Source organism: Palaemon carinicauda, chromosome 6 (assembly GCF_036898095.1).
Source record: "Palaemon carinicauda isolate YSFRI2023 chromosome 6, ASM3689809v2, whole genome shotgun sequence".
In the NCBI taxonomy this organism is placed as follows: Eukaryota; Metazoa; Arthropoda; class Malacostraca; order Decapoda; family Palaemonidae; genus Palaemon; species Palaemon carinicauda.
This window is the reverse complement of record NC_090730.1, coordinates 14,015,200-14,137,365: the sequence shown is the minus strand read 5'-3', so window position 1 is coordinate 14,137,365 and position 122,166 is coordinate 14,015,200. Positions and strand designations below refer to the sequence as shown.

At 45.7% G+C, this 122,166-nt stretch overlaps 2 protein-coding genes across 3 annotated transcripts; both read left to right on the top strand.

Annotated features, from left to right (window-relative positions):
- Positions 1-777: 777 nt before the first annotated feature.
- Positions 778-66,018, top strand: LOC137641964 (WD repeat-containing protein 46). 2 transcript variants are annotated; one of them, XM_068374532.1, is made up of 10 exons: positions 778-875; positions 12,301-12,561; positions 12,672-12,786; positions 33,868-34,003; positions 43,390-43,669; positions 44,122-44,357; positions 45,101-45,257; positions 60,786-60,933; positions 61,274-61,413; positions 65,693-66,018. In XM_068374532.1, the coding sequence occupies exons 2-10, from the start codon at positions 12,325-12,327 to the stop codon at positions 65,972-65,974; spliced, it is 1,731 nt and encodes a 576-aa protein (XP_068230633.1). In that variant the 5' UTR covers positions 778-875; positions 12,301-12,324; the 3' UTR covers positions 65,975-66,018. The 2 variants fall into 2 exon arrangements, with proteins under 2 accessions (XP_068230633.1, XP_068230632.1); XM_068374531.1 differs by having other exon boundaries at positions 780-920.
- Positions 66,019-118,584: 52,566 nt separating this feature from the next.
- LOC137642870 (uncharacterized) lies at positions 118,585-120,354 on the top strand. Its single transcript, XM_068375737.1, has 3 exons — positions 118,585-118,780; positions 119,304-119,510; positions 120,017-120,354. Exons 1-3 carry the CDS (start codon positions 118,585-118,587, stop codon positions 120,352-120,354), a joined length of 741 nt encoding a protein of 246 aa, XP_068231838.1.
- The last annotated feature ends 1,812 nt before the right edge of the window (positions 120,355-122,166 follow it).

The window sequence follows — 122,166 nt, the reverse complement described above, 5'->3', positions numbered from 1 at the left end:
CAGATGTTAATCTCTGGCACCCTCCTCCAATTAATTCATTATGCATGTTGCATAAGATTTTTCATAATTCTGACCATCATTTACACTCAGATCTTCCCGGACTGTATCACCCTGTTCGCAATACTAGGTATGCAGTTAATTCTAATAGTCAGGCATTCTCCATCATGAAGCATAACTACACAGTATTTAGGAAGTTTTATTTCAGCTGTGACCAAATTGTGAACTAATCTTCCTAATCGGGTAGTTAAATCGGTAGAACTTCAAACGTTCAAACTTGCAGCAAATGTTGTAATGTTGAACAGATTGCACAAGTCTCCTTTTTATGGGTCATATATGAGAGATGTTCTAATGTTGTTGCTGTTCTTAACATATATTATTTTGATCTTTTAACAATTTTCATATACTTTATTTCCTTTCCTCGCTGAGCTATCCTTCTCTACCAACTAGGGTTGTAACTTAGCTAATAATAATAATAATAATAATAATAATAATAATAATAATAATAATAATAATAATAATAATAATAATAATAATAATAATAATAATAATAATAATAACTAAAGGCATTAAAACTAAAGAATGTACAGATATGAAAGATTCAATCCACTTGTTTTGCCGGAAATTTAGAAAATGAAGTAGTTCAATAGAAATCTAAGACTATATGAACAGTACAGAACAGAAATATCTGGACAAGAAAATTTATTATTATAGCAGAGGTGGCAAAAAAGATATAAAATATAAGATATACAATACAAAATACATCATACGAACACTTGAGGCGCCGTTGCAAAGGCTATGTCGCTCAGAAACTGATCTGATGAACAATAAACGTGTGTACGGTAACAACATTACACCGATTTGGCATTCAATTTACTGTACGTATTTAAAGGTCCCGTGATTTCGTGTGTTATATATTTTTCGTAAGTATATAGTAGACGTTCTGCTTTTTATTTAGAAACACTTAATTGATAGATATGAACTAGTTTAGTCTCACGCTTGCCTAGCAAAGTATGCCTTCTGTAGATTAGCGTGGCCCCTTGAACTGTTAAAAGGTCCCTCATAAATGGTATAGGCAAGGGTTAGTGACAGTGCAATAGCAGGACAATGCCCTATATACAAAGCATATATTCAAATGATCAGCTCCCAATCCTCTCTCTCCACGCAAGCTAGTTCAACGGAGTGCCAGGCAATGGCTGCTGATGACTCAGAAGATAGACCTATAGGCTACCCCAAACCCCACATCCTTACCTTATAAGGATGGTGAGGTTGCAGACACTACAAGAAGTTATGTATTGCAGCATGTCTCGAGGCCAGGCAGAGATGTATCTGGTATTTGTTTAAAAGAGCATGCTCTCCATTTACTCCAAAATTATGCAGTTCTGCATTTATCCTCTTCTTGTACAGTAATTAGGAGGTTCTTTAAATGCTGGGAAATCAAAAATATAGCAACATATGTTGTGGGAGGGGGAGGGGTTGGCGGAGGAGGTACTAAGCGACCTGGAACCAACATCGTCAATTAAAGAGAAGTTTGTGGTGTCAGCAGACATTTGGTATATATTAAAATATATGCTAAATTAAAAATGGATCAATTACTCAAAAGTGTCATAGTTTGTGAATTGTATATTTTTTTTGCTAATCCTTGACAATAAATCTTGTTTTTTTTTTTTTCAAAGAAACCTTTTACGAGAATGACTATTTTTGCAGCGTATGACTGTTTTCATTGGCGGGAAATTGGCAGGCATCCTTAGGGAGTGGTCAATAGATGGCGTTAGTGTAGCAAAATGTTGTCTGGGAAAACTAGTCATTCTCAAAATAGTATGTTTAAAAAAACACTTTAATGTAAATTATATCAAATATTTACCAAATATAAAATATACATTTCACAAATAGTGATGCTTTTGAGTAATTATTCAATTTTTAATATAGTATATATTTTGAATATACTGTATAATAAATGTACGCTGACGTCACAAACTTCTCTTTGGTTGACTATGTTGACGATGTCGGTTCCAGGTCACTTAGTACCCTCCTCCACCAACCCCTCCCCCTCCTCCCCTCCCACAACATATCTTGCTATTTTATGCTTTCCCAGCATTTAAAGAACCTCATAATTACTATTAAAAAAGAGGAGAGCAGCAGGATTGCATAATTTTGAAGTAAATGGAGAGTGTGCTCTTGTAATCAAATACCAAGTATCTTAAGTTAGCCTTGATAAAGATAGGGAGCCTTTGTATATCAGTAGCCAGTTCCTCCCGCGGGGATTAAAATTGGACATTAACTAACCTAAAGTTTCCTCCCTAACCTAACCTACAAGCCGTGTCCTTACCTACTTACCTAACCGGAGGGGCTAACGCCCCTTTGAAGTTACCCATAATAATACATACAGGTGGCCGCTGTCATACATACACCCCAAAGATAGATAGGCCTAGTCAATGCCTCTATGACAAGGATTTTCAGATGACAAAGTGAATCTCAGTGCAGGCTACTACCTCGTCATATGCATTGAATTAGTTCAGTCTTAGCTGGCCTACGGTAGCCTGCCTTGAGAAAGGGTTGAATACTGTACTGTAGTCTTAAATTTTAATCTTTCAGATCAAAATAAAGGGGTGTATGTAGTTAGGTGGGACAAGCGTAAACAATATTATTGCTTGTCAAATTGATTTTCGTATGGAGAAAATTTTTATCTTTGCCTTAAATACAGTATTATGAAGCTAGTTTCACGATTTATGAAATATTATGATTAAGTGTTATCTTACAAGGAATAAAATTAGTTAGGAAGCAAGGACAGGGTTCAGACCTAGTCTTATGGTAAGCTAAGGATACAGCACTCTGAGGAAAGTTGCAGCCCCCTTTGTGGTAGGTGAGGATATGGCTCCTAGGTTAGGGTAGGTGGGTACCTTAGGTTTTGGTGGTGTTCTTGTGTTTTTTCCCCTTTAAAATTTGGTTTTTTAGCCATAACTTTTGGAATTTTACACATCAAATATTTGAGAAATAAGGGTCTCCACCAATTATTTACATTAGAACAGTTCGAAGTACCTATAAATACACCAAGAACACTTAATTTCTTCATTAGGATTATTTGCATATAGTAAATATTTACGGATGTTTTAATTACTGACCTGATCCATCCCAACTAGCTACAAAGGTTCCAAGATAAAAATAATTTTCCCTATAGAGAAATTTGATTTGACAAGTAATAAGAAAGTTCACACCTGTCCCAACCATCTGCTTACACTCAACGATCTGAAGTTGTTCTGACACATTGGCATCCAGACTTAGCTATTTTGCTATGATTATTAATGATGTAGCCTAGAGTAGGTTTATGTGAATGTTGTACAAGACTAAGGCTAACTGGTATTGAAATTAGCCTCATTGTCTACCGTATTGTAGTTGTCAATTTTAAGGCTGGAAATTGCCGTAATTGAAAAAAAAATTCAACTGCAATACAGTATTATTATTGTTTTCTGGTAGTAGGCCCTCTTTTAGGTACGACTCATTAAAGATGATCGTTGCCTCAGTGTTTCTATTGCTCATATTTTCCTTTTTTCATCAGTACTGCATTCCGCCAGTCACTGTGCTGTTTGTTATCAGGAGGGGGGAGCAAAATACATAGAAAAATTCTATAATTGTACTAAAAGTAAACTTGGTCAAAATCGATACAATATAGTTCAGTTGCTACGCATTACGAGAGGGTGCCAGGTTCTTCTCTCATCATTAGGGTAAGTCTGGATGAAGACTCTTTTAGGGGAGGGGACAGTTCTCTCATGATGCCAACAGTGGGAGGATGCCTCCAAACCAAATGGAGGAAGTGATGGTTCCACGTGGTAGAAAGTTTAACATTGGAGGTCCTTCGGTCCAGGTACATCCTCCCTTTCATCAGCTCTCCCCCCTCCTGTGATACCACCAGCAGCAATATCTCTTTCTTATCACCAAGGCTTTCTGAAATATCTGGCCCTTTAAGCACAAGTCCAGGGTATGATGGAGAAGGGTGCTCTCGAAGAGGTCAGTGACGGTTCCCTTGGTATCTAGAGTAGACTCTTTCTTGTAAAGAAAGCTTTTGGAGGTTGGAGACTGGTCATCTAACTCTCAGCCTTGAATGGGTTTGTCCAACAGACTCCATTCAAGAGGGAAACGGCAGCAACGGTCAGGCAAGCGATCAGACCTTCGGATTTCATGACCACCAATAGACTTAAAGGATGCATACATACAAATCCCAATTCATCCGTTCTCCAGGAAGTATCTACGGATAGTAGTTTCCAGCAGATTACAGTACAGTATTCCAATTCAGGGTATAGTACTCTGCTTCGTCATGTTGACAGTCCATCAAGTCTACAGGAGAGTTTGTTCCGTAACTGAAATACAAACCACGCTATTTACATTGGGTTTACCTTTTAGCGCAGCTGAAATGACGAGCCAATAGTTTTAACGAGGGTTAATTACCCCCGCGCTAGTTAGCGGGGGGTAGGGGAAGGGTAGCTTGCTACCCCTCCCCCCCCACACACCGGTGACTTGCTTCACTTCACTTTTGGCTCGGCGGTGAACAGACGTGTCTGTTCATCGTCCTCGTGGACAGCCTTTAATCTTTTTTCTGCTTTTTGTTTACTACAGCTTGTGTGTTTGTTTGAAGTTGACTACCGTTTATTATTATCTTTACTATGCGTACGTGCCCTGGTGTTGCCGGCCGCCCTTGTGGGACCTTTATGTTGGCCTTGGATACGGACCCTCACACCCTTTGCCCTCAGTGTCGGGGCCGACGGTGTGACCAGGAAAACGTGTGTGGTGAGTGTAGGGAGTGGTCTGCCTCCCAGTGGGAGAGGTTTGGCCGCCGGCGTAAGAAGAAGTCCAAGAGAGATCTCCTTCGGGGGTTGCCTTGAAGGAGGAAGGTTCTCGGGACTCTTCTTTCGCCGCCCAAACCTCCTCCGAAGCTCCCCCTCGTCCGGCTCCTAAGGAGAGTCGGCCGAGTGGTAGCGCAGGCCCTAGTTCTGTTTCCCGACTTTGGGTGGGGGGAGAAGGCCTCGCCTCCCATAGCGGGGCGGTTCCCCCTCCTCCTCCGGGGGAGGCCATTGATAACTCATTGTCTAATGATGATCTCTTACAGATTTGGGCTTCCCTGGGGCTTAAGGGCTTGCCCTCCAGGGTCGCCTTGATTGACCTTGTCTCGTTGGGGGCCGCCGTTAAGCAGTCGCCGGCGGTAGCAGAGGTAGACCCTCTGTCTATCGTTGACGTCGTGGTGGCAGAGGCCTCCGACGTGGCGGGGCAATCCTCTGCAGGTGCAGTTGAGGATGATGGTGCTGACGGCTCTCCTCACCCTTCCGTACATCCTCCGAAGGGGGAAGTGAGTCCTACGGGCTCTTCTGCTGTTCAGCTTCCCTCTAAGGGAAGTGCCTTGACTGAGACTCCCCTTCAGAGGACTGATGGTCCTGATGATCTTCCCCGTGGCCGCCTCCGCCGTAAGGCTCACCGTCCGCTACGTCGCAAGTACCTCCCTTCCCCTTATAAGGGGGTTAAGAGGCGCCTTTTTGGATCTTCTTCCTCCGAAGGGGACTCTCCTCGTCGTACTCAGCCTACAGCTCCTGCTCCTTTGGACCTCTCTGCAGACCGTTCTCCAACTCCTGCTAGATCTTCACCTTCTGGGGAACTCGTCACCCGACGGGCAACGGTCCCTTCGGGGCAAAGGGATTCTTCCCTTTCACGTGCAGTGCTAGCGCACAGGCGCTCTCCTGCTTGTCAGCGCTCTCCTACTCGTCGGCGCGCTCCTGCTCGTCAGCGCTCACCTGTTCGCCGGCGCTCTCCTGATGTTCGCCCTCCTCGTCAGCGCTCTCCTGAGGACATCCTACATCCTGTGGTTCCTGAAGAACGCTTAGCGCGCCAGCATTCTTCTGCTCGCCCTTCTGCAGTGTTAGCGCACAGGCGCTCTCCCGCTCGTCAGCGCTCTTTTGAGGATCATCGCCCTGTGGTCTCTGACCATCCTGCAATCCCTGTTGGACACCCTGCACGCCATCAGTCTCCTGAGCTCTCTCATCCTGTGTCTACGCAACAGCGTTCGCGTTCTCCAGCGCGTGTTTCAAAAGCACATGTTCGCCCACGCGCCTACGATCTTCCTGTTCCTGTTCGTGAATGCGCCGCGCCACCTGTTCCTTCACAGGATCTCACGCATCGCCCTCCTGCTCGCCAGCGATCACCTGCTCGCCAGCGATCACCTGCTCGCCAGCGTTCACCTGCTCGCCAGCGTTCACAGACGATTCTTGTATCGCCTGTTCATCAGCGTTCTCCTACGTGTCAACGATCACCTGTTTATCGGCGATCTCCGGACCGCCCGCGTGATTTACAACCTGCGCGCACGCGTTCTCCAACGCTTCGTCGACCAGAGGTTCTGAAGGGACATGGTTCGCCATCTACTAGCTCGCCATCGCGCGATCATTCACCTGCGCGTTCTGCTCGCTATCACTCGCCAACGCGTCAACATGCGACAACGCGACATCGCCCACCTGCGCGTCAGCGCTCGCCAGCTCACCACCGATCGCCTGCTAATCTACACCGCCAGCGATCTTCCTCGCCCACGGGGCAACGCGTTCCCTCGCCATCGCGCCAACGCTTTCGTTCGCCGACTCGGACACGCGCTCGTTCACCTGTACACCCTTGCGCCCACTCGCCCGCGCGATCATTCGCCTGCGCGCCCGCGCGACCACTCGCCTGCGCGCCCGCGCGATCATCCACCTGCGCGCCCGCGTGACCATTCGCCCTTGCGCGACCATCGTTCGCGGCGAATTTCGCAGCCAGTGGTAGCAGCAGAAACGCGTGTTCCTAGACAGCGCTCGGGATCGCCTCCATCCAAACGCAGGATTGTAGTGCAGGACAAGGAAGATACTGCGGAGAGGTTAGTGCATCATTCTTCCCCACCTTCTTTTCAGGCAGGTACTGTGGTGTCCACTCCAAAGGATCGCCCGATCCCTTTCCCTCCAGCGAGGATTTCGGACTCTGTGTCCTTGGAGCAACAGACTTGGTTTGGTCCTCTGATGCGGGCATTAGTGAGGGTTATGAAGCCAGCACTCGCCGCTCAGGGCAACAAACCAACGGCTGTCTCTCCTACGCTGAAGAGAAAGAGAGGAGTGGACTTCGTGGTGACTTCCCCCAGGGCGAAGTTGGTTCCCAAGAGGTCTGTCGCGAAGCCCCCTTCTCCTGCTCGAGTGCTTTCTCCTTCTCCCGTGGACGAGGCCTTTCCGTCCTCGGGTGAGTCCAGTGAAGCGGTAGTCTTCCCCTCGGCACCAAGGGGGTAGACTTCGCTTCTTGGAGGAGAGTCATCTCGTGAGGAAGGGGCTCCTCGAACCTCTTTGTTGGGATCCTGTATCCCTCCCAGGAGGGAATCCAAGGACTCCAAGACCGTCCCGAAATCATCTTCGAGGATTCGCCAGGAACCCGCGGGTCCCCGGGGGAACGTCCACGCTTCACCCCAGGAAGAGATCCCTGGGACAGGAGACTTAGCTGCCAGCCCGCAAGGAGGAGATCAGCAGGAATCCGAACATGCCTTCTGGCAGGTCCTAAGCCTGATAAGGCAACTTAACGGGCTTATGGACCCCGTGATCGCCCCCCGTGAAGGCAAAGACACTATCTTAGATGAAGTGTTTGACGTTCGGAAGGCCCCTAAGTCCAGTGCGGCTCTGCCCTGGTCTCGGGGTCTGAAGAGTGCCAGAGCTAGGGCCAACGCTCAGCTCGCGATTCTTGCCTCCTCCAGTCGTTCCTCTGCCGGGAACAAGCTCATCCCTCCTTCTCGTCTTCAGCAGAGGAGGTATTTCGAGATCTTGGGTGAGTCCAGCCTCGCTCTTCCTCTCCATCACTCCGTGGAGGAGCTGGCGAAGGGAGTTCCCCTTGAGAAGCTCTCTGTCCGGCAGGTGTCGTTCTCGGCGGCAGAGATCCTTAGCCATGAAAAGGTCGCTAAGTGTGCCATGCAGGCCACTTCGTGGCTGGACTTTTGGCTAGGAACTCTGGGCATCCTATTACGCTCGGAGGACTTGTCCAAGGAGACCAATAGGAAGGCCCTGGAGACCTTCTTACTCTCGGGCACCCGCTCCATCGAGTTTTTGGCGCACCAGGTTACCACCCTGTGGGCCAACTTGGTGTTGAAGCGTCGCGATGCTGTGTCCGAGAGATTCCGTCCGAAGGTCCCCGCCGTGGATGTGTGTAGGCTTCGACATGCTTCCCTTCTGGGGGAGAACTTGTTTGAGCCTCAGAACATGGAGCGAACAACTGAGAGGTGGAGGAAATCCAGCACGGACTCCCTCCTCCATAGGGCCCTTACAGCTCGGCCCTATAAGCCTCCAGCTCCGCCGCAACAGCAGCAGCAGCCTCGTAAGGCTCCAAAGCAGGCACCGGCAGTTAAGAAGGTGGTGTCTAAGCCCCAGCCCTTTCCAGCCAAGGTCAAGAGGGGCGGTAAGTCCTCCAGTGGAGGCAAGACTCCTAGGGGTGGCGGCCGCAAGCCCTAGGGGTGGCAGTCCCCCTGCGTGTCCACCTGTGGGGGGATGCCTTCAGCGTTGCGTTCGCAGGTGGCAGCAACACGGGGCCGATGCTTGGACGGTCTCAGTGATCGGCCAAGGCTATCGCGTCCCGTTCACAACATCTCAACCTCCCCTGACAGCGAATCCAGTGTCGTTGAGCTCCTATGCCACGGGATCGGCAAAGGGGCTGGCCCTTCAGGCCGAAGTCAAGACCATGCTCGAGAAGGGTGCTCTCCAGGAGGTCGTCGACGGCGCCCCAGGCTTCTTCAGTCGACTCTTTCTTGTAAAGAAGGCGTCTGGAGGCTGGAGACCTGTCATCGACCTCTCAGCTCTGAACCGGTTTGTCAAGCAAACCCGGTTCAGCATGGAGACAGCAGACACGGTCAGACTTGCGGTGAGACCACAAGACTTTATGTGCACACTGGATCTAAAGGACGCGTACTTCCAGATCCCAATCCATCCGTCTTCCAGGAAGTACCTGAGATTCTGCCTAGACGACAAGATCTACTAGTTCAAGGTGCTGTGTTTCGGTCTCTCCACAGCTCCTCAGGTGTTCACCAGAGTGTTCACCCTGATTTCATCTTGGGCGCACAGGAACGGCATTCGTCTCCTTCGTTATCTGGACGACTGGCTGATCCTAGCAGACTCGGAGTCGACCCTTCTTCGGCACCGAGACAGGCTTCTGTATCTTTGCCAGGATCTGGGGATCGTGGTAAACCTCGAGAAGTCCTCTCTGCAGCCGTCCCAACGACTGATTTATCTAGGCATGCTAATAGACACCAATCTCCACAAAGCCTTTCCATCAGACGACCGGATAGCAAGGCTGAGGAGGGTGGCGGAACCCTTCCTCAGGCGAGAAGAACTCCCCGCCCAGTCGTGGTTGCGTCTCTTAGGTCACCTATCCTCCCTGGCTCGTCTGGTTCCAAACAGCCGCCTCAGGATGAGATCCCTTCAATGGCGGCTCAAGTCCCGGTGGAATCAAGGATCCGATTCTCCGGACATTCTGATCCCAATGGGGTCTCTGGAACAGACGGACTTGCGATGGTGGCTGGTCGACGAGAACCTGCGGAAGGGAGTGAGTCTTCTCGTCCTCCCCCCGGAATTGACTCTGTTTTCGGGTGGGGGGCGCACGTTCTGAACCAGAGGGCCTCAGGCCTTTGGTCACAATCAGAAAAGTGCCTACACATCAACCTGCTAGAATTGAAGGCCGTCTTTCTGGCTCTTCAGCAGTTCCAACGGTCCCTGGCGGGTCACTCCGTGGTGGTGATGAGCGACAACACCACGGTAGTGGCTTATATCAACAAGCAGGGAGGCACTTTTTCGCAGCAGCCATCCCATCTTGCAGTAGAGACTCTGAGGTGGACCGAAATCCACTCGATAACACTATCAGCTCGCTTCATTCCTGGCAAGAGGAATGTGCTCGCCGACAGTCTGAGCAGGGCCTCGCAGATAGTGAGTACCGAGTGGTCTTTGGATCCTCAGATAGCCAGCAAAGTCCTGACTTTGTGGGGTTCCCCGACTGTGGACTTGTTCGCGACAGCTTTGAACTTCAAGCTGCCCCTGTACTGCTCCCCAGTCCCGGACCAGCAACGGTGGGTCAACATCGACGTGTACGCCTTCCCACCGTTCTGTCTGATGAGAAGGGTGCTCAACAGGACCAGACTATCGGTCAACTGTTCGATGACTCTGGTAGCTCCGCTATGGCATCACGCGGAATGGTTTCCGGACCTTCTGCAGCTCCTGACGGAGCTCCCGAGGGAGCTTCCTCCACGACACGAACTTCTCAGACAACCCCACTCCGGCGTCCCTCACAGGGCCGTAGCCTCGCTTCGGCTTCACGCCTGGAGACTATCCAGCGTCTCCTTGCGGAGAGAGGCTTTTCGCAACAGGTTGCGGAGAGAATGTCTCGGCACCTGCGAAGGTCCTCTGAGGGAGTCTACCAAGCAAAGTGGAGAGTCTTTTGTGGTTGGTGTCGTGGGAGGGGTATCTCTCCACTCGATGCCACTATTCCAGCAATAGCGGACTTCCTCGTTTATCTGCGGGAGGAAATGCGCCTTTCTGTCTCGGCAGTGAAAGGCTATCGCTTAGCCTTAAGCTTGGCCTTCAGACTGAAGGGCGTGGATATTTCTTCATCGCTAGAACTCTCTTTACTCATACGTAGCTATGAGCTTACCTGCCCCCAGTCGGAAGTGAGACCTCCTCCTTGGAACGTGGTTCGAGTCCTCAGGTCTCGTAAGAGACCTCCCTTCGAACCATTACGCCAGGCCTCCGATCGCCACCTGTCTTGGAAGACGGCTTTCCTACTTGCTTTGGCTTCGGCCAAGCGGGTTAGTTAACTTCATGGTCTCTCGTACGACATCGCCCATTCAAGGGGATGGGGGGAGGTAACGTTCAGGTTCGTCCCTGAGTTTGTGGCCAAGACTCAGAATCCTGGAGTGCCGGATCCTCGCTTCGACTCTTTCAGGATCGCGAGTCTCCGTTCTGTAACGAGCGACCCAGACCAGCTGCTACTATGTCCAGTGAGGTGTTTGAGGCACTACTTGAAGAGAACGGCTGCAGTCCGTCCTCAAGTGCGAGCTTTGTTTGTGAGCACAGGCAGGACTAAGAGGAGGGTCACCAGGAACACCATCTCAGCTTGGATTCGAAGGGTTATCCACCATGCCTTGAATCCTGACCCTCCTCCGTCACGTCGCCCTCGGGCACACGATGTCAGGGGTATTGCTACATCCCTGGCCTTCAAGAGAAACTTCTCTGTGACGCAGGTACTTCAAGCTGGGGTCTGGAAGCGTCAGACGACCTTCACAGCCCACTACCTGCAAGACGTGACTCACAGGAGCCTCGATACGTTTTCTATCGGCCCTGTGGTGGCTGCACAACAGCTGGTCTAACCTCAGGCTCCTTTTTGGACAAGTAGCAGTAGGTTGAGGGCGTTGTTACCCGGTCTTAGTCTGCGTGAATGAAAGAGTATGTCTGACCCTTACTTCTTTCTTCATTCTCCCCTCTCTTGGGGAAGCAGCATCCTGGTCCTCGCATAGCTGACCTCGACCTCTGCAGGTAACCCATGCCTCTTTGTGCTCCTAGTATTAAGCTTAATACTGTTGCGTCTCCCATACCCTGACGAGGTGGTATTGGGAACGTCCTATCCTAGAATTCCTATCTGAAGGTCTCAAGGTCAACTTCATAGGACGAGTCACACTCTCCTCCACACACTGCTTATGTAGGCCACTCGTTCCTAGCGATGCTAGGAACTTGTGAGGTACAGGGGCTCCTTTTCTCTAGTGCTGCTCACTGAGGGATTGAGCCCCCGGGCAAGCCAAAGTCAGTAAGGCTGGGGACTTTCCACCCTTCCTAAGGGGTAAGTCACCCAATGTAAATAGCATGGTTTGTATTTCGGTTACGGAACAAATGACAAATTCGAAGATAATTTGTATTTTTCCTAACCATACAAACCTTAGTTATTTACACATATGTGCCCGCCATCCCTGATCCCTAAGTCAAGTCCTACCTCTAAGTGAAGTGAAGCAAGTCACCGGTGTGTGTGTGTGTGTGGGGGGGGGGGGGTTTAGCAAGCTACCCTTCCCCTACCCCCCGCTAACTAGCGCGGGGGTAATTATCCCTCGTTAAAACTATTGGCTCGTCATTTCAGCTGCGCTAAAAGGTAAACCCAATGTAAATAGCTAAGGTTTGTATGGTTAGGAAAAATACAAATTATCTTCGAATTTGTCATTTTTTTTTTCAAGTATTTACTGTGAATAGGTGAACTTGGATAAACAACTCAATATTGTACTGTATTAATTTTTTTTTTCAGGTTTTTACTCTAACAAGTTAAGAAATGGAAGAGCCATCCAACAGTCATGAGCCCACCATGACTTCGCAACAATTTGATGGAGAGGATTTCAAGTGGCAAAAAAGACAAGGTCAATGGCAAGCTATGAAGGTTGAAGTGAAGGATGGAGTCAAGATCAAAGAACTTAATAATTTCTCTAGGAAACGTCCACAAAAATTTCCGGGACGTAAACCACTGCATCCATCGTTGCAGCAAAAATACACCAAAGGAGAAGGAATGGACGTATGTAACATTTTTTCCCTAAACTGTAGCATGCTGATATTGATTTTTTGTGTACTTTGATTTTTTGAAGAGAAAAAATTTAACTGTATTAATTTTCATGTCCTTAACAGGCTAGTTATGTTCGAAAGGCAAAGCACAAGACCATGATAGCTAAACTTAAGAGGAGAGAAAAGAAATTGAAGGAAGCTGAAGAGGAAGCAGCTCGGGCTGAAATTCTTTTAACAGGTAATAATTGTTATCTGCAAAAATCTTATGTATTTTCAGAGCAGGAGGCTCAAATATTTAGATTCATTACAGTAAACCATAAAAAATCTGATATTCAGGAGGTTCCATGCACTTTTTTGTTCCTTCAAAAATACAAACCTTCATCCTTAACATAGGAAAATTATTTAACATTTGGCTTGTTTATCCATAAAAACTTTACTGCAATGTGTCAACGACACACCGTTAGGTAGCAGTGGTGTATACCAACCACCTCTCTTACTCACCCAGTAACTGCCCTGACTTTTGATTTGGCTACAGTTGAATGCAGACGTTCTTATCTCTCTCTCCTGGAATTCTTACTGAAGTTCACTGGCCATATTAACTTTACCTTTATTTTTTTCTTCTTTTTTTTTCTCTCCAGATGGGATAGTTCTTGAGGGACCGTAAGCATGCGGGTTTGTGTTAGTATATTTGGCCGCTCTTGCTGTACCTTTATGGCGGTGAAGGAGACGAGATCGACTTTGGTTTGTGTGCAGGCGACACATGCACAGAGGCTTCTCTTTGTGAAATGTCGAAAGTGACCATCCTCCCATTAGGAGCTGTACAATAGACGTAGGAAGAAGTCTAAAAGGGACTCTTCACCTTCCAGGTCATCCACAAAGTTGAAGAAGTCCCAACTTCTTTCAGCGGCAGCTAATACATGTCAACCTGCTTCTTCCTGTTCTCCTCCCGGGGTGTCGGTCAGGCAAGAGCGATGTCCGTTTAACCCTCGGGCAACCTTCCAGTCAGGAATATCCTGTTGCTTTCCCCAGCAAAGTGGTGAATGCTTCTTGAAGAGAGTCTACCTCTTTTGACTCGCTGTCTCAATTGTGGTCTTCCTTGGAGCTGTCAGGCTCCCACCCCCTAAGGAACGGCTTTTGGAGGGGTTGACGCTAGTGGCACAGCAGGAGCACACAGCCGCCGCTTCCTGGGTTGACCTCAGACTTCCCCCCTCAAGCCGCTGGAGGGAAGTCCATTCCAGTCAGTCTCGGCCCTCTATCGAAGACGTCCTCCTTAGGTCCTCTCCCACCCAAGGAACTGCAGATTGGTTCTCTCCCGAGTTCCAGCTTAGCATGCTCACCTCTTGGGGTGGATGTGCATGCTGGGCTCGCTTGCCACACTGAGTTCGCTCAGCCCGAGGTTCTTTGTTAACCTCACTCTTAATGGCGCTTCAGGGTCCTTCGGCGAATGCTTTCGCCAGCGTTCGAGATCTTCCTCACTCGAATGGTCCACCCCTCTAGTAGCTCGTAAGCAAGTGTGTGACGCGTCACTGCCTTGCACTAGCTTTCCATCGGTTTCCCGGAGCTGGAGATGCCTTCCATCATGACCCTCAGTTTTCAAGAGTCTCGCAGGTTTGCTGTCTTCTGGGCCAGCACCTCGGGCGACTACTCCTTTAGGAGTTTCGCCTGTTTGGTCTAGCAATGTTTCACAGCAGCATCAAACCTTTCCTTGTTTATCACCAGCCGAGCGCGCTTCTTCTTTCCAGGACAAGGGCAAAGTACAAATTGATCGAGAATCCTCTGTAGGTGCTCTTGCGAGTGGTCTCGCGGTGTCTCTTGTAGCTCATGATCGGAGGTGAACTGTGCACAAGAACATTGACAGACATGCATGCGTCAGCACGTGCAGATCAGTCACGTTTCCATTGATTGTGACTCTTTTGCAAATGTTTCCGCCACTGGTAGGGCTCCCCCATCAGTACGAATCCCTTCGATATTGCTGCCTTCTTCGGCAGCCGTGCCATCTAAACCTTGTGTGTCATCAGTTCAAGTGTTTAAATATCAGAGATATTTAGACGCGAAGGCTGGCCATGCTAAGCCTGATCCCTTGTGGGAAAAATTGGGGGTATCTTAGTAAAGATGACCAAGTAACAAAGGAGATGCCTTACATACGAATTTGAGCAGGGGATGGGGATCTCTAAGAGGATCTTGTTTAGTGACAAGTATCAGCTATCGGGTACCTCCTATCGAGATAGTTTTGACACTGTGTCCCTCGAAGCCCGTTGTTGCTCCCTTTAAACTCCCACAAAGTTTCTTGCGAGGGGCTGCTAGCATTTTAGCCTTTTACAGTAATCTTCGAAGTCTTGAGGGCGGAAGAATTAGAATACATTTCCAAAGAATTGCCCATCAAAGATAGTAGATGATTCGGTCTATGGAAGAAGATTCGGGTTGCAGTGGCTAGCTTGTCACTTCCTTCAGCACGGGGCTCTCCTTCCAGGCCTTGATCTCATGCAGGGGTAAACGTTGATGACTCAGGTTCCTACTGGTGTGAGGCTGGAATTGGAAGATTCCCTAGAGCAGGATTCAGACGACCCCAAAGGTGTGTTGCCTCTGCCAGCTGGCCCCAAAGCTCTATCCACCGAGCAAGGAGAGTCAGAATATAGGGGGTCCTCGGGTTACGACGGCTCCGACTTACGCTGTTTCGTGGTTGTGAACACGCCCCCATAAAAATATAAAAAATAATATTGAGCATCGTTCCGTTTTACAGCGTTAGCATCGTGAGCGACGCAAACAATTGTGAACTAGTTTCTAGCGTGCAGCAGATGAATACGCTTTGTGGTGGTTGCGGGCGAGGAAGATGGTGTCTCAGTTCCAGTTCTATGCCATTTTGGTCGTGTTTGCCTGTTCTATCTCTCGTTTTTTTTTTAACTTTTTTCCCTTTGTTATGGCTCCTAAGCGTAAGGTAGATTTTTCTGATGGTAGTGCGTCTAAGAAAAGAAAGGCCATCACCATGGAAGTGAAATTAGGTATTATTAAGCAGTCTAAAAACTGTGAAACGCCAACGAACATTGGCCGATCACTTGGCCTTAGTCGTTCGACCATGGCTACTATTCTTAAGGACAAAGAGTGCATCGTTGAACATGTGAAAGGATCTGCTCCTATGAAAACAACAGTGGTAACCAAACAGCATAGTGGTTTAATTATTGAAATGGAAAGATTATTAGTGCTTTGGTTGGAAGATCAAAATCAACTGTGTTTTCTGGTGAGCCTAATGGTGATTCAGGAAAAGGCTAAAAGGTTGTTTGAAGCGTTGAAAAAAGAAAGGCGGGAACAAAGTGAAAGTGAAGAGTTTTCGGCTAGTAGGGGTTTATGCGATTTAAGGCTCGGCCCAATTACCATAACCTTAAAGTGCAAAATGAAGCTGCTAGGGGGGATGAGAAAGCAACAAGTGACTTTCTTAAAGCATTAGCTGAGATAATTAGGGAAGGGGATTATTCTTCTTATCAAGTGTTCAATGTGTATGAGGCTGGTTTATTTTGGAAGCGTATGCCTAACCGTACATACATAGAAAAGGGGGAGAAGTCAGCACCCGGTCATAAAGCCAGCAAGGAGAGGCTAACTCTGCTTCTTGCGGGAAATGCTGGTGGCGACTTCAAACTGAAGCCCTTGCTGGTGTATCAGGCAGAAAATCCAAGGGCATTTGGAAGAGTGAACTCCCAGTCATTTGGAAGGCAAATAAGAAGGCATGGGTGACATTTGCAGTGTTTGAGGACTGGTTTATCAACCATTTTGTGCCAAGTGTGGATCTGTATTGCACCCAAAAGGGTATCCCCTTTAAGGTGTTGCTAGTGCTGGACAATGCCCCTGGACACCCTGCCCAGCTGGGAGACTTTCACCCTAATGTCAAGGTAGTTTACCTTCCACCTAATACCACGGCCCTTTTACAACCTATGGACCAAGGAGTGATTGCTTCATTCAAGGCCTACTACCTCCGAAGGACAATTGCTATGGCATGACAGGCAACTGAAATGAAGAAGGACTTGACTCTGAAGGACTTTTGGAAGTCCTACAACATCCTTCAGGCTGTTAAGAACATTGCTGATTCCTGGGAGGAGATCAAGATGACAAACATGAATGGTGTTTGGAGAAAACTATGTCCTCAATTTGTGAATGATTTCCATGGGTTTGAGGACACAGTTGATCATGTTATCAAGAACAGGTTATAGATTCGGCCCTAAATACGGATTCTCCTCCACACATTCATAGACCCAGAGCTCACGATTTTAGGGCCATAAGTATGTCATTAAGAGTTAAAAGAACTTCAGTACTTTGTGGCGCAGGTATTTCAAGCAGGTGTATGGAAGCATCAAACAACCTAAACAGCCCACTACATGCAAGGCTTAACCCACAGGAACATGAATGCATAATTCCTGGGGTGGCGGCACAATATGGTTAAAGAAACCTCAGCTCCCTTGGAGGACAAGTTGCAGTCGGTCAAGGGCAGACGTTACCCGGGGTGAGTCTGGGATGAAGGGTAGTGACTGACTTCTTCCTTCATCTTCCCCTCTTGGGGCACAGCACCCGTGGAAGTCTGCAAGCTGGCCTCCTCCGTATGCAGGTAGAAACCATGTCTCTTGCTTAGCCTAAAATAGGATAAGTACTTTATTTGTTACGTTCCCGTCCTCCCAGCAAGGGTGAGTCTGGCAATGGCTAGCTTAAGTGTGGAGTAACACTTTAGAGAATTCCCTACCTGGTCAAGTCACAGTGCTTAGTTCACACACAACCCAACGGATTGCCTAGGCCATTAGCTCTCTCGCACATTTTTCAAGTTAGCGAGGTGTAAGGGTATCTATTAATCTTGTGCAAAGCACAGAATCATACCCTGGGTCAGAAAATCAGCCAGTTGGTTTAGGACTTCCACCCACCTAAGGGTTAGTCTCCTCTGTAAAGAGCGAAAAGGTTTATATAAAGTGCCGGAAAAATTACAAATTTAGAAATAGTTTGTACATACATATACCAAGGCACTTCCCCCAAATTTGGGGGGTAGCCGACATCAACAAATGAAACACAACAAAAAGGGGACCTCTACTCTTTACGTTCCTCCCAGCCTGACAAGGGACTCAACCGAGTTCAGCTGGTACTGCTAGGGTGCCACAGCCCACCCTCCCCCGTTATCCACCACAGATGAAGCTTCATAATGCTGAATCCCCTACTGCTGCTACCTCTGTGGTCATCTAAGGCACCGGAGGAAGCAGCAGGGCCTACCGGAACTGCGTCACAATCGCTCGCCATTCATTCCTATTTCTAGCACGCTCTCTTGCCTCTCTCACATCTATCCTCCTATCACCCAGAGCTTTCTTCACTCCATCCATCCACCCAAACCTTGGCCTTCCTCTTGTACTTCTCCCATCAACTCTTGCATTCATCACCTTCTTTAGCAGACAGCCATTATCCATTCTCTCAACATGGCCAAACCACCTCAACACATTCATATCCACTCTAGCTGCTAACTCATTTCTTACACCCGTTCTCACCCTCACCACTTCGTTCCTAACCCCATCTACTCGAGATACACCAGCCATACTCCTTAGACACTTCATCTCAAACACATTCAATTTCTGTCTCTCCATCACTTTCATTCCCCACAACTCCAATCCATACATCACAGTTGGTACAATCACTTTCTCATATAGAACTCTCTTAACATTCATGCCCAACCCTCTATTTTTTACTACTCCCTTAACTGCCCCCAACACTTTGCAACCTTCATTCACTCTCTGACGTACATCTGCTTCCACTCCACCATTTGCTGCAACAACAGACCCCAAGTACTTAAACTGATCCACCTCCTCAGGTAACTCTCCATTCAACATGACATTCAACATTGCACCACCTTCCCTTCTCGTACATCTCATAACCTTACTCTTACCCACATTAACTCTCAACTTCCTTCTCTCACACACACTTCCAAATTCTGTCACTAATCGGCCAAGCTTCTCTTCTGTGTCTGCAACCAGTACTGTATCATCCGCAAACAACAACTGATTTACCTCCCATTCATGGTCATTCTCGTCTACCAGTTTTAATCCTCATCCAAGCACTCGAGCATTCGCTTCTCTCACCACTCCATCAACATACAAGTTAAACAACCACGGCCACATCACACATCCCTGTCTCAGCCCCACTCTCACCGGAAACCAATCACTCACTTCATTTCCTATCCTAACACATGCTTTACTACCGTTGTAGAAACTTTTCACTGCTTGCAACAACCTTCCACCAACTCCATATAACCTCATCACATTCCACATTGCTTCCCTATCAACTCTATCATACGCTTTCTCCAGATACATAAACGCAACATACACCACCTTACCTTTTGCTAAATATTTCTCGCATAACTGCCTAACTGTAAAAATCTGATTCATACAACCCCTACCTCTTCTAAAACCACCCTGTACTTCTAAGATTGCATTCTCTGTTTTATTCTTAATCCTATTAATCATTACTCTACCATACACTTTTCCAACTACACTCAACAACTAATACCTCTTGAATTACAACACTCATGCACATCTCCCTTACCCTTATATAATGGTACAATACATGCACAAACCCAATCTACTAGTACTATTGACAACACAAAACACATATTAAACAATCTCACCAACCATTAGAGTACAGTCACACCCCCTTCCTTCAACATCTCAGCTCTCCCACCATCCATACCAGATGCTTTTCCTACTCTCGTTTCATCTAATGCTCTCCTCTTTTCCTCTATTGTAATCTCTCTCTCATTCTCATCTCCCCTCACCGGCACCTCAACACCTGCAACAGCAATTATATCTGCTTCCCTATTATCCTCTACATTCAGTAAACTTTCAAAATATTCTGCCCACCTTTTCCTTGCCTCCTCTCCTTTTAACAACCTTCCATATCCATCTTTCACTGTCTCTTCAATTCTTGAGCCAGCCTTCCTTACTCTCTTCACTTCTTTCCAAAACTTCTTATTCTCTTCATATGACTGGGTCAATCCCTGACCCCACCTCAGGTCAGCTGCCCTCTTTGCCTCACGTACCTTGCGCTTTACTTCCACCTTTTTCTCTATATTTTTCATACTTCTCTATACTATTACTCTGCAGCCATTCTTCAAAAGGCCTCTTTTTCTCTTCCACTTTTACCTTCACTCCACCATTCAATGCCCTTCCTCATGCTGCCTCCAACAACCTTCTTGCCACACACATCACTTACAATCCCATCAAAATTTTCTTTTACTAACTTCCACTCCTCTAAATTACCAGTTTCTCTTACTCTCACTTCGTCATATGCCATTTTCAACCTTTCCTGATATTTACATTTTACCCCCGGTTTTATTAGCTCTTCAACCCTTACTAGCTCCCTTTTACATCTATTTCCCCACTCTTTTGCTACAACTAATTTTCCTTCCACCAAAAAATGATCTGACATAGTTTGTATTTTTCCTTTTTAAATATTTAACTTAGCCGGTGAATATATAATAGCTGCAACTCTGCGGCTAGACAGAAAACACACTCAAAAAAACTCGCGAGCGATCGCTATGAAGGTTGCGGGTGTGCCCACCAGCGCCAACTGTCGGCCAGATACCACTCTTGTATGTAAACAAAACCTTCAATTCTTCTCTGTCGACGTTGACGACAAGACGTATTCATACTCGCTGTAGAACCTGGAGTTTTCCCATCATATTTGGTGAAGTACTTTATTTTGGTTTGAGCTTTCGCACTGCAGGTGTTTTTCCTCAACATAAACTCTTGAACTCTTTATTGAATCGGATTATTTGTTGATGACTTGGATTGTTTTTGGAATTTTCTTTGACTAATTCAAAATGGCTGACCTTTCTCAAGTACCTAGATTTCGAAAGTGTAATGCTAGGGACTGTAATAGGCGTCTTCCAAAGGCTTCTCTCGACCCACATACTGTTTGTTCCAATTGTCGGGGTAAAACCTGTCAATTGGGAGATCGGTGTGAGGAATGCGTGGGCCTTTCGGAATTCGATTGGCTCGAATATGATAAATATGCACGTAGACTAGAGAGAGATAGGGTAAGGAGAAGTTCATCTAGGTCCGTAGATTTTTCCTCTCCACATGCCCCTGAACCTAATCCTTCCCCTGTAGTGGTTGTTCCTAACCCCCCTTTTAGCACTCAGGAACCGTCTATGCAAGACATGTTACGTGCTATTCATGCCTTGGGGGAGAGAGTTGAAGCGTTAGCAAGTGACCGTAATCAACTCATGGCTGACGTGAAGGAACTTAAGTGCCATAGTGCCACGGCGGAAAGTGGGAAAGTGATTAGTGCGCAAAGTGTTGTGAACAGTGTTGCGACCGAGGGTTCGTCTGTTCGTGCCTGTCGTTCACCTAGTCCGGGACCTCTTGCAAGCTCCCAAGCCCAGGGGAGAAGCAATGTCGTACGACTTATGGGTTCGAGAGGCCTTGATCAGCGAACAGACGTTCCCTCTATGGTATCAGGCGTATCTCGTCAAGATCGCCCCTACCATAAGACGAGAGAGCCCATTTTTACCTCGTCTTCCGAAGGCTTTTCACGCAAGAAACCATGGAGCAAGGTTTCTAGGCCTCTTAAACGCAAGTCGGTCCCTTCAGGACAGGTCCAACGTCCTGGATGTAGTCATTGGGACAGTTCGGACCCGTTGCTGTCATCGGATGACTGCTCGCCGCCTAAGCAAGGCAAAGTTGTGCCGTCTCAGACGCTAACCCCGTCTGTTACCGCACCCGTTCCCGTAGACCCTAAATGGGTTATACTGCAGGACATGCAGTCTAAGCTTGCGTCCCTTATGGAAGACTACAACGCAGAGAAGGTTTCCGTTGAGCCTAGCCGTTTATCTCATAGAGATCCTGGCCTTCAGCCACCCAAGCGTTCTGTTGTGCGTCCTGTTGACGTTGGTGTAGCCATCTCACGTCAAACGGTTGGGGTAGTACCACACTCGATGCGGTCTCGTGTGGATTTTCAGCCGCATGTGGACGTTAGGCAACTCGCTGATGCGCCTGGTGACGTTCAGGACGTTCGCCAACCATCAGAGTTGACTTGTTTTGACGCGGTGCGTCAACCTCCGCAACCTAGAGTTGTTTTGACTGCACAACCTAGGCGGTCTAAGCAGTCTCGGGTGGACACTGTGCGTCCTCACGCACCTGTTGTTGTTGTCAGTTCCCAGACTGTCAAGCAGTTTCAGGACGCTGCGTCCTGCTCCGCCACTTATGCACCAGTGCGGGCGGACGCTGCGTGTCAAGCATTGCCAACCCCTTTGCTTGTTTCTCATCAGTTGTCAGATGAGGAACTTTCGGATGAGGACGTTGCTGACCCTCAGCCTGAGGATCATCCTTCAGATATTGATGAGCCTAGAGCAGTTCCGCCGTCTATGGACTTTAAAAAAGTCATGCTCATTTTTAAAGAGTTGTTTCCTGAACACTTTGTCTCTGTGGCTCCTCGTTCGCCGCCGTCTGAGTTTGTTTTAGGCGTACCTGCTGACATGCCAGCCTTTACAAAACTCGTTCTCTCTCGCTCATCCAAGAGAGCTTTACGGCTGTTAGGCGATTGGTTAGAAACCAAGAGGAGTTTAGGGAAGACGGCCTTTGCCTTCCCCCCATCTAAACTCTCGTCTAGATCGAGCGTCTGGTATGCCACGGGAGAAGTTCTCGGCTTGGGAGTTCCTGCCTCTGCCCAGGGCGACTTCTCAAGTCTTGTAGACTCTCCCCGCCGCCTAGCCATGAGACGCTCGAAGATTAGTTGGTCATCCTCAGACCTTGACCATCTACTTAAAGGCATTTTTAGGGCTTTTGAAGTTTTCAACTTCCTTGACTGGTGTTTGGGAGCCTTGAGTAGGAAAATCTCATCCGCCGATAGAGATGTCTCCTTACTCATTATGTCCTGCATGGATAAGGCCATCCGCGATGGATCCAATGAGCTCTCCTCCTCGTTTACTTCAGGAGTCCTAAAGAAACGAGAGTCTCTGTGCTCTTTTCTGTCAGCAGGAGTGACGCCCTGTCAACGATCTGAGCTACTCTTTGCCCCTTTGTCTAAGTTCTTGTTTCCTGAACTTTTAGTTAAGGACATAGCGTTGTCTCTAGTGCAGAAGGACACCCATGACTTGGTTGCGTCCTCGGCTCGCAAAGGGACCCCTTCGTCTGCCTTTTCTGCTAGACCTAGGATAGACACTCCAGCGTCCAGGTTTATTCCGCCCTTTCGTGGCAGAGCCCCCAGCAGGGGAAGTACTCGTGCCGAAGGAAAGAGAGGAAAGAGGAAAGGAGCCAAGTCCTCGCGTGGCAGAGTCTGACTGCCCGCAGCTTCAGACAGCAGTAGGTGCCAGACTCAAGAACTTCTGGCGAGCCTGGGAGAAGAGAGGCGCAGATCAACAGTCTGTGAGGTTGCTCAGAGAGGGGTACAAAATCCCATTTGTACGCAAACCTCCTCTAGCGACTTCCCCCATCGATCTCTCTCCCAGGTACCGAGAGGAAGCAAAGAGACAAGCCCTGAAACTAGAAGTGTCTCTTTTGGTAGAGAAGGGAGCGGTGGTCAAAGTCTCGGACCTTCAATCACCGGGGTTTTACAACCGTCTCTTCCTAGTACCGAAGAAGACAGGAGGTTGGAGACCGGTGCTAGACGTCAGTGCTCTGAATGTCTTTGTCACAAAGACAAAGTTCACCATGGAGACCACGAAGTCAGTCTTAGCAGCGGTCAGAAAGGGAGACTGGATGGTCTCTCTCGACCTAAGAGACGCTTACTTCCACATCCCCATTCACTCAGATTCCCAACCTTTTCTGAGATTTGTGTTCGACAATGTGGTGTACCAGTTTCGGGCCCTGTGCTTTGGCCTAAGTCCTGCTCCTCTCGTGTTTACGAGGCTTATGAGGAATGTGGCAAAATTCCTCCATTTATCGGGTATCCGAGCCTCCCTTTATTTGGACGACTGGCTTCTCAGAGCCTCGTCCAGTGATCGCTGTCTGAAGGATCTCAATTGGACATTGGATCTGACCAAGGAATTGGGACTTCTGGTCAACTTGGAAAAGTCCCAGCTGATCCCATCCCAAACTATTCTGTATTTAGGGATGGAGATTCGCAGTCCAGTTTTTCGGGCTTTTCCGTCTGCCTCCAGAATAGATCAAGCCCTGCTCGTAATCCAAAGGATGTTGAAGAGAGAACGTTGCTCAGTCAGGAATTGGATGAGTCTAGTAGGAACTCTATCATCCCTGGAGCAGTTTGTCTCGCTAGGAAGGCTACACCTCCGACCTCTACAATTCCATCTAGCTTTTCACTGGAAAAAGGACAAGACGCTAGAGGCGGTCTCGATCCCGATTTCCGAAACAGTAAAGACTTGCCTGAATTGGTGGAAAGACAATATCAGTCTACGAGAGGGACTTCCCCTAGCAGTTCAGAAACCAAACCACGTTCTATTCTCAGACGCATCGGATTTGGGTTGGGGTGCGACACTGGACGGTCGGGAATGCTCAGGTCTGTGGACCTCAAGTCAGAGGAGCATGCACATCAACGGCAAGGAGCTTTTGGCAGTTCACCTGGCCTTGATGAGCTTCGAGAGTCTCCTTCGAGACAAAGTGGTGGAGATCAACTCGGACAACACCACAGCCTTGGCGTACATTTCCAAACAAGGAGGCACCCACTCCCTGACACTGTACGAGATCGCAAGGAACCTGCTCATCTGGTCAAGAGATCGAGGCATCTCCCTGGTAACGAGGTTTATCCAGGGCGACTTGAACGTTCTAGCAGATTGCCTCAGTCGGAGAGGTCAGGTAATTCCTACCGAATGGACCCTCCACAAGGATGTGTGCAAGAGGCTTTGGGCGACTTGGGGTCAACCCACCATAGACCTCTTTGCAACCTCGATGACCAAGAGGCTTCCAATCTATTGCTCTCCAGTCCCAGACCCAGCAGCAATACATATAGATGCCTTTCTCCTAGATTGGTCTCACCTAGACCTATACGCATTCCCACCATTCAAGATTGTCAACAAGGTACTGCAGAAATTCGCCTCTCACGAAGGGACAAGGTTGACGTTAGTTGCTCCCCCCTGGCCCGCGAGAGAATGGTTCACCGAGGTACTTCGATGGCTGGTAGACTTTCCAAGAAGTCTTCCTCTAAGAGTAGACCTATTACGTCAGCCACACGTAAAGAAGGTACACCAAAGCTTCCACTCTCTTCGTCTGACTGCCTTCAGACTATCGAAAGACTCTCTAGAGCTAGAGGCTTTTCGAAGGAAGCAGCCAGTGCGATTGCAAGAGCGAGGAGAGCTTCTACCATTAGAGTTTACCAATCGAAGTGGGAAATCTTCCGAGACTGGTGCAAGTCAGTATCTGTATCCTCGTCCAGTACCTCTGTAGCCCAAATCGCTGATTTTCTCTTATACCTGAGAAGAGTTCGCTCCCTTTCAGCTCCCACGATCAAGGGCTACAGGAGCATGTTGGCTTCGGTCTTCCGGCATAGAGGCTTAGATCTTTCCAACAATAAAGATCTACAAGATCTCCTTAAGTCTTTTGAGACCTCTAAGGAACGTCGTTTGGCTACACCTGGATGGAATTTAGACGTGGTCCTAAGATTCCTCATGTCAGACAGGTTTGAGCCTTTACATTCAGCCTCCCTGAAGGATCTCACTCTTAAGACTCTTTTCCTGGTGTGCTTGGCCTCGGCTAAAAGAGTCAGTGAGCTTCATGCCTTCAGCAAGAACATCGGTTTTTCGACAGAAAAAGCCACTTGTTCTCTTCAACTTGGTTTCCTGGCCAAGAATGAACTGCCTTCTCGTCCTTGGCCTAAATCTTTTGATATTCCTAGCTTATCAGAGATCGTAGGCAACGAACTAGAGAGAGTATTATGCCCCGTTAGAGCTCTTAAGTTCTATTTAGCTCGTACTAAGCCTTTACGAGGTAAATCTGAAGCGTTATGGTGTTCGGTTAAGAAACCATCCTTACCTATGTCAAAGAATGCTTTGTCATATTTTATCAGATTGTTAATACGAGAAGCTCATTCCCACTTGAGTGAGGAAGACCGATCTTTGCTTAAAATTAAGACGCACGAGATTAGAGCTATAGCAACTTCCGTGGCCTTCAAGCAAAATAGATCTCTGCAAAGTATCATGGACGCGACCTTTTGGAGAAGCAAGTCAGTGTTCGCGTCATTTTACTTGAAAGATGTCCAGACTCTTTACGAGGACTGCTACACACTGGGTCCATTCGTAGCAGCGAGTGCAGTAGTGGGTGAGGGTTCAACCACTACACTTCCCTAATTCCATATCCTTTTAATCTGTCTCTTGAAATGTTTTTTAATATTGTTTTTATGGGTTGTTCGGAAGGCTAAGAAGCCTTTCGCATCCTGGTTGATTTGGCGGGTGGTCAAAGTCATTTCTTGAGAGCGCCCAGATTAGGGGTTTGATGAGGTCCTGTTGTATGGGTTGCAGCCCTTGATACTTCAGCTCCTGGGAGTCTGTCAGCATCCTAAGAGGATCGCTGGGCTCCGAGAGGAAGACAGACTTACAAGGCAGAGTAATCGTCTAAGTCAACTTCCTTACCAGGTACCTATTTATTTTGGTTTTGTTATATTGATAACTGTCAAAATGAAAAAACTCTTAGCTTATACGCTGTAAACATAATTAACTCTGGTCTCTACCCACCTCCTTGGGTGTGAATCAGCTATTATATATTCACCGGCTAAGTTAAATATTTAAAAATGATATTTTTCAATATTAAACTTACCCGATAATCATGTAGCTGTCAACTCCGTTGCCCGACAGAATTCTATGGAGGGATACGCCAGCTATCACAATACTAGAAGGGGGTGTACTTACCAGCGCCACCTGTGGCCAGGTACTCAAGTACTTCTTGTTGACACCTCCTCAATTATTCCTCTGTCGTGCTTCCGGCAAGACGTTCTGGGATACGCTTATGTTCTTGGAGTATTTTCACGACTTTGGTGAAGTATTTCTCTTTGATTTCGGCTGTCGCTTTACTGGAAACTTCTATATTAGCTTAGTTAGGTTTTGGAATTAATTTGATTAATTATGGTGACGAAGAGAGTATGAACTCTCTTTCACTTTTTAATGGCCGACCCTTCCCTTAGACGGAAGTGTTGGTGTCTAAGAGAGTATAGACTCTCTTTCTTAATTTTGCTTTACAAAAGTTATAGATTTATTTTATATCTCTCCGCCTCTTATAGGCCTCTTCGATTAACTTCCTTTTATTATAAACTTATTAAAATTAATTTTTATATTTGTTTATATTCGACCTTCCTAATAGTAGGCGGTCTTTTCTTGGTACCGAAGTTAATTAACATTGAGCCCGTCATTTTGGTTTTACCTGTTAACATATTATGCTATTTTAATGTCTTTGAAAGAATTTCTTTGATAGTCTCGTACTGTTTTCAAAGTTGAACTAACGTTTTGTTTTGTCTCTGCAGTTGTTGACGTTCAGAACGTTCAACTTGCGCTCTATCGTTACGATAGAGAGAGAATATTCACGGTTTCACGTTGCAGTAAGAGTAACCGTGTCTAGCGTTTTGTTCATTCTTTCTTAACTTAATGGTTTTAATCCTAATAAAGGAACTTTTCATTTTGGGAAATATTTCAGTTTTTTCCTTTAACAATAATATGTTTTAACGATATATATGATTGGGCTCTTCTCTCAGGTTCTAAGTCAAGAGAGAGAGAGAGAGAGAGAGATAGAGACGGAGGGAGAAAGAGGAGGATAAACGTTTCGTTCAAGCGAGTAACGTTGTTATCGTTTTTGCTCTTCTCCCTAGTCTCTTTAGGGGAAGAAGGTAAACGTTTCTAGAGTGATCTAGTGTTTAGTCTCTTTCCAGCCACTGAATTATTTATCTTTCATTAGATTTTTCTGTTACATTGTAATTCTGTTTTCGCAATTACTAACTTTTGAGAAAGGATAGAATTGCGTGTTTCAGGTACAAACCACTTAAAGTTTCGAGTTCAGTGAAATAAGTGCAAACAGAAAATCAAAGTGATAAGTGATTAGCGCAAAGTGTGTCAGTGTTGTGCGTGAGGGTACTTCTGTGCGCGCCAGTCGTCCTCCCAGTCCGGGACCTCTTGCAAGCTCCCAAGCCCAGGGGAGAAGCAATGTCGAAGGGCAGACGGGTTCAGCAGGCCTTGATCGGCGCACAGAAGTATCCTCGGTGGTTGTGGGCGTGTCTTACCGAGACCGTCACTCCCACCCGCAGACGATTGAGCCCTTATTTTGCTCGTCTGCAGAAGAATTTAGGGGAGAAAACGCTGGTCTCAGGTCTCAAGACCTCTTAAACGTAAAGTCCAGACCTATGCCAGACGTACGAAGTTAGAGTTCAACAACCCGGATGCAGTCATTGGGTTAGCTCTGACTCTCCTCAGTCATCAGTTGAATGCACTCCGCCTAAGAGGAGTAAGGTTCTGCCACAACAGAGCTCGACTGTTAAGGCTTTACCTCAGCCTACTGTAGTTTCTGCCGACCCCAAGTGGACTCTACTACAGTCCATGCAAGCACAGCTTTCGGACTTGATGCGTGAGTGTCGGGCTGAGAGTGTTGCGCCTCCGCCTCCGCCTACACTCCCTCCGCCTGCGCTCGCTCCGCCTGCGCTCGCTCCGCCTGATCGCAGTACCACCTGCCAGGCGTACGATGTTGAGCCACGTTCTGAGTTTGCTGTTCCCAGTGGTGTTCAGCCTCCGCCTTCCTTAAGGCAACCTTTACAATGGGATCAGGAGGATTATACCTCTCTTCCTCCGCCTCCACTTGCTGCTCCACCAGTGATGCAACACTCGGTTGAGGTACAACAACCTCTCCCGTCCATGAGTCAGTCTCCTCAGCTCTCGCTGCAGCGAGCTCAACCCTCCTCAAGGCAAGCACCTCAACACCTTAGCCTTGCGCCTCAGGAGCCTCAACTTGCGAGATTTTTACTGCGTTCTGCGCAGCCACTACCTTTTCGCTCTCAGCTCACACCGCAGGAACCTCAACTCGTTCCTCAGGAACTTGCTACTGCGCATCCGCCAACCACTCAGCAAGCGCAACCCTTGAGTTCAGCCACTCATGCCAGGAGTCAGCCTCCTCCACCCATGCGCCTACCTTCTGCTACTTCCTTTGATCAGCCTTTGCAGACTGAGCCTCAGGTGTTCCCTCAACAGAGTCTTGAAGAGGAAACCACAACTATTGTTGTTCCAGCTCGTTCTGACTCTGCTGTTCAGCATACCTTACCTCCATTTTCAAACCTTATGATAATGGAGGTTATTTGTATTACTTATAAAAATATATTTGTATTCCTGGCAATATATTTTTAACAATATCGCAAAATATGGCAAAAATATGAATCATGAGTTATGAATGTAAGGTATATATTATGTTGATATTAAAACCCCATGCAAGCATGCATAAAGCACTCTAGCACTGGTCATGGAATATCTGAGAAATGTTAAACGCCATGCACACGCTTTGCTTACCTTACATGCTCTGCTTACAGCATGCTCTGCATACTACATGCTCTGCATACAGCATGCTCTGCATTCAGCATGCTCTGCATACAACATGCTCTACATACAGCATGCTCTGCATACAGCATGCTCTGCATACAACATGCTCTGCATACAGCATGCTCTGCATTCAGCATGCTCTGCATACAACATGCTCTGCATACAGCATGCTCTGCATTCAGCATGCTCTGCATACAACATGCTCTACATACAGCATGCTCTGCATACAGCATACTTTGCATACAACATGCTCTGCATACCTTACCGCATGCTTCTCAGTCACACATCTTTGGTTGTTGCCAACTCACTAGACTGTCAAGCAGTTTCATAACGTTGCCTTCTAGTCTGCTGCTTTTGCACCAGTGAACCCTCACTGAGAGAACTTAGCTTTTCTAGGATATGGTCCCTGTAGATGAGAAAGTTCTTTTCTCCCTCCTTCTGATATTCCCTTGAGGACTCTGTCATTTGGAGGGAGCCTTTAGCTGCATAGCCTCCTATGGACTTTTATTTAAGCATAACATGCTTCCAGGGAAGGTAATGGTTCCACTTCAGTCGCTAATCCCGTCTGTTACCACACCTGCTCCCATAGACCTTGAGCTGTGTTACAAGACATGCAGTCCAAGCTTAGTCCTTGTTAGAGGATTTTTTGTTTACGGAGTCAATGTGTCACGGGGAAGACGTTCAACAACCAACAGAAGTGACTTGTTGTGACGCAGTGCGGCAACCTCAGCAACCCGATAAGGAGTTTGTCTGTACGACCCAGACAGTCTAGACAGATTCGGGTTGTCACTGTACTTCCTCGCTTGCCCATGATTGACAGTTCACAGACTGTGCAGCAGTACCATGATCTTGTGTCTGGCTCCGTCAGACGACTGGCTTTTAAGAGCTCCCACAAGTCGTCGCTGTCTGGAGATTTTCAAATGGACTATGGATCTGACCAAGGAACTGGGCCTCCTGGTCAATTTTGAGGAGTCTCAGCTCGTCCCATCCCAGACCATTGTCTCCTTGGGTATGGATCTTCAGAGTCGAGCTTTTCGGACTTTTCCGTCGGCCCCAAGGATCTTCCAAGCCCTAGAATGCATCCAGAGCATGCTGAGAAGGAACCGATGCTCAGTCAGGTAGTGGATGAGTCTAACAGGGACACTTTCATCGCTGGCCCTGTTCATCGTGTTAGGGAGACTCCACCTCCCCCCCCTTCAGTATCATCTAGCTGCTCACTGGATAAAGGACATGACGCTAGAGACGGTCTCAGTTCCTGTTTCCGAAGAGAGGAGGTCTTCTCTCGCGTGGTGTAAGAACAGCTTTCTTCTCAAGGAAGTCTACCTTTGGCTGTTCAGAAACACGACCGCCGTCTCCTCTCGGACGCATCAGACACGGGCTGGGGTGCGACTTTGGACGGACAAGAATGCTCGGGAACATGGAATCAGGAGCAAAGGACACTTCACATCAATTGCAAGGAGTTGTTGGCGGTTATTCTGGCCTTGATAAACTTCAAGTCCCTCCAGCTTAACAAAGTGGTGGAGGTGGACTCTGACAACACCACAGCCCTGGCTTACATCTTCAAGCAGGGAGGGACTCTTTCGTGGAAGTTGTTCTAGATCACAAGGGACCTACTCATCTGGTCTAAAGATCGAAAGCTAACTGGTAACGAGGTTCATTCAGGGCGGTATGAATGTCATGGCAGATCACCTCAGACGGAAGGGTCAGGTCATCCCCACAGAGTGGACCCTTCTCAAGAATGTTTGCAGCAGACTTTGGGCCCTGTGGGGTCAGCCAACCATAGATCTGTTCACTACCTCGATAACCTAGAGACTCCTGTTGTATTGTTCTCCGATTCCAGACCCAGCAGCAGTTCACGTGGATGCTTTTCTGCTGGATTGGTTCCATCTCGTCCTGTATGCATTCCCGCCGTTCAAGATTGTCAACAGGGTACTTCAGAAGTTCTCCTCTCACAAAGGGACACGGCTGACGTTGGTTGGCTCCGCTCTGGCCCGCGAGAGAATGGTTCTTAGAGGTACTGCAATGGCTGGTCGACATTCCCAGGACTCTTCCTCTAAGAGTGAACCTTCTAAGTCTACCTCACGTAAAGAAGGTACACCCAATCCTCCACGCTCTTCGTCTGACTGCCTTCAGACTTTCGAAAGACTCTCAAGAGCTAGGGGCTTTTCGAAGGAGGCAGCCAGAGCGATTGCCAAAGCAAGGAGAACATCCACTCTCAGAATCTATCAGTCTATAGGGGAAGTCTTCCGTAGCTGGTACAAGACCAATGCAGTTTCCTCAACCAGTACCACTGTAACCCAGATTGCTGACTTCCTGTTATATCTAAGGAAAGTAAGATCCCTTTCAGCTCCTACGATCAAGGGTTACAGAAGTATGTTGGCAGCGGTTTTCCGCCACAGAGGCTTGGATCTTTCCACCAACAAAGATCTACAGGACCTCCCTAGGTCTTTTGAGACCTCAAAGGAACGTCGGTTGTCCACTCCAGGCTGGAATCTAGACGTGGTCCTAAGGTTCCTTATGTCATCAAGATTTGAACCTCTCCAATCAGCCTCTTTTTAGGACCTCACATTAAAAACTCTTTTCCTCGTGTGCTTGACAACAGCTAAAAGAGTAAGTGAGATCCACGCCTTCAGCAGGATCATTGTTTTCACATCTGAAACGGCTACATGTTCCTTGCAGCTCGGTTTTTGCTAAACGAGCTTCCTTCACGTCCTTGGCCTTAGTCGTTCGAGATCCCAAGCCTGTCCAACTTGGTGGGGAATGATCTGAAGAGAGTACTTTGCCCAGTTAGAGCTCTTAGGTACTATCTAAAAAGGTCTTAACCTTTACAAGGACAATCAGAAGCCTTATAGTGTGCTATCAAGAAACCTTCTTTTCCAAGTTCTAAGAACTCAGTTTCTTACTATTCAGGCTTCTGATTAGAGAAACACATTCTCATCTGAAGGAAGAAGACCTTGCTTTGCTGAAGGTAAGGACACATGAAGTGGGAGCTGTGGCTACTTCAGTGGCCTTCAAACAGAGCCATTCTCTGCAGAGTGTTATGGATGCAACCTATTGGAGAAGCAAGTCAGTGTTCGCATCATTCTATCTCAAAGATGTCCAGTCTCTTTACGAGTACTGCTACACCCTGGGACCATTCGTAGCAACGAATGCAGTAGTAGGCGAGGGCTCAGCCACTACATTCCCATAATCCCATAACCTTTTAACCTTTCTCTTGAATACTTTTTATGGGTTGTACGGTCGGCTAAGAAGCCTTCCACATCCTTGTTGATTTGGCGGGTGGTCAATTCTTTCTTGAGAAGCGCCGAGGTTAAAGGTTGTGATGAGGTCCTTTAGTATGGGTTGCAGCCCTGTATACTTTAGCACCTTTGAGTTGATTCAGCCTCCCAAGAGGAACGCTGCGCTCAGTAAGGAAGACGATCTTATTAAAGGCAGAGTAACGGTTCAAGTCGACTTCCTTACCAGGTACTTATTATTTCATTGTTATTGTGGATAACTGATTATATGAAATACGGGATACTTAGCTATCCTTTAATCTTGTACACTGGTTTTCACCCACCCCCCTGGGTGTGAATCAGCTACATGATTATCGGGTAAGTTTAATATTGAAAAATGTTATTTTTATTAGTAAAATAAATTTTTGAATATACTTACCCGATAATCATGATTTAATCGACCCTCCCTTCCTCCCCATAGAGAACCAGTGGACCGAGGAATAATTGAGGAGGTGTCAACAAGAAGTACTTGAGTACCTGGCCACAGGTGGCGCTGGTAAGTACACCCCCTTCTAGTATTGTGATAGCTGGCGTATCCCTCCATAGAATTCTGTCGGGCAACGGAGTTGACAGCTACATGATTATCGGGTAAGTATATTCAAAAATTTATTTTACTAATAAAAATAACATTTTAATTATAAAATAAATTTTTGAATATACTTACCCGGTGAATATATAAATTAAATGACCCTCCCTTCCTCCCCAATAGAGACGCAGCGGGACGAGAAGAATTGAAGGTTTTGTTTACATACAAGAGTGGTATCTGGCCGACAGTTGGCGCTGGTGGGCACACCCGCAACCTTCATAGCGATCGCTCGCGAGTTTTTTTGAGTGTGTTTTCTGTCGAGCCGCAGAGTTGCAGCTATTATATATTCACCGGGTAAGTATATTCAAAAATTTATTTTATGATTAAAATATCATAATTATACAAACATTGAGCTCTTTGCGCATACTTTTCCCACCATCACCTAATCCCCCTTTAAGTTTTGCCTGGAATAAAAAAGTGACTGCTTTTCATCGTTGGATGTGAGTGAAGTGGCTGGTCTACCTCCGCTTCTCCCTCCCCGCTAATTCGCTAAAAAGTCTTTGGCTAGTTTCAATTTTTTCCAAAATAATTTTCAAGGCTTTTATAGTTAAGAAAAAGGAAAATTATTTCCAAATTCGTCATTTTCATTAGAAATGGTAATGCAAAGTCCTTATTTCATAGCTAACTAGCAGGTAATTTACTTTAGAGGCCATATTTTATTTTCATATCAGATTCATCCGTGGTGAAAGGGTAGAATATTTAAATTAAGTTAAGCTCTTGCAGTTCTCTCTGCACTTTCTATGGCTTTCTCTAGCTCAATTACCATTCCTGGTACCTCAGTAACATTTAGAAAAGTGGAATGTTTCTTAGCCACAACCCTAATCTGGACCACATGTTAAACCCTGTATGTTGTAATGTTTTGTGTAGTTTAGTAAATCCTCAATAATCATACATGTATACATAGCCATTATTTTGATATCCCCTTTTTTCATCATTCAAGTGTTTTGTTAAAACAAGAAAGTACTGTAATATGTTATTTTTCAAATTCAGAATCAAGTGGACTTTTGGAGACAGAAGAAGGAACATACACTGCAAATGTTTCGCAAACGGACATTAGAAACTCTGTGGATATTACCTCTGCAGCTAAAGGCTTTGAGCTTACCCTAAAAGATTTTGGTCCTTACAAGTAAGTTGATGTTATTTAGTAGAATAATTTGTCCCTACATGAATACCAACCATCATCCTTTAATGAGAGTTGAATTCACCGAAGCCATCAAAACTTAATGAGATAGTTATAACTACCGACTGGTGGTACGGGGGTAATCCCTGCCGACCTGTCACCTTTGACTTTGGTCACAAGTAGTGTGGATGTAATGTTGGTGCCCCTCAAATTTCTGCCTATTAATTCTTTCTTTTGCTTCATATCAGTATACAGTACTGTACAGAGTGAGAAGTGAGGCAGGTTTATGTCCAAACCTGCCATAGATTCTCAACCTCTTTGTGTTTTTTGTAGGGACATCCTCTCTTTGTCATGAGTGCAAGTCAGGGTCTCCTCAGCAGTGAAATTCTCCTATGGCTGTACATCAATGGCAACGTGAATCTGAGGAGCCTGGCTAGTTCAGAAAAGTTGGTAAAGGTAAGAGAGGAGGAGGAAGTGGACGTTGAAGTCGGTATTCACCTCCTCTAGCTTTTGCAATTGGGAAGGTGCCTGTCACCTCATTGGGTAACGGGACAATGACATGGAGCAGAACTAGATGAGTAGAAGTCCTTCGGGACGGGAATGGTACCTCCTACTCTTCGAAGTTCTCCAACCTCCCTTCACTTGCACACCAAGTGCATTCCAGAGTTTCCGCCGCAATCGATAAAACTTCTGACTTTGGCGGCAAAGAGGAAAGTGATGGAGAAGAATGCACACAAAGTCATTCAAGACAGACCTCTTGGTTCTACTGATAGTGCTCCTGGCGGAGAAGTCAGTTCGAACTGGAAACCAGTCATTGACTCCTTCAAACTAATTAGTTCAGAAACCAGGTTCAGGAAGGAAACTGTACAAACTGTACTGACTTCCGTAGGAGAAAGATGCTATACTTTCTGTGGATCTGTTTGATGTTTAATTCCAAATTCCCATTCATCAGTGTTGTAGGTACTCCACTTCTTCTTCAACTGAGTGGTGTATCAGCTCAAGACCCTGTGTTTTGAATTCCACTACTACCTAGATGTTCAAGCAATTGTTTACACTGCTGTCAGCTTGGGCCCACTCGTGCGGGATACGTTTCTTGATGTATCTTAACAATTAGTTGATCTTGACCTCCTCTGAGAGCCAATTGCTACAAAATCAATATTGCCTTCTCTCCTGTTGTCACTATCTAGGGGTCATGATAAATTGGGAAATGTCAAACCTCATACCCATGGAGAGGTTGAAGTTTTTAGTCATGCTGATAGACACATCAACATTGAGTCTTTCCATCAGACAATTGCATCAGCAAGCTAAGAGAGATACTGCAACTGTTTCTATCCAAGACAGTATAGAACTTCTTGATCAAAGTTAGAAAATTCTTATTGGCTTCCTCATGGATGATTCCACTGAGATAACCAGTGGTGTTTGATTGATTACTGGCCGGCTGTCTTCCAAGAATTCCCCGAGACATCGTGTTCCAATGAGACTGGAGTTACAGACAGATCCTACACGATGGTTGGACAAAGAAGACCTCACCAAGGGAGTCCACTGAAATCCCTGCCCTTGAACAAGCAATTGTTCTCAGATGCATTGAAAGAAGGATGGGGCACATGTTTGGGCAAAATGGTCTCGGCAAGGATGTGATTTGTGCATCCCGTGCAAATTTTTTTTAGAAATGTAAGCATCTTTTCTAGCACCAAGCATTCCAAGAATGTTTGATGAAGCACTCTGTAGTGTTAAGCATGACATCTTAGGAAAGGGGAATGTACTAGCAGACATGATTAGTTCCCAGGGACAGTTTATATGATCATAGTGGTCTTTGCACTTTTATAAAGAGGAAGAGTTTCATGCCTTGTGGGGCTCTCTTGGAATCAACCTATCTGCCATTCGGCTAAACATGAAACTTTTTATTTTGTTCCCATTCCATACCTATGTTGTGTTTGAAGACACACTCAACACCCATGGGATCATCTGCGCACCAATACCTTTTACCCAATTCACCCTGATTTGCAGGCTAATCAACCAAGTGTTGGTCAAACCAGGTCTCAGGATGACCAGTGGCTCACTGATGGCCACAAGCCAAGTTTCTCAATGATGGAAGCACAGAAAAATATTATAAATGATCTTATACTTCACTTGTACGCTATTTTCACTGTAAACTTATTTGTGTATGTGTAACTTACAGTACTCATTTCATTGTAACGGTAAACAGCATGTACTGTGTTGTTGTGTACTTGTCATATACAGTACCTTACTGTACAATATGTTCTAATGTACTGTACAGCATAGCATTATGTACAATACAGTACCTGCATATATAAAAATATGTTTATGTTAAAATATACTACATGAATGCAGCTCTCTCTCTCTCTCTCTCTCTCTCTCTCTCTCTCTCTCTCTCTCTCTCTCTCTCTCTCTCTCTCTCTCTCTCTCTCTAAACAGTAATTTATTTTAATTCTAAGTGCCCAAATTAGTTTGGTGCAATATTTAGTGAAAACTAAAATTAATTCAAATTTTTAAATATTTAACTTAGCCGGTGAATATATAATAGCTGCAACTCTGTTGCTCGACAGACACATACATAAAAAACTCGCGAGCGATCGCTATGCAGGTTGCGGGTGTGCCCACCAGCGCCAACTGTCGGCCAGATACCACTCTCGGATGTAAACAAAACCTTCAATTTCTTCTCTGTCGACGTGTCGACAAGACGTATCAATACTCGCTGTAGAACCTGGAGTTTTCTCAACATATTTGGTGAAGTACTTCATTTTGGTTTGAGCTTTCGCAGTGCAGGTGTTTTATCTTCATCTTAAATCTTGAACTCGTTTTTGGATAGATTTAATTTTTGATGACAAAGAGAGTATGGACTTTCTTTGACTTTTAAATAGCCGACCCTTCCCTTACACGGAAGTGTGTTTAGGCTTTTAGCAATTATCTTATCACGTTATAAATTAATTATAGATTTTTTCTATATATTTTATATCTCACCGCCTTTATTAGGCCTCTTCGATTAACTTTCCATTTATAATAAACATAAAAATAAATTTTAATGATTTGTTTATATGCGACCTTTCCTGAGAGTAGGCGGTCCTAACTTGGAAACCGAAGTTAAACAACGTTGAGCCCTTTCAATCGTAAATAACTTTTAAAGAGCTAATGATTTAAAACTTTTTAAATGAATATTTTTCAATAGATTTTTATGAAAGATTTTCTTTGAATAGTCTTCGTACTGTTTCAAAGATGAACTAACGTTTAGTTTATTTATACTACGCAGTTTGCGCTCTATCGTTACGATAGAGAGAGAGAGTATCACGGTTTCACTTTGCAGAAAGAGTAAATCGATTCTGACGTTTTGTTCATTCTTCTTTCAAAGCTTAAATGTTTTAAATTCTATTTTAAAGGAACTTTTTAATTGAAAAACCTTTCAGTTTTTTTTCATTTGGTAAAATAACATGTTTTTTTGACGAAACGTAAGTGGGCTCTTCTCTTAGGTGCGAAATCAAGAGAGAGAGAGAGAGAGAGAGAGATAGAGACGGAGGGAGAGAGAGGAGAGAAAACGTTCCGTTCAAGCGGGTAACGTTGTTCTCGAGTTACTCTCGTCCCTAGTCTCTGTACGGGGAGAAAGGATAAAACGTTTTTAGTTTTTTATTCTCGTCCCCAGGCAATGTACGGTGAGAGATTGAAAACGTAGTTTTGAATGAACTAGTGTTTAGTCTCTTCCCCAGCCACTGAATTTTTTATCTTAAAAGATGTTTACTGTTTTTTGCTGGTATTAATGTGCTTGCATTATACGATTGATTTCGCAATTACTACCTTTTGATGAGGGTAGAATTGCGTGCTTCAGGTAGAAATCAGTAAAAGTTTCGATTTCAGTGAAATGAAAACAGAAAATCGTAGTGATAAAGTGATATTGCGCAAAGTGTTATCAGTGTTGCGACCGAGGGTTCGTCTGTTCGTGCCTGTCGTTCGCCTAGTCCGGGACCTCTTGCAAGCTCCCAAGCCCAGGGGAGAAGTAATGTCGTACGACTTATGGGTTCGAGAGGCCTTGATCAGCGAACAGACGTTCCCTCTATGGTATCGGGTGTATCTTACCAAGATCACCCCTACCATAAGGCGAGAGAGACGATTTTCTCCTCGTCATCCGAAGGCTTTTCGCATAAGAAACCTGAAACAAGGTTTCGAGGCCCTTAAGCGAAAGTCAGTCCTTTCAGGACAGGTCCAGCGTCCTGGTTATAGCCATTAGGACAGCTCTGACCCTATGCAGTCGTCGGAAGACTGCTCGCCGCCTAACAAAAGCGTAACACAGACTCCGAGAGTCTTTTTGTTGGCAAGGTTTTGCGGTCACAGACGTTACCCTCGTCTCTTACCGCAACCATTTCCGTTGATCCTAAATGGGTTGTACGGCAAGACATGCAGAATAAGCTTGCCTCCCTTATGGAAGACTATTCTTCCGATAAGTCCGTTGAGCTCAGCCGTTTATCTCATCGAGATCCTGGCTTTCAGCCACCCTAACGTTCCTTTGTGCGTCCTGTTGACGTTGGCGTAGCTAAGTCACGTCAGTCAGGTTGTTTAGAACCACACTCGATGCGGTCTCGTGTGGATTTTCAGCCACATTTGGACGTTAGGCCACTTGCTGATGCTCCTGTTGACGTTCAGGACGTTCGCTAACAATCGGAGTTGACTTGTTTTGACGCTGAGCGTCAACCTCCGCATTCTAGAGTTGTTTTGACTGCTCAGTCTAGGCGGTCAAAGCAGTCTCGAGTGGACGCTGTGCGTCCTCAAGCACCTGTTGTTGTTGACAGTTCACAGACTGTCAAGCAGTTACATGACGTTGCGTCCTGGTCTCTCGCACCTGTTGTTGTTGACAGTTCACAGACTGTCAAGCAGTTACATGACGTTGCGTCCTGGTCCGCTACTAATGCACCAGTGCGTGTGGACTCTGCTTGTAAAGCATTGCCACCACGGTAGGTCTCTCCCTTGCTTGAGACTCAGCTATTATCGGACAAGGTTCCTTCAGATGAGGAAGTGGCTGTTCCCCCTCCTACTGATATTCCCTTGAGGACTCTGTCAGACAGAGAGGAGCCTAAAGCTGCTTAGCCCTCTATGGACTTTAAATAAATCATGCTGATTTTTAAGGATCTTTGTCCGGATCTTTTTGTAACTGCTGCTCCTCGTTCGCCTAAACGTCGGAGCTTACACTAGGCCTAGCTACTTCGAAGCCGTTGTTTTATAAGCTAGTGCTCTCTCGCTCTCCTAGAGAGCTTTACGTTTGCTAGGCGACTGGTTTATCACCAGGAGGAGTTTGGGGGATACAGCCTTTGCTTTCCCTTCTTTTAAACTGGCTTATAGAGCGAGAGTCTGATATGACACGAGAGAAGTTCTCGGCTTGGGAGTTCCTGCCTCTGCCCAGATAGACTTCTCAAACCTCATAGACTCTCCCTGGCGCCTGGCCATGAGACGCTCCAAGATTTTACAGGTCAACTTCACAGCTGTTTTCGAGCCTTTGAAGTTTTGCTGTACAATTATGTCATACATAAACAAGGCTTTCAGGGATGGCTCCAATGATCTGACAGCCACGTTCTCTGCAGGAACAAGTCCCTCAGGGATGGCTCCATGATTTGGCAGCCATGTTCACTGCAGGAGTACGTAAGAGGCAAGTGCGCTCAATGTGTTCATTGTCAAGACAAACTTCACGATGAAGTCTACCAGGCTGTCTTGACAGCATTTATGGAAGGCGACTGGATGGTCTCTCTCGACCTTCAGGAGGCATACTTCCACATTCCTATACACCCGGATTCCCAACCGTTTCTGAGTTTTGTTTACAGGAATGTGGGGTACCAGTTTCGAGCTATCGGGGATCCGAGCCTCCCTGTACTTGGACGACTGGCTTCTCAGAGCATCGTCCAGCCTTCGCTGTCTGCAGGATCTACATTGGACGTTGAGTCTGGCCAGGGAGTTGGGACTTGTGGTCAACCTAAAAGTCCCAACTGATCCCATCCCAGATTATTCTATTTTTGGGGATGGAGATTCGCAGTCAAGCCCTGCTCGAAGTCCAACTAATGCTGAAAAGAAAACGTTTATTCAGTCAGGAGTTGGAACAGTCTCGTAGGGACTCTCTCATCCCTGGAGCAGTTTGTCTCACTAGGGAGACTACCCCTTCTGCCTCTCCGGTTCCATCTAGCCTCTCACTGGAACTAGGACAAGACATTAGAGACGGTATCATTCTCAGTCTCCGAACCAATACAGGCATGCCTGAAATGGTGGGACAGCAATATCAGTCTGAGAGAGGGACTATCCCTAGCAGTCAAGAACCCAAACCACGTGTTGTCCTCAGACGCGTCGGGTTTGGGTTGGGTGCGACCCTGGACGGTCGGGAATGCGCGGGTCTGTGGACCTCAAGTCAGAAGAGCATGCACATCAACGGCAAGGAGCTATTAGCAGTCCACTTGGCCTTGATGATATTAGGAAGCGTCTTCGAAACTAAGTGGTAGAGGTCAACTCAGACAACACCACAACTTTGGCGTACATCTCCAAGCAAGGAGGCACACACTCCTTCACGCTGCTCGAGATCGCAAGGGACCTTCTCTTTTGGTCTAGAATTCGAGGCATCTCCCTGTTGACGAGATTCATCCAGGGGGACTTGAACGTCTTGGCAGACTGTCTCAGTCGGAGGGGTCAGGTGATACCCACGGTATGGACCCTCCACAAGGACGTGGGCAAGAGTCTTTGGGCTTCTTGGGGTCAACCAACCATAGACCTCTTTGCCTCCTCGTTGACCAAAAGGTTACCAATCTTTTGCTCTCCAGTCCTAGATACAGAAGCAATCTACATAGACGCGTTTCTACTGGATTGGTCTTTTATGGACTTATATGCATTCCCACCATTCAAGATAGTCAACAAGGTACTGCAGAAGTTCGCCTCTCACGAAGGGACAAGGTTGACGTTGGTTGCTACCCTCTGGCCCGCGAGAGAGTGGTTCACCGAGGTACTTCAATGGCTGGTAGACTTTCCAAGAAGTCTTCCTCTAAGGGTAGATCTGTTACGTCAGCCCCACGTAAAGAAGGTCCATCAAAGCCTCCCCGCTCTTCGTCTGACTTCCTTCACACTATCGAAAGACTCTCAAGAGCTAGAGGTTTTTCGAAGGAGGCAGTCAGTGCGATTGCAAGAGCTAGGAGAGCTTCTACCATTAGAGTATACCAGTCGAAGTGGGAAGTCTTTCGAGACTGGTGCAAGTCAGCATCTGTGTCCTCGTCCAGTACCTCTGTAGCCCAAATCGCAGATTTTCTTTTACATCTGAGAAAGGTTCGCTCCCTTTCAGCTCCCACGATTAAGGGCTACAGGAGCATGTTGGCTTCGGTCTTTCGACATAGAGGCTTAGATCTTTCCAACAATAAAGATCTCCAAGATCTCCTTAAGTCTTTCGAGACCTCTAAGGAACGTCGTTTGGCAACTCCTGGATGGAACTTAGACGTGGTCCTAAGGTTCCTCATGTCAGACAGGTTTGAGCCATTACATTCAGCCTCCCTGAAGGATCTCACCCTCAAGACACTTTTCCTAGTGTGCTTGGCTTCGGCTAAAAGGGTCAGTGAACTTCATGCCTTCAGTAAGAACATCGGCTTTTCTACAGAAAAAAGCCACTTGTTCACTTCAACTTGGTTTCCTGGCCAAAAATGAACTGCCTTCTCGTCCTTGGCCTAAATCTTTTGATATTCCTTGCTTATCAGAGATCGTAGGCAACGAACTGGAAAGAGTATTATGTCCTGTTAGAGCTCTTAAGTTCGATTTAGCTCGTACTAAGTCATTACGAGGGAAATCTGAGGCATTATGGTGCTCAGTTAAGAAACCTTCATTGCCTATGTCAAAGAATTCTTTGTCATATTTTATCAGATTTTTTAATACGAGAAGCTCATTCTCACTTGAATGAGAAAGACCGATGTTTGCTTAAGGTTAAGACGCACGAAGTTAGAGATATAGCAACCTCCGTGGCCTTCAAGCAAAATAAATCTCTGCAAAGTATTATGGACGCGACTTTTTGGAGAAACAAGTCAGTGTTCGCGTCATTTTACTTAAAAGATGTCCAGACTCTTTACGAGGACTGCTACACACTGGGTCCATTCGTTGCAGCGAGTGCAGTAGTGGGTGAGGGTTCTACCACTACACTTCCCTAATTTCAATATCCTTTTAATCTGTCTCTTGAAATGTTTTTAATATTGTTTTATGGGTTGTTCGGAAGGCTAAGAAGCCTTTCGCATCCTGATTGATTTGGCGGGTGGTCAAAGTCATTTCTTGAGAGCCCCCAGATTAGGGGTTTGATGAGGTCCTGTTGTATGGGTTGCAGCCCTTGATACTTCAACTCCTGGGAGTCTGTCAGCATCCTAAGAGGATCGCTGGGCTCCGTGAGGAAGACAGACTTACAAGGCAGAGTAATCGTCTAAGTCAACTTCCTTACCAGGTACCTATTTATTTTGGTTTTGTTATATTGATAACTGCCAAAATGAAAAAACTCTTAGCTTATACGCTGTAAACATAATTAACTCTGGTCTCTACCCACCTCCTTGGGTGTGAATCAGCTATTATATATTCACCGGCTAAGTTAAATATTTAAAAATGATATTTTAATTATAAAATAAATTTTTGAATATACTTACCCGGTGAATATATAAATTAAACGACCCTCCCTTCCTCCCCAATAGAGACGCAGTGGGATGAGAAGAAATTGAAGGTTTTGTTTACATCCGAGAGTGGTATCTGGCAGACAGTTGGCGCTGGTGGGCACACCCGCAACCTGCATAGCGATCGCTCGCGAGTTTTTTATGTATGTGTCTGTCGAGCAACAGAGTTGCAGCTATTATATATTCACCGGGTAAGTATATTCAAAAATTTATTTTATAATTAAAATATCATTTTCTTACAACCCTTTACATACATTCCTTAAGTTGTCATTTTTTGGCTCTTAATGGTTCATAAAACACAAATACTGTAGTACTTCCATTCAGTAGTGGGATCATGGGAACCATGTGCACAAGAAAAGTGATGACTACCCACATCTTTACATCTTTCTTTTTCTATTAGGGATTGTAGTGTCAAAAAGAATTGATGGTTAATCTGAAAATGGCTGTTTAAATAATGAGGTTGTATACAGAAAAACTATTTTGTTTCAGAAAATTGGAATTTTAAGAACAAGAATATTTCAGATATTGTAATTTTTACTTGAATAGTGTATAATACACTAGTTTGCTCGAATGTGTACCATCACTGTATGTTTTTATACAGCATGGGTGCACTAAGTATTTTATTGGTAAAGAATGTTGGTTACTCTGCTTTAGTTTGTATGAGATTGTGATACTTTAGTTATTATTTATAAATATTATAACACATTGGATTTTCTTTCTTTCTAGAATGCAGTTCACCCGTAATGGCCGACACCTTTTATTAGGTGGTAGAAAAGGACACTTAGCAGCATTTGACTGGATCACAAAAAAATTACATTATGAGATAAATGTAATGGAGTCAATTCATGATGTATGTTGGCTCAATACGGAACAGTTGATGGCTGTTGCACAAAAGAAATGGGTTTATATGTATGACAATAGTGGAATTGAAGTACATTGTGTGAAAAAGTTAGGGAATGTTTACAAAATGGAATACTTACCATACCATTTCTTATTGTGTACTGGGGTAAGTGATTTAAGGCATAAGCCTTTTTTAAATATTTTATTGTTTTTGCCTGTTATAAGAAAACAGGGCATTACAGTACTGTACTTAGAAAATAGACTTAATATAAAGCAATAATGGAAATGTTTAAAGTTGAAAGATTAGGAAGTATTTTCCTGATAAGAACAAAAATACGGGATATGATGTTAATGAGAATCAAGAGCAGTTGTACAGTGTTTGTAGATGTTCTAAAGATTCCACTTGTGAAAAAATGCTAAATTAGAAATGGCTTTGGATTGAGGATAAACACTGATGTAAGATATTGAGCATAGACCAGTTCATGTTTAAGTAACATTATTAGTTGGAGTGTGTAAATCTTCCCATGGTCCAGTAAGAGAAATTACTATATATATTTAGAAATTATAGATGTTTGTTTCAGAATTTACAATGACTTATTGATGTCCTTATTTCTGCAGGGAGAGTCTGGATTTCTTAACTGGCTTGATATAAGTTTGGGCCAAGAATTACTAACCGTTCAAACACACAAAGGAAGACTGGAAATTATGCGGCAGAATCCCTACAATGGAGTGATATGTTGCGGGCATTCCAATGGCACAGTGACAATGTGGACACCAAATGAAAAGAAACCTGTAGCTTCAGTTCTGTGTCATATCAGTCCTGTTCGTGCCATAGAATTTGATCCCGCTGGCAGGTAACTTTTTGCATTCTCATTATTTCTTGGTATTTCACTGTACTTACTCAGCATAAGCTATTATTTTTTGTATTTCCTATACTACAGATATAACTGTAATTAGTTTTAAAATTCATGAACAAGTAATAGGTCAATTGCAGTGCTTATAGGATACCTTTGGTAAGTGTCTCTTGTAAGACTATTGGTCTCTTAAGTAATAGTTTTGAACTGTTTGCCACTGTTAGGTTCAGTGTTGGATACTATCTGTGTTTTTTGCAACTTTAATATCTGTGGTGCCGTCACTTGGCCAAAGCAGAGGGCTATGAACTGATAGATCTTGCCCAGCCAGATGAAGTGCAGGAACTTTCTTGATGCTAGGCGAATGGGAATGTAAAAGTATACACCCCAAAATTTCACTGAAGCCAAACAAGCGTTTTGTATTGATATTCATATCCAGTTAGTGTTTTTTCATTGAAAAAGATTATTTGAAATTATTATTTAACTATGTACATGTATATGATTATTGAAATATAATGAAACAGATTAGGAAATTATACCTTCATTACCATTATGACTTCAGTTATTGGCAATGGAACCTTGTATTTTTATAAGACAGTGTTTGGGCCCCTTGGCCAGAAAGATGTTTACTGGATTTCTTTGTAAAGTCAACTTCTAGAGTCTGAGTGCGTTTTCATCATTATAGGATAGGACGATAATGGCAATTTCGTTGAGAAATAAATGTTTTTTTTCTTTTTGTGTTACAGGATCTTTGCAACTGCTGGAATTCACAGGGAAGTGAAGATCTGGGATGCTCGTAATCTGGGAGATAGTATATACACTTATAAGATTCGCATGGGTGCGTCAATGCTAGCCTTTTCCCAGAAACAAATGCTTGCTGTTGCTATGGGAAATGTTGTTGAGGTAAGGCATTCTTGCTTGCAAAGTCCTTTTTTCACCTTTATCATGCCTTTGGTATTATTAATGGCTTCAGTACCTTGTTGGATTAAATTAAAAAGACATTTGTTCCGTAACCGAAATACAAACCACGCTATTTACACAGGGTTTACCTTTTAGCGCAGCTGAAATGGCGAGCCATTAGAATTTAACGAGGGTGTATTACCCCCGCGCTAGTTAGCGGGGGGGTAGGGGAGCGGTAGCTAGCTACCCCTCCCCTCCCTCACACACAGATGAATGCTCACTTTCACTTTTGGCTCGGACTGTGACAGACGTCTCTGTCTTGGTCCTCTCTTGGCAGCCATTGTTTGTTTTGTCTTTACTTGATCGCTTACTTTTCATTTACTCAATATATATGTAAACATGTTTTCATGTTTGTATACATATTTGAGTATAGAAATCAGTAAGTTTCCTTTTCAGATTTGTGTGTGTAGTGTACTTATCTACGTGGTGTCCTCGGCAGTTGGCCGCCACGGCGTTATGGGTGGCGATCGAGTTTGACTTATGTCTTTCTCTCTCTCTCTCTCTCTCTCTTGAGGTCATTCACCCTTTTACTACGTGTTACTACGCCCTTGTAGCTTCCTTTCCGTGTGGGGGGGTTGCTACGCCGTACGTTTGTCTCAATAACTTTATGAATCTAATTGTATTTGTTGATTTTTCAGCTTTGTAGAACGATTCCTTTCGGGGTTTTCGTTCTTTCTTTAGTGTTCATTCATTTTTAAATTACATAATTATAATTGTTATAATTCTGTTTTGGTTACAGCTCTCCTTCCGTGAGTGTAAGTGGTTGTGAGGGCACGTGCCTGTTGTGTAATTCTTGTTTCCTTTCCCTCGGGATTCCTCTTCGGAGCCTTCCCGGGGGAATGAATGTGTACTAATGTTTTTTTTTGTTTTATTTTTTTACAGTTACCGATCTAGTTCGTTTCTGTAATATGGCAACGGTGTGAGCTGTCTTGTTGAGTCCTGGGGATTCGGCTGTTACTGCCTCCCCCCTTGTGTTTTCGTCAGGGGCGTGTCTCCTTCTACTGGAAGTACTCCCGTTACGACGGACAGCTCTCCAGTTCATTTTAGAACTCTCAGGAGGCTTGCCTCCTTGGGCAGGTAACTTTCCTTCCGAGGGAAGTTTTTCCTGTCCAGGCTTGAGTTTTTCCCCTTATGAAGGGTTCTCCTCTTGCCTTTTTTTCGTGGGACTATGCTCTTGGTGCTGAGCGGTCACACCTGCAGTTTCGCTCAAGGGGCTGGGCAACTGCAGGAGCTCCTCTTCGGAGGATTGCTCCTTTTAGGTCACTGCTGACCAGTCTCTTCTACGAAGTGTTTCTCTTTCGTTCGCGAGAGAGTACACTCATAGAGACTCCTCTTCGGAGGTTTCTTCTGTTGCTGTTGCTGTTGGCCTCCCTCGCCGTAAGGCCCACCGTCCGCCTCGTCGTAAGGGCCTCTCATCTCCCTATAAGGGTGCTTGAGGCGCCTTTTTAAATCTCCGTTTGCAGCCTACAACTCCTTTTTCTCGATCTTCCGCCTTGGTGCAAATGGACAGCAGTCTGATCTCGTCTTCCGACGGGCAACGGTCTTCCCGACGGACAGCGGTCTTCCGACGGACATCAGTCTCCCGGCGGACAACGATCCCTTCGGGGCAAAGGGTTGCCTCCCACGGGGGTTCTTCCCTTGCGTGTCAGGGTTTCCCTGCGCGCCCTTCTGCTGTGTTCTCTCCTGCTCCTGCTCAGTGTTAACGCACAGGCGCTCTTCTGCTCATCGGCGCTCTCCTGTTCGTCAGCGCTTTCATGATGATCATCCCTGCTGTTCCTTTTGGTTCCTGTTACGCGCCCTGTGCGCCCACGTTCGCCCTCGCGATCTAGAACTTCGGTTCAGGTCAGGGTCAAGGACTCTTCTTCTATACGCAGGCTTCCACGCGTAGCCTTCTGCTCGTCAGCGATCATCAGCTCGCCAGTGATCATCAGCTCACCAGCGATCACCTGTCTCTCGGCGATCTCCGGATCGCCCGCGTGTGTTACAGCCGGCACGCCTACGTTCTCCAACTCTTCTGAAGGAACATGGTTTGCCAGCTGCTAGCTCACCTGCGCATGCTGATCGCCATTGCGCGACCCTCAACTGCGGATGCTGATCGCCATCGTGCGACCCTCAACTGCGGATGCTGATCGCCATCGGATGCTGATCGCCATCGCGCGACCCTCAACTGCGGATGCTGATCGCCATCGCGCGACCCTCAACTGCGGATGCTGATCGCCATCGCGCGACCCTCAACTGCGGATGCTGATCGCCATCGCGCGACCCTCAACTGCGGATGCTGATCGCCATCGCGCGACCCTCAACTGCGGATGCTGATCGCCATCGCGCGACCCTCAACTGCGGATGCTGATCGCCATCGCGCGACCCTCAACTGCGGATGCTGATCGCCATCGGGCGACCCTCAACTGCGGATGCTGATCGCCATCGCGCGACCCTCAACTGCGGATGCTGATCGCCATCGGGCGACCCTCAACTGCGGATGCTGATCGCCATCGCGCGACCCTCAACTGCGGATGCTGATCGCCATCGCGCGACCGCACACCTGCGGATGCTGATCACCATCTCGCGACTCTGCGCATGCTGATAGCCATCGCGCGATCGCCCACCTGCAGAGGCTGCTCGCCATCGCGCAACCGCCGATCTGCGCATGCTGATCACCATCGCGCGATCGCCCTCCTGCACATGCTGCTCGCGATCGCTCACCTTCGCATATTGCTCGACAACGCACGATCGCTCACCTGCGCATGCTGCTCGACCATCGCGTCGGCATAACACAACGCGCCATCGCCAGCCTATGCGTTAGCGCTCACCAGCTCACCACCGATCGCTTGTTGATCCATATCGCCAGCGGTCTTCCTCGCCCATGCGGCAGCGCGTTTCCTCGCCATCTCGCTAACGCTTGCGTTCACCGCCTCGGACTCGCGCTCATCCACCTGCCCACCCTTACGACCGCTCGCCTGCGCGACCGCTCACCTGCGCGCCCGCGCGACCGTTCGCCCGCGCAACCATTCGCCTGCGCGCCCACACGCCCACGTGCTTGCACGTCTACGCTCATGCGCGTCCGCGCCCATGCTCTCCAATGTTCGCCCACGCGCGAACCAACGGTTTTCCATCACGCGGACGGATGGTGTTCCGTCGCGCGAACCTACAGTGTTTCTTCGCACAAACGTCGGCTTATTTCTTGCAGTATCCATTGCTCGTCTATGGGTTATCGCTCGCCGACCACCAGCTCTCGCCCTTCCTACCACGCTCGCCCTCCTTCTGCGCTCCTTCGCTCACCTTCGTTTGCGTTACCGCGCATGGGCGCTTCCACGTTCGCCCACGCGAAAAATCTTTGGATGACCGTCGCGCGAGCTCCAGGGCGATTGCGGCCACGATTCCCAATGGGGTTTTCGCAGCATGGCCAGCCTGGCGAGTTCTTCTGGAGCGTATTTCCAGAACACGGCCTCACCCCGTAAACGCAGAGCATAGCACTTGCAAGAATAGGAGAAACTTAAGGGAGATCTGAGCAACACTCCTCTTTCCTGACCTGGTTAGCCCTTCCCCGTCATTCCCTGGAAGGATTTTTGGCGGGGGGGCTTTCCGTTCGAGATTTCTCCATCGGACAAGGGGTGACTGCTTACCCCTTCCTCTGGGAGCTTACCAGGTTCTTTCCCTCCTCGGTTATGGCCTGAGGTTTGGTTCAAGGAAGCTACAGGAAGAGCATGGGTACTTTCCTCCTCTCGAGCTCAGGCACCTTGGCCTTTCGTCGTTAAGTATCTAACTTGCGGACAAGTTCGATGTTGTACCATCTGGACGCGCTGACTGAGGGCTTCCTTCGGGTGTCTCATCTGTGGAGGTCGACGACCTCAGACACCCTTCCATCCTTGAGAAGAGTTTGTTTGTGCCCAAGGACAGAGACTTAGACAGCGGCTGTGCGGAGGAAATCGACTTCCGTTTTCACTCCTCCAAGGCGCTTTCTTCCAGACTCTGCAGGGCTCCAGCGCCCTTTTCTTTCAATCACGTCGGCCTAAGTTATCGGCTACGACAACTGGGACAAGGTGTCCAATTGCAGTTTCCTCCTAATCAGGAACAGATGGCACGGGAGACTCCCCCGGGGGGGCATAGTCCTAAAAGGAGTTCACGAACTCTAGGATTGCAGGTTTTTCTCTGGGAGGATGCTTAAGGTTACTCATCCGAATGACAGCTTCCCGATGCCCATTCCCGCACAATCTCTGTGATCAGCCAAGGATATCGCGCCTGCTGTCTCTGTCAGCGAATTCAGTGTCTCTGAACCTCTATGCCATAGCGTCAGCAGAGTTGCCCGGTTGGGCAGAATGATCCATACCTTAGGCGAACGTCTTCCTTAGGATCATCGACGGCTTCACCCCCGGCCTCCTCAGTCGATCCTTTCTTGTAAGAAAGGATCTGAGAGGGGATGTCCTTAGTCGACCTCTCAGCCCTGATCAAGTTTGTCGAACAAACTTCGGCCAGCGTAGACCAGCAGAATCGATCAGACTGGTAACGAGGCGACAGGACTCCTTTAACCCTGGATCGGAAGGACGGGTACTTTCAGTTTCCATTCCTTCCATCTTCCAGGGTGCTCGTCGAATTCAGCCTAGACTGCAAGTATTCCTGCTTATGATGCAGTGTGGCTATCCCGCCGTGGCATAGCAGGTTTGTTTCCCCAGAGAACTCTCCCTGCCTTCCTCTTGGCCGCTCAGGTGCAGGCTTCCGCCTCCTCTGCTGTTTGGAGGGCTGGTCAACTCCGGTAGGCTCGGGTTCGACCTTCTTCAGCGCCGGGACAAGCTTCCGGATGCTTACCACGAGTGTGGGCTCATGGTATTTTGCTTGGAGCCTTCTCTTCCTCTGCCTCAACATCTGGAGTATCTGGCCATGATATTGAGTCAACGGCCTTACCACGTTGGAAACCCTGCTTCTCGTCCGTCCAGCGAGGTTAAGCAACGTCGGTACTTGGATGGGTGACCACCTGGGGACGCCAGATTCTGTTACCACATCCTCCGAGCCTTCCTTTCGGTTGACTGTGGCAAGACTGAGGAGAGTCGCAGTACCTGTTCTCAGTCAAGCAGAGCTTTCAGCCCTACCTTGGAACGTTTCCAAGTTCTCCTTTCCTCACTGACCCGTCTATAGTCCGAACGGTCGCCTCAGGATAAGTTCCATGTGGGGCGATCCAAGTTCCGGTGGCTTCAGGCAATGTTTAACCGGACTTCCTGGCCCCTATGGGACCAGCGGAACTATTAGACCTGCAATGGGTGTTGACCTATGGAGTCTCTTGATGGTAGTGGATATTCTCGTCCTTTCCCCACATTCTTGATGCTGTTCTCGGACTCGTCAAAGGAAAGGGGGGGGGGGGGGGGCATGTTCCGGTCCAGGCCTATGGTCAAGACCTGAAGGATACCTCTCCATCATTCAGGCAGGCTTAGGGGCCTTAGTCTGGCCCCTCTACAGATCCTACAGCTCCTGCCGAGTCGCCCCGTGCGCGTCGACTTCATGATTCTGGCGTATTCTAACCAGCAGGGGACGCATTTTCACACCTTCACATCTTGCAGTAGAGATACCGGGATGATTGAGATTCTCTCAATACCACCATCGGCTCTCTCATTCCAGGCAGAGGAATGTTTTCTCAGACTATCCGTGCAGAGCCTCGTAGAGAGAGTGTACCTGGGGGTCTTTGACCTTGGGTAACCAGCAAGTACTGGTCTGGGGGTCCTGATCGCGACAGCTTGGAACCTCAATCTTCCGCTATTCTTCCCCCCAGTCTCAGACCCCGAAACTCTGGCAAGATGCATTCCGGTGATGGTGGGACAACTTCGACGCCTGCGTCTTCCCTCCCTTTTGTCTGTGGACAATGGGTCTCAACAAGACCAGGTTGTCTGTCAACCTTTCAATGGGAGAGCTCCACTGGGACTATGCGCAGAACGGTTTCTGGACCCTCTGCTTCCCCTGACGGAACTCCCGGGAGAGCTTCTCCCACGGCGCAGACTACTCAAGCAACCACACTGCGACATCTCTCCCGAACCGGGGCGTCGCTTCGGCTTCATGCCTGGAGACACTACGCCTCCTCCTCAAGAAGAGACAACCCGCTACAGTCGCGGTACGGAGGTCGCGTCATCTGCGATAGGCAAAGTGAAGAGTCTAAGGTGGTTGGTGCCGTGGGAGATATACCTCTTCCCTTGAGTCCTCTTCTCCAGCAATAACGGTCTTATTGCCTTTCGGCGGGAGGAAACTCCTTTCCGCTCTCGGCAATGAAGCCTGTCGCTCAGCCTTTCCCTGACCTTCAGGCTTAAAGGAATAACTTTTTCCTGCCCGCTGGATCTATCCTCGCTCATGTGAAGCTACGATCGTCCCTGCCCTAGTCGGAGGAAGACCTCCAACTTGGAGCATGGCTCGAACTTTTAGTCCTTTAAGAGATCTTCTCAAGACCCTTTACGACAGGCCTCGGATTGTATTCCGCCTTGGGTCTCCTGCTCACTCTGGCCACGGCCAGTGTGTAAGCAATCTTCTTGGTCTCTTACGACTTCCCCCTTTCTAAGGAAGAGGGGAAGGCAACATTCAGGCTCGCTCCAGAGTTGTTGGCTAGACTCAGAATCTGGGGGTCCCGGCCCTTCGGTCCGATTCATTCAAGATTTCGAATCTCCATTCTGTATCTGATGTCCCAAGACCTTCTCTTTCTTGCCAGTAAAGGAATCGAGAGGTTAGCGCTGGGAACAGCTGCAGTTTGTCCTCAGTTGCAGCCGATTTGGGAGCACAAGGAGGACATGGGGGAGAGTCACCAGTATACCTCTTCAGCCCGGACTCAAGGACATTCATCTCGACCTGTCTCCAGACCCTCCCCCGTCACGTCGCCCTACAGCACGATGTTGGATACATCGCAACGTCCCTCGCCTTCGAGTGATACTACTCTGTGACGCAGGTGCTACAAGCTGGAGTCTGGAAGCGTCTAATGACCTTCGCAGCCCGCTTCCTGCAGGGCGTGACCCACAGGAGTCTCGATACGTTTTCTATCGCTCTGTGGTGGCTACACAACAGCTGGTCTAACCTCAGGCTCCTTTTTGGACAGGTAGCAGAAGGTTGAGGGCATTGTTATCAGGTTTTAGTCTGCATGAACGAAAGAAGTATGTCTCGCCCTTACTTCTTTCTTCATCATCCCCTTTACGGGGATGCAGCATCCTGGTCTCTGCATAGCTGACCTCGAACCTCTGCAGGTAAACCATGCTTCCTTGTGTTCCGAGTATTGAGTCAATACGGTCGCATCCCCCATAGCCTGACGAGGTGGTATTGGGAACGTCCTAACCCAGAGTTCCTTCTGGAACTCCAGGTCAACTGCCTAGGACGGGTCACACTTCTTCCTTCACACACAAGCTTACGTAGGCCACATGGTTCCTTGCGAAGCAAGGAACTTGTGAGGTGCAGGGACTCCTTTTATTGAGTGCTACTCACTCGGATTCTGAGTCCCCGGGTAAAGCCAAAGCCAGTATGGCTGGGGACTTTCCACCCTACCTAAGGGGTAAGTCACCCTGTGTAAATAGCGTGGTTTGTATTTCGGTTACGGAACAAATGACAAATTCGAAGATAATTTGTATTTTTCCTAACCATACAAACCTTAGCTATTTACACACATTTGCCCGCCAGCCCTGTCCCCCAAGACAAGTCCTACCTCTAAGTGAAAGTGAGCATTCATCTGTTTGTGAGGGAGGGGAGGGGTAGCTAGCTACCACTCCCCTACCCCCCCGCTAACTAGCGCGGGGGTAATACACCCTCGTTAAATTCTAATGGCTCGCCATTTCAGCTGCGCTAAAAGGTAAACCCTGTGTAAATAGCTAAGGTTTGTATGGTTAGGAAAAATATAAATTATCTTCGAATTTGTCATTGTAGTAGATGCATATGTAGAATACTCATTTATAGTATTCCAATTTTTTTATAACAAATTTTGTATGTACTGCATTTCAATATTTTCTTGACAAGATTTATTACATGTTTCATTACTTTCATGTTTTTAGACAATTTTTTCTTCTATGCTATAAAACCATTACATTTGCTTATTTCAGGTTTATATTATTATTATTTTTATTATTAGTGCTGTTATTGCTAGCTAAGCTACAATTCTAGTTAGAATAGTCGAATGCTTATATCTCAAGGGCTCCAACAGGGAAAAATAGCCCAGTGAGGAAAGGTAGTAAGTAAACTATGTGAGAAGTAGTGAATGAAGAATATAAAATATCTTAAGATCAGTAACAGTATTAAAATAGATCTATCATACATAAACTACAAAGAGAGACTTATGTTAGCCTGTTCAACATAAAAACATCCACTGCAAATTTGAATTTCTTAACTGCCTGATTAGGAAGATCATTCCACAATCTGGTCACAGCTGCCATAAAACTTCTAGAATATTTTGTATTGTGTAGCCTTATGATGAAGGAAAGACTTTTAGAATTAACTGTACACCTAGTACTATGTACTGTACAGGATGGTACAGTCTGGGAAGGTCTGGATGTAAAGGATGGTCATAATTATGAAAATCTTACACAATGTGCGTAAAGAACTAAGTGAGCGACCGTGCCGGAGATTAATGTCAAGATCATGGATAAGAAATTTAATGCATCGCAAGTTTTTCCACCAACAAATTAAGACGAGAGTCAGCTGCTGAAGACCAGACAGGAGAACAATCTCGAAACAAGGTAGAATGAAAGGATTAAAGACTTCCTTCAGAAAATCTTTTAAAGACTTTCTCAATAAGCTAATTTATTGTGCAGTTGAAGAAGAATCAGACCAAATGTGTTTCTCAAAAGTAAATTTGCAATATAAAGATTTTAAAGGCATTGTTTATGATTAAAGAAACTATCAATGTAGAGGAGCCTCTCCTCAACCTACTTACAATCATACTTTGAGTTTTGTTAGGGTTCAACTTCATGCCCCATAATTTTCACCATGCACTAATTTTAGCTATATCTCTATTAAGGAATTCAGCAAACCCAGATCCACATTCAGGAGATGGAATTAAGGCTAAGAAAGTAGTATCATGTGCATATGTAGCAAGCTTGTTTTTTGGGCCAAACCACATATGTGTACAGTATTTGCTATGAAAAGTAATGGACCAAGAATGCTTGCCCAAAGGAACACCAGATATTATATTCATGTACTCACTATGGTGCCATCAACAATTCTTTGAAATCTGTTACTTGAAAAAAGTAGAGTTGGTTAATCCGTATATTTCCACACCCCTCTGAAGGTCCAGCACTTTGCTGCAGTAGAGGGGCTTGAGTGTCTCAATGATGGGCTGGGCAATGGCGGAGGGGTAGTTTATCCACCCTGGCAGGCTCAACCATACCGCTAAGGCCAGTTCTGAGAGACCAGACCAAGACTGGACCCCTATAGGCCTTCTCCTTTATTTTAAGATAGGCAAAGGCTAGGAGAAGGAAAACTCCAAAATCAAACCAAACAAGACCCCAACGGCGGAGCTTCCCAGCACCGGCGGAAGAGGGCAATGCCTGTCGGGCAGGCAACAAGGCGGGCCTTGACATAACAAGAACCCGGCAGCCCGATGCAACCAACATCGGAGAAGCCGCCTGTCTCATATGTCTTGAGCCGCGGTGAAAATGATGTGGGCCAAGTGTGTGTGCGTGGCCGTTGCAAAGCCACGACCACCCAAAACAATATACCTAGCTACTGGCATTCTGTCGTTTCCTCCACCCTTCTTCATCTCTTTCTCACCATCATCATCATCACCACCAGCAAGTCCTGAGGCGACAGCACTGTGGGTGAAGGGGGCAGGCCTGGATAGCTGGAAGCCCTTAGCCCACGACTGCACTCAGGCGGCGAGTCTAAGATTCAGTCGCTCTCTGGTGACGGTGCCGTGACACCAGAGTTCGGCAGCTGGACTCGTGACTGGGCTGGCCTATTGAGGACACCGCAGCCCACCCCATATGGGGAGGCCCCTAGAAAAGGTGGGGTAAACATCGGACACGGCAAACCTGTCTGGTCAGCTCACCGCGGCTGGCGGACATCCCACTAATCCAGTCGAAATAACAAGAAAAAAATATTAACCTTAGGTGCGTGGAACATCCGCACCCTTCAAGACGTGACGAACACCAACCGCCCGGAACGACGTACAGCCCTCGTCTCCAAGGAGCTAGCCCGCTTCAATGTTGATGTGGCGGCTCTTAGCGAGACCAGACTACCCGAAGAGGGCAACATCAGGGAAGCTGGAACAGGCTACACCATCTTCTGGAAAGGCAAGGCCCTAGAGGAGCCTCGCATCCACGGTGTCGGCTTCGCCATCCGTTCCCAGCTAGTACAGCAGCACAACCTCGCTCCCAAGGCCATCAGTGAGCGCCTGATGACTGTCCGCATCCCCATCACGCGGGACAGACATCTCACCCTGATCTCTGTCTACGCCCCGACTATGACCTCAACCGATGATAACAAAGCTGCCTTCTACACCCAGCTCGACCGCACCATCCAGGCAGTGCCCGCCAATGACAAGCTCGTTGTGCTTGGCGACTTTAATGCCCGAGTAGGCAAAGACCATCGCCTGTGGGAGGGAATCATCGGCCGCCATGGCATTGGAAATTGCAACGCCAATGGCCAACTCCTACTGGGTCTGTGTGCAGAACACCAACTTGTGGTAACCAACACCATCTTCCAGTTACCAAAGCGACAAAAGACCACATGGAGACACCCACGGTCTAAACACTGGCACACCCTGGACTACGTCCTGACCAGAGCCAGAGACCGAGGAGACGTCCGCATCACCCGATCCATGCCCGGAGCGGACGACTGCTGGACGGACCACAGACTCCTCATCTCCCGAGTCTCCGTGACGACCCTACGACCACCCAGAAGGGCACCTGAAAGCGTACCACACCAACGCTTTGATTGTAGTAAGCTCCGCAACCCACAGGTGGCACAGAACTACAAGGAGGCCTGCGAACAATACCTCGCAGACCCTGTGGGTCAGGCCACTGTTGAGCACCACTGGACCACCCTCAGAAACGCCATGGCCCGTGCCACGGAGGAAACACTAGGCTTCACCACCAAGAAACGGCAGGATTGGTTTGATGAGAATGATGCTACCATCTCTCTTCTCATTGAAACCAAACGACAAGCACGCCTGACTTTGGAAAACCAACCAACAGCAGCTAACAAATGTGCTCACAAGGTGGCTGAAGCTGGTTGCCAAAGAGGTATCCGTGAAGCCCAGAACACCTGGTGGCAAAGAAAAGCTGCAGAAATACAGAGTTTCGCTGACCAACGTGACCTGCGCAGCTTCTATGCAGCAACAAAAGAAATATTCGGTCCCACACGGTCATCAGTGGGCAGCCTGAAGGACGCGGATGGGGCCATGACCATCACCGACAGCGAGGGCATCCTGGCCAGGTGGAGGTCTCACTTTGAGAACCTCCTCAATGACCAAGCAGACACCCCAGACGATCTCCTGCGAATGACCCCGCAGCATCCCGTCCGTCACTGGATGGCACTACCACCCTCCATCCATGACTTCAACAAGGCCCTGCAGCGCATGAAGCCCGGCAAAGCCCAAGGGCCAGACAACATCCCGTTGGAGCTCCTCACTCACGGTGGCCCCGGCTTGAGGAACCGTTTGATGCTCCTTATACTGAAAATATGGGAGACCAAGACCCCCCCCAGTGACTTTCGCGATGCAAACATCACTACCATCTTCAAGAAGGGAGACAGGGAGAACTGTAACAACTACCGGGGAATATCACTACTAAGCATCGCGAGTAAGATTTTCGCTCGGATTCTCCTTGACCGCCTCCTTATTCTCGCAGAAGACGTCTTGCCAGAGTCCCAGTGCGGCTTTCGACCTTCCCGCGGGACCATAGACATGATCTTCTGTGCGCGACAACTACAAGAGAAGAGCCTCGAACAACAACAGCCCATAATGTTCATCTTCTGGAATTTGAAAAAGGCCTTCGACAAAGTACCTCGACCTGCCATGTGGGCTGTCCTCAAAAGATATGGCTGCCCACCCGATTTTGTCAAGCTGGTGCGTGCCCTCCATGACGGAATGGTTGGGAGAGTCTGCCACCAGAACTCTCTTTCAGACCCATTCCCCATCAACGGCGGCCTGAAGCAGGGCTGTGTTCTGGCCCCGACGTGTTTCTCGCTATACACCGCAGCAATGCTCAACGAGATTCCCCCAGACACACCCTCAGTCGACCTACGTTTCCGCATGGATGGAGGCGCTTTCAACCTCGCTAGACTCCGCGCCAGAACCAAGACCACCTTGTGTGCAGTGCGAGAACTGCAGTATGCTGACGACAATGCCACCCCAGGTCAGACGGCAGAGGACTTGCAGTCGTTAGCTGATACATACAACTCTGCCTACGAACGCTTTGGGATGCAAGTCAACTCAGACAAAACCAAGACCCTCGTCCAACATCCACCAGGACTGATGCTCCCCAACTTTAATACCACAGTGAATGACCAACCGTTAGAACAGGTGGACCAGTTCTCCTACCTAGGGAGCATCCTAACATCAGCTCCCACAAGCAAAAAGGACGTGGAGAACAGGATCAGGGCAGCCCACTCCGCCTTTGGCCGACTCAACCGCCGCGTATTTAACAACCACGCACTGACAATGACCACCAAAATAATGGTGTTCAGGGCAGTAGTCCTCTCCACGCTCCTGTATGCATGTGAAACATGGACGCTATATAGTAACGATCTTAAAAACCTAGAACGCTTCCAACAAATGAAACTGAGGCAGATCTTGAAAATCCCCTGGGAGAGCCACACCACCAACATTGAAGTCTTAGAACGTGCCTCGCTGTCCAGCGTGGAGGCCACCATCATCCACCACCGCCTCCGCTGGATAGGACACGTGCATAGGATGGAGCCATCTAGGCTCCCAAATAAAATATTCTACGGAGAACTGACCCAGGGCACCAGACCACGAGGAGCCCCGAAAATGCGCTATAAAGATCAACTAAAGCGCACCCTGGCTCTAACTGACATCGATCCTTCCTCATGGGAAGAAACAGCCAGGGACAGGAAAACCTGGAGGAGTACAGTACACCATGGCACCGTGGACTTCGAGGAGAGGAGGAGACAAAATGAGGAGGCTAGAAGGAGAAGAAGGAGAGAGCGATTAGAACAGCCCCGCCCACCACCTACCCTCCCTTGCGAACACTGTCCGCGACTCTTCCACCACAGACTAGGACTTAACAGCCACATCAGGCATAAGCACCCACCCCATAGATAGGAGGCTGATGGCTAACGACAGAACCCAATACTCGGACACGAGTGGGCGCCGACGACGATATTTCCACACATAAGACGACCTTTAAATCCCAAAATTCATTCCTAAAAATTAGGGGGTCATCTTATAATGCATAGTATTACCATTCTAAAATTAAAAACTTGAATTCTAAGTAATATTTTTCAGTAGGCTGGCGTTGGGCTTCATGCGATAAGTTCTGACATTCAGGAAAAGACTCGCATTATAAAATAAACGGATACTAAAGTCAATAAAACAATTTGTTGCAACATGATTCAGTATACAAATCCTTTAGTTCTTTACTATAGATATATTGTTACGGCTTACTGAAAAATAAGCCATAAACTTTTAACGTGAGGTAAAGATCCTTTCTGCTAGTTAGTAGGTTGATAGACTGACCACCCTGCTGAAATACATAGCTTGGCTGTATACCCATTTCTGATCTTGGCTCAGTTGAGTGAAGACGTTTCATTTTACTCTCCCATTAATCCTTACTTAACTTGCTATAAACTAACTTTCTTTTTCTTTTAAAGAGTGATTAATTTTGAAGACTCACCATTATGCTGGTTAGTCCTGGTATTGAAGAGTGCCCTTGTGGTACCGTCATGTCGGCTCAGAAGACGGAGCCTTATTCTGTTTGTCCAGGATTCAGATGACACTCATGCATGCAGGAGTCTCCTTGCGCAGAGTGTCGGGAGTAGCCATCCTCTCAGTGCAAGCTGTTCAGTTTGTGACGGAGAAGTCTAAAAGGGATTCTTCTCCTTCAGGATCATCCTCGAGGTCGAAGAACTCCCACCTTCTTTCTCCGGCGTCTCAGCCGCTTCTGGAGGACGAACGAGTAAGAGAGATGTGCATTTGACTCCAGATAACCTCTATTTCGGCATACCATGTTACTTTAACTTTTGAAGCGGCAAAGCCTACCACCGGAGGGTAGTCTCTTGCATGATGCTAGCTATTTCTGTTCTTCTCTCAGAGCCTCCTCGGCCAAGTTTGCAATCCCTCCTGGGAAAGCAGGCCAGCTGAGCTCGCTCGGCTTTCTAAGTTCATTCAGCAGGAGAAACAAATTCGCACTGTTCTTCCACCCTATGAGGAAGAACACCCTTCTCGCTAACGCTTTTGCCATGATCCTAATCCTAGAGAAGTCAAATCTATTTTCCAAGCAGTGGACGAAGTACTGGAAATTTTGATAAATACCTCAGTAGCGAGAGTTCTATGAGACAATTGCATCAGCAAACTGAGAAGGGTAGAGCGACCTTTCATGCTGATTCCACACGTGGATTTCCATCAGAAGTCCGAAGAGACACTCGACAGCAGCCACCAACCCCTGTGACCACCTGCTTCCAGTGGACCAAAAGGTTTGGGATAATCTAACCTGGTGGCTAAAGGACGAGAACCTCATCAAGGGAACTCAAAGTGCTCTCCTCGTAATGGCTGCTCTTCACAGGCGCATCTGAATCCTTTAGCACACTGAAGGAATCAGATTGCCTCCGTGTGCTGATCCAAAGAAGAGAGCCTGCCCATTAACTTATGGGAAATAAAGGCAGCACTCTTTGTCAATTAAATCATTCCAACAGTGATAATGTTGAAGAGCAACAACATTACTATAGTGGCATATGTCAACAAGCAAGTGAGTACTGTTTTACGGCACCTCCGCCAGTTGTCGGGGCAGGCTCGTTCTTAAGTTCTAGATAACTCAATGGACCTGTCCACAGAATTCATTTTGGGTCCATTCTGGCAGAGCTTACTTTGATTTATAGTTTGATTCTTAGCCATATTGCAGTTCATGTAAAATTATATGGTTTTTCTTTGTAGTTCTTCTAAAGTGTAGCAATTATGTTTCAATGTTTTTTTCTTATTTTGATGTTAATCTTTCTGTTCACCTTGGCAATGTTATTGGACTGCACTGGACTGGAACAACCTTACTTCTGAGACCAAAGTTTCACTGAGTTGTGCACCTCTGTGTAGATTTAGGTTCTCAACTTTACTTGCCAGTCTTTGCTAAGTGAACAAATAGAAACCATGAAGCTAAGCTAGATATGGTAGCACTATATGTTGCCAGATACATGGTTTTGGTTTTTGTGCACCTGTCAGCATCACTGCTCATTCCTGCTACGCATCATGGTCTGGGACGACAATGAGTTGTAACATTGTGATTAGTGTAGGAAGTGAAGATACCTTTTTGTGGTAATATACACATAATAGTACTTAAATATAATTCTTTATTTCAGGTTTATGATAGAGTAGCAAAAGGAGTGCTTTCTTTTCCATACATGCGGCATGAGTGCAAAGGTGCAGCTACTGGTATGCAGTTTTGTTCATATGAAGATGTACTAGGTGTGTCTACATACACAGGATACTCAAGTCTTCTCATTCCTGGTAAGTTTTTGATGATATTTTAATCACCTATGGAGTCAGTTAATCTTTTAGTAAAATTATATTTGAACATCAAGAGCACCAAAAAATTTTGATATTACATATTACTGTACTGTAGTAGTAAAAAATATTTTTTCAGAAATGCATTTGAAGGTATTTTTTTTTTTTCACAAACTAATGATAGGGGACTATTTAGAAGTACAGTACAGTTGATAAATACCTGTTAAATTTTGAATTGCATTGGCAAATTTTAGTACTCTACAGTCTTTGGAAATAGTCATTGTCAAATATTGAAGTTGCAATGTGCAATGTTAGGACTTATATTTATTATTTATTTTCATAGGTGCTGGAGAACCTAACTTCGATGCCTTAGAAGCAAACCCTTACCTGAGCACAAGTGGACGTAGAGAAGCAGAAATCAAATCCCTATTGGGGAAAGTGCCTCACGAACTTATTACTTTGGATCCATGTACAATTGCTCAGGTATATCTCGTTTTAGTTACTGTACTGTAATCTGTTGTTCATGCCTCTTGACATATTGGAAACTATGACATTCATTTGTGATGCAGGTTAGTATTGTGATTTAAGGGAGCATCAAAAAGGCCAAGCAGTGCCTGACGGGCTAACATTGTTACCAGAGCTCAATAGGAAACAGGAAAACAAACTCACTGCTGTGTTCATAGTTTATGCAAGGAATAACAACAATACTAGACAAATGATTCCTTAAGTGACATGTTTACTGTTAGTTTTTTAGTTCTGTTCTACAACTATTTTCTGCATGATTATAAATGGTTTCACCTTTTCTAAAGAGTTGTTTAATGTGTTCTGGTGGGTTCATTCTCGTGTACTGTAATTAATCTAAAGTCTGATTCGTAGGTCTCCTGCACTTCATGAGAAATAGTTACTTAGGTTACCCTTGCAGTTCTTCCAAAGTGTTGCAATTTCAATGCCTTGGTTCATTTTCTTTATTTTAATTTTTATCTTGCTACTCACCATGAAATTACAGTATTTCATATAGCTTCAGACTAGGAATGGAAAAATAACTTGAGCTCAAAGCTGAACTGATTTTAGTACCTTTGTGCAGACATAAGTATTCAACTTTTACCATTATTGCCAGCCTTTGCTTGCCCGGCCAACAAGTAAGGGGACCATGGGGCTATATTAGATCTGATTGTATTGTTTGTTGTCAGAGCCGTGCCTTTGATTTTTGCGCTTCTGACGTCGTCGCCCTTCATGCCTAAAGTGTCTTGAGCTACAAGCTATTTTGTGTTTGTCTTACTAACAATTAGTACCAGTCATTCTAAATGGAACAAACATCAAAGTGTAGTACAGTGATACCTTGGATTACAGTTTTAATCCGTTCCAGAAGCTTGCTCATAAGCCAAAACAATTTTTCACATAAGAAATAAAAACAAAACACTTGACGTATTCCACACATCCATAAATATACATATACACTAATTTTTAATGATTTTTAGTTATTTAAAGAGCAAGTTATAACCCCTAATATCAGAAATAAATACAAATTAATGATTAACAATAAAAAATAGAAATAACAAATTGACTCTTTAACTCGCACTTTACCTTTGAGGAGAGTCGTGGCTGGCATGCAGGAGGCGAAAGGAGTAGGGGTGTACTGCTTGGAAGGAGAATCTCCCTCCATGAGACCTTCTAGTGAAATATTTGGTGTTCTCTCTTAAAGGTTAAAGGTTTCTGGTTTCAGTTTCAGTTCCAGTTTCATCAGACTAGATGCTCACCAGAACGTCATCAGGGCAAGCCCAACCCCCTACTGTGGTGCCCAGCCACAGCAGTGGCCTCCAGAAAGTAGCTTAAGCTCACGGTCCCGTGCTTGGATCAATCTTCTGCCATGCAAATGCTAGGTGAATACATTACCACTGTACTCGCCAGGGGCCTCTTGAATGGCATTCGCTATCACTAGTGGAATCACTTACGGTTTTTGGACACTGGTCATCTTTTTTTGCACTTGTGTTCAATCTTTACAAGCCATCTATCTAGAGAAGATTGTTTTTATCTTGTCTTTAAAATGGTATGAAAATAGGACATTCTATTGTCCATAAATAGATTCGCTGCTCTCCATGTCGAAACCTTATCTGGGTGATGTGTTTCCACAAAATTTCACAGAGCTTCCCATATTTTTAACATTTACCTTATTTCACCCTAAGCAAGATGTTTGTCACTCTGTCCCTCTTCATCTGATGAAATCTTCTGCATTACCTTGTGTTTCTGCTCCTTATTCCTAAAGCAGATTGCTGATATTGTCCTTGTTTACCTCTAACCATATTTTCTTGCTCAAGAATACAATTCCATCATTAACTTCCTCCTGCAAGGGTTCAATTCCCTCAAAATCATGTTCAGCAATGCATTCAGGCCACAGTTTTCTCCATGCAGAATTGAGGGATCTGTAGGTGATCCTTAACCAGGCTTTGTTGATCAGTTTGTGGCAGCTGACAGTGTGAAAATGTTCTTTCCAAAGCCCTTGGAAGATGAGGTTGATCCCTTCAGTGACCACAAAACATGGCTGAAACATTACCTTTGTGTACACTTTATTGAAATTAGAGATTGCCCTCTGATCCATGGTTTGGAAAATAGGAGTGGTGTTGGGCAGTAGGAACTTAATCTTGATAGACTTGAACTCATCCATTAGATCATCTTCAATGGCTGGAGGATAAGTAGGAGTATTGTTCATAAGTAACAAAGCTTAGGGTGGAAAGTTCTTGTCCATGAAGTACTTCTTGTCCTCAAGACCAAAATCTCATTGACCCATTCCACAATCAAGATGTGGGTCACCCATGTCTTGTTTGACTTTCACCTGACATTAAGTCACATCCTCTGCATCCTGTACTTTTTAAAGGCTTGTGGATTCTCCAAGTGATACTCCAATAGAGGCTTGATTTTGCAATTCTCACTGGCATTCGTACAGAACAACAGGGTTAGACAGCCTTTCATGGGCTAGGGACCGTAAGTTGCTTCCTTTTCCATGGTTTGTGAACAACGTCCTGGACATCTTCCAGAATGGTCAGCACCCCTTTTGCAATGCCAATTCCTTTTTCATGAGAATTGGCAAATTGTCTACATTGTATGATTGAACATTTTAGCAAGGGCAACCACACGCATACCTTAATCATGCTTCTCAATAATTTCGTTTTTCAGCTCTAAGGTTATCATCTCCCCTTCCTTGTTTATCATCTTGGGGGTCAATTTTGAGATCCTGTATTATATACTAACTTGATGTGAACAATGTCAATCACAATTTTGTAAAGAACACGTGATCCCAACTTTACAAAAGAACACTACCAAAATGCTAGCAAATGAGGTTTAGATGATGCTGGTATGAATACTTTAGGGAGAGTTAAAAAGTTGAGATCTGAGCTTTGGGGATGGGGTACAAGCAAAGGTGAGACAAAATGGCATAAATATTCCAGGAATACTGCATGAGTTTTCTGTGCATTCCATGCTGGAAAGTTATTTTGAAATTAACCAGAAATGCCATAGATTATACTTAGTGTTTTTATTTCTATGTTTATTTCTTGGTATTGTGAATACAGGTAGAAATCTTTGCTCGCAGACCGATACAATGTTCGTTTACCAATTTGAAATTTCTTGCTCATATTCTTAATTACTCATAATCCGAAGTATTACTGTATACAGCAGTATTATCCCATCTTTAATTGGTTTTGTTAGACCCATGGGTATTTGGTGAATAACCTGCATGACCCAATTGTAAAAAAATTTGACATGTAGTATAGATAATGAAAGGACTACTGTCAGCAACTGCCCATGCCTTTACCCAATACTACCAGCAAGGGTAATTTACTATATGTAAAAGTTGTTTTGTGAAAGACAGGATAGCCTGGTATCAAATGGTGATTCAGAATCTCTTTAATTTACTGGTGCAGGATTCTGCATTTTATTTCTCATAAATTTTGTAATTTGTTTTTAAACCAATTTTCTCTGCATTCATGAAGAAATCATTTTGGTCATGTATGTGATAATATAGCCTTTAAATATTACCAGTTGATTGTTAACTACTCAATACAGCAATACTTGTAACAGTAGAATTTAGAAATAATTCATTTAAAAGTAGAAATTATATACATAATATCTTAATTCATTTCATACCTAAAAAGTTTTAGTTTTGAATACACCTAAAGAGCAATTAAATGTTGATAAATGTATTTGTACAGACTTGAAAAATATTATTCGATATGTGAAAATCTTTAAAAATAACATATTCATTTTTAAAGTAAAGTAATAGCAGTGGCAAATCACATTGAGAAGATTTTGAAGAGTAATTTCTTTTAATACTGTATAATTGTTCCTTATTCATATTTCATGATGTTTTATTTATGCTAACACCATCTATTTGGATGCAAGTTAGTTTAATAAATCCATCATGTCACATTTCTATAATCGACAAAGTTTTGGGGTTTATCCATGGAATTTTTCTTATTTTGGGAAAGAGGTGAAAATGAGAACATTAAGCTAAAGGAGTTTAACAGCCAGGTGGAAACAGACAAGCGAATGGATGAAAAATAAAAGCCAGAAATCAGTGAAGCTGTTCGAGGGGGTTTTGCAGTTAACATTTAGTATTACTACAGTATATCATGAGGCTAAAGTAAAGGGTAACACAACATAATGACTCCACATGCAGAAAATAATAAATGCTTTATTTTTATGTACTATACTTATTCATGATTAATCAATCATTTAATAATATACCTTATTAATATTCTTGCTTCAGGTTGATGTACCGAGACTGGAGGAAAAATTAGAAGCAAAAAGAGCATTGAAGTACGTAAAGGTGCCGAAGTTGGATGTGCAGCCCCGTTACAGAATGAAAGGAAAGAGTGGTTCTGCACAGAAATTCAAGCGTAAGCAGAAGACTCTCGATATCAAGAAGCGAGAATATATTAAGGATGCCGTTATTGCTAGAGATAATTTAGGCTTAAAAGAAGAGAAACGGCAGAAACCCAAAAAGTCATTTGGTCTTCTTGATCGCTTTCATAGTAAGACACAGAAATGATTTAAAGAATGTAATTTTGTTAAAAATATATGTTATGTAATAACTTTCGTTTTTTTAATTAGATAAGAATTTGGGACATTCAGTGCCCATGTGCTTGAGGGAAAACCTCATTGCTGCAGTATGTAATAGAAGATTAGTGGTTGGACAGAAAGATGGAGGAAAGGAACTGGGGTAGATTTTTTTATACTGTTCCATTTGAAATAAGTTTTTGGATCATTAATCCTTTGGCAAAATGAATTACTGATCAATGAGATATTCTGTTCCTGTATATAAGCAAGGATTGTTTTTTACAATATTTACTGTATTGAACAAATTTCTTTAGCTTTTCACTATCTTAAACTCTAAATGGCATGAGACGAAGGTATTTTCCAATCATTGTTTAAGTGATAGATGTGGTAATGACATATAAAATATGTATATTTTTTTATAACTTTTTTATTATTAAAATCAATCGATGCACTGCTAACACTCTGTACTGATACTACAAAGCAACAAAATAAGATTAACTTACCATCGAAACTCAAAAAGGCACATTATAACAATCTCAGTGGTCTGATTAAACTACCAAGAATTAATAAAAATATTGCCTAATATGATAACACATATTGACAAGAGTATGATGTCAATAATAAAAAGCCAGTGAAAGAGTAGGACACAAACACTAAAGGAGATTTTGTTTATGAATCAAATATTATTTATGGAAACAGGGAGAGAGATGCAATCTTTTGAAATTAGGATGGGTTTGATGACTGAGCCAGAAGGTTCAGTACTGGGACTTTGAATGCCCTTGAGTGCCCATGTGTAACAAAGGGTTAAACCCTGCAGTTGCAGTATGAAGGAACAGTATGGACAGCAAGATGGAACAAAGTAAGTTGCCACAGAAAGGACTGCAAAGTAATGACGACAGTGCATCACTTGAGATTAACTGACAGCACACTACCCCCATGGGGTGGCCTTGCACAGACGGCCGAGAGACCGTTTTGTTCCCCTGTGCAACAAAAGAAAAAGATAAGATAAGAGGTAAGGCAGCAAGATGGAGAAAAAGAAGTGGAAATGGAGGTATAGTTAAAGCCTAGAAGTAAGTGCAATTAAGAGTCAAAATGAAGCAAAGTCCTTCAAGTAATGGTTACAATGATGATACTATCCCTGTGTCGTTGAAATTATCTATATCTCGAGTTACCCTTAATGCTCAACATTTTCTTTCTTTTATCATCTTTGGTAATGAGGAGAATTACTGAATTTTCAGTCCATAATTAACCAGGTTAGTCATTTCCTTATTGTATTGGTGGTGGAAATCTTACTTTTCTCATTTCTTTTGGATATTGATAGTAGCTTCTATGGTAAACAATGGTTGACTATTGGGTGGGAGGTAGGGCTAGCCCACCCATCAGATAGAGCAAATATCTGTTTGACTGGTAACAGTCCTATATGCATGTACTTCGCTGCATCCTTAATCTGGTTAATTAATCTAGTTTGTGAGCTTGTTTTAGATGGCTAGCCCAAGAGCAGACATGCCGTTTTGCACAGGTAAAACTGGCCGGTATATGAGCATGCCATAGGTAGATCCCTATTAACTTTCTTCTGTTCACAGGCATCCGTTTATGAGGAATGTAGGGTGTGGGCTTCCTTACAGTGGGTGATGATTGTCAAGAGGGACTCATTGGCATCTTGCTTGGCAATGCCCAAGCTGATGCCAATGAAACTATAGCTCTTTCTCCCTTCTTCAAGAACTAAGCCTGCCATATCTCCTTCAGGTTCCTCCTTGGCTGGGTACTCCGTAGGATATTTGTAAGAAGGGAGACTGCCTTACCCTCTGGGAGTGCTTGGAAGGAGTCAGGAGTATTGTCTTCCCTCCGTAGAGGCAATATCCACCCCTGACTCTCTCTCAAAGTATTCATGTTGTATTGCCTGTTGATGACCCTTGCAAGGACTTAGCTAGTTTAGTTGTGGCCTTTCCTATGCATGGATGAGATACCATCTGCTGAGAGACTTTGAGGTGCTAGCTAATGCTAGATCTAAGAAGTCTTTAGCTGCCCCTTCTGCAGAGAGACGACGTGGTTTGTAGACCTTCGACAAGACTTTGCCTGCTGTTCTGGAGTCTCCTGTGTCATTACCTGTTGCAGAGAGGTCACGAATAGCCCAGAATTCCTTGACATTGGTTAAGAATGACAAGATGGAAATGAAGCATATGCACTCGCCTTCCCCTGTCATTTCTCCTGTCCTTGTGCCTTCTTCATTGCCTGCAGACATGGCACCTGCCATCCCCAAGAAGAAAAAGAGGTTGCCAAAGCACAGGATGACCTATCAGACTGAGTTTTTTTGAGACGTCACCTGATTCCTCGCATGGTTTTGGTTGGATAGTAGTGCAGTACCAAACCCTGATCCTCGGGTAAGACATTTGGTACAAGGTATAGACGTTCATGCTTTTGCTACCAGAAGTACTGTATTGTATTAGTATTACTGGTTAGGGCCTGGGCGGGCACCCGCCCTCATCCCTCTCAAGTCCTGGGATGCTCCAGAAGTGCTTTTGTGACACCACCTCAAACATCAAAAGCTGCCCTGAAGAAACCTGCGAATGGAGAAGAAATTTCAAATCACACTTCTCACTTGACCAAACGACAAGAGCCGTCCTCGCAGATGTAAGGAGAAGGTAGATCGTGGTTCTCCTAGTCATCTATCTTCTCCACAAGCTCGTTCTCCATGTGCATAATCATTTCAATCGTTCGGCGAACAATCCCTTCGATCACCTTGCAGACAATGATCACGCACAGGAACGCCACAAGCACAAACAGCAGGCATTAGGTCTCCTTGTCACCAATCTCTGCACGCAAAGGGTCCTCGCACTCTGTCTCCACCTCCAGGTCTCACCTTACCCCAGATCACCACCCTCTTGATCATCTCGCGCCCAGTCTCTGTATGCTACGCACTAAGTGATCATTCACAACAAGAAGAATTACCCAATGCTTGGACTTGGTATTAGAACACCCCATGGTAGGTCACTTACTTGGAAGACCCACACTCAAGACGACGTCAAGTGACTGGAACCCTCGGGCTTCTACATCCAAAGACCAGGATTCAAGCTTTGCTAAAGATTTTGATGATCAGTCACCTGTTATTTCTCGGCACTGTCATAATACATATCACCTCTCGACACTTGATTTGTCAAACCACTAAGATCATCCTTTGTACCGGGGTTACTCGGTAACTACTCAGGACGGAAATGATTACTCTCTAGCGACTCCTATGCAAGGGATCGTCCCTTAGCACAGGATCTCCCAAGAGGCAGCCATGACAAGAGTCAGAAACAGGTGACTCCTAGGCTCCATACTATGTTTTCCGAAACATTGAGAGCCTTTACACTATCTGCAAGATATAACCCACAGGTACCAGAATGCTTAAGTCCTGTGGTGGCAGCACAACATGTAGTTTAACATACTTCAGCTCCCTTGCAGGACATTGGGACTTCTGCTGTAGCCCTCTTTCGACCAAGAACAAGCACTCCAAATGTGTGCTTGAGATATTCAGAGCCACGATCACCCTCCTCAACTCAGACTCCATGACATCTCGCATCTCTTTGGCTGCTGTGGAGAGTAGATCCAATGGTAGCTTGCCATTGGAATCAAGATGACAATTGTTGATTCTTTCCTCCACTTTGGAGTATCACCTCAGCATTATTCTTGGTCCAATGCGCAAATATTCCAAAGGGAAGAAGGAACTAACTGTAGCCTGCCGAAGGAAAAGGAGTCTCATGAAGTCATGGATCTCTCTGCACCAGCGCCTCTTCCAATAGACCCTTCAATTGCAGTGCTGACATCAAGGGCCAATGTGAAGAGAATCATGTGTGAGGGCACTTGGTTCTCGGCCTCTGCTGTTTCCGTGGCAATCCTCCAACCAACATCATGGTTAGAACACTGGTCTAATTTAGTCACTTACCATAATTTACTTTGTCTTAGGATTTTGTCTTATACCAGAATAAAGAAGAAATACATGTACTGTATCCTCAGGCACTAAGTCAGTGACTTTTCTGGTGCACCAGTTGGCAAACCAGACCAGTGGGCTAACTGGGTCTTCCAGAGAAGGGATGCAGTGGTCGTTCATTTCACAAGCCAGGTAGGACAAGCTTCTACACTTGCTCTCTCTTAGGAATGCACCAATCCCTGGAGTCAGTGGCACTTTTCTCACAAAGGGATGTCAAGAAGATGAGAAAGGAGGCTCATGACTCCCTTATCCGCTGAGTGGTGGCTTTCCGGAACTGAAACCAACTTCATTTCTCTGGCTCTCTGCCACCTTTCACTTGCTATCCTATGACATTCCAGACGTATTTTCAGAAGTCACTGAAGGCTTTTGCGCTTGAAACAGATGTTACGGCAAAGATGGACGAGAACACACTAGAAGTCGTCCAAGGCAAGTCATCAACCTCTCTCCTCTGAACAAGTTTGTATTGCAAACTCCATTCAAGATGTTTACAATAAGCACAGTCTATGCAGCCATAAGGAAGGATGACTTCATGCTTTCTGTAAACTTAAAGGATGCATGTTTTCAGTTACCGATCCATCAATCCAGCAGAAAGTATCAAAGCTTCATTCTCAAAGAGAGTTTCCTACCAGTTCAAGGCCCTGTGCTTTGGACTGTCTACCGCTCCCCAGGTGTTCATGAGTGTGTTCACCCTCGTCTTAACTTGGACCCAATCGAATGAGATTCATTTTATGAGGTACATCAATAATTGGTTGATCCTGTCATCCTTTAAGAAGGTAGTTTCTCTAGGATTGAGACAGACTCCTTTCATTTTTCCACAATTTGGTGATCGTAATCAATCATTAGTTAAGTTAGCCCTTGATATGTGCATATTCAGTCATTTGCGATACAGAGAACCATATAAGCTTTGTCAAAAATTCACTCATTCGCAGTTGCGCAATAAGTATTCTTGTAGCCCGACTATTTCAAACCGACGACTATCAACTCACTTATCATCCGGGAAAAAGCCAAGTCTTTGCTCCGCTATTTCATGGATGATTAACCTCGACCATCCACCAGCATAGACGCCACATACACCTTTCCAAGTCAGCAAAGGCTAGTTTGAGAAATTCAAATGGTGTTTTGCCCTGAAGAACATGAAAATTACTGGGAAGTCGCTTCTGTGGACGATGAGACAGTCAAAACTTTCGGAGACAAGCTTCAGCGATTCATCTTGGTGCAGGGGTACAAGTCAAAACAAGTTTGGAATAAAACTGGTAAGTTTATGGACATTTATATGTAAAATTCTTAGATTATATACTGTATTATTTACGTAATTAATTTGTTTAATTTTAACGTAATATATTGTGTACTGTAGAAATATTTGTCAATTGTATGCTACTATAGTTTTGTAATTTGATTTATTATTTGAATTATTGCATTGTTCTAGTGTATGTACGATTAACGTACAGTAAAGGTAAATTAGCATACGTAGCATTCCTGTTAAAATGTACTGTACTGTAGAAACATGTCAATTGTATAATATCACAGTCACCCCTCCACATTTGTAGGGGTTAGGTAACAAAGATCGAGAATCTGCGAATGCTTGCCACCCTTGGATGGGTCAACTCATAACCTACCAATTCACTGACCATTGCCTACCTGCGTTTGATTAACACACTAGGTAACCCACTGTACTGCACTACATTGTTTTCATTCAGTTTCTATCGTGGTATTTTAGTTCTTAATGATATTTTAGATCTTTCTACTTTTCAGAGTCAATTGTACATCATTAACACAGATTCTGTACAAATTAGGACGACTCATAACACGAACATCATCACCACACCACAATAAGTTTAAATAACAACAAAACACTTCCTGCTGATACTATAGAGTAAAAAAGCCACCAATAGTCGATGATTGAAATGCACCCAAAATTTAAAACAAAAGTATAAAAATGCATTAATGAGGCACAATTATATTTTTAGAAAATAATGATTTTTCAATATTAAACTTAGCCGGTGATTATATAAGCTGCAACTCTGTTGCTCGACAGAAAACTCTACGTTAAAAATCCGTCAGCGATCGCTATGCAGGTAGGGGGTGTACTTCAACAGCGCCATCTGTCGTGCAGGTACTCAGTACTCAATGTAAACACAGAACTCAATTTTCTCTCTGTCGGGCTACCGGCAAGACCTACTAATTCGCTGTTGCTAACTGGATTTGTTTTCACAACTATTTGGTGAAGTACACTATTCTAGTTTTGAGCTTTCGCTATGCAGGTGTTTTATCTTCATCTCAAAACTTGAACTCGTTTTGGATAGATTTAATTATGGTGACAAAGAGAGTATGGACTTTCTTTCACTTTTAAATGGCCGACCCTTCCCTTAGACGGAAGTGTGTTTAGGTTTTTAGTAATTATCTTATCACGTTATACAGTAGATCTATATATTTTATATCTCTCCGCCTTTATTAGGCCTCTTCGATTAACTTTCCATTTATTTTAAACATATAAAAATAAATTCTAACGTTTTGTTTATATGCGACCTTTCCTTATAGTAGGCGGTCCTAACTTGGAACCGAAGTTAATCAACGTTGAGCCCTTTATATCGTAATTAGCTTTTAAAGAATTTAAAACTTTTTAAATGTAATTTTTTATGAAAGAATTTCTTTGATAGTCTTCGTACTGTTTTCAAAGATGAACTAACGTTTAGTTTTTTATGCTACGCAGTTGTTGACGTTCAAGACGTTCAACATACGCTCTATCGTTACGATAGAGAGAGAGTGTATCACGGTTTCACTTTGCAGTGAGAGTAAATCGATTCTAACGTTTTGTTCATTCTTTCTTAGCTTAAATGGTTTAAATTCTAATTTAAAGGAACTTTTTATTTGAAAAACCTTTCAGTTTTTTCCTTTAGTCAAATAACATGTTTTTTTGACGAAATATAATTGGGCTCTTCTCTTAGGTGCGAAATCAAGAGAGAAAGAGAGAGAGAGAGATAGAGACGGAGGGAGAGAGAGGAGAGAAAACGTTCCGTTCAAGCGGGTAACGTTGTTCTCGTGTTACTCTCGTCCCTAGGTCTCTGTACGGGGAGGAAGGATAAAACGTTTTTAGGTTTTTATTCTCGTCCCCAGGCTATGTGCGGTGAGAGATTGAAAAAGGTAGTTATATGAACTAGTGTTTAGTCTCTTTCCCAGCCACTGATTTTTCTTTTTATCTTAAAATATGTTTTCTGTTTTTTGCTGGTATTATGAACTTGCATTATACAACTTATTTCGCAATTACTACCTTTTAATGAAGGGTAGAATTGCGTGTTTCAGGTAGAAATAAGTGCAAAACAGAAAATCGAAGTGATAAAGTGATATGCGCAAAGTGTTACAGTGTTGCGTCCGAGGCGCAAAGTGTTACAGTGTTGCGTCCGAGGGTTCGTCTGTTCGTGCCTGTCGTTCACCTAGTTCGGGACCTCTTGCAAGCTCCCAAGCCCAGGGGAGAAGTAATGTCGAACGACTTATGGGTTCGAGAGGCCTTGACCAACGAACAGACGTTTTCCCTCTATGGTATCGGGTGTTTCTTACCAAGATCTCCCCTACCATAAGACGAGAGAGACGTTGTTTCTCCTCGCCATCCGTAGGCTTTTCGCATAAGAAACCTGTCACAAGGTTTCGAAGCCCTTAAGCGAAAGTCAGTCCTTTCAGGACAGGTCCAGCGTCCTGGTTACAGCCATTAGGACAGCTCTGACCCTATGCAGTCATCGGATAACTGCTCGCCGCCTAACAAAAGCGTAACACAGACTCCGAAAGTCTTTTTTTGTAGGCAAAGTGTTGCGGTCACAGACGTTACCCTCGTCTATTACCACAACCATTTCCGTTGATCCTTAAGGGGTTATATGGCAAAACATGCAGTATATGCTTGCCTCCCTTATGGAAGACTATTCTGCCGATTAGTCCGTTGAGTCTAGCCGTTTATCTCATCGATATCCTGGCTTTCAGCCAACCTAACGTTCCTTTGTGCTTACTGTTGACGTTGGCGTAGCCTAGTCACGTCAGTCAGGTTGTTTAGAACCACACTCGATGCGGTCTCGTGTGGTTTTTCAGCCGCATTTGGACGTTAGGCCACTGGCTGATGCTCCTGTTGACGTTCTAGACGTTCACTAACGATCGGAGTTGACTTGTTTTGACGCTGTGCGTCAACCTCCGCATTCTAGAGTTGTTTTGACTGCTCAGTCTAGGCAGTCAAAGCAGTCTCGAGTGGACGCTGTACGTCCTCACACACCTGTTGTGGTTGACAGTTCAGTTGTTGACAGTTCACAGACTGTCAAGCAGTTACATGACGTTGCGTTCTGGTCCGCTACTAATGCACCAGTGAGAGACTCAGCTTTTATCGGACAAGGTTCCTGTAGATGAGGAAGTGGCTGTTCTCCCTCCTACTGATATTCCCTTGAGGACTCTGTCAGATGGAGAGGAGCCTTAAGCTGCTTAGCCTCCTATGGACTTTAATTAAATCATGATGATTTTTTTTAAGGATCTTCGTCCGGATCTTGTAACTGCTGCTCCTCGTTCGCCTAAACGTCAGAGCTTACACTAGGCCTAGCTACTTCGAAGCCGTTGTTTTTAAGCTAGTGCTCTCTCGCTCTCCTAGAGAGCGTTACGTTGGCTAGGCGACTGGTTTTTCACCAGGAGGAGTTTGGGGGATACAGCCTTTGCTTTCCCTTCTTTTAAACTGGTTTATAGAGCGAGAGTCTGATATGACACGAGAGAAGTCTCGGCTTGGGAGTTCATGCCTCTGCCCAGATAGACTTCTCAATTCTGGTAGACTCTCCATGGCGCCTAGCCAGGAGACGCTCCAAGTTGTTTACAGGTCAACTTCTCAGCTGTTGTCGACCCTTTGAAGTTTTGCTGTACTATTATGTCACGCATAACAAGGCTTTCAGGGATGGTAAACGGTTCCGCCTCAGTCGCTAACCCCGTCTGTTGCCACACCTGCTCCCGTAGACCCTAAATGAGCTTTGCTGCAAGACATGCAGTCCAAGCTTGCGTCCTTGATAGAGGACTTAAATGCGGAGAAGAACCTTCTGGCCAACAACCTTCCAACCGGTCGGTTGTGCGCCCTGTTGACGCTGAGGTAACCTACTCGCGTCTGCCAGTTGAGGTGGTTCCTCCACCGATGCGACCCAGTGTGGGTTGCCAGCCGCACGTTGACGTTAAGCGACGCTCGGAGGTGGTTGTTGACGTTCAGGACGTTCAACAACCAGCAGAGGTGACTTGTTGTGACGCAGTGCGTCAACCTCAGCAACCCGGTAGGGTGTTGACTGCACAACCCAGACGGTCTAGACAGTTTCGGGTTGACGCTGTGCTTCCTCGCGCACCCATGGTTGTTGACAGTTCACAGACTGTGCAGCAGTTCCATGATATTGCGTCCGGCTCCGTCACGCATCCACCAGTGCGACCGGATTCAGCGAGTCAGACGTTGCCCACTCCGTTGCCGTTTCCTCATCAGTTTCGGATGAGGAACCCTCTGATGAGGACGTTGCTGAACAAGACGATCAGCCCCCAGCCCTGCTATCCATCCAGAAGATGCTGAAGAAGGAACGCTGCTCAGTCAGGCTGTGGATGAGTCTGGTAGGGACGCTGTCATCCGTGTATCAATTTGTGTCACTAGGAAGACTACACCTCCGTCCTCTTCTATACCATCTAGCTTTTCACTGGAAAAAGGACAAGACGCTAGAAGCGATCTCGATCCCGGTTTCCGAAAAGATAAAGTCTTGTCTGACTTGGTGAAAGGACTATATCAACCTAAGAGAGGGTCTTCCCCTGACTGTTCAGACTCCCAACCACGTTCTCTTCTCGGACGCATCGGACGTAGGCTGGGGTGCGACATTAGACGGTCGGGAATGCTCGGGAATATGGAACTCGAGTCAAAGGACAATGCATTTCAACTGCAAGGAGCTACTGGCAGTACGTCTGGCCTGGAAAAGCTTCAGGTCTCTCCTTCAAGGCAAAGTGGTGGAGGTGAACTCGGACAACACCACGGCTTTGGCGTACATCTCCAAGCAAGGAGGGACCTACTCTCTGACGTTGTACGAGATCGCAAGGGACCTCCTCACCTGGTCAAAAGGTCTAGACATATCACTAGTAACGAGGTTCATCCAAGGCAACTTGAATGTCATGGCAGATTGTCTCAGTCGGAAGGGACAAATAATTCCAACAGAATGGACCCTCCACAAGGATGTATGCAAGAGACTTTGGGCCACCTGGGGCCAGCCAACCATAGATCTCTTCGCAACCTCGATGACCAAGAGGCTCCCAATATTTTGCTCACCAATCCCGGACCCAGCAGCAGTTCATATAGATGCATTTCTCCTAGATTGGTCACATCTAGATCTATATGCATTCCCTCCGTTCAAGATTGTCAACAAGGTACTGCAGATGTTCGCCTCTCACGAAGGGACAAGGTTGACGCTAGTTGCTTCCCTCTGGCCCACGAGAGAATGGTTCACCGAGGTACTTCGATGGCTAGTAGACGTTCCCAGAACACTTCCCCTAAGGGTGGACCTTCTACGTCAGCCACACGTAAGAAGGTACACCAAGGCCTCCACGCTCTTCGTCTGACTGCCTTCAGTCTATCGAAAGACTCTCGAGAGCTAGAAGCTTTTCGAAGGAGGCAGCTAGAGCGATTGCTAGAGCAAGGAGAACATCCACCCTTAGAGTCTACCAATAGAAGTGGGAAATCTTCCGAAACTGGTGCAAGTCAGTATCCGTATCCTCGACCAGTACCTCTGTAACTCAAATAGCTGACTTCCTCTTATATCTGAGGAAAGAACGATCTCTTTCAGCTCCCACTATCAAGGGTTACAGAAGCATGTTGGCATCAGTCTTCCGTCACAGAGGCTTAGATCTTTCCATCAATAAAGATCTACAGGACCTCCTTAAGTCTTTTGAGACCACGAAGGAGCGTCGTTTGGTTACACCTGGTTGGAATTTAGACGTGGTACTAAGATTCCTTATGTCAGACAGGTTCGAACCGCTACAATCAGCCTCCCTGAAAGATCTCACCTTAAAGACTCTTTTCCTGGTATGCTTAGCCACAGCTAAAAGAGTCAGTGAGATTCATGCCTTCAGCAAGAACATCGGATTCTCATCCGAAACGGCTACATGTTCTACAACTTGGTTTTCTAGCCAAAAACGAGCTGCCTTCTCGGCCTTGGCCAATATCGTTCGATATTCCAAACTTATCGTATGGTTGGAAATGAACTAGAAAGAGTCTTATGCCCTGTAAGAGCTCTTAAGTTCTATTTAAAACGAACTAAACCTTTACGAGGCCCGTCTGAAGCTTTATGGTGTTCAGTTAAGAAACCATCTTTGCCTATGTCAAAGAATGCTTTATCCTATTTTATCAGACTGTTAATACGAGAAGCTCATTCCCATCTGAATGAGGAAGACCAAGCTTTGCTGAAGGTAAGGACACACGAAGTTAGAGCTGTCGCAACTTCCGTGGCCTTTAAACAAAATAGATCTCTGCAAGTATAATCGACGCAACCTATTGGAAAAGCAAGTCAGTGTTCGCGTCTTTTTATCTTAAGAATGTCCAGTCTCTTTACGAGAACTGCTACACTCTGGGACCATTCGTAGCAACGAGTGCAGTAGTAGGTGAGGGCTCAACCACTACAATTCCCTAATTCCATAACCTTTTTAATCTTTCTCTTGAAATGTTTTATTATTGTTTTTGGGTTGTCCGGAAGGCTAAGAAGCCTTTCGCATCCTACTTGATTTGGCGGGTGGTCAAAGTCATTTCTTGAGAAGCGCCTAGATTAGAGGTTTTGATGAGGTCCTGTTGTATGGGTTGCAACCCTTGATACTTCAGCTCCTAGGGGTCGCTCAGCATCCTAAGAGGATCGCGAGGCTCCGTAAGGAAGACGTACTTAAAAAGGCAGAGTAATTGTTCAAGTCGACTTCCTTACCAGGTACTTATTTATTTTATGTTTGTTATTTTGAATAACTGCAAAAATGAAATAAAAAATCCTTAGCTCATAATAATGTAAACAATTATTGCTGGTCTCTACCCACCCCCCTGGGTGTGATTCAGCTTATATAATCACCGGCTAAGTTTAATATTGAAAAATGTTATTTTTATAATAAAATAAATTTTTGAATATACTTACCCGGTGATTATCTATTAAAGGACCCTCCCTTCCTCCCCAATAGAGACCCAGTGGACCGAGGAGAAAATTGAGTTCTGTGTTTACATTGAGTACTGAGTACCTGCACGACAGATGGCGCTGTTGAAGTACACCCCCTACCTGCATAGCGATCGCTGGCGGATTTTTAACGTAGAGTTTTCTGTCGAGCAACAGAGTTGCAGCTTATATAATCACCGGGTAAGTATATTCAAAAATTTATTTTATTATAAAAATAACATTTTTTTTTAGAATGCAGTAATGCCTGCTTATAGTTGGTCCACGGATGAAATCAAATGTCGTGTTTTAAGGTTTCATTTACAGTACAGTATAATACTGTATATACAATATTAGTAGTTTTTTTTCAATGAACATATGAATATTTATCAACCACAATTGAAAAAAATATGATGAAAAAGAAGACAAACATCACTAACATTTACAAAGTTATTGCAGTAAAATTGGTGATGCACTATGCCTTAAGTGTAGCTACACAAACTACTCTCTCTCTCTCTCTCTCTCTCTCTCTCTCTCTCTCTCTCTCTCTCTCTCTCTCTCTCTCTCTCTCTCTCTCTCTCTCAGCAAATATCCCTATGTTACATGTATGTAAATTAACACCCTCTTTGCATTAAATTTTGATCTCCAGTATTATCCCTTCAATTCATTTCTCTTGTTCTCATTGTTTTTACCTAATTATTTTCAGCATATTATTTCCTAATAATATTTTATTCCTTCCTGCATAATAAATTACAAGAATTTTAGTTTAAATACATAAATATAATGAAAAAAGACTATTCAAGCATGAAAAATATTCCATGTAAAATTTTCTAAGTACGTAATATAATGATGAACGCCTGGCCTCAAAGCAGAAACTGTACAATGTCGTTTGTTTCATAAAGAATGTTATTCATCTATCTCTCTTATTTCTAATTGGAAAATTTCAAGTTTTATTTTTCAAAGATCTCTAAACATAACATAAGATAAGAACATGAAATATGTCCCCCCCCCCCTCAATTACCAGTTCCCTACAATTTGGTAAGAATTTGTTACGGTGTAGCTTGTAGTCTATTGTGAGGTGAATGGTTTACAATGGATTCATTTTAGCCTGAAAGTATAATGAGAATTCTTACAATAAAGGTAATGCAATTTTGCAGGATCATGATTAATATTTTTATTTTTAGTGTTAGTGTTTCTTTTTAGTTATGCAGTACATTTAGTGTTAAGTTAATTGGATTTAGGATTGGTGAAATTTATCAGCAGATACTGTACTGCACCATAAAAATTTCACTTAGTCAGAGTGTGGTTTAAAGGTCACTCATGAATGGCAGAGGCAAGGGACAGTGACATTGCCCTAGCATGTAGGACAATGCCCGAGAGACTGACCATACATACATATGATCAGTGCCCAAGCCCCCTCCCCACCCAAGCTAGGACCAGGGAGGGCCAGGCAGTGGCTGCTGATGACTCAGCAGATAGACCTATAGGCACCCCCAAACCCCCTATCCTTAGCTCGCAAGTATGGTGAGGTTGCAGCAACCAAAAGAACTAACAAGTTTGAGCGGGACTTGAACCCAAATCTGGCGATCATCAGTCAGGGACGTTACCAAATAGGCCACCACAACCCTATATTTTGCATTGAGGGGTATTAAAAGAAAAACACTACATTGTTAAGTTGTGTCTTTTTTCATATTATTTCAGCTGCAAAATGTGAACGCCTTTGTTCTAATATGGGTGTAATTTTCATGGTGTAGTACAGCAATAACTGGTGAAACTGCTGCCTTGCAGTCTTGCTTTTTAGAAAAAGGCTAAGAAAACCACCAATACCTATGGTTGATGACTGCAATGCATACGATCGTAAAAACCCTCTGCCAATTCATAAACAATGCCAGTGCTTTCGCATCAGGCAACCAACCCCTTGATGTAGGGACAACAGTGGGAAAGAAGAAGGGAACGGTGGGGGAGAAAGCAATTTCCTGGTTGATATGGTGCATCAAAGTCACATGAAAATTTTAGGTAAATCTATGACTGAGGACTATGAAGCCTGAAGTAGGAGATGATGAATGGAGAAGTATTGAATTAAAACCTCAAGATAGAGACGGCTGGCGAAATCTAACCGAGGCCCTTTGGGTCAATAGCCGTAGGAGGAGATGATGATGATGATAATCAAGCAAATTTCATATCATCACATGATGGTAATTTTAACAACCTTTATTTGAAAAGAAATTGCAAGTTTTTTTGTTAACAAATAAGGAAGTTACCAATTATTGTATAATTATATAAATTCTAATTTCCTTATTTTTCTTCATTTAAATAACATTTCTTCTAATTATAATCCATTTTCAAAACCATTAAATTTTTTCATAGCAGGAGAGAGAACCTTTTGTTTTAACTGTAATAGATATTTTTCATCAGCATTATATATTACATATCAAATATTACTTAAACATAAAGTATGTATTAACTTCTTTTAATCATTTTTATAATTAGAATTACTGTGCAGAGGGTTTATCACTGAATACTTTACATGTGTTGGCTATAAAGTTGTCATGTAATGTATATTTGTCAGCGAGAGGTAGGCTGTTGTTCTGTGTGTTGAAGGGGAGGGGGCGAAGATGACCTTGTACTGAAGGAGCTGAGTTGGTTTAAAAGCCTCAGCTTGCAAGAGTACTTATTGCGAAGCAGCGAATAGGTAAATTTTTATTAAATAGTTTACATAGTTCCCTGTATCGCGAATGACCGAAGCCGCGAAGAAAGAACATGCAAATATCGAGGGCTGACTGTATAGTTTTTATACATATTGATTCATTCATTATTTATATATGTACACTTAATGTAATATTAAGAACGTACATAATAATACATCATTTCTATTTAAATTTACATTATTTTACGTAACATGCTCCGTACTATTCATAGTTTAATATACTGTATGTTTTTTTTACTGCTTGACAGGTTTATTATGGAAGATGCCCCAGAAAGTGTCCATTGCCCAGGAGGAACGCAGTGCTCCCAGTTTTAAGGCAGCAAAGGACAGGTAGGCTAATGTTATAAATATTTTTCCATTTCTCTAATTTACATAAATGCATGTGATTTTTTAGAATTTTTGGGTTCTTGTTGAAAAAAAATATTTATGTGCTGTACAGTGAGTGCGATATGAAATATTACAAAACTCCATTCCAATAGAAATGCCTCTTCTGTCTTCCCCAGGTGTACAGGTACATTGATTTTCTGCAGAAACACCTCTGGACACCCTATAAAACCTGGCTTCATTTATAAGTCGTCAAGATCCTGTGTACTTTAAAACCATAATATGAATTTGCCACCGGGTTACTGGATGCACAAGAAGGCGTTGACGACAACAGAGCTCTTCTTTAATTTTTTTCAATACTGCTGGCAAAGGTTCAGGACTATCTGCAGAGAGAAGGCTTGGAGTTCAAGGTCCTCCTTACCCTTGACAGTGCTCCCAGACATCCATCCTCTGTTAGGGTAAATAATTTTAATGTGCATGGTGTTCTTTCCTCCGAACAACACTGCCCTCATCCAGCCCATGGACTAGGGGTGATCAAGAATTTCAAGGTCCTCTACAGCTGACAAGTGATGGCGTGACTCCAAAAAGCCGTTTATAACAACCCTGACCTGAATGTTTTCCTGTATTGGAGGTGATTCACGATAAGCAGACTATATGCCTGTTGTCCAGGATTCATTCCATGACGTCAAGCCCGAGACAATGCATGCTGGAAATATTTGTGGCCAGGGTGTGCGAAGTAATTTGTTGGTTTCAGTCTTAACAGAGCCTTCCTGAGACTGTCAACAAGATCGTAACTTTAGCGAAATCAGTGGAAGTGGCGTTGCTAAATGGCCATAACCAGAGCTTGACTGAGAAGGACCTGGCTAAATCAGTCCATTCAGCAAGTGAGGAAGATGAGGAGGCTAATGAACTTGGCAAGGAGGATGAAGGCATCACACTCGAGAAGTTGGCAGAGATATCACGGATGGTGGAGGCATTGAAGCAAAAGGTTTACAGCATGGACCCTTCATTGGTATGTACCCAGAAGTTCATGCATTCCATGGATTAGGGTTTTGCAACCTATTAGGGTATCTTGGGTCACACTGAAGAGGTCGGATGAAGTAGCTACCCATAACAGCCACCACCACAATCACAGATTCTCCTTAATGTGAAACCCCTCTTTCGGAAATTCTAATGGTGCTCAGTGATGATGATGGCAAAGACGATCCTCCACCCCTTGTAGAATGGCAAGATACTTTTCAGTAAATTTTCCATTTGTAAACAGTTCAGTTAAGATTTGTAAAGTACAGTGAAATATACAGTACTGTACTGTAAAATTTTCAATATTAAACTTAGCCGGTGATCATATAGCTGTCAGCTCTGCTGCCTGACAGAAAAACCTAAGGACAAAATACGCCAGCGATCGCTATACAGGTGGGGGTGTACATCAACTGCACCATCTGTCGAGCAGGTACTCAAGTACTCCATGTCAACACAGAACCAATTTTCTCTCTGTCGTGCCACTGGCAAGACCTACTAAATACGCTGTTACTAACTGGATTTGTTTTCACAACTATTTGGTGAAGTACACTATTCTAGTTTTGAGCTTTCGCTATGCAGGGGTTTTATCTTCATCTCAAAACTTGAACTCGTTTTGGATAGATTTAATTATGGTGACAAAGAGAGTATGGACTCTCTCTCACTTTTAAATGGCCGACCCTTCCCTTAGACGGAAGTGTGTTTAGGTTTTTAGTAATTTTGCTTAACACGTTATAGATCTATATATTTTATATCTCTCCGCCTTTATTAGGCCTCTTCGATTAACTTTCCATTTATTATAAACATATAAAAATAAATTTTTATGTTTTGTTTATATGCGACCTTTCCTGATAGTAGGCGGTCCTAACTTGGAACCGAAGTTAATCAACGTTGAGCCCGTTATATCGTATTTAGCCTTTAAAGAATTTAAAACTTTTTCAATTTAATGTTTTATGAAAGAATTTCTTTGACAGTCTCGTACTGTTTTCAAAAATGAACTAACGTTTAGTTTTTTAGACTACGCAGTTGTTGACGTTCAGGACGTTCAACATGCGCTCTATCGTTACGATAGAGAGAGAGTATATCACGGTTTCACTTTGCAGTAAGAGTAAATCGATTCTGACGTTTTGTTCATTCTTTCTTAGCTTAAATGGTTTAAATTCTAAATTAAAGGAACTTTTTATTTGGAAAACCTTTCAGTTTTTTTTTCCTTTAGCCAAATAACATGTTTTGACGATATATAATTGGGCTCTTCTCTCAGTTGCGAAATCAGGAGAAAAAGAGAGAGAGAGAGATAGAGACGGAGGGAGAGAGAGGAGAAAAAACGTTCCGTTCAAGCGGGTAACGTTGTTCTCGTGTTACTCTCCTCCCTAGTCGCTGTACGGGGAAGAAGGTAAAACGTTTCTAGGATTTTATTCTTGTCCCCAGGCTATGTGCGGTGAGAGATTGTAAACGTAGTTTATTTGAACTAGTGTTTAGTCTCTTTCCCAGCCACTGAATTCTTTATCTTTATATATGTTTTCTGTTTTTGCTAGTATTAATGAGCTGCATTATACGACTGTTTTCACAATTACTACCTTTTAATGAAGGGTAGAATTGCGTGTTTCATGTAGAAATCAGTAAAAGTTTCGATTTGAGTGAAATAAGTGCAAAACAGAAAATCGAAGTGATAAAGTGATATGCGCAAAGTGTTACAGTGTTGCGTCCGAGGGTTCGTCTGTTCGTGCCTGTCGTTCACCTAGTCCGGGACCTCTTGCAAGCTCCCAAGCCCAGGGGAGAAGTAATGTCGAACGACTTATGGGTTCGTCAGGCCTTGATCAACGAACAGACGTTTCCCTCCGTGGTTTCGGGCGTATCTACCCAAGATCGCCCCACCCACACAAAGACGAGAGAGCCCATTTACTTCTCGTCTGCGGAAGAGGTTTCTCGTAAGAAACCATGGACCAAGGTCTCGCAGCTTATTAAGTGCAAGTCGGTCCCTTCCGCGCAAGTCCAACGGGCCAGTTGTAGCCACTGGGTCAGTTCGGATTCGCTGCAGTCTTCCGACGACTGCTCACCTCCTTAGAGAGGCAAAGCGGTACCGCAACAGGCAGTAACACCGTCAGTTGCCGCACCTGCTGCTGTAGACCCTAAGTGGTCTTTGCTACAGTCTATGCAGACACAGTTAGCATCTTTTATGCAGGAGTATCGTGCGGAGAAGGTTGACGCTGCACCCGTTAGCCTACAACCAACCACGGTTGTGCGTACAGTAGACACTGACGCTACCTGCTCCCGCACTCCGGCTGTGAGAGTTCCACCACCCATGCGCAGTGTACCCTGCCAGCCGCACGTTGACGTTCACAGACGCATGGAACCCTCCGTTGACGTTCGCGAGTTACAACAACAACCTAAGTTGTTTTGTTTTGACGCGGTGCGTCAACCTCCGCATTCTAGAGTTGTTTTGACTGCTCAGTATAGACAGTCAAAGCAGTCTCGAGTGAACACTGTATGTCCTCACGCACCTGTTGTGGTTGACAGTTCAGTTGTTGACAGTTCACAGACTGTCAAGCAGTTACATGACGTTGCCTTCTGGTCTGCTACTAATGCACCAGTGCTGTATGTCCTCACGCACCTGTTGTGGTTGACAGTTCAGTTTTTGACAGTTCACAGACTGTCAAGCAGTTACATAACGTTGCCTTCTGGTCTGCTGCTAATGCACCAGTGAGACCCTCACTGAGATAACCTAGCTTTTCTCGGATAAGGTTCCTGTAGATGAGAAAGTGCTGTTCTCCCTCCTACTGATATTCCTTTGAGGACTCTGTCATTTGGAGAGGAGCCTTAAGCTGCTTAGCCTCCTATGGACTTTAATTAAATCATGATGATTTTTTAAGGATCTTCGTCCGGATCTTGTAACTGCTGCTCCTCGTTCGCCTAACATCAGAACTTACACTAGGCCTAGCTACTTCGAAGCCGTTGTTGTTAAGCTAGTGCTCTCTCGCTCTCCTAGAGAGCGTTACGTTGGCTAGGCGACTGGTTTTTGCACCAGGAGGAGTTTTAGGGATACAGCCTTTGTTTTCCCTTCTTTTTAACTGGCTTATAGAGCGAGAGTCTGATAGGACACGAGAGAAGTTCTCGGCTTGGGAGTTCATGCCTCTGCCCAGATAGACTTCTCAATACTGGTAGACTCGCCCTGGCGCCTAGCCAGGAGACGCTCCAAGTTGTTTACAGGGCAACTTCTCAACTTTTGTCGAGCCTTTGAAGTTTTGCTGTACTATTATGTCACACATAACAAGGCTTCCAGGGATGGTAAATGGTTCCGCCTCAGTCGCTAACCCCGTCTGTTGCCACACCTGCTCCCGTAGACCCTAAATGGGCTTTGCTGCAAGACATGCAGTCCAAGCTTGTGTCCTTGATAGAGGACTTAAATACGGAGAAGAACCTTCTGGCCAACAACCTTCCAACCGGTTGGTTGTGCGCCCTGTTGACGCTGAGGTTTCCTACTCGCGTCTGCCAGTTGAGGTGGTTCCTCCACCGATGCGACCCAGTGTGGGTTGCCAGTCGCACGTTGACGTTAAGCAACGCTCGGAGGTGGTTGTTGACGTTCAGTGTGTCACTAGGAAGACGTTCAACAACCAGCAGAGGTGACTTGTTGTGACGCAGTGCGTCAACCTCAGCAACCCGGTAGGGTGTTGACTGCACAACCCAGACAGTCTAGACAGTTTCGGGTTGACGCTGTACTTCCTCGCGCACCCATGGTTGTTGACAGTTCACAGACTGTGCAGCAGTGCCATGATATTGCGTCCGGCTCCGTCACGCATCCACCAGTGCGACCGGATTCAACGAGTCAGACGTTGCCCACTCCGTTGCCGTTTCCTCATCAGTTTCGGATGAGGAACCCTCTGATGAGGACGTTGCTGAACAAGACGATCAACCCCCAGCCCTGCTATCCATCCAGAAGATGCTGAAGAAGGAACGCTACCCAGTCAGGCTGTGGATGAGTCTGGTAGGGACACTGTCATCTGTGGATCAATTTGTGTCACTAGGAAGACTACACCTCCGTCCTCTTCTATACCATCTAGCTTTTCACTGGAAAAAGGACAAGACGCTAGAAGCGGTCTCGATCCCGGTTTCCGGAAAGATAAAGTCTGGTCTGACTTGGTGAAAGGACTATATCAACCTTAGAGAGGGTCTTCCCCTGACTGTTCAGACTCCCAACCACGTTCTCTTCTCGGACGCATCGGACGTAGGCTGGGGTGCGACATTAGATGGTAGGGAATGCTCGGGATTATGGACCTCGAGTCAAAGGACAATGCGTTTCAACTGCAAGAAGCTACTGGCAGTACGTCTGACCTGGAAAAGCTTCAGGTCTCTCCTTCAAGGCAAAGTGGTGGAGGTGAACTCGGACAACACCACGGCTTTGGCGTACATCTCCAAGCAAGGAGGGACCTACTCTCTGACATGGTACGAGATCGCAAGGGACCTCCTCACCTGGTCAAAAGGTCTAGACATTTCACTAGTAACGAGGTTCATCCAAGGCAACTTGAATGTCATGGCAGATTGTCTCAGTCGGAAGGGACAAATAATTCCAACAGAATGGACCCTCCACAAGGATGTATGCAAGAGACTTTGGGCCACCTGGGGCCAGCCAACCATAGATCTCTTCGCAACCTCGATGACCAAGAGGCTCCCAATATTTTGCTCACCAATCCCGGACCCAGCAGCAGTTCATATAGATGCCTTTCTACTAGATTGGTCACATCTAGATCTATATGCATTCCCTCCGTTCAAGATTGTCAACAAGGTACTGCAGAAGTTCGCCTCTCACGAAGGGACAAGGTTGACGCTAGTTGCTTCCCTCTGGCCCGCGAGAGAATGGCTCACCGAGGTACTTCGATGGCTAGTAGACGTTCCCAGAACACTTCCCCTAAGGGTGGACCTTCTACGTCAGCCACGCGTAAAGAAGGTACACCAAGGCCTCCACGCTCTTCGTCTGATTGCCTTCAGACTATCGAAAGACTCTCGAGAGCTAGAGGCTTTTCGAAGGAGGCAACCAGAGCGATTGCTAGAGCAAGGAGAACATCCACCCTTAGAGTCTACCAATCGAAGTGGGAAATCTTCCGAAACTGGTGCAAGTCAGTATCCGTATCCTCGACCAGTACCTCTGTAACTCAAATAGCTGACTTTCTCTTATATCTGAGGAAAGAACGATCTCTTTCAGCTCCCACTATCAAGGGTTACAGAAGCATGTTGGCATCAGTCTTCCGTCACAGAGGCTTAGATCTTTCCAACAATAAAGATCTACAGGACCTCCTTAAGTCTTTTGAGACCACGAAGGAGCGTCGTTTGGTTACACCTGGTTGGAATTTAGACGTGGTACTAAGATTCCTTATGTCAGACAGGTTCGAACCGCTACAATCAGCCTCCCTGAAAGATCTCACCTTTAAGACTCTTTTCCTGATATGCTTAGCCACAGCTAAAAGAGTCAGTGAGATTCATACCTTCAGCAAGAACATCGGATTCTCATCCGAAACGGCTACATGTTCTACAACTTGGTTTTCTAGCCAAACACGAGCTGCCTTCTCGGCCTTGACCAATATCGTTCGATATTCCAAACTTATCGTATGGTTGGAAATGAACTAGAAAGAGTCTTATGTCCTGTAAGAGCTCTTAAGTTCTATTTAAAAACCTTTACGAGGCCCGTCTGAAGCTTTATGGTGTTCAGTTAAGAATCCATCTTTGCCTATGTCAAAGAATGCTTTATCCTATTTTATCAGACTGTTAATACGAGAAGCTCATTCCCATCTGAATGAGGAAGACCAAGCTTTGCTGAAGGTAAGGACACACGAAGTTAGAGCTGTCGCAACTTCCGTGGCCTTTAAACAAATTAGATCTCTGCAAAGTATATTCGAGACAACCTATTGGAAAAGCAAATCAGTGTTCGCGTCTTTTTATCTTAAGAATGTCCAGTCTCTTTACGAGAACTGCTACTCTCTGGGACCATTCGTAGCAACGAGTGCAGTAGTGGGTGAGGGCTCAACCACTACAATTCCCTAATTCCATAACCTTTTTTAATCTTTCTCTTGAAATGTTTTATTATTGTTTTTGGGTTGTCCGGAAGGCTAAGAAGCCTTTCGCATCCTACTTGATTTGGCGGGTGGTCAAAGTCATTTCTTGAGAAGCGCCTAGATTAGAGGTTTTGATGAGGTCCTTTAGTATGGGTTGCAACCCTTCATACTTCAGCTCCTAGGAGTCGCTCAGCATCCTATGAGGATCGCGAGGCTCAGTAAGGAAGACGTACTTAAAAAGGCAGAGTAATTGTTCAAGTCGACTTCCTTACCAGGTACTTATTTATTTTATGTTTGTTATTTTGAATAACTGCTAAAATGAAATACAAAATACTTAGCTCATAATAATGTCAACATGTAATGCTGGTCTCTACCCACCCCCCTGGGTGTGAATCAGCTATATGATCACCGGCTAAGTTTAATATTGAAAAATGTTATTTTCATTCGTAAAATAAATTTTTGAATATACTTACCCGGTGATCATAGATTAAAGGACCCTCCCTTCCTCCCCAATAGAGACCCAGTGGGCCGAGGAGAAAATTGGTTCTGTGTTGACATGGAGTACTTGAGTACCTGCTCGACAGATGGCGCAGTTGATGTACACCCCCACCTGTATAGCGATCGCTGGCGTATTTTGTCCTTAGGTTTTTCTGTCGGGCAGCAGAGCTGACAGCTATATGATCACCGGGTAAGTATATTCAAAAATTTATTTTACTAATGAAAATAACATTTTTTAATCTTTCAATTAAAAATTGCTTATGTACTTTTTAACATTGTTTTGTTACAGTAATAGTTAAATTTTTTGATACAGTATAAATTACATAAATATATTGTAATTTACAATATTTTTAAACATTTTTTTTTATACAGTAGTGTAATTTTTTATACGTACATATACTTGTACATTTATGTTATACAATTTTTATATTTTTATCCTGAACTAAACCATTTTAAATCTTTGCAGCAGTGATGGCTCATCCCTATAGATGTGCCATACCGTACAGTGACGTCCCTTCATCGTTCATCCATTTGTAACTGCATGGCTTATCCTCAGCCACCTCATCAACTGTTTCTTTTTATGGAATATACTGTATTCCAGTAAGTTATGACATATACTTTAATATTTGAACTTTTATTTTGGTAAATATACTGTTTATATATACTATATATAAAAAATGATTAATTTACTATGTAAGTATAGTACGTAATGCGTATGAACAGTAGGCCTACATACCGTATTTGCGAAATATATTTGTAAACATTTTTACTGAACTAAAGAATGTTTTTTTTTCACAGCTGTTTGTGAATATTGGTGTTGAAAACGGATTTTGAGCGAAGCGAAAAATCTATTTTTGGGTGAGATAGCCATGGCGTCCTGATGGAGGGTTCCTTTTTGGTAGCTTCCTTGGGTAAATAACTACTAAGATATTCCCAGAGAATTTAACCACAGGTTATCACAGAATTCTAACTTCTGGAGCGAGTATCCTAAAGGTTTCCCTTTTAAGACATCGTATATCAACAGGGGACGCATGTATTAACACGCCACATAGCTATCTACACCCCGAACAGAGTTAATGCTTCGGTGTGTAAGGGCTGAGAATAGCTAGGAGCCGTTCCATAGCTAATCTCATTCGTGGCTACTACTGATACTCGAGACGTAAACAAACGGGCGCCATTGCTTAAATGACGTCACGTCCGTCTTTATCCTGAAGCCAGTTGCTTGCCCATCACCATGATACAGCAGAGCAGGGTGGGACCTAAAACTGGACGAAGTAGCAGGGAGGGTCCATCAGGACGCCATGGCTATCTCACCCAAAAATAGATTTTTCGCTTCGCTCAAAATCCGTTTTTTGGGCTCAAGCCATGGCGTCCTGATGGAAGAATACCAGAGAATCAATGTATCGTGGTAGATTTTCCCCTAATAGTAAGTGCCAAGGCATTGACAAATTAGCATAGTAATCTTGGTAAAGAACCGTAGGGAAGAAGCATCCTGCCCCCCTTGGCAGTGAAGTTCCCACGGGCCATGCCGACGTCAAAGTGGTATTGAAGGGCTATTCATCCTGATAGAAGAACTTGAAGAACTTGGAGATGAAGCTGAATGTTTGGTATTTGTATAGGAACATTCTGAAAAGCAGACCAGTGGTGGTTGGGCACTGTATGTTGAGAAAGATAATTCATCTCCAGGGTATGAAGAGTAAGTATTCGTATTGGAACATTACATAATCAGAGTGAATATAAATTAAGAGTTAGTATCTTAATTTCTCCATAACCATAAGGAAAAGGGGATAATAAAACTATGACAGGCATGTATTTCATAGTAAGTAGGAGCTGATTGAGACGCACAGATAATAAAATAGAAATTTTATTTCACAAATGCAGAAATTAAATAAATTACAGCAATAAGTAAAGTTCATTTACAGTAATTATAATGTACATAGTAATAAAGACTTGCTCTTGAATCTGAAAAGGAATTTCAAGTTTATTAGTCGGCACTCGTTCTCGAGGAACGCAAGTCTTTGGATAAAACACATCATGCTCAGGGCATGCGGCACTTGTGTGACAACTATGACATTTCACCTGGGATAAGAACAGTTATAAAAGCACTAAGTGTTTTCGACATCACTATGTATCGCTCGAGGGTCAACATAGGCACCCGAAGAGTTAGAGTCCCAAGTAACTCACTGTTCTACGCAGAGTTAGGTGCAGGTTTCATAACACTACCTGCGGCTACCACAAAATGTTTGACTTCGTGCATTTGTTTCGCATAATGTTTAAAGAAAACGCGCGAGGACTTCCAGCCTGTGAAGTTTTTAAGGCTTTCGAAGTCCATGCTCTGAAAGAAATTCAGAGATGATGCAACTTTCCTAGGATCATGACCAGCGGGTGTACTGTCAGGATCTGCTCTGCGAATGAAGTAGGTGATTTTCGCTCTTAATTGTTTCAGTGACAGGTCGCTGCCCAATGTTTCTCCTTTGAAGAGTTGGCCTCCACCAAAGTTCGAAGTTCTGCGAAGATAGACCTTGAGGCTCTCTACTGGGCATAGAGAGACATCTTCCTTCAGGGGGTATATTCTCCAGGGGCCCCATCTTTTGGTGGGTAATTCATTTTTGGCGAGAAACGTCGGATCAGGGGAGAGGGTAACGTCTCCTGTATCGGTAAACAGGATGTGTCCGTCTTCTCTTGATAATGCCACTATTTCGATGACTCGAGCTCCCGAAGCAAGAGCAAAGAGAAATATAACTTTCTGAGTCAGATCCTTGAGAGGGCATGAATCATTATCCAAGTTGGAGGCGAAATGGAGCACCTTGTCTAGTGACCAGGAGATCGGTTTCGGTGGGGGTGCTGGGCGTAGGCGAGCACATGCTTTTGGTAGTTTGTTGAAGATGTCGTTGGACAGATCAATTTGGAAAGCATATAGAATTGGTCTGGTCAAGGCCGATTTGCAGGTTGAAATCGTATTGGCTGCTAATCCCTGTCCATGAAGGTGAATAAAGAAGGACATGCAGAAATCAATCGTGATTTCTTTAGGATTTTTTGTCTTGACGAAGGAGACCCATTTCCTCCAGGATGATTCGTATTGCCGTCTTGTGGATTCGGTCTTGTATTCCTCTAGTAGTACAGCGGCATAGCAGACCAATTGTTCAAATTGGTCTAAAAGCACCAAAATTGGCACACATGTAGATTAATATATTCTAAACATTTTTGGATATGGAGGCATTCAAGATTAGCCCTTAGGAAGATATGGCGGCCATTGTTCAAAATGGCCGCCATTTAACATTAGCGTCATTACATAGACTTCATTATGTGTCGTTAGTTTGGTGCTAGATGGGCCAAAATTCCCTTTTTTTACATCAGAATTAACATCAATAAATGTTTAACAGATATTTAGATGAATCTTCTCAAAAATGGCCCCCAAACTGGCCGCCATTTTGTGGAAAAAGTGGACATTTGATGAAGATTTCAATACTCAATGACATAATACCTCTAATAACCAGTACCTGATTTCAGGAACACACTTTAATTATTATTATTATTATTATTATTACTTACTAAGCTACAACCCTAGTTGGAAAAGCAGTATGCTATAAGCCCAGGGGCTCCAACAGGGAAAATAGCTCAGTGCGGAAAGGAAAAAAGGAAAATAAAATATTCTAAGAAGAGTAACAACAATAAATATCTCCTATATAAACTATAAAAACTTTAACAAAACAAGAGGAAGAGAAATAAGGTAGGAGAGTGTGCTCGAGTGTACCCTCAAGCAAGAGAACTCTAACCCAAGACAGTGAAAGGCCATGGTACAGAGGCTATGGCACTACCCAAGACTAGAGAACAGTGGTTTGATTTTGGAGTGTCCTTCTCCTAGAAGAGCTGCTTACCATAGCTAAAGAGTCTCTTCTACCCTTACCAAGAGGAAAGTGGCACTGAACAATTACAGTACAGTAACCCCTTGGGTGATGAAGAATTGTTTGGTAATCTGTGTTGTCAGGTGTATGAGGATAGAGGAGAATATGTAAAGAATATGCCAGACTATTCAGTGTGTATGTAGGCAAAGGGAAAATGAACCGTAACCAGAGAGGAGGATCCAATGTAGTACCGTCTGGCCAGTCAAAAGACCCCATAACTCTCTAGCGGTAGTATCTCAACGGGTGGCTGGTGCCCTGGCCAACCTACTACCTAATTGCTCAAGTTGCTTTTTTATTTCAAATTGCTGGCAAAATTGCTAGTCAAAATAATACACAGAGTACGGGAAGTTTACAGTATGGTCAGATTGTAGTTATATAGTCGACCAAAAGCCCAGTCTCTAGGCACAGTACTTGTGTAATCCTGCAGTACATACATGTAATACAATAACGTAGATTTTGCCACACTATGTTAATTATGATTCCGAACTTTTCAAATCTGGTCACCAGAATTATGAATGTCTACAGATCATAATGTTGGTTAGCAAGTTTTCTGTCCCAATCTACTGGCATTCGCCTTCACAGAAACATAGACCAGTGCATTGCAGTGAAGCGTTCTTGCACTTGCAGCGGTTTTTGCAGCCTTTCTTGCATCCGCAAGACACCAGCTCATAGCAGGCCTTGGATGCCTCAGGGAGTGTGGTCCAGAGTGGTGTGTAGAGCCCATCATCACTCCGATGCCAGCCCCAGTCTGTTGGTGGAGGGAGCACGGGCGTTGGTACCAATGCCTGGCCCCAGACATGACCACCCTGAAGGGCAGATCTCTTCACATGCTGCTCCAGAGCAGCGTAGGTTGGCGGGATGTTCTGAACAGAGTTCGTCTTTGCAAAGAGCTGCTTTCTAGCCTTGTTGACATCCTTGCATTTGCTTGTGCGGTCATACAGGAGTATGACAAACCTCTCGATGACATGCATTGTATCCTCTTGGATGCTTGTGGGTGCATTTGCCAGACTCAGCAGGGCATCAGTGAGTTCTGGCAGCGTGTTCCATGTTGCCCAGGCAGATTTCTTCCCATGTCCGACGAAGGCTGACACAGTATCACACCATGTTATGGCATGAAACATTGGAAGAGCACATGCCTTCTCTGGACCAAGGGAGGAAGCTATTTCATGGGCTGCAATGTAGCGGTAGTTCTTGCCTGTCCCAAAGGCTCCTGTGTCTTGGTTGCTCCCTGCTTCCGACTTTGCTTGACACTGTTGAACTTGAGAAGCTGCGCAATGGAAAGAGCTGCTTGTGTTGAAGAGGAATGGCTTTGATTCTTGATGGTGGGGCCATCCAGCACCATATTTACCATTGCAACTAGTACGTTTGGCACAGAGTCCTCCTGACAGCCGCCCGGGAATGATCCACGGAATTGGTAAGTGTCTTCAAACATATATCGACGAACTATCTGTGCAGCACGCGCAAGGTGAACTGCCTCAGTGTCACAGTCTTGCTCGCAGGCTTTGCCTAGCGCTTCACCAATGTCTTCATCAAACGCTAGTAAAACATCTCGGCCTTTGCTGTGGGATCTCAGGCCTGGTATCTGGGCTAACAGGCGCTCTTTCAGCCTTGTGCTATTAACTTTCTGGCACAAAACAACCCCGAGCTGTTCCATTCTTGTTGTGTATAGCTTTACAAGTTCTGCGAGTCTGAAGACTGGGGTGGTGCCTTCTTCTAGGTGGGTTTCCTCGATATACAGGACCAGTTCAGCCAGTACGATTCTTGACATTACACCTTCATGGTCAGTTTTCTGCTCGGCTTCTACAGTGGTCTTTGCACGATAGTAAAGAGCCAACAAACACTTGGAATGGTACTTGGCCTCCAGAGCCACCATATCACCCATGCTGAGCCTGGCTATGAGTTCATTGTCCCCAACTTGCGCTGCACACTTCCGTACGCGTGTGTCCACCTGGAAGGTTGTTACTTCATGTAGGGTCTCTGTGCCAGACTTTCCACAGAAAAAGCAGGAGGTGCCGCTGGTAGTGGCTTCTGAAGAGTGTGTTCTGGCGCGCTTGGCCTGGACATTGTCAGTACTATCAAATGCTGAGCTGCTTGCGATGCGTCTCTTCTCTGCTCTTCGTAGCATTGTGTTATTGTATTTGAGCATACATGTTTTATGCCACTTGGCCTGGTGGGCAACCATTGTCGCCTCAACACCTTGTCCTTCATCTAGTCTCTGTAACTGAACAGTTCTTGGCAGTTCTCCGAGTTCATCAAATTTGACCAAGTTTGCAGCCATTGTCGTGTATCCACTCCCAGGGTCTCGGCGTTTAGACAGTACTGGGCAGACAAGTGACTCTGTTGTCTCCTCTTGACATACAAGACACAGCTTCCAGTTTGTCTCAGGATGTGTTGTGGGAGTACGTTGCTCAAAAGTATCGACCAGTTGGAACTTCTTTGCCATGGCTGCAGTCTGGAACAACGCGTCTCTGATGTCAGGTGGTGCTGCTGCTGCCTCACCTGCAAAGACACAAAACACCACCATGTTACCACAAGTTACTACTACAAGCACCATGACTATCAACACTATACTATTACTGCAGCCGCCGTCACTGCCACCAACGCTGCCGCTGCAAAGTAAAATTCATTTTCTTGTGAAATGGTAGCCAAATTATTTGGTAAGCACAGAAGTATGTGTAATTGTACAATACTTATCACCTCTAGCACACTTATCACCTTTAGCATCCACAAAAAGACAAATTATGGTACATATTCAATGACGCTAACGGTAAATAGCGGCCATTTTGAAAAATGGCCGCCAAATGTGCTACGGGGAGAATCTTGAATGCCTCCATATCCAAAATTGTTCAGAATGTATTAATCCACATGTGTGCCAATTTTGGTGCTTTTAGAACAATTTGAACAATTGGTTTCATATTTCTTACTATGCCGCTGGGCTATAGGAAGTCCAGACTTTTCTTCGAGATCCCAAACCTCTTCTTTGCGGCTAGGGAGAGAAAATCATGAGATGAAAGTCCTTGATTTTCGATGATGAAGCGAAGACAGTCGACTTCTGTACTTGTTGGGAGAGAACTGGGCCCGGGAGAGGGATCAGCTTGGGCTGCAGCTCCAGGACCAGGGGGTACCAGTTGCTCCGGGGCCACTTGGGAGCCACTAGGGCCGCTGTCCCTTTGAAGGTTCTCAGTTTGGAGAGGACTTTCAACAGAAGGTTGGTGGGAGGGAACAGGTAGATCTTGGACCATCTGTTCCAGTCCAGTGACATGGCATCCACTGCTTCTGCCTTGGGGTCCTCGTACGGGGCCACATACCGAGGAAGTTGATTGTTGTCGCTCGTTGCAAAGAGATCTATCTGAAGTTCTGGGACTTGGTGAGAGATGAAGGAGAATGATCTTGCGTCTAGAGACCATTCCGACTCTATCGGGTTTATCCGAGATAGAGCATCCGCTGTCACGTTGCGGAATCCTTGTAGGTGAACTGCAGACAGGTGCCACTTCTTCTTCTCTGCCAGACGGAAGATTGGGAGAAGCACCTGATTTATCTGGGGCGATCTTGAGCCTTGGCGATTGAGACAACGAACTACCACCGAGTTGTCTAGGGTTAGACGAATGTGGATCGAGGGCGGCGGGGATAATTTCTTCAGAGTTAGAAGGACCGCCATGGCCTCCAAGATGTTTATGTGGAACGTCTTGAACAGGGGAGACCAGGTGCCTTGAGCCTGTTTTTGGTGGGAGTGACCTCCCCAACCCTCCAGCGAAGCGTCCGTGTGGATGTTGAGTGATGGAGGAGGGTGTTGGAGAGGAATGGACCTTTTCAGGGCCTTTGCTTCTGACCACGGCTTTAGGAGAAGTCGAAGTCTGTTTGGAAGCCGTCTCTTGAGGTCTCTTCGAGCGATGGATGCAGAACGTCTCCAGACTCCCGCGGCATCCTTTAGCTGTGCACGAAGCACTGGGTTTGTTACTGAGGCGAACTGTAGAGAGCCTAGAACTCGTTCCTGCTAGCGTCTTGAAATTCGTTTGGATTTCAGCAGTCGCTTGACAGACCCTGCTATTTCCTTCCTTTTCTTCTGGGGGATGGAAAGGCGGTGTGACTGAAGGTTCCATTGGATTCCCAACCACTGGAACTTCTGAGCTGGAGAGAGGCGAGATTTCTTCTCGTTGATCTTGAATCCCAGGTGTTCTAGGTACTGGGTGACTTTGTTGCAAGATTTTACACAATCTTCGGGCGATGGAGCCCAGACTAGCCAGTCGTCGAGGTAGGCCATCACCTGGACGTTTCGGAGGCGGAGCTGTTGTACTATGGCGTCCGCCAGCTTTGTGAAGATCCGAGGGGCCACGTTGAGGCCGAAGGGCATGGCCCGGAAGGCGTAGCTTTTCCTTTGGAGTCGAAATCCTAGGTAGGAGGAAGCGTGATGGTTCATTGGAACGTGCCAGTAGGCATCCGCCAGGTCTATGGAGACCGTGTAGGAACCTCGAGGCAGAAGGGTCCTTATCTGTTGAAGAGTCAGCATCTTGAACTTGTCGTTCGCTATGAACTTGTTGAGGGGGGATAAGTCCAGAATGACTCTGAGTTTGTCGGAGTCTTTCTTGGGGACACAAAACAGTCTCCCTTGGAACCTGGTGGACTTTACCTTCCTTATCACCTTCTTGTTCAAGAGATCTAGCACATATTCTTCCAGAAGGGGGGTTGATTGTTGGAAGAATTGCTGGAAGGTTGGGGGTGGTTGAGTCCAACTCCAGCCTAGACCCTTCTTGACGATGCTGTGTGCCCAGGGATCGAAGGTCCAACGATCCTGGAATTGGCGGAGTCTTCCTCCCACCGGAAGCACTTCATTGCTTCTGGTGTCCCGAGGGCTTGCTGCCTCGGCCGCTAGCTCCCTTTCCTCCTCTGCCTCTGGAGGGACGGCGAGATGCGTCTCTGCTTGCACCTCTGTTTGAGCCTCTACCTTTGGGACGAAAGGTAGTTGTCTGTTGCTCGAAAGCAGGGGTGAAGACCGGTGACTGTGACAACACCGGTTGGGTGACCAATTGAAAGGTCTGTTGTGGCTGAGCTGCCACTTGGGAGGTAGCGGGTCCCGGAAACTGACGTCTTTGTTGACGTTGCTGGGGTTTCTGTTTTTGGGATTTCCTCTTAGGTTGAGGTCCGTCGTCCTGAGAGGGTTTCCTTTTTCTTGACATGCCCCACTTGTGGAGAAGGTTCCTATTCTCCGTGGCGGCTTTGTCGGTGATTTCCTTCACAAGGTCAGAAGGAAAGAGGTGTTTGCCCCAGATGTTGGAGGAAATCAGCCTCCGGGGTTCGTGTTTCACAGTGGCACCTGCGAACACGAATTCACGACAGGCTCTCCGAGCCTTCATGAAGTGGTACAAGTCCTTCATCACGGTTGTCATGTGGGATTTGGAGAGTACCATGTAGTGGTCTGGTACTCTGGTGTCACAGGCCATAATCTCAAGTTGGACTTGGTGAGACATAGATGCTGCGAGCCTCTCCTTCGTATCTTGTTCCCGACGAAGGAGGTGATCGTTGAGCTTAGGGAGGTCTTCGTTAAACTGACGTCCGGCGACGTCAGGATCTAGCTTTCCCACGACGAAAGTGTGCTGGATATCCTTCCAGTGTCGAGCGTCAGGGGGAGTGACTATGGAGAAGGGTCTGCACTCCTCCAGTGCAGGGCAGGCTTTCCCCTCTTCCACAGCTTTAAGGCACGCAGTGAAGGCCTTTTCCAAGAATGGAAGAACCGCATTTTCAGGTGCGACATAAGTAGGGTGCTTCTTGCTCAGGGCCGGAAGCTTAGAGCAGGTAAAACCCCTACTCTTGAATGTGTTGGCTAGCATAGCCTGGGCCTTCGCGAGATCGAACACTATCTCTTCCTTCGGTTCGGTCTCTTCCTTAGAGGCAGGTTCAGAACGAAGTCGGACGTAACAGTCCGGGTAGGCCTCAAAGTTTGGGAAGAACTCCACGTCTTCCAAAGGGACCGTGCCGATCTTGTCGCTGATAAAGATCCTGCCGATCGCGATAACCATATGCTCAGCATACCTCCACGGGTTGGCATGTGAGCAAGCGGGGAGATCCTTAACCGAAATCCTCTTCGGTTCTCTGGATCCCATCATGGACCTGATGAACTCCTGATTCTCCTTTAACCTGTCGTCCATGACGGCTCTAATCAACCGGATCATTTCTTGAGTGGAAGAAGAGGGATCCGGGGTCGTGTAGGTAGACGGGATAGATACTTCCGTCGGTGTAGGAGTAGGAGCGGAGATGGAAGGAGGAGCGACCTCTTGCTCCGACTCGGCGTATTCCACCTGGTCTTCATCATCTTCAGCTCCTTGAGCCATAAGAGTCTTCTCTGTGTCTTCCGAGACGTCCGACATATGTTCGTCATCTTCAGAATCCAGGCGGCACTCGTGCATGGACTGAGCCATGACAACATCAGGTTCCACTGTAATTTGGACAGTGGGAATCACATCCTTGGGTACCACTGAATCAGGGGAGGCCTTAGGGAACAAGAGTGACCTCATTTCTTCAGTGGCCAAGTACGGTCCGGTGGCATTCTTCTGGAAGCCACGCACCCACTTGCGTAGCTTCTCCCGAGAAGTGTCCCTGACCTCCGCTGAGGGAGGGTTATGGAAGGCATCAACTAGTTGAGCCTGGCAGACCGTACAATTCAGTGGGTCCCAGAATTTCAGATCCCCTTTCTTGTTAGCACAAGGGGCGTGAGTCCTGCAAGCCGTATGCCCGTAGAAGTGCGGGCGTTTCACAGCGCAGAAGTCGAAGTCACACTTCATCTGTTCCTCCTGTGGAAGAAAGAGAAAATGAGTATGGGGGAGTCATAAGAATGGTTCTTAAGCTAAGTTAAGATTAATCATTAATATTAACTTAAAGAAAGGGTGTGATGCATAGAGATTGAAGTAGTAAAGAGAACATACTCCATGCATCTCGCCCGTCTGGCTACCGCAAGCATTATCCCTGGGTAATCCGAGATGGCCGAAGGCACAGGATAGTATTCCCTGAAATTCCACAGGGCAATGGAATTCCATGGAAAACCAAGGATAAGTTTGGGACTGAGATCATTCAGTCCCCAATTTGGGGAGCTAACAGGTCCCTTAGGGTAACTGCTTCCGGCAACCAGCCGCGCTAAGATGCACGCAGCATGCTGGAATATTGAAGAATGCAAAGGGACAGCATGATTACTAATAGAACAGTACCAAGGCACTGATCTAAAGAGTGTAAACAGGCTATCTGTTTGCAGTGTAGGGCTATCAGTATACAAGTGATAGCTAGGAGAAGGGGGTGCAAGTATCCTTGACGCCTCCGGGAGGTTACGGCAGACCTCCGGCACGCCGGAGGCCGCTCCAGCAGAGTTTCTGGCATTAGGACAGACAAAATGTAAGTCAAGAGTAAAGCCAGGGTGGCGGCCCCCGGCACAACGGCGGCACGCCGGCAGAGGAGCGGCGGCTCCGGCGGTCGGAGGATGCCGGATTGGTGACTGGGGTAAGGATGGTTATAGCTGAACCAGGTTGTCGGCAGTGAATGCCGGCACTCCGGTGGCCGACCGGCAGGCGGACGGTGAAGCTAGGAGGAAGGAGGAAGGCCGTCGGCGGGAGCCGGCGGCGGTCGACAGTCCCCCGGCAAGCGGAGGGGCTGGCGGCATGAGGGTAGGGGAGAGTCACCAAGGTAGGAGGCAGGTATCGCCGACAGTGGCGGCGGCAAGGGACCGGCACCCGGATAGAGAGAGAGACAGGGGGAGGGATGTAAGAAGTCCAGTCATGGAATCCAAACATCCCCCCCTGAGAGGGTGTACCCATGATAGAGGCAGGCTCTATCACCCAGGAGCTGGGGTCGCAGGGGACCGGGGGCTAGGGTAGCCCAAGGGAGGGCTAGGGGACACCCAAGAGGGGAGAGACCTCCACATGCAGAACGCATCCAGTGGCTAACCCCATAGGACACTATGAAGGGTATATGTACCAGAGCGGACTGCACAAGGAAGCTCAAGGTAGCCCTATCACTCCGCCCTAAGGAGGAGTTGTAGGACAGGGGACAGATGGGTATAGACTAACCTAAGTGTAGGCTAGGCTATACAAGAGATAGGTGGGGAGGGGAGAAGAGAAGAGTCTTCCAAGGAAGGGGTTCTGTACCAGAGCGGCCACTAGGGAAAGGGAGGACACTCCCTAACCTAAGATAAGGCCGCCAGGCTGAAACGGTGCATGGGTACAGTTTCAGTAGGGGACAGAGTAACCTTCCAAAACCTAACCTAGAACAGGGCTAGGAGCCCTGAACTAGGAAGGATAGAAGACATATCGCTATGGCAGGACGGTCATAGACTATCCTAGCCATAGAGGAAGGGCTAGCCTAACCTCACTCTCGGACGCAACCCTAAGGGGGGGTCATTCCCTTAGGGAGGACTGAGAGGCGATGAATACTCCATTAGACACTTGATCCCCTTACTCAGAAAGGAAATCAAGGCTAAACAGAGGGAGTGCCAAGGCAGGGGATGAAGGAAGCATATAGGGGTCCTACAAGGAGGTTAGGTTAGGAAGGGACACTAACTAACCTATCCCCTATATGGTCCCTGAAGGCGAAAAAACACTTGCATCACGGTCGAAAGTATTGTAAAATAATGCCACTATCTTCATAACTTAGCCTAGGATCACTAATAAAATCATGCATGAACACTTATATACAGGCGCTCTGGCCTGGGGGCTATAGAAGCCGACTGGTATGAGGTCAATCGATGACCGATAAAAAGCGTCGAAACACGATATAAAAGTTCCTAGCTATGAAGACTAAATAAACTAATGTATTCGATTAGTAAATAAGGCCGGAAGCGTTGTTGTGGCTAACTAAATAAGGCATGCATAACAACAACGACGCCATAAAATGGCGGGTCCGGTAGAGGCACAGCTCTGCCACAAAACAGCAATTATCTCGGAAAGTAATATTTACTTTACGGTCAGAGCTTAACTAAACAATACTGGAACCTTGTACTCAACTTTCCAGAAGAAGGCGAGGCTGAAGGTAGCGACATTACGTAGATGCAAAGCGATAAGTAAAGCACAGGGAAAATCCGTCTAAGTAGGGCGAGCTACTGAACAAAGGATAAAGACGGACGTGACGTCATTTAAGCAATGGCGCCCATTTGTTTACGTCTCGAGTATCAGTAGTAGCCACGAATGAGATTAGCTATGGAACGGCTCCTAGCTATTCTCAGCCCTTACACACCGAAGCATTAACTCTGTTCGGGGTGTAGATAGCTATGTGGCGCGTTAATACATGCGTCCCCTGTTGATATACGATCTCTTAAAAGGGAAACCTTTAGGATACTCGCTCCAGAAGTTAGAATTCTGTGATAACCTGTGGTTAAATTCTCTGGGAATATCTTAGTAGTTATTTACCCAAGGAAGCTACCAAAAAGGAACCCTCCATCAGGACGCCATGGCTTGAGCCCAAAAAACCTGTATATATAAAATGTTTATACAGTGATTTTAGTATAAAGTGTGATGCATACATTACGCTACCTTACATGCCAAATAATCGACAGCTCAAGAATTGTATCATGCTTTAAATTTACTGCATAGAACTTCATATGTAAGCGGTTAGTGGTGTTGCACTGTTGCCTTTTCTCTTAATTTTTATTATGTTTGTGTATTCATTGTTTATTAGTGTTTGTTATTTTAACTACTGTACAGTACTTTATGCAAAATGTATACTGTACTGTACAGTAATTCGGGTCTAGGTGTTTGAGAGAAGATGATGTCAATTATGCAAAACAGCCATTTTCGAGTGATACATTATTGTACCTTAGCTAATTAAGCTGTACTGTGTGATAGTACTGTACATTTATTACAGTAATATACACTACAGTATCATTGAGTGATGTTAGATAGGAACAACAGTGTTTTGTTGTTGATATATTGGTATTAGTGTACGGTGCAATACAAGTGTGGTGAGGAATTGTCATACCATGTACTATACATACATACATACTGTACTACACTTTTTATGAATATAAAGTTACTGAAGTGTGTTCTTATTGAAGTACAATGCTCATATTGCGATAGAAACCATATGAAAACAATACAGTGTGTTATCTAGTGTTAATCCAATGCGTAGGCAATGGGCAGTGAGTTAGTAGGTTAGGAGTTAACTCACCCTAGGGCATCAAGAATTCATGGATTCTTGATCTTCATCCCTGTCTCTGTTACTTAACCCCTACAAATAAGTAGGGATGATGGCAGTCAAGTCTCATGAAGATTGGAGGCTGCAGCCATGGACTGAAACCTCTATTTGTGGTGGGTTGTGGAGTCCATGAGTCCCCATTTCAGGCAGGAAGGGAATTCGGTCAAAGGCAGGTGTTATCCAAATGGACACGTTGAAAAATTCTTCCTACCTCATCTCGGGCAGGAGTTAGTTGTTTATCCACCTCTTGGTTGAAAGGCAAAAGGGCATCTCCTACTAGACTTCTCTCCTATTTCTTGCAGCCAACTTAACCGTGTTTCTTGAAGTTAATTAAGTGCCTGTCACGTTGGCACTTGGTGTGGGGCCCATGTCCTAGGATGGGGGAGAAGTGAGAACCTTTCGCCGTAATTGCTTGAGAGGAAAGTCCCCTGCTTCCTCGCAGTCGTCTTTTGTAGGCCAATCTAGGTGTGGCAAATCACGTCACGTCATATGATAGTTCTTGTGTTTTATTAGTCCCCTCTTCTAACATAATGGTGATGTCCCGGTGATGTCATTGTTACCAGCTTCTTTGCAAGGCTTCCTTTGGGCCAGTGATTCATCTAAAACAAAGCGTGGTAATTACTCACATGAGTGAGTCAACTTTCGCATTCTCTACACAAAGGATGTTTGGTCTACAAAACCTGCAAAATAACGGATTTTGAGCGAAGCGAAAAATCTATTTTTGGGTGAGATAGCCATGGCGTCCTGATGGAAGGTTCCTGTTTGGTAGCTTCCTTGGGTATAAGACTACTAAGATATTCCCAGAGAATTTAACCACAGGTTATCACAGAATTCTAACTTCTGGAGCGAGTATCTCAAAGGTTTCCCTTTAAGACATCGTAATACAACAGGGGACACGCATGTCTGAACGTGCCACATAGCTATCTTCACCCCGAACAGAGTTAATGCTTCGGTGTGTAAGGACTGAGAATAGCTGGGAGCCGTTCCACAGCTAATCTCACTCGTGGCTACTACTGATACTCGAGACGTAAACAAACGGACGCCATTGCTCTGATGACGTCACGCCCGTCTTCATCCTGAAGCCAGTTGCTGCCCATCACCATGATACAATTGTGTAGGGTGGGAACAAAACTGGACGAAGTAGTAGGGAGGGTCCATCAGGACGCCATGGCTATCTCACCCAAAAATAGATTTTTCGCTTCGCTCAAAATCCGTTTTTTGGGCTCAAGCCATGGCGTCCTGATGGAAGAGTACCAGAGAATCAATGTATCGTGGTAGATTTTCCCCCAGTGTTAAGTGCCTAGGCATTGACAAAACAGCAAAGTAATCTTAGGTAAAGAACCATAGGAACGAAGTATCCTGCCCCCCTTTGGTAGGAAGTTCCCATGGGCTATGCCGACGTCAAAGTGGTATTGAAGGGCTATTCATCCTGACAGAAGAACTTGAAGAACTTAGAGATGAAGCAGAATGTTTGATATTTGTATAGGAACATTCTGAATTAGACCAGTGGTGGTTGGGCACTGTGTATAGAGTTCATCTCTTGGTTATCAGAAGTAAGTATTCGTGTAGGAACCTTACTGAGACAGGGTGAATATAATTTAGGATTAGACATCTTAAATTCTTCATGACCATAAGAAGGAGGAATAAATAAAACTATGACAGTATGTATTTCATAGTAGGTAGGAGCTGAAAGAGACGCATAAGTAATAAAATAGAAATTTTATTTCACAATGCAGAAATTAAATAATTTACAGCAAAAGTAAAGTTCATTTACAGTAATAATAATGTACATAGAAATAAAGGCTTGCTCTTGAATCTGAAAAGGAATTTCAGGATTAGTAGGTACTCGTTCTCGAGGAACGCAAGTCTTTAAACAACACATCATGCTCAAGGCATGCGGCACTTGTGTGACACTATGACATTTCACCTGGGATAAGAACAGTTATAAAAGCACTAAGTGTTTTTAGACATCACTATGAATCGCTCGAGGGTCAACATAGGCACCCGAAGAGTTAGAGTCCCAAGTAACTCACTGTTCTACGCAGAGTTAGGTGCAGGTTTCATAACACTACCTGCGGCTACCACAAAATGTTTGACTTCGTGCACTTGTTTCGCATAATGTTTAAAGAAAACGCGCGAGGACTTCCAGCCCGTAAAGTTTTTAAGGCTTTCAAAGTCCATGCTCTGAAAGAAGTTCAGAGAAGATGCCACTTTTCTAGGATCATGACCAGCGGGTGTACTGTTCGGATCCGCTCTGCGAATGAAGTAGGTGATTTTCGCTCTTAATTGTTTCAGTGACAGGTCGCTGCCCGATGTTTCTCCTTTGAAGAGTTGGCCTCCACCAAAGTTCGAAGTTCTGCGAAGATAGACCTTGAGACTCTCTACTGGACATAGAGAGACATCCTCCTTCAGGGGGCATATTCTCCAAGGGCCCCATCTTTTGGTGGGTAATTCGTTTTTAGCGAGAAACGTCGGATCAGGGGAGAGGGTCACTTCTCCTGAATCGGTAAACAGGATGTGTCCCTCTTCTCTTGATAATGCCACTATTTCGCTGACTCGGGCTCCCGAAGCGAGAGCAAATAAAAATATAACTTTCTGAGTCAGATCCTTGAGGGGGCATGAATCGTTGTCCAAGTTGGAGGCGAAATGGAGTACCTTGTCTAGTGACCAGGAGATCGGTTTCGGAGGGGGTGCTGGGCGTAGGCGAGCACATGCTTTTGGTAATTTGTTAAAGATGTCGTTGGACAGATCAATTTGGAAAGCATATAGAATTGGTCTAGCCAAGGCCGATTTGCAGGTTGAAATCGTATTGGCTGCTAATCCTTGTCCATGAAGGTGAATGAAGAAGGACATACAGAAATCAATGGTGATTTCTTTAGGATTTTTTGCCTTGACAAAGGAGACCCATTTCCTCCAGGATGATTCATATTGCCGTCTCGTGGATTCGGTCTTGTATTCCTCTAGGAAGTCTAGACTTTTCTTCGAGATCCCAAACCTCTTCTTTGCGGCAAGGGAGAGAAAATCATGAGATGAAGGTCCTTGATTTTCGATGATGAAGCGAAGACAGTCGACTTCTGTACTTGTTGAGAGAGAACTGGGCCCGGGAGAGGGATCAGCTTGGGCTGCAGCTCCAGGACCAGGGGGGTACCAGTTGCTCCGGGGCCACTTGGGAGCCACTAGGGCCGCTGTCCCTTTGAAGGTTCTCAGTTTGGAGAGGACTTTCAACAGAAGGTTGGTGGGAGGGAACAGGTATATCTTGGACCACCTGTTCCAGTCCAGTGACATGGCGTCCACCGCTTCTGCTTTGGGGTCCTCGTACGGGGCTACGTACAGAGGAAGTTGATTGTTGTCGCTCGTTGCAAAGAGATCTATCTGAAGTTCTGGGACTTGGTGAGAGATGAAGGAGAACGATCTTGCGTCTAGAGACCATTCCGACTCTATCGGGTTTGTCCGAGATAGAGCATCCGCTGTCACATTGCGGAATCCTTGTAGGTGAACTGCAGACAGGTGCCACTTCTTCTTCTCCGCCAGACGGAAGATTGGGAGAAGCACCTGATTTATCTGGGGCGATCTTGAGCCTTGGCGATTGAGACAACGAACTACCACCGAGTTGTCTAGGGTTAGACGGATGTGGATCGAGGGCGGCGGGGATAACTTCTTCAGAGTTAGAAGGACCGCCATGGCCTCCAAGATGTTTATGTGGAACGTCTTGAATAGTGGAGACCAGGTCCCTTGAGCCTGTTTCAGGTGGGAGTGACCTCCCCAGCCTTCCAGTGAGGCATCCGTGTGGATGTTGAGTGATGGAGGAGGGTGTTGGAGAGGAATGGACCTTTTCAGGGCCTTTGCTTCCGACCACGGCTTTAGGAGGCGTCGAAGTCTGTTTGGAAGCCGTCTCTTGAGGTCTCTTCGAGCGATGGATGCCGAGCGTCTCCAGACTCCCGCGGCATCCTTTAGCTGTGCACGAAGCACTGGGTTTGTCACTGAGGCGAATTGTAGAGAGCCTAGAACTCGTTCCTGCTGTCGTCTTGAAATGCGTTTGGATTTCAGTAGTCGCTTGACAGACCCTGCTATTTCCTTCCTTTTCTTCTGGGGGATGGAAAGGCGGTGTGACTGAAGATTCCAGTGGATTCCCAACCACTGAAACTTCTGAGCTGGAGAGAGGCGAGATTTCTTCTCGTTGATCTTGAATCCCAGGTGTTCTAGGTACTGGGTAACTTCGTTGCAAGACTTTGCACACTCTTCGGGCGATGGAGCCCAGACTAGCCAATCGTCGAGGTAGGCCATCACCTGGACGTTTCTTAGGCGGAGCTGTTGTACTATGGCATCCGCCAGTTTTGTGAAGATCCGAGGGGCCACATTGAGGCCGAATGGCATGGCCCGGAAGGCGTAGCTTTTCCTTTGGAGTCGAAATCCTAGGTAGGAGGAAGCGTGATGGTTCATTGGAATGTGCCAATAGGCATCCGCCAGGTCTATAGAGACCGTGTAGGAACCTTGAGGCAGAAGGGTCCTTATTTGTTGAAGCGTCAGCATCTTGAATTTGTTGTTCTCTATGAACTTGTTGAGGGGGGATAAGTCCAGAATGACTCTGAGTTTGTCTGAGTCCTTCTTGGGAACGCAAAACAGTCTCCCTTGGAACCTGGTGGACTTTACCTTCCTTATCACCTTCTTGTTCAAGAGGTCTAGAACATATTCTTCCAGAAGGGGGGTCGAATGCTGGAAGAACCGCTGGAAGATTGGGGGTGGTTGCGTCCAACTCCAGCCTAGACCGTTCTTGATGATGCTGTGTGCCCAGGGATCGAAGGTCCAACGATCCTGGAATTGGCGGAGTCTTCCTCCCACCAGAAGCACTTCATTGCTTCTGGTGTCCCGAGGACTTGTTGCCTCGGCCGCTAGCTCCCTTTCCTCCTCTACCTCTGGAGGGACGACGAGATGCGTCTCTGCTTGCACCCCTGAACGAGCCTCTACCTTTGGCATGAAAGGTAGTGGATGGTTGCTCAAAGGCAGGGGTGAAGACCGGTGACTGTGACAACACCGGTTGGGGGACCAATTGAAAGGTCTGTTGTGGTTGGGCAACCACTTGGGAGGTAGCGGGTCCCGGAAACTGACGTCGTTGCTGACGTTGCTGGGGTTTTGGCTTTTGAGATTTCCTCTTAGGCTGAGGTCCATCGTCCTGAGAGGGTTTCCTTTTTCTGGACATGCCCCACTTGTGGAGAAGGTTCCTATTCTCCGTGGCGGCTCTGTCAGTTATTTCTTTGACAAGGTCAGAAGGAAACAGGTGCTTTCCCCAGATGTTGGAGGAAATCAGCCTCCGGGGTTCGTGTTTCACGGTGGCACCGGCAAACACGAATTCACGACAGGCTCTTCGAGCCTTTATGAAGTGGTACAAGTCCTTCATTACTGTCAGTAAGTGGGATTTGGCTAGTACCATGTAGTGATCTGGTACTCTAGTGTCACAGGCCATCACTTCCAGTTGGACTTGATGAGAAAGAGATGCCGCAAGCCTCTCCTTCGTGTCTTGTTCCCGGCGAAGGAGGTGATCGTTGAGCTTAGGGAGGTCTTCATTAAACTGACGTCCGGCGACGTCAGGATCGAGCCTTCCCACGACGAAAGTATGCTGAACATCTTTCCAGTGTCGAGCGTCAGGGGGGGTCACGATGGAGAAGGGTCTGCACTCCTCCAGTGCAGGGCAGGGTTTCCCTTCTTCCGCCGCTTTAAGGCATGCAGCTAAGGCCTTTTCCAAGAAAGGAAGAACCGCAGTGTCAGGTGCAACGTACGTAGGATGCTTCTTGCTCAAAGCCGGAAGCTTAGAGCAGGTAAAGCCCCTACTCTTAAATGCGGAGGCTAGCATAGCCTGGGCCTTTGTGAGATCGAACACTATCTCTTCTTTAGGTTCGGTCTCTTCCTTCGAGGCAGGTTCGGAACGAAGCCGGACGTAACAGTCCGGGTAGGCCTCAAAGCTTGGGAAGAACTCCACATCTTCCAACGGGACCGTGCCGATCTTGTCACTAACGAAGATCCTGCCGGTCGCAATAACCATATGCTCTGCATACCTCCACGGGTTGGCATGAGAGCAAGCGGGGAGATCCTTGACCGAAATCTTCTTCGGTTCTCTGGATCCAATCATCGACCTGATGGACTCCTGGTTCTCCTTCAGCCTGTCGTCCATGACGGCTCTAATCAGCCGGATCAGTTCTTGGGTAGAAGAAGAAGGATCCGGAGTCGAGGAGGTAGACGGAATGGACATTTCCGTCGGTGTAGGAGTAGGAGGAGGGATGGACGAGGGAGCAGCTCCAAGCTCCGACTCGGTGTACTCCACCTTGTCTTCGTCCTCTTCGGCTCCTTGAGCCATAAGCGTCTTCTCCGTGTCTTCCGAGACGTCTGAGATCTGTTCATCATCCTCGGAATCTAAACGACACTCGTGCATGGACTGAGCCATGACCACATCAGGTTCCACCGTAATTTGGACAGTGGGGATCGCATCTTTTGGTACCACTGAGTCAGGGGAGGCCTTAGGGAACAACAGGGACCTCAGTTCTTCGGTGGCCAGGTACGGTCCAGTAGCATTTTTCTGAAAGCCACGCACCCTCTTGCGCAACTTTTCACGAGAAATGTCTCTAACCTCCGCTGAGGGAGGGTTATGGAAGGCCTCAACTAGGTGGGCCTGGCAGACCGTACAATCCAGTGGATTCCAAAACTTCAAATCCCCTTTCTTGTCTGCACAAGGGGCGTGAGTCCTGCAAGCCGTATGCCCGTAAAACTGCGGGCGTTTCACAGCGCAGAAGGCGAAGTCACACTTCATCTGCTCCTCCTGTGGAAGAAAGAGAAAATGAGTATGGGGGAGTCATAAGAATGACTCTTAAACTAAGTTAATATTAATCATTAATTTTAACTTAAAGAAGGTGTGATGCATAGAGAATGAAAACAGTAAAGGAGAACATGCTCCATGCATCTCGCCCGGCTGGTTACCACAAGCTTGGTCCCTGGATAATCCAAATGACCGAGATCATTGGATATAGTTTCCTAGAATTCCCAGTATTTTGGAACTCCATGGAAAACCAAGGACAAGATTGGGATCGAATTCATTCGGTTCCCAGTTAAGAGCCAGAAGGCCTCATTAAAGGGTAACTGCTTCTGGCAACCAGCCGCGCTAAGATGCACATAGCATGCTGGAATTAGAAGAATGCAAAGAGACAGCATGATCACTAATAGAGCAGTACTAGGTACTGATCTTAATAGCAGAAGCAGCTTATCTGTTGCGATATAGGGCTATCCTAGTCTTATGATAGCTACAGTAAGGGGGTGCAAGTATTCTTGACGCCTCCGGGGCATCCGGCAAGCCGCCGGCATGCCGGAGCTCGCTCCAGCATAGATTCTGGCATTAGAACAGACAATATTCAAAAGTCAGTTAAATACCAGGATGGCGGCCGCCGGCACAACGGCGGCACGCCGGCAGGAAGCGGCGGCTCCGGCAGTCGGAGGATGCCAGGATGGTGACTGGGATAAGGATGGTAAGGCAGTATCGGGTTGCCGGCAGTATATGCCGGCACTCCGGTGATCGACCGGCAAGCGGACGATTAGATAGGAGTAGGAGAGCCGCCGGTAGTAGCCGGCGGCAGCCGGCAGTCCCTCGGTACACGGGGGGCTGGCGGCAAGGGTAGGGAAGTCACCAAGTAGGAGGCAGGTATTGCCGACAGTAGAGGCGGCAAGAGACCGGCACCCGGATAGATAGAGAGACAGGGGGAGGGGGGAAAGGGATGCAGGAAGTACCGTCAGGGTTCCAGACATCCCTCCCCCTCCCTGAGGGGGTGTACCCATGATAGAGGCAGGCTCTAACATCCATAAGCAGGGGTCACTAGGGACCGGGAGCTAGGTAGCCCAAGGGAGGGCTAGGGAACACCCAAGAGGGGGGGGGGGGAGACTCCCATATGCAGAACTATACTAGTAACTAACCTTATAGGACACTATGAAGGTATATGTACCAGAGTGGACTGCACAAGGAAGCTCGGGTAGCCCTACTCTTCCACCCTAAGGAGGAGTTGTAGGACAGGGGACAGATGAGTATAAACTAACCTAAGCATAGGCTAGGCTATACAAGAGATAGGTGGGGAGGGAGAAGAGAGAAGTCTTCCCAGGAAGGGTTTCTGTACCAGAGCGGCCACTAAGGGAAGGGAGGACACTCCCTAACCTAAGATCAGGCTGATCAGCTAAAACGGTGCAAGAGTACAGTTTCAGCATGGAACAGAGAAACCTTCCTAACCCGACCTAGAACAGGGCTAAAAGTCCTGAACTAGGCAAGGAAGAAGACATATCGCTATCGCAGGAAAGTCATAGACTATCCTAGCCATAGAGGTAGGCTAGCCTAACCTCACTCTCAGACGCAGCCCTAAAGGGGGTTCATTCCTTTAGGGAGGACAGAGAGGCGATATATACTCTATTAGACAATTAATCCCTTTACTCAGAAAAGGGATCAAGGCTAAATAGAGGGAATGCCAAGGCAGGGGATGAAGGAAGCATATAGGGGTCCTAATATTAGGTTAGGCTAGAAAGAATCACTGACTAGCCTATCCCCTATATGGTCCCTGAAGGCGAAAACATTTGCATCACTTGTCAAAAGTATTGTAAAATAATAATGCCACTATCTTCATAACTTAGTCTAGGATCACTAATAAATCATGCATGAACACTTGTATGTAGGCTCCTGGCCTGGGGGCTATAGTAGCCGACTGGTATGAGGTCAATCGATGACCGATAAAAAGCGTCTAAACACGATATAAAAGTTCCTAGCTATGAAGACTAAATAAACTAATGTATTCGATTAGTATATAATGCCGGAAGCGTTGTTGTGGCTAACTAAATAAGACATGCATAACAACGACGACGCCATAAAATGGCGGGTCCGGTAGAGGCACAGCTCTGCCACAAAACATCAATTATTTCGCAAAATAATATTTACTTTACGGCCAGAGCTTAATTAAACAATACTGGAACCTTGTACTCAACTTTCCAGAAGAAGGCGAGGCTGAAGGTAACGACATAGCGAAGATGCAAAGCGATAAAGATAACATAGGGAAAATCCGTCTAAGTAGGGCAGCTACTAAACAAAGGATGAAGACGGGCGTGACGTCATCAGAGCAATGGCGTCCGTTTGTTTACGTCTCGAGTATCAGTAGTAGCCACGAGTGAGATTAGCTGTGGAACGGCTCCCAGCTATTCTCAGTCCTTACACACCGAAGCATTAACTCTGTTCGGGGTGAAGATAGCTATGTGGCACGTTCAGACATGCGTGTCCCCTGTTGTATTACGATGTCTTAAAGGGAAACCTTTGAGATACTCGCTCCAGAAGTTAGAATTCTGTGATAACCTGTGGTTAAATTCTCTGGGAATATCTTAGTAGTCTTATACCCAAGGAAGCTACCAAACAGGAACCTTCCATCAGGACGCCATGGCTTGAGCCCAAAAATGCATTTTGTGCAAACAATACCCATCAACTCTCTCTCTCTCTCTCTCTCTCTCTCTCTCTCTCTCTCTCTCTCTCTCTCTCTCTCTCTCTCTCTCTCTCTCTCTTTATTCAATAACTCTTTACAAAATCAATTAATTTCATTTGTCTCTATCGTTTGATTAATGAACAAAACTCATTAAGTAACTAATCACATACATTTATTAACTTATTCTATGTGAAATTCTCTCCTGACATCTCAGCACCATTCATCATGCTGGACAGGCAAGCCAGGTATCTACTATGCTGGGCAGCATTCATCATGCTGGACAGGCAAGCCAGGTATCTACTATGCTGGGCAGCATTCATCATGCTGGACAGGCAAGCCAGGTATCTACTATGCTGGGCAGCATTCATCATGCTGGACAGGCAAGCCAGGTATCTACTATGCTGGGCAGCATTCATCATGCTGGACTGGTAAGCCAGGTATCTATTATGCTGGGCAGCATTCATCATGCTGGACAGGCAAGCCAGGTATCTATTATGCTGGGCAGCATTCATCATGCTGGACAGGCAAGCCAGGTATCTACTATGCTGGGCAGCATTCATCATGCTGGACAGGCAAGCCAGGTATCTATTATGCTGGGCAGCATTCATCATGCTGGACAGGCAAGCCAGGTATCTATTATGCTGGGCAGCATTCATCATGCTGGACAGGCAAGCCAGGTATCTATTATGCTGGGCAGCATTCATCATGCTGGACAGGCAAGCCAGGTATCTATTATGCTGGGCAGCATTCATCATGCTGGACTGGTAAGCCAGGTATCTATTATGCTGGGCAGCATTCATCATGCTGGACAGGTAAGCCAGGTATCTATTATGGTGGGCAGCATTCATCATGCTGGACAGGCAAGCCAGGTATCTATTATGCTGGGCAGCATTCATCATGCTGGACTGGTAAGCCAGGTATCCATTATGGTGGGCAGCATTCATCATGCTGGACAGGCGAGCCAAGGTATCCATTATGATGGGAAGCATCCATGGTGCTGAACAGGCAAACCAGGTATCCATTATGCTTGGCAGCATTCATCATGCTGGACAGGCAAGCCAGGTATCCATTATGGTGGGCAGCATTCATCATGCTGGACAGGTGAGCCAACGTATCCATTATTATGGGAAGCATCCATGATGCTGAACAGGCAAACCAGGTGTCCATTATACTGGGCAGCATCCATCATGCTGCACAGGCAACCAAGATATCCAACTTGCTGGACAGGCAAGCCAGGTATCCATCATGCTGGATGGAAAAGCCAGGCATCCAACTTGCTTGACAGCATCCATCATACTGGACAAGCAAGCCAGGCATCACACATGCTAGTCAGTATCCATCATGCTGGACAGGCAGGCCAGGTATCCAACATGTTGGGCATTATCCATAATGCTGGATTGGCAAGCAAGGTATCCAGCATTTTGGGCATCATTGATCATGTGGGATAGGCAAGCCAAGTATTCATCATGCTGGGCAGCTTTCATCATAATGAGCAGGCATGGCAGGTATCCATTATGTGCATCATCCATCATGCTGGACAGGGAAGTCAAGTATCCATTATGCTGGGTAGACACGCCAAGTATCCATTATGATGTGCAGCATCCATCATGCTGGAAAGGCATGCCAGGTATCCATTATAATGGGCACCATCCATCATACTGGACAGGGAACCCAGGTATCCATCATGCTCGGAAGACATGCCAGGTATCCATTATGAGGGGATGCATCCATCATGCTGGGCAGATATGCCAGGTATCCATTTTGATGGGCACCATCCATCATGATGGACAGGCAAGCCAGGTATCCATTGTGATGGGAAGTATCCATCATGCTGGACAGGCAAGCCACATATTCATTATGCTGTGTAGCATCCATAATGCTGGACAGGCATGCCAGGTATTCATTAGGATGGGAAGTATCCATCATGCTGGACAGGGATGCCAGGTATTCATCATGCTTAGCAGCATCCATCATACTGGACAGCAATGCCAGGTTTCCATAATGCTGGAGAGGCATACCAGGTATCCATTATACCTGCTAGGTATTCATTATGATGGGCAGCATCCATAATGCTGGACAGGCATACCAGGTATCCATTATGATAGGAAGTATTCATCATGTTGGACATGGAAGCCAAGTGTCCATCATAATCGTAAGCATCCATCATACTGGGCAGACATGCCAGGTATTCATTGTGATGGGCAGCATCCATCATGCTGGGCAGGGAAGCCAGGTATCCATCATGCTCGGCAGCATCCATCATGCTGGACAGCAATGCCAGGTATACATTATGATGTGCAGCATTTATCAAGCTGGACAGGCAACCCAGGTATCCATTATGCTGAGTAACATCCTTAATACTAGACAGGCAAGCCAGGTATCCATCATACTGGACGAGCAAGTCAGGTATCCATTATGCTTGGTACCATCCACATTGCTGGACAGGGAAGATAGGTATCCATTATGATGGGAAGTATCCATCAATGTGGGCAGGCAAGCCAGCTATCCATCATGCTCGGCAGCATCTACCATGCTGGGAAGACGTGCCAGATATCAATTATGATGTGCAGTATCCATCATGCTGGACATGCAAGCCAGGTATCCATTATACTGGATGGTATCCATAATGCTGGACAGGCATGCCAGGTATCCATTATGATGAGAAGTATTCCTCATGCTGGACGCGGAGACCAGGTATCCATCATGCTCGATAGCATCCATCATGTTGGGGAGCAATGCCAGGTATCTACTCTGATGTGTAGCATCCATCACGCTGGAGAGCCAAGCCAGGTATCCATTATGCTGTGTAGCATCCATAATGATGGACAGGCATACCAGGTATCCATTATGATGGGAAGTATCCATCATGCTGGACAGGGAAGCCAGGTATCCATCATGCTCGGCAGCATCCATAATGCTGGACAGCAATGCCTGGTATCCATTATGATGTGCAGCATAGATCATGCTGGACAGGAAAGCCAAGCATCCATTATGATGGGTAACGTCCATAATGCTGGATGGACATAACAGGTATCCATTAGGATGGGAAGCATCCATTATGCTGGACAGGCAAGCCAGGTATCCATTATGCTCATCAGCATCCATCATGCTGGGCAGACTTGTCAGGTATACATTTTGATGGGCAGCATCCATCATGCTGGACAGGCAAGCCAGGTATCCATTATGATGCGAAGTATCCATCATACTAGACAGGGGAGCCAGGTATCCATCATGCTCGGCAGCATCTATTATGCTGGACAGCAATGCCAGGTATCCATTATAATGTACAGCATCCATCATGCTGGACATGCAAGCCAGGTATCCATTATGCTGGGTAGCATCCATAATACTGGACAGACAAACCAGGTATCCATTATGTTGTGAAGTATCCATCATGCTATACAGGGAGACCAGGTATCCATCATGCTCGGCAGCATCCATCATGCTGGACAGCAATGCCAGGTATCCATTATGATGGTCAGCATCCATCATGCTGGACAGGCAAGCCAGGTATTCATTATGCTGGGTAGCATTCATAAGGCTGGACAGGCATGCCAAGTATCCATTATGATTGGAAGTATCCATCATGCTGGACAAGGAAGCCAGTTATCCATCACGATCTTCAGCACCTATCTTGCTGGACAGACATGTCAGAGAACCATTACGATGGGAAGTATCCATCTTGCTGGAAAGGGAAGCCAGGTATTCATCATGATTGGCAGCATTCATAATGCTGGACAGCAATGCCACATATCCATTATGCTGGGTAGCATACATAATGCTGGACAGGCATGCCAGGTATCCATTGTGATTGGAAGTATCTATCATGCTGGAAAGGGAAGCCAGTTATCCATCACAATCAGCAGCATCCCTCATGTTGGACAGTGATGCCAGGTATCCATTATGCTGGGCAGCATCCATCATGCTGGACAGGCAAGCCAGGTATCTATCATGATTGGCCGCATCCGTCATGCTGGACAGGCAAGCCAGGTATCCAGCATGCTGACCATCATCCCTCATGCTGAACAGGCAAAACAGGTATCCAAATTGCAGGGCTTCATCCATCATGCTGGACTGGCAAGTCAGGTATCCATTGTGCAGGGCTGCATCCATCATGCTGGAAAGTCATGTCAGGTATCCAATCTGATGGGCTGCGTCTATCCTGCTGGACAGATATGCTGGTATCTATTATGATCCACAGCATTTATCATGCTGGAAAGGCAAGCCAGGTATCCATTATATTGGGCAGCATCCTTCATGATGGACAGGCAAGCCAGGAATCCTTTTATAAGGGGTAGCATCCATCCTGCTGGACATTTATGCTGGGCAGCATCCATCATGCTGGATTGTCATGCCATATATCCATTATGCTGGATAGGAATGCCAGATAACCATTATGATATGCAGATTCCATCATGCTGGACCGGTATTCCAGGTATCCATTATGATTGGCAGCATCCATCATACTGAACTGGCATTCCAGCTATCCATTATGATGGGCAGCATCCATCTTACTGAACTGGCATTCTAGGTATACATTATGATGGGCAGCATCCATCATGCTGGACTAGCTTGCCAGGTGTCCGTATTGATGGGCAGCATCCATCATAATGGACTGGCATGCCAGGTATCCATTATAATGGGCAGCATGCATCTTACTGGACTGGCATGCCAGGTAACCACTATGATGGGCAGCAGCCATGATACTAGACTGGTATGCCAGGTATCCATTATAATGGACAGCATCCATCATATTGGACTAGCATGCCAGGTACCCATTATGATGGGCAACATCCATCATAGTGGACTGGCATGCCAGGTAACCACTATGATTTGAAGCATCCATCATACTTGACTGGTTTGCCAGGTATCCATTATGATAGACAACATCCATCATACTGGACTAGCATGCCAGGTATCAATTATGAATGGCAGCATCCATCATACTAGACTGGCATGCCAGGTATTTATGACTTGCAGCATCCATCATACAGGACTGGCATGCCAGGTATCCTTTATGATGGGCAACCTCCATCATCCTGGACTGGCATGCCATGTATCAATTATGAATGGCAGCATCCATCATACTAGACTGGCATGCCAGGTATTTATGACTTGCAGCATCCATCATACTGCACTGGCATGCCAGGTATCCATTATGATGGGCAACCTCCATCATCTTGGACTGGCATGCCAGGTATCCATTATGATGGGCAACATCCATCATCCTGGACTGGCATGCCAGGTATCCATTATGATGGGCAACATCCATCATCCTGGACTGGCATGCCAGGTATCAATTATGATGGGCAGCATCCATCATACTAGACTGGCATGCCAGGTATTTATGACTTGCAGCATCCATCATACTGGACTGGCATGCCAGGTATCCATTATGATGGGCAACCTCCATCATCTTGGACTGGCATGCCAGGTATCCATTATGATGGGCAACATCCATCATCCTGGACTGGCATGCCAGGTATCAATTATGATGGGCAGCATTCATCATACTAGACTGGCATGCCAGGTATTTATGACGGGCAGCATCGATCATACTGGACTAGCTTGCCAGGTGTCCATATTGATGGGCAGCATCCATCATAATGGACTGGCCTGCCAGGTATCCATTATAATGGGCAGCATGCATCTTACTGGACTGGCATGCCAGGTAACCGCTATGATGGGCAGCAGCCATGATACTAGACTGGTATGCCAGGTATCCATTATAATGGACAGCATCCATCATACTGGACTAGCACGCCAGGTACCCATTATGATGGGCAACATCCATCATCCTGGACTGGCATGCCAGGTATCCATTATGATGGGCAACATCCTTCATCCTGGACTGGCATGCCAGGTATCCATTATGATGGGCAACATCCATCATAATGGACTGGCCTGCCAGGTATCCATTATAATGGGCAGCATGCATCTTACTGGACTGGCATGCCAGGTAACCGCTATGATGGGCAGCAGCCATGATACTAGACTGGTATGCCAGGTATCCATTATAATGGACAGCATCCATCATACTGGACTAGCACGCCAGGTACCCATTATGATGGGCAACATCCATCATCCTGGACTGGCATGCCAGGTATCCATTATGATGGGCAACATCCTTCATCCTGGACTGGCATGCCAGGTATCCATTATGATGGGCAACCTCCATCATCCTGGACTGGCATGCCAGGTATCCATTATGATGGAAACATCCATCATACTGGACTAGCATGCCAGGTATTCATTATGATAGACAACATCCATCATACTGGACTAGCATGCCAGGTATCAATTATGAATGGCAGCATCCATCATACTAGACTGGCATGCCAGGTATTTATGACGGGCAGCATCCATCATACTGGACTGGCATGCCAGGTATCCATTATGATGGGCAACATCCATCATCTTGGACTGGCAGGCCATGTATCCATTATGATGGGCAACATCCATCATCCTGGACTGGCATGCCAGGTATCCAAAATGATGGGCAACATCCATCATCCTGGACTGGCATGCCAGGTATCAATTATGAATGGCAGCATCCATCATACTAGACTGGCATGCCTGGTATTTATGACGGGCAGCATCCATCATACTGGACTGGCATGCCAGGTATCCATTATGATGGGTAACAGCCATCATACTTGACTGGCATGCCATGTATCCACTATGATGGGTAGCATCCATCATACTGGACTGGAATGCTAGGTATCCATTATGATGAGCAGCATCCATCATGCTGGACTGTCATGCCAGGTATGCATGAAGGGCAGCATCCTTCATACTGGACTGGCATGCCAACTATCCATTATGAAGGGCAGCATCCATCATGCTGGACTAGCATTCCAGGTAACCATCATACTGGACTGGCATGCCAGGTATCCATTATGATGGGCAACATCCATCATACTGGACTGACATGATAGGTATTCATTATGATGGGCAGCATCCATCATACCAGACAGGCATGCCAAGTTTCTATTTTGATGGGCAATATCCATAACACTTAACTAGCATGCCTGTTATCCATTATGATGGGCAGAGCTATCAGGACAATGGCAGGATAAAGAAAACTATAAGCAGGTAAAGAAAGAAGCAAGAAGAGCAGTACCAAAGGCAAAGGCAGAGACTTTAAATGAAGTCTATAAAGAGATGGAAACACCACGAGAGAAGAAAGTATTACGAATTGCTAAGGGAGATGTTGCATCTAAAGACATGATGCAGATAAGGCAAATAAAAGATAGCAATGGTATAGTTCTAACAGAAAAGAATGAAATTAAAAGAAGGTGGGAAAATTATTTTGAAGGGCTATTGAATGAGTATCGTATGCCTTCTCCATGTCAGGAGCTGTGGAGATGTATGACAGGAAAGGGAGTCCCTGAGAAATACGTAAGAATAACTCATGATATATATGAGAGGGCAGAAGCAAATGTTAAGAGCAGTGTAGGCCTAACAGAAAGTTTCCCAGTAAATGTGGGACTACATCAGGGTCTTGCATTGAGCCCTTACCTATTTGATCTGGTCATGGATGTAGTAACACAAGGTATTAGAGATCAGTCTTCTTGGTGTATGCTTTTTGCTGATGATGTTATACTGCGTAGCACTAGACGAGAGGTGGTAGAAGAGAAACTAGAGGAGTGGAGAAGAGAAATGGAAAATAGAGGTTTGAAGATCAGTAGGAAAAAGAGAGAGAAGTTAGTTTACAAGGAGAGAGATTGAAAAGAGTTGAAAATTTTAAGTATTTAGGATCAACAGTTGCAGTGGAGGGTGATCTGCGGGCAGAAATTAACCACAGAATACATGCAGGATGGAAGAATTGGAAAAAATTGTGTGGAGTACTATGCGACAGGAAAATAGGGGTTAAGTTGAAAGGTAAAGTACACAGGACAGTTGTGAGACCGGCAATGATTTATGGAGCAGAGACATGGGCAATAAACAAGACAGAAGAGAAGAAGCTGGATGTGGCAGAGATGAGAATGTTGAGATGGATGTGTGGGGTGACAAGAAGAGATGTAATACGGAATGAGATAATTAGGGGTACCACAAGACTTAGAAAACTGTCAGATAAGATTCAAGAAAGTAGACGGAGGTAATATGGTCATGTCATGAGAAGGAATGAACAGTATATTGGGAGGAGAGTGATGGAAATGGAGGTACAGGGAACTAGAAAGAGTGGGGGACCAAAGCGAAGGTAGATGGACTGTATCAAGGATGACCTTCGATGAAAGGGATTAACCAGTGATGAAGTGTGGGACAGAGGTAGATGAAGAAATCTGGCCAGAAACATCGACCCCACATAAAAGTGGGAAAAGATGCAGACAAAGAAGAAAAAGAAGGATGTCAGTCCAGTGTGAAGGATGCTGCCCATCAAAATGGATACCTAGCATGCCAGTCTAGTATGATGGATGATGGGCTTCATCCATCATACTGGACTAGCATGCTAGGTATCCATTATGATGGGCATCATCCATCATACTGGACTGGCATGCCAGGTATATATTTTGATGGGCAGCATCCATTACACTGGACTGACATGCCAGGCATCCATTATGATGGGCTTCTTCTTTATCTGCATCTTTTCCCACTTTTATGTCTGGTCAATGTTATCCATTATGATGGGCATCATCCATCATACTGGACTGCCGCCAACCCTACCCATTTACCCGGGCTTGGGACCAGTACCAAGTTGAGGCTGTCTTACCCACCCCCCTTCAGTGGCTGGGTTACTGGACTGAAATGCTAGGTATCCATTATGATGGGCTTCTTCTATGTTATCCATTATGAAGGGCATCATTCATCATACTGGACTGGCATGCCTGATATCCATTTTGATGGGCAGCATCCATCACACTGGACTGACATGCCAGGTATCCATTATCATGGGCTTCTTTGTCAGCATCTTTTCCCACTTTTATGTCTGGACAATGTTATCCATTATGATGGGCATCATCCAACATACTGGACGAGCCTGCCAGGTATCCATTATGATGAGCAGTATCCATCATACTGGACTGCCATGCCAGATATCCATTGTCATGGGCTTCTTATTTTTCTGCATCGCTTCACACTTTTATGTCTGGTCGATGTTATCCACAATGATGGGCATCATCCATCATACTGGACTGTCATGCCTGGTATCCATTATGATGGGCATCATCCATCATACTAGACTGGCATGCCAGGTATCCAATATTATGGGCATCATCCATCATACTGGACTATCATGCCAAATATCCATTATGACGAGCAGCATCCAACACACTGGACTGGCATGCCAGGTATCCAATATTATGGGCATCATCCATCATACTGGACTATCATGCCAAGTATCCATTATGACGAGCAGCATCCATCATACTGGACTGGCATGTCAGGTATCCATTATGATGGGCTGCATCCATCATACTGGACTAGCATGCCAGATATCCATTATTATGGGCATCATCCATCATACTGGACTAGCATGCCAAATATCCATTATTATGGGCATCATACATCATACTGGACTAGCATGCCAAGTATCCATTATGACGAGCAGCATCCATCATACTGGACTAGTATGCCAGGTATCTATTATGATGGGCTTCTTCTTTGTCTGCATCTTTTCCCACTTTTATGTCTGGTCGATGTTATCCACAATGATGGGCATCCTCCATCATACTGGACTGTCATGCCAGGTATCCATTATGATGGGCAGCATCCAACACACTGGACTGGCATGCCAGGTATCCAATATTATGGGCATCATCCATCATACTGAACTATCATGCCAAGTATCCATTATGACGAGCAGCATCCATCATACTGGACTGGGATATCAGGTATCCATTATGATGGGCAGCATTAATCATACTGCACTGGCATGCCAGGTATCCATTATGATGGGGTTCTTTGTCTACATCTTT

Bases quoted from the DNA above. Each gene is read 5' to 3' on its own strand.
- LOC137641964 (XM_068374532.1), top strand. From the start codon at position 12,325: ATGGAAGAGCCATCCAACAGTCATGAGCCCACCATGACTTCGCAACAA. The intron at 12,787-33,867 runs GTAATAATTGTT...TTTCAAATTCAG, and splicing joins GGCTGAAATTCTTTTAACAG to AATCAAGTGGACTTTTGGAG. The intron at 45,258-60,785 runs GTAAGGCATTCT...TCTTTATTTCAG, and splicing joins CTATGGGAAATGTTGTTGAG to GTTTATGATAGAGTAGCAAA.
- LOC137642870 (XM_068375737.1), top strand. From the start codon at position 118,585: ATGCCAGGTATTTATGACGGGCAGCATCCATCATACTGGACTGGCATG. The intron at 118,781-119,303 runs GTATCAATTATG...TATGATGGGCAG, and splicing joins ATCCTGGACTGGCATGCCAG to AGCTATCAGGACAATGGCAG. The intron at 119,511-120,016 runs GTATAGTTCTAA...TAGGATCAACAG, and splicing joins GCAAATAAAAGATAGCAATG to TTGCAGTGGAGGGTGATCTG.